We start from the raw sequence: 144179 nt of genomic DNA, 5'->3' as shown, positions 1-144179 counted from the left end.
CAATCTTTCTTTCCTTTTCCCTCCCTCTCATTTCCCACATTCTTTTTGTTCTGAATACTTTGTTTATAGTAACACAGGTAAAGCAATCTTTGAGTCAAGTGCAATATCAAATGAAATTTGTTTGATGGTGTTGCTGCTTTCAAAGAATGTTTGCCAACAGCTATCAAATATAAAAATAGTTAGTGTTACATATAAAAATATCAAATGCTCTAGCTGCAAGCTCTGTATAGGGGAATAACCAGTTTAAAAATGGGAATTAGAACTTTGGCAAACAGATGAATGCAACAACAGTGAGTCTTCCCTCCCCCTTGTTTATGGTATACAATTTTCTCAAATTTCATTGGCAAATGTTTCCCCAGTAACTGTCATGGTAAAAGATTATAATTTTCCTAAGCCTACTCAAATGCTTCGAGCTTTGACTGAGTCTAACACTTTTGGAATGGATTTTCAAGAAAAAATATGTAACTAGTTTCAGAGTTTGCCAATAACAGGAATACACATCAAATAGTGTGTTATCCATAATTATGTTTTAGTTAGTAAGCTATTATATAATTAGCAATTTTTAGATTACTGTAATAATAAAAAATGCATATATTTTGATAATTTACTGATTACATAGCCTACAGAATATTGCAATTCTTAAGATGCTTGCTTTTGAGCATTTTTAGAATTCATACAGTGAAAAGTCAGCTCATCTAGCTTCTCAGCTGCAAACCACTTAACAAATCCAGAGTGAATTTGAAAAATGCCAACTCTGCTATCTGAAGAGCCTGCTATTGTGCCAGATTCTGCTGATGGAAGAATGTTTTCTACAGCTTGAATATCAATTGTAAAAAAATATCCAGCAGAAAGTAGAAATATTAGACAAAAGGGAAGACTTTTAACCTGAGAAAGGATGTACTGTTTTCTTAACAAGAGTGGTCTGGACTAATGATTGTCTGAATTCTGACTTTCCAGATTCCTTCATTTTAAAAGTGTTATTTTGTATTTTTTTTCAAGATTTTTTTTTTTTTTAAGAGTAATCTCTTCACCCAACATGGCTCTATCTCATAAGATCAAGAGCGATCAGGAGTTGCACACTCTACCAACTCAGCCAGCCAGGCATTCCTACCTTTACTATTTTTAACTTTAAAATAGTTTATACCATTTACTGTTATTAATTCACAATTTGATTGAGTGTTGAGGAAAATAAGTATAATGTGTGTATATTTAACCCAAGCTTACAAATCAAGGTAAATAATTGTTCTTTTTCCCTAGAAGATAAAATATTCTGTGCTGTTTTGTTGGGAACTGGAATATATGCATTAGGTATGAGTATATGAAGTCAGGATTTACACTGACACTCAGCCTAGTGGCATTTAGAGACACTAGGGCTATGCTGTCCAAGAGAATATAGCATGAACCACAGATACAGTATCTAATTTCCTAGGAGCCATATAACAAGCAAAAAGAAACAAGTGAGATTAATTTTAACAATATATTTTATTTAGCCCTATATATTTAAAATACATGATTTCAACATATACTTGATACAAAATTATTGATAATATACTTTACCTGTTTTTCATACTATATCTTTAAAATTTAGTGTGTATATGATACGTACTGCACATCTCAGTTTGAACTAGCCACATTTCAAGTGCTCAATGTGGCTAGTGAATACAGAATCCAACAACACAGCTCTAGGTAGATTTGCCATGAATGAGATGTCACTTATCAGGCTTTGCAAGATGAAGTGTTAATGGATTTTTTTTTAAATATGAACTTCTTTTAAAATATAAAAAAATACAGAAAAATACACAGATCATAAGTACATTTGAATGAATTTTCATGAAAAACATAGCTGAGTAACTAGAATCCATGAGATGGAGTATTAACGGAACCACAGAAGTTCCCTCATGATCCCCTTGGATTTTGTTTTAATTTCACAAATATCAAGACCTTGCTCTCCTCCTCTTTCCTTGAAGTGGATCTTCTTATATAACCAAGAAGAAGATATTGTCGATATGTTGAAAACCAATCCTCTGGTGCTCAGTCATAAACCTGGATTATGGACCCTCACAAATATGAAGAAACTCTCGTGGAATCATGCCAAGAAAGGGGGCTTGGAAAAAAAGGACATCCCTACCACTTACAAAACTGTGCATGTCTGTATTTGTCCTGGCTCTCATTTAGTTTCAAATGCAGAGTGATTTAGATTCAAATGGCTTCTTAATCTCCTTTCTTTCCTCACATGGTCATTAAATATAAGAGTAGGGTATGAGAGGGAAAATAATTCTCAGTTATCTCAACTTCTATGAAATGTTATAAAGATGACAAACATTTTTGATCAGGCAAAGTTTTCTCATGGCATAAGAAGAACTGGGCATACAACATATACTCTAGAAATATTTTGCATAACTGGGAGCATGAGAAGCAGAGCAAGCAGCCAAGCCCTTTATGTATTTTTTTATTGAAAAAAATTTTTGAAGGCTTTCTCTGAGGTTTATAGGTGTAAAGTCTTTCTGGAGCGAGGTTGAGGCGGAGAGGTGCACAGAAAAGGTCAGGGTGAGGGTAAGTATGATTGCAAAGAAGCAAACATGGCCAAGCTAGAGAATAAAATCACACATCTTGTCTGCTCCTTTAGGAGCCTATGCCTAGAATGGGAGAGCTGCATGTCTTAAAGGGCATTCCTAAACAGAGAGCAGTCTCATCAATGCAGAAATCAAAATGGCTCTCCCAGGAAATAGGATGTCTAACTCCTGCTGTGAGCTTGATGGCTCTTTCTCTCTCCTTTTCTCTCTTTCTGGCTCATCCTTCCCAGGAGGGTGCCTTTCTTCAGAGGAAAAAGTGTCTGGGTTATTTTCAAGCACCTGACAAATGAAGGTCATAATGAGAACTGGATGGCCACATAGCTATTTAAGTGGTTAAAGACAGAAAATGATATTGGCTAAAACCTGGTCTTTCCATAGCTTAGTGACTATTTTGTCATGCCCTATTCTGAAGAGACTGAAATCATTTTATAATATTGGTTTTGAGGGAATGAGGCTGAGAAATTCATTTTATATCACTTGTTCCATGTCATAGAATATGATTTAACCCTGGTGCATCTGAATGGGATGAAAAGCTGTATCATCATGGAGTCTCAGGGTTGGTAAATGGGCCAGCAACAGTATCTGACCCATGGGCTAAAGCTCTCATTCCCCACGAGATTTCTGATTGAGTGTCTCTGGGAAACTCTTTGAATAATAGCATTAGAACATTCAAGAATAAGGGGTGCCTGGCTGGCTCAGTCAGTGGAGCATGAGACTCTTGATCTTGAGGTTATGAATTCAAGCCTTATGTTGGGTGTGGAGATTACCTAAAAATGAAATCTTAAAAAAAAAAAAAAAAAGAATAAAGTAAGTTAGTATAATCTGAATATTTATATGCAAAATAGATCCTCCTGTCCCCTAAAAAAGAAAACCACAAACAAAAAAATTATCTGAAGGGCAGTGGCTGGGGGGTGGGGTAACTGGGTGATGGACATTAAGGAGGGCACAAGATGTGATGAGCATTGGGCGTTATATGCAAGTGATGAATCACCGACCTCTACCTCTGAAACTAGTGATGTACTATATGGTGGCTAATTGAATTTAAAATTTAAAAAGTTATTTGAAATTATTATTTTTTAAATTTCAGCTTTATTGAGACTTAATATAAAACTGTAGGATATTTAAAGTGTACAACATGATGATTTGATATAGCACAAATTATGAAAGGATTCCCTTCATCTAGTTAATTAACACTTCTATCACCTCACAGAAAAGTCAGTGCTAGCTATGCAGTTACTGCTTGTTTTTTTTTTTTGTTTTTTTTTTTAGCAAAACCAGCAGAGATCTAGCTCTGGGAAGGCAGTTTCTTGTAGCAGAGGGAGTTTGATCTCCAGATAACCCTTAGACAAAGCCTAAAACCTACCCATTTCCAGTACAACCTTCCCCAACTTCCTGCTTAAGGAGGAAGGAAGAAGAGGAAAGAAAGATGGTGACCATATGTATCTACTTTTCTTTTGCTCTTCCCACTATCTTCTGCCCTAACCTGGCCTTTATTCCCTGATAAAAGTCTCAAGGGTTGATGTATTTGAGCAGAGCATATAGCTAAAGTTGTACTAGAGCTTCTCTTTGTTCACATTCTCTTTAGGTAAGATTATCACTCCCATGAATTCAGATACCTTCTATACACCAACAAATTCTAGATCTACATATACAACACAGACCTTTCCTTTGAGCTCCAGATCTACAAATGGAGCTTCATAGTAGACATCTCCAAACACGTGGTATATAGGTACATTAAATTCAGGAAGTTCAACTGAGCTTGGGGTATTTCCCTGACAAACCCATCCTCTTCCAGTGTTCTCTGCCTCAGTGAATTGCACTGCCATGTCCCTGGTTGCCCAAGTCTGACACCTGGGAATCATGACTTCCCACATCAGTATTCTAACTTCCAGTCAATCACCAAATCCTATTGAATCCAGCTCCCACATTATCTTAAATCTATCCACTTATCTCCACCATTCATAACTGCAACATCATCACCTTGAAACAGTTATCTAATACCAGTCATATCCCTGGAATGGACATAGGATCTCTCCATGAACAACAGGTAACTACTAAAAGCACAAATATAATTGCTTAAAATCCTTCAAAGATTTGCTTCCTGCTTCCCTAAGAATAAACTCCAAAATTTTCAATACCATGCACCAGGCTCTGCAGCAGCAGACAACTTTTCCTTCTTCTCATCTCTGCTCACCTTGCTTTCTGCTGCCCAGACATAGTAGCCCTTTCAATTTCTTCCAGTGTGATCTACTTCTTTCTTAGCTTTGCATGTGCTAATGGCTCTTTAGAATGCTCTTCTACTTCTAGGAAGACTTCCCTGACTCCTAAGACTGGATCAGGGCCTACTGTTTTGTGTTCTCACTATTTGCATGGTTAATTATTCTATGTCTCTCTTCTTCACTGGTCTGTGGGGGTCATGAGAACAAGTGTCCAGTGTTAGTACATTGCTGGGTATACAATGGACATCCCATAAATGTTTGTTGAATGAATAAATGAATGAAAAAGTCTCTCATCAGTCCTGCCAGAACTGGAAGGAAATCACTGAACAGAGGCACAAGGGAGATAAAGAACTGGGATATAGGCATCTAATGGGCTCAAGTCATACATGTTAACTTCCCACCTCAGTGCTCCAAATTCCAATCAACCACCAAATCTGCTGCTTGTGTAACTTAAATCTATCTACATCAACTTTGGGTGAAGAGCATACTCCTCCAAACTGCCAAGTCTTCCTAAGACTTTTGATAACTCATAATAAGTTTGAGGGTCTCCAGAGCCACTCTTACATCACACTAACTGGTCACAAATTTGCAGACTCTTTCAGGTTTGATAGTTTGTTAGGATGACTCACAGAACTCAGGGAAGTACTATATGTATGATTACAGCTATATTATAGCAAAAGATATAAATCAGAACCATCCAAACAAAGAGATGCATAGGGTAGAGTCTGGGACTGAGAAGGCTCCAAGCTCGAAGCTTCCATGTCTTCAAAGATGCATTACTTTCCTGGTGTCTGTGTGGCAGTAACTACGTGGAGTGTTGTCAACTAGTTCACCTGAGCTTTGGTGTTTAGAGATTTTACTGAGGCTTCGTTAAGTAAGCACCACCTATAGAGCATGGTCTGCATTATGGTTAAGATCCAATTCCAGCCCTCTCCCTTCCTGGGAGGTAAGATTGGTATATTATGTGGCTCAAAGTCTTTATGCTATGGTCAGTGCTCACTTTAAAACTATTGGTGTAGGCAGGGCCCCTATCCTGAATTATCTCTTTGCAAAACCTGTCAGGTGCCCAATATGAGTCATCTAATTAGCAGAAACTATTAGGTGTGGTCTGTGGCCCACCGTGAGTAATAGCATATTTTTATCAGAATTCTTCTGGAAATTCCAAGGGTACAAAGATTAACTCCCAGGAGCAGGGACAAAGGCCAAACCTCTCTTAGTAAAGTTAATTCATCACTATATACCACCTTGGAACTGGTAGGTTGGTGCTCAGGACAGACAGTCTGTATTCCTACCTAACTTTATGTAAAGCCAAAGACACAGAAGAGCAAATTGGGGCTTAGGGAGGTTTTAGTCCACAAATCCATTGTCACACTTTAATTTGGTCACTTTTGTCTTTGGTTACTTAAACTTCATGGTATAATTTCCTACTAACAAGGTGAAAGGTGTATTGACAGGGAAAAATTAATATTACCGGATGTCCAAGTGAGAGACGACATTTTCAATGACTACTACAGTGAGGAAGGACTTAGTCAAACCAAATGGTACAATATATTACCTTTTCCTGGTGATTTAGAGTTTACAAAATGCTCTCTATATACCTTATCCCTTTGATTGTTAGTCATAGTGTAAAAAGAACATAAATAAATAATTTGAAAATTGTGTGACAACAGAGCAGAAAGATTATTCAACTTAATTTCTTTAAGAATTAAATTGTGCTAGAATTCATTTTTCTATCACCCAGAAGCATCATTTGCATAAGAATTGATATGCTAATTGAAATTCATTTAGGAACTCTGTTATGTGACAATGCTTTGTTAGTGTAGTTAACAATTTATAAATTTGAAAGTTCAAAATTTAATAGACAATAGTTTTTTTGAAAGGTTTTCTTTTTTTTCCTGAAATCAAGCTTATGTTAGTGTGACATGAAAAAAATTAAGGTAAAGTTGATAATTAATTTCCCTCTCAGAAAGAAGCTGTTTGCCTTTTAAGGAGAATATTTTTGTTCCCTTTCCCCCTAAATAGGTAGAAATTCTATCATGTGTCTTTTTGAGAACATATTCTTTAGTTCTAACATTATACCAACCCACCTGTCAGTGATTTTCAGATGTGGAAAGTTATGGCTTAACCCTTTGTTCCTTTAAAATTTCTATATTTTAACCTTTCACAAATTCATACTGTCCAAACTAAGAAGGCTTAGCTATAATGATGACATTTTTCTAAGCCTTTCAGAAAATGGTTCCAGATACTAATTTTAAAAATGACAACTAACTGGGGTGCCTGGCTGGCTCAATCATAGAGCAAGTGACTCTTGATCTTGGGGTCATGAGTCCTAGACCCAAGTTGGATCAAGAGATTACTTAAAAAACAAAACGAAACAAAACAACGCCAACCCACTAAAGGATTCTGGTTCATGATAGCAAATTGGGCTCAGACCAAAGCCTTATTCTATACCTTCCAAACTCTAGAAATAAGAGAAAATAAATAGAATAAGCTGATAAATCCCTAATTCTTTTGGGGGGACAGCTGGAGAACAAAATCTATGAGATGCTTCTAAAATATGGAAAGCACGGGATCCCTGGGTGGTGCAGCGGGTTAGCGCCTGCCTTTGGCCCAGGGCGCGATCCTGGAGACCCGGGATTGAATCCCACATCGGGCTCTCGGTGCATGGAGCCTGCTTCTCCCTCTGCCTGTGTTCTGCCTCTCTCTCTCTCTCTCTCTCTGTGACTATCATAAATAAATAAAAATAAAAAAAATACTCATGTTTCATTAAAAAAAATAAATAAAATAAAATATGGAAAGCAGAGAAATTCAAATTTCAAAAGTCATACCTGGAAATGTAAGAGTAATTGCTATAAAAGAACTTTTATAAATTAATTGATGTATTCCGGTGTATCAGAGAAGTAGAGAAGCAGGATCAGTTAGGGATGATAATATATATAGTATATGTATTTGTTTTGATAAAGAGATTTGTTTGATAAATTAGATTACCCATTTACTATATATATATATGTATATATATTATATACTATACTAGGTAGTAAATATATTAGTATATATATAGTAAATGGGTAATCTAATTTATCAAACAAATCTCTTTGAACATAGGAATATATATATAGAAATGTGTATATAATATAGTGATATTATATATAGGGATTGGTTATAGGGATTATATAGGATATATAGGGATAAATATATAGGGGTATGGTGTATATATATAATTATTATATAAATAATTGTGGGAGCTAAGGATTATATAGGGATATACATATATGTATAATTGTATAGGGATAAAAATGTATTTCCCTATATAATTGTGAGAGCTAGTTAAGCAGTTTCTGTGAAACTATTGTCTCTACATATGATGCTGAAGCTTGAAACCCACAGAGGCAGAAAGATCATGATCAGGATGGAGCCCACAAACACTAACTGGACCCTTTTGAGGAGAGACTGTAACTTATGCCCATTCTCTGACATTGATGACAAAGGTATCCTGCAGAAGCTCCCTGTGTCATGGAGTTAAACATGCAAGCCTGGCTTGGGTGCCAGAGGAGTGGAAGGATGATCCAGAAGAAGGTGAAACTGTTGCCGGCCTAGCTGCAATTGTTTACTGTGTGTGGGATGCATTAGCAGATCAGTAACAACATGTGGGAGCCTCCTAACTAGAAACATACAGAAAGGAATTTTGGGAAATGTAGTTCCCAAAAAGAATTTTGGGAAATGTAGCCAAGTTGGCACATTGCAAAGTCATCATATCCAGAAAGAAGAAAAATATATTCCCAAGGAAGAAGTGGAGCAAAGACATAGAAGGTGGGCAGTTTAAAAAATAAGTCCTGGGGATGTAATGTATGTACAGCATGGTGATTTTAGTTAATAATACTCTATTGTATATTTAAAAGTTGCTAAAAGAGTAGATTTTTTAAAAAATTTTATTTATTTATTCATGAGAGACACAGAGAGAGAGGCAGAGACACGGGCAGAAGGAGAAGCAGACTCCATGCAGGGAGCCCGATGTGGGACTTGATCCCCAATCTCCAGGATCACGCCCTGGGCTGAAGGCAGGCACTAAACCGCTGAGCCACCCAGGCTGCCCTAAAAAAGTAGATCTTAAAAGTTCTTATCACAAGAAAAAATTTGTAACTATATGTGGTGATGGATGTTAATTAGATTTTTTTGTGGTGATTTTTGCAATATACACAAATATCAAATCATTATGTTATACACTTGAAGCTGATATAATGCCAAATGTTAATTATATCTCAATTTTTAGAAAAGAAGCAGGATGTAAGAAGTAAATCAGTGGAATACTAAATTTAAGTAAGTGTTGATTTTTTAAAATTTAAAACTGATTGAAAAATAAGAAAATAATAGTTTAGAAAAATTCAGTATATGAAACAGCAGGAGTAAGGCAGCTAGAAGTAAAGGGAAAGGAAAAACAAAATGCTGCTAATGTTCTGCTATGATTCAGAGAATGATACAGCTATGAATTATTTTCAACCAAAAGAAATCAACTTAAGGATGCATTTGAAAATTATCAAAGCAAGAACAAAACGGTGGAATGAAGACTTTCTCAGACAATCAAAAGCTGAGAAATTTGGTTGCTTACAGAAATGTACTTTAAGAAATGATAAGTCTACTGATGGAAAGTGATTAAATCTGTGCAATTGAATTCAGAGTGCTGGTGAAGGTAAATATATGGGTAAATATAAAATACTTCTCATTTTAAGATATCTTTAAAAGACAATTGGCTGCTTGAGGCAAAAATAGTAACACTGGCTTGTGGAGTCACAAAACCCATAGAAGTAAAATGCATGATAATAGCACAAGGTATGGAGATGGGGAATTAGTTCATACTGTTGTAAGGTTATTAAATTAAAGGTGAAGTGGTCCAATATTATTTGATGGTAAAATATAATAACTTAAAGATGAATATTGTAGACTCTAGAACAATCATCTGATCCCCTCAATAAAAAAAAGTCTGAAGAGATAAAGCTCTAATAAAAAGCAAATAGAGATGATATAGTGGGATACTAAAAAAATACTCAACCCAAAAGAAGTAGGAAAAAGAAAAAAAGAATATTTGGGACAGATAGAAAACAAAAAACAAGGTGGCAGGTTTATATTTATATGTTATATATTATTTTTTATTAATTTAATATTTTATAACTATATTACAGATTTTAGAAATATATTAATATTAATATTTATATTCATTTTAAATATAAATGGGCTAAACACTATAGTAAAAAGAAAGACTTTCAGACAAGCTAAAAGATAAGCCAATTATATGTTTATTTAGAAAGATACATTTTAAATATAAAGATACTGAGATGTTGAATGTTAATGGATACAAAAAGGTAAATGTAAACCATAACAAAAGCAGACTGGCATGGCTATATTGCTTTTGTCTTCTGGCTTGCATAGTTTCAAACAAGAAATCCTGTCTCCTTTCTATATTCATTCTTCTGTATATAAGGTGCCTTTTATTTTCTGACTGCTTTTAAGATTTTTTGTTTGTCATGGGCTTTTGGCAATTTTATTACACTGTGTCTTGGTGTATTTTTCTTTGTGTTAATCCTGATTGGGATTTATTAAGATTCTTGAATCTCTGAATTTATATTTACCATCAAATTTTAAAAATTGTTGCCATTGTTTCTTCAACTATGCTTCTGCTCTCTGTCCTTCTGGGATTCCAATTACACATATGTAATCATAGATAATTAAGAATCTTTCCTTATTTTTTCAGCCTTTTTTTAATCCATGTTTTATTAGAGAGATTCTGTTTTCTCTTTTCAAGTTCACTGACCTTTTCTTCTGCAAAGTCCAACCAGCTGTTAAGTCTATCTAGTAAATTTTCATTTCAGAATTTATATTTTCTAACACTGAAAGTTACTTTTATATAATTCATTTCTCACATTATGTTCATGTATTCCTTTCATTCCTTGGCATATTTTTAATAGTGAGTTCATAGTCCTTTTCTGCTAACTTTATCATCACCATTATTTTGGGTCTATTTTATTTTTTATTTATTTTTTATATTAAGTAGACTCCATGCCCACTGTGGGGCTTGAACTCATGACCCCGAGATCAAGAGTCACATTCTCTACTGATGAACCAGCCAGGCACCCATAGGTCTATTTTTATTAACAGATTTCTTCTCCTGTATATGAGCTACTGTAGTCTGCTTTTTTTTTTTTTTTTTGCATATCTAGTAATTTTTATTGGATGCTGGACATTGTGAATATTATACTGTTGAGTGTCTGGATTTTTATAATAACTTCTTTAATATTTTTAGTTCTAGTGATTTATCTATTTATTTGAGAGAGAGTGCATGGAGTAGGAGGAAGAGCAGAGGGAGACAGAAAGAGAGAGAGAGAGAGAGAGAGAGAGAAGCAGACTCCCATTGAGCACAGACTTGACCCTGAGATCATGACCTTAGCCAAAACAAAGTTGCCAGCTCAATCCACTGGGCCACCCAGGCATTGCTACAAAAACTTCTTTTAAAGAGTGTTGAATTTTGTTATGACAGGAAGGTTTTTGTGGGTCAGTTTGATCCTTTTGGTGCTTCTTTATAAACTTTGTTAAGGTGGGCCTGTAGTAGCCTTAGCTTTAGACAACTTTAGCACTAAGTTGTAATACTTCTGGGTCTCCGCTGAATGCTCCATGTTTTCAATATGATCTCTTTATTCTAGCTAATTAGAAAATCAAACATCTCTCAACCCCATGTGAGCTCTGGGAATTTTTCTGCTTACAGCTCTTTTGTAAGACTTTATGGAGTTCTGCATTGCACTTGTGTAATGTAGTATCCAGCCAAAAACTAAACAGACCCTTGTGTAGATTTCTTAAGCTCCTGCTCCACATAGTTCCCATTTCTCCCAGTATTCTGCTCTGCAAATTCTATTCCTAAACTCTAACCCCAGATTCTTCAGTTCAGGGAGAGCACTGTGGTCTGCCTAGTTCCCCCTTATTATGCCACAGTCTGAAAATGCCTCTAGGTAGAAGCCAATAGTGATCATCAGTTTCACCTTATTTGTTTCATTTCTTTCAAGTATCACAGTCCTGACTGTTTTACAATGTCTAAAAACTGTTGTTTCAGATGTTTTGTTCAATTTTCTAGTTGTTTATGGTGAGTTCGGTACCAGTTATTCTGTCATGGTTGAAGGAAGAAATCTTCTACAATTTTTTCTTGGCTAGTATCATTAAGCCAATGAATCACATGAAAAAAAAAAATCTACCTCTGTACTTTTTAGATGCCTAAGCCAATATGTTTCCATTTTATTTTAAGAAAGTATGAGTTAGATTTTTCTGCTACCTACAAACAAAAGTTATATAGTAAGTTAAACACTATATAAAAACTTGGAGTCACAGTCAAAAGTTAAAATGTATATTTAATATTCTATTATTTCTCTACATTATTTTCCCAAATCAGTTTTTAGCAATGCAAGCATCGTCCTCATTTGGTTAAGTTGCCTTCTCTACATTATTTATGCCTTCTATGCAATAATTTATTGAGGTGCATCTATGTACATTTACCTGAATAAAATTCAGATGCTATGCTTGACACTAAGAGTTTAAAGGTAAAGTTCTTACTCTCAAGAAGCTAACAGTCTACTAAGGGAAATTTACATATAAGCAAATAAAGATAATGCAGTTTGTTGTACATTGAATTATGTCGCCCCAAAAGACATGTAGAAGTCCTAACCTCTGATACTTACAATGTCATTTTATTTGGGAATAGGATCTTTGCAGAGATAGTCAAGTTAAGATAAACTCACACTAGATTAAACTGGTCCCTAATCCAGTGACTAATATCCTAATAAAAAGGAAGAAATGTGGACAGAGCCACACAGAGAGGAGTAGGCCACATGAAGACAGAAGCATAGAAACAAATGAGGGAGAAGTCCACATCAAGATGGGAGGCAGAGATTGGGATGATGCATCTATAAGCCAAGAATGTTAAGGATTACCAGCAACTACCAGAAGCTAGGGAGCCGGAAAAAAAAAAACAAAAAAACAAAAAACGATTGTTCTCTAGAGCCTTCTCAGATAGCATGGCCCTGCCTACAGCTTGATTTTGGACTTCCAGCCTCCAGATCTGTAAAGGAATAAATTTCTGTTTCAAGCTACCTTGTTTGTGATGCTTTGTTACAGTAGTCCTGGGAAATTAATACTCAGTTTTATACATACAACAGTGGAAGTCCATGGCAAAGAAGTAGCACAGTGGAAGGAATGAAGCTTCTCCAGAACTCACACCCACTGTGATGGATTTACTAGCAGTGAATAGGAGGACCTATTCCTAGATACTGATCCAGATACTTTGTATCAGTCAGAAGCAGGACGGGGAAGGAGGAGCAGAAAAATATTTGAAGAAACAACACCCAACAATTTTCCGAAATAGATGAAAACTATGAATCTATATAACCAAGATTCTCACATTTCAGTAGCTGAAAACAACAAAGATTTCTCATGCACATGAAATTCATTGAGGCTCTGCAGCATATTTTTCATCCAGGTGATGACTTAGCAGGCTCTTCCTCAGCTTTGAGCCAACATCACACCATTCTCAGGATGGCTTCTAGTCCGTGATGAGCAAGGCGATGGATCAAAGGCTTAGTCATTTCTGCCCAATGTGGAACTTCTCTGAAGGGCAATCTCTGCTCCACAGTCCTGCCTTTTGGTGGTAGATTGTAACCTGACTGTGCTGTGGTCTCACAGCTTTCCCTACCCAATCCTGCTTCCTCCCCTTTGCCTTTGTAACATGTACTCCACAATTAAATGCTTACGTTCCTAACTCTACCACCACGACTGCTTTCTGGAGAGTCCAATCTGTGACCCTCCCCATCTCCCTCCACTGCCCCCCTCCTGTTCCCTCAACATGGGAGGAATTTGGAAATCAAAACCAAATCTCGCAAATTGAGAAAGGTAACTTTTCTCTGTTTGGCTCACGAAGAGATCTCTCCTATAAAATGGAGAGCACATTTTAATGAAAACAGACCCAGGTAGGAGGCAAAGGTTCTTTTAGCATAGTATGAGGCATTATTTTGTAAGATATATGGCCTCAGTCATAGAACAGGAGGACTAGGCTGTCTGTGGTCTCAGAAGAATACTAATTTCCAGCCGAGTCCGTGGAAGCCAGCTGCAGTCTCTCACTGCAAAGGGAGAGAAGCCAAACCGTCTAGCTCAACACTCAAGGAGCCAGAGCCTCTTTTCCTTCTTTCACAGCCAGGCCACAGCTGGGCAGAGGAAAAGGCATCTACACCCAAGTGACATCTGTATTGCAGATTTTCCAAGCCCAGAAAGAAGCTGGGGATGAGGCTCTTTATCTCGGGGTGGGGGCAGGGGGTCACCAACATTCCCCAAGACTGGTGTTGTAAAGGGGTCTTGGTCAACAAAATCCCAACCGACTGTGTGCTGGTGCTGTGCTGCTTAAGGATGCTTCCTGGAAAACTTGAGTAAATAACCTTTTTATTTCTCATTTTTTGCAAAGGCTGCTTTTACCACCATGCCAGTTCAATGTGATTTAAATCTGGGAAAAGAAGCACAGCAAAATTTAGGAAGGAGGTGTTTTTGATCACTTGGCAGGTGACTCTTGAGTTTTTGTACCATCAGGAAAGACAACTAGCCAGCCTAGATTTCTCTTAATGATCCCTTTGCAAAGAGGGTTGCAAGGGACATCCTATGTGGAATGAGAAAGCGTTCCTGTCATACTGTTGATAAAGACATATATCTGCGTGTAGAATTTCCTCAATGCAAATTGGTCTATTTTAATTTTATGAGCCTAAGTAGTTGGCTTATATTATAAAGTGTTTTTCCAAAGTTTGCAGATAATACCCAAAATGCTTTATATAAATATCTTGGGCATAAGGTCCCTTTCTACCTCCCAGCTTTACTTCCTGTCTTTTCATACAGGCTCTGTGAACTCATGTGGTGGTAACTTTCCTGCATCCTGCAAAATGTATTTTGTTAGTATTATTTCCTCCATCCAAAATGAGATCCATTCATTATCTCTCCAGCTAAAACATAATTATTTCTCGAAATTCAGTTTGTATCACGTACTTTTTGGAGCTGTCCTGTTCTCTTCTTTCTTCTCTCCTGCACTTGATAGTGTCTTCTGTGGCTCTCCTCTGATATTTTTATATCTAATCATGGAGGCCAAGAACTGGGGAGTTACTGTCAGCTTTTATAAAAGACTAAGATTTTGTAGTTACTAACTACCCTTTTTGTAAATATGGTATAGCTATTTTTAACCTGTCCATGCAATTCAGGTGAATCAAAGTAGAAAATACCTGTGAAACAAACACAGTTTTAAATTTTAAAACCTTACTAAAATAAAGCGCTGGTATAAATGCCTAAAGACTATATTCTTTACTATATGTTCCTGAGGAAGAGGGCCTTATATTTAGTTTGTAAATACATGATAGGCCAAATTCTGGATGGAGGAATGAGGTAGAAATGAAATTATTAAATGCAATTTTTCAATGGATTCTTCTTGCTTTGCCACAATTTTGCTTCTGAAACTATTAAGTCTAATTAAGAAGTAGTTTTTTAGTTCCAGAGATGGGAGCATGAGTAAAACTCATTCAGTTCGGCCCCAGATATGACATTTATTTATCACCAGTTTTTGTGTTTTCCAGAGTTTTTTCTCCACAAACACTAGAATACTATTCACAATGATCTGCACCCTACTTATTTGCATAAAGTCTTTTTGAGATTATTCCAAGTCAATGCATATATGACATTCTCTTTTTAAACAACTGCATATTATTTCATTGGTAAATAAACTTTCATTTATTTCATTAGTCCCCCTGCCTTTTAAAAAAAGATTTTATTTATTTGAAAGCATGAGAGAGAGAAAGAGAAAGAGAAAGCACAAGCAGGAGGGAGGGATAGAAGAAGAAGCAGACTCCCCAGGGAGCAGAGAGCCCAATGTGGTACTCGATCCCAGGACCCTGGGATCATCACCTGAGCCAAAGGTAGACACCACTGACTGAGCCACCCAAGCACCCTCATTAGTCCTTTCTTAAGGGACATTTATGTTGATTTCATTAACTTGCAAGTAATTCTAGATGAATTTTTTTCAGCTTTATTGAAGCATAATTGACAAACAAGATTTTTGATATATTAAATGTATACAGTGTGATTATTTGATATTTGTATACAGTGTGAATGGATTCTCACCTAGTTAACATCCGCTACTGCTCATATTTACCTGTCTCTGTGTGTGGACCCTTACGTTCTACTTCCTTAGCAAATTTCAACTCTAAAGTACAGTTGTATCAACTATAGTCACCATGTTGTACATCTTATTGATCTGGAAGTTTGTACACTTTTTTCAGCTTCTTTTCCCTGACTTCTCTTTTTCTCTTCTCTTCTCTTCCCAACTTCTATAACCCCAACATCTAGCCCCTGGCAACCACTTTTCTATTCTTGTAGCTATGAATTTGACTTTTTATTTATTATTTTAATTAATTATTTTTTAATTATTATTTTTTAAATAATCTCTATACCCAAACACCCAATGTGAGGCTTGAATTCATGATCCTTAGATCAAAAGTCGCATGGTCTTCCAACTGAGCCAGCCAGGTGCCCCTATGAATTTTACTTTTTTAAGAAAATTCTACAATACAAATGATACCATGTACTATTTGTCTTTCTCTATGTGGCTTGTTTCACTTAGCATAGTGCCTTCCAGGTTCATTCATGGTGTAGCAAATGGCAGGATTGGTGTGAGTTTTTTTATAAGGCTGAATAAAATTCCACTGTGTATGTGTGTGTATCATATTTTCTTTATCCATTTATCTGTCAGCACTTGGGTTGTTTCCCTATCTTGGCTGTTGTGAATAATACTGTTATGAACATGGAGTACAAATACCTGTTTGAGATATGATTTCATTTCCTGTGGATAAATACCCAGAAGTTGGATTGCTGGGTCATATAGTAGTTACCTTTTTAATCTCTCGATGAACCTCCATACTGTTTCCCATACCAGTTTACATTCCCACCAAGTGTACAAGTGTTTCCGTTTCTCCAAATTGTCTCCAGCATTTGTAATCTCTTGTTTTATTGGTAAATAGACATCTTAACAGGTATGAGGTGATATCTCATTGTGGTTTTGACTTGCAGTTCCCTGATGGTGACATTGAGCACCTTTATGTACCCGTTTGCCATTTGTGTATTTTCTTTGGAAAAAATGTCTATTCAGGTATTTTGCTCATTTTTAAATTGGATTATCTTGATCGACTGATTGATTGTTATTGAGATGTATGAATTCCTTATGTATTTTGAATACTGACCTCTTTTTTTTTTTTTGAAAGATTTTATTTATTTATTCATGATAGACACACACACACACACACAGAGGCAGAGACACAGGCAGAGGGAAAAGCAGGCTCCATGCGGGGAGCCCGACGTGGGACACGATCCCGCGTCTCCAAGATCACGCCCTGGGCCAAAAGCAGGCGCTAAGCCGCTGAGTCACCCAGAGATCCCAGGATATTGACCTCTTAATGGATATTTGATTTGCCAATATTTTCTGCCCTTCTGTAGGTTGCTTTTTCAGTTTCTTGTTTGTTTTTGTTTTTTTTTGTTTTGTTTTGTTTTTTGTTTTTTTGTTTTTTTGTTTTTTTGCTGTGCAGAAGCTTTTTAGTTTGTTGTGGTTTCACTTCTTTATTTTTGCTTTTGTTACATTTGCTTTGGTGTCAAATCCAAAAAAAAATCATTGCCAAGACCAATGTCAAGAAGCTTACTCCCTGTATTTTCTTCTGAGAATTTCAGGTAATACATTCAAGTCTTAATCCATTTTGAGTTGATTTTTTTATATGGGGCATTGTATATGTAGTTTTCCCAACCCCGTTTATTAGAGATTGTCCTTATCCACTGTGTATTCTTGGCACCGTTGTCAAAAATTAATTGACCATACAGGTATGTATGAGTTTATTTCTTGGCTTTCTATTCTGTTCCATTGATCTATTTGTTTTTATGCCAATACCATACCATTTTGATTACTATAACTTTATAATATAGTTTGAAATCAGGAAGTATGATGCCTCCAGCTTTGTTCTTCTTTTTTAAAATTGCTTTGGCTACTGGGATCTTTTGCAGTTCCATAAGAATTTTAGTATTGGTTATTCTATTTATATAAAAAATGTCATTGGAATTTTAATAGGGATTGCATTGAATCTGTGGATTGCTTTGGGTAGAAGGATACTTTAATAATATTAATTTTTCCAATTCATGAATGTAGAAAATCTTTCCATTTATTTGTGTCTTTTTCAATTTCTTTCATCAGTTTTATAGTTTTCAGTGTACAGATTTTTCACTTCATTGGTTAAATTTATTTATAATTATTTTATTCTTTTTGAAACTATTGTAAATGGGATGGTTTTCTTAATTTATCTTCCTGATAGTTCATGGTTAGTGTATAGAAACAATTATTTTCTTGTATATTGATTTTGTACCCTGAAACTTTATTGAATTTGTTTTAGTAGTTCTTAGTGGAGTTTTTAGAGTTTTCTACATATAATGTATCATCTGTGAACAATGACAATTTTACTTCTTCTTTTCTAATTTGTGTGCCCTTTCTTTCTATCTTTGCTAATTGCTCTGTCTAGTATTGCTGGTACTGTATAATAGTGCCCTATAAAGTAGTTTTGGCCCTTAAATAATGTTCTCAATAGTCACAATACTGGCAAATCCACATTCATACTTAAATATGTATCTAAATATTTGAATTAGTTACACATCTCCAAAACACTAGATATTTTACTTGAGTCATAGGGCAGTGTCATGGAAATGGAATCCAGTAGCCTTGCTTTTAAGGCCAAATTAACAAATGACAGCTGATTATTTTAGCAGATATAGATCATTTTCTTGATTTTGGCTTTTAAGATGAGTTTTATCTTCACTGAAGCTACTTGAAGGACAACTTAGAACCTTTGAATCATAAACTGTAGTATTCAGAACTAGTGGATGGTAGAAATTCTGGTATGATCTGCTATTTTTTATTCCAGTGAACCAATTAATTAAAAATTTTATAGTGAGAGAATAGAAATTATAAATATTTCTCATCACAAAAACTGTAATATCCTTTAACAACATTCTTTTGAATAAGTATAAAGCATACTAACTTTCTTTCTTTTATATAAAGATTTATTTATTTATTTGAGAGAGAGAGAGAAAGAGAGCGCACATGGGAGGGGCAGGGGGAAAGGGAGAGAGAGAATCCCAAATTGACTCCCTGCTGAGTGCAGAGTCCAATGCGGGGCTCAATCCCATGACCCTGAGATCATGATCTGAGCCAAAATCAAAAGTTGGATGCTTAACAGATTGAGTCACCCAGGCACCCCAAGCATACCAACTTTCTATTTTAATTAATTAATTTCCAATTAGTAATGCCAAGCTTAGGATGATAGCTTTGGACTTGGCTTATATTTATAAGATGCTGAAATATGTAATGAATATAATCCAAAATTGCAAGATCTACATGAAATATAATGCATGTGGTCAACATTAGTAGATTAAAAGAAAAAAATCACTAGTGTTTAATTCCTGTTATAGTTTGAACTCTAAGAGCAGTAGGGTAATGCTGGTTTATGCATACTTTTTCAAGTATGTTATGACGGCAATGAAAACAAGTTGCATAATAAGTGGATTATATGTAGAACTACATTTTCTTTTCTGCAAGGTAAGAATGTGTTTATAAGGGATAGAGACTAAATTGAAATAAAGAATTTACCCTATTTTAAATGGAAGAAAACGAAGTCTCTTTATTTTGGTATCATTTTCTTTTTGAATTTTTTCCCTTATTTTAATATATATCAGCTTCATGGTGAAAAATTAAATTAGATTAATGTGATAGAGAAACTCACTTGTATTTATGAGTTTGTTTTGTTGCTTAATCTTTTTGTGAGTTTGGTCTCAGTCTTCTATTAAATAAAGATTTCAGACTATTTTATTCCTCTTTAATTTTTTTACAGAAAAGTCATATTTAAAATAAACCCTATACCCTGCAATCAACTGTTCAAAAAATCATTAGTTCCTTCAAGATGCCCTGAAGTTTGAGGTTTATTCAAAATTAAAGATACACTTTAGGTAATGCTGATCTTATGTGAATTACAATTTTCTTAAATTTATAAAATTTAATTTATACTCTCATAGATTATACTCTGTTTGAAACTAAAAATTATTCCTTTAAATATTTAATAATTAAGATATTCACTAGTAGATATATCTATCCATTATAATTTTTAAAAATACAAACTAACAATAGTTTGTTATCTACTTATTTCAAAATATATTATAGGTGGTTATTACCATCTTTTGCTTATTTTTTCTATTGTTCAAGAACTTAGGTCAAATTTTCATTAATTCTAGTATGAATTTTCATTTGTTTTTAAAATGTGTTTTGCTTGGTATTTCTTGAAGTAAGTGATGGAAAATAAAACAACTTGGAAATGAAAGACTGATAATTCTGCTGCAAATTAGACACAGCTCTCCAATAATTTGTAGCAACTAAACTAGCTACTTAAAATGATGCTGCTTTGGAACCAGATCCATGTAGGGTGGCCCAGCCCTTCAAATAAGGAGGGCCCAAAGGATCCTTCATAGTCAGGATGATAGTCATCATCTGTCATTGGAAAGGGTTTGCTCAGACTCTTTTTCTAGCAGTAATCATTTGTCAGTCATGATCCAACCAAAATCTTTGACCCATTTTGGGTAAGAAAGCCAATGTGAGAACTGACTTGGGATCCTGACCTCAATAATACCATGTGCTATTGGATCACTTGGCCACTCACTGTAACAGGCAAAGGGAAGAGCTCAGAGAACCATTCTTTCTACCACCAACACACTGGTTTCCTTAGAGACTTCCATTTTATTCAATAGAATTTATTTTGGTACTTCTGACCTGGGTTGTATTTTTGATCAACCCACTTATTTTCAGTTCAAGGGGTCCTTAAACTTGGATCATTAAATAGGCACAGTTAATAACAACTTCTTCTCCTTCTCCTCCTTCTTCTTCTTCTTCTTCTTCTTCTTCTTCTTCTTCTTCTTCTTCTTTCTTCTTCTTCTTCTTTCTTTCTTCTCCTTCCTTCTTCTTCTTCTTCTTCTTCTTCTTCTTCTTCTTCTTCTCCTTCTCCTTCTCCTCCTCCTCCTCCTCCTCCTCCTTCTTTTTTAAATAAGCTGAATGCCAGAAGCCAAACTAGAGAATCTTCATGTCAAGTGGTTGACTAGACCACAATCTCTACTGTTCATCCACAAGCATAGGTTCCACATGTCATGTAGATAGCTGGCTAGTGGTAGAAGAAGTCATTCTAAGGCATCCTTCCCAGGATGAGATGTCATCTCAAAGGGATATATTGTCTGAAACATCTGTAATCAATCTTTATTTTAAGGTGGGATGCATCCTATTTTCTCTTAAACCCCACAACCTCTAGCAAACAAGCTGATATTTCCATAGTGCAATGACAGAAAGTGAATTCAGAGTCAAAGGAATGTAAAATCAAGACTAAGAGATAGATGATTGCTATTGATGGGCCTTGTCCACTAAGTTAGGCTGACTTTAAAGGCCTGGAGTCAAGTACACAAAATGAGTATTGCTTATTTTGAAACTCGATCTCTCAGGCTTTTAAATGATCTTTTTTATAGTGTGGCTTCTTTTCCTAAGTGGGGATTTCACTTTCACAGTGGGTACTCGGTAATATTACCCTTTTGAATTGCCAACAGGACTCCCCACTGACTCATGACCATTTGCAGAGCAGTGTCAATCTCTGGGGCCCTTAATTTTTTCTCCCCTGGTACAACAAGACAAATGCACTGAAACTGTGCCAAGGTTTTGCTTCAACCATAGCATGAGATAAAGAGGATTTGCAGGCAAAGAACTGTCTTGAACAGCAGCCAAAAAAGCAGATAACTTTTAAATAACACAGTGTGGTAGAAGAAACTGCCTTGTGGCAATCTACTTTTGAGAAAAATAGCAGCTATTTACAGTACATGTTGGCAAACTGTGTACGCTTAGGTTCTAAGAGAGGTGGAAGGTTACCATACTGTTTATGGTTTTCTTACATAGCTAACACTGACTGCATGGAATGTTACATTTTTATTACTTATCTTCAACCAAGTTCAATTGATTTACAACAATTAGCCATATGACTAATTCAATTTGAATGGAAATGAGTTCAAAGAATACATTAAAAGAAACATATGATGATAAATTATCTAAATTATACAAATGTGCCCCCTCACTACAAATTTAGATTTGTAAAGTAGATAAATAATAGATAATTGCTTTCTTTTATTGAAAGGCTCTTTTCTTCTTCAGTATAAGGTGATTCATCTCTAGATTTCTCTGAATAGTGAACTCTCTTAATGTTCTTAAAATATAATTAGATTTCAAAAATCCTTTTAAAAAACATGTTTTGTGGAACATATCTACTGCATCAGATAAAGGTTGTTATGCTAATACTCTCAAGTTGTTAACATGGGAGAGTTCATAGTATCATGTGCTTTGATTAGCATCCACGGTACTTATGTGTAGTGCATGAGGGTGATAATACCTAAAGGCATTGATTTTATTTTTTTTTTGAGAGAGAGAGAAAAAAAGAGAGAAAGAGTGCATACATGTGGGTGCATGACAGAATGGGGAGGGGCAGAGGGAAAGGGAGAGAGAGAATTCAAGCAGGCTCCATGCCCAGCATGTGAGCGCAACCCTAGGCTCAATCCCACAACCCCTACAATCAGGACTAGAGCTGAAATCAAGAGTTGGACGCTCAACTGACTGAGCCACCTGGGCACCCCCTTAAGGACACTGATTTTTAAACATACAAAATATATGAGAGGATAACATGTCTTCTAGCCATGGAAATAACTACATAGACTATAACAGAATCCAGGGAAAAAGATGCTGGGTCTGAGGTGAGTAATAATCCAGATGCAAAAGAAGAGTTGTCTGTGGTAGGAGAGGGAAATCCATTCGATTTCTCATCTTCTCTAACCCTAGTTTACATTCACCCACAATGTTCTTTTTTTTTTTCCTTAAGATTTTATTTATTTATGAGAGAGAGAGAGAGAGGCAGAGACAGGCAGATGGAGAAGCAGGCTCCATGCAGGGAGCCTGAGGTGGGACTCAATCCCGGGTCTCCAGGATCATGCCCCAGGCCAAAAGCAGGCTCTAAACTGCTGAGCCACCCAGGGATCCCCATACCCACAATGTTCTGATAGCTAATTTGTTGCTCAAAGTACCCTGAGACCATGGAAGGAAGAACACTGATTTCGAAGAAATGAGAATAGTTTTCTTTATAATATGTCTAATAGACACATTTGATGATCTCTGCATGTATGGACAATGGCAAACTACTAGACCAGGACTGTTGAAAACAAGTCCTATAGATTCAACCCAGAACTTCTATTGACCAGCAAGACTTTAGATTGATGGTTCTCAAACTTTTCCATATCATAGCACATACAGAAAATGATAATATTTGTAAGCCCTTCAGGTGAACTGGAGAGGACTTAAAGGAGTCAATATGGGCTTCATGAAAAAAATACTGTTTTATGTTACATATTTATGATAAAGTAAAAGTTAGTAGAGATACCTTGAATATTGAGTTTGTAAAAAATTTATAAATAAAATGGACTTACATTTTATTTTATTTTATTGCCTCACATTTTTAAATGAAAAGTTGAATTTGCTTATGTGAATATTTTACACCTGTGCAACACAGACATCCACCTGATTTGCAGCTCAAAATTGCTCCATGTAATTTCTGATCAGAACCTTTCATAGTCTTCATAGTCTCATTGGTCAGAGATTATGTTTACACAAGCAGAGGTGGCAAATAGCAGATTTTCACTTTTTCTTCAATGGATGAAAACTGTTTTCTTGCTCTGTCTCAGATAATTTGATCTTTGATCGTTTGAAATCTTACTTTGCAGACTTATCATTTTTTAAGCATAAAAGCTTCCTTATGTTTGACAAATGCAACATTAAAATGTTTTGTGATAATGGATTTGAGTTGAATCCTTTAAAGTGTTTGCATACTATTTCAAAGTTCTCGTGAAGTTTTTCTTCCAGCATAAAGACATTGCTCTACTGGTGCTCCTAATACCTTAGTGTTCAAATTCTAACAGCTACTACATTAGTAGTGATTTTTTTCTCTGAATCCATTAATACTGACACTGCACATTCATATATTTGATGGGGTCCTCCCAATCTTGGATCAAGTTCTTTAAGATGCTCAAAATATTAGTTAACACATTTTTTTAAAAAAAGATTATTTATCTGGAAGAGAGAGAGAAAGAGAGCGAGCACAAACAAAGGAAGGGGCAGAGAGAGAGCAAACAGACTCGCTGCAGGGTGCTACAGTGGGGCTCAATCCCAAGACCCTGAGATCAGGACCTGAGCTGAAATCAAGTGTGGGCCACTTAATCAACTGACCCACCAGGCACCCCTAGTTAACACATTTTTTAAAAAGCCAATAAACCAACCTTCATATCTACAGAGTAAGGATCATTTTTACGTACACTTAAATTCACAATTTCAATTCCTCTTTTAGCTCAGAAACTCTTGAGAAAATTTTCATTGGTCATCCTCTTTGGTATGAACTGGTAGTATATTTTTCTGAGCTTAATTCTTTGAATAGAGTTCTAAACAAGTGTGACTATAGTGGCTTGGATTCACCATTTTGATAATATAATTTAATATGGAAAACAGGTCCATGGAAAATTGTTATACCAACATATTTTTTTTTAATTTTTATTTATTTACGATAGTCACACAGAGAGAGAGCTAGAGAGAGAGGCAGAGACACAGGCAGAGGGAGAAGCAGGCTCCATGCCCCGGGAGCCGACGTGGGGCTCGATCCCGGGTCTCCTGGATTGCGCCCTGAGCCAAAGGCAGGCGCTAAACCGCTGCGCCACCCAAGGATCCCCCCAACATATTTTTTTAATACCAGCATTTGTCTGTAATTAAAACAGTAATTTCTTTCATTGATGAGGTTTTGGGAACGAACTACTGATGTACGTCCTTTAACTTAGAATTAAAGCACCAATACACACATCTAAGCATTTTACATAATATATGTTTCAACGTATTCATTTAGCACTTTAAATATCTTATCTTAAGAACTTTGTTTTCATACCTCTTTGCAGAACAAATAATGTTTTTCTGAAGCATTTCTCTTTAGGTAGTCTAACTAGATCTTATTAACTGGGTATACTTTGTAAGGCTTGTTGATTGATCAATTATGTTTGATTTCTAGATTGGTGCTATCTCTATGGCGACTCACATGTTAGTAAATACATCTACTTGTGGTACAGCTCAAAAACGACATTTTTCTATGCTCTTATCTTGCTGGTCCCAAACACAGACAATTTTAACATAGGATGTTAAATTGAATGATTCTATAATTACGTATGCAAGCTGGCTTTTGCTATGAAATTGAACTTCATCTCATCAAGGTGTAACTTGATTTTATAAAATATTCTTTCAAAAATTTTAAGTTTGCAGATGCTTCAAGAAGTTAAATCTTTTTCTCTTTTAAGATATAAGTTTTGTGAGGGGAGCTGGCCTGATTTGTTAGGCTCTGTTGCTTTGCTTGGTAACTTTTCTATGACTGAAAAAAGGGCTGAGGATTAAAAGAATTACTAGAGAGCACACATGTGAATTTGATATAATCCTCATTATTCTGAATGATTTATGCTTCATGCTTCCTGATTTCTTGGCTTTCTTGGTAGCCCTTTTTGGCCCCCACATTTATTGAGATATATTTATTACATATAAATATTTAAATATCAATATATTTATTAACATATTAATATATTTATTTTGCTCCCCTATTTATTGAGATATAATTGACGTACAACATTATATACATTTAAGGTGTACAATGTGTTGATTTGATACAGATATTATAAAATGATTACCACAACAAGGTTAGTTAACATACCCTTCACCTCACATAATTACCATTTTATTGTTGTTGCGGTGGTTCTGAGAATATTAAAACTTTACCCTCATAACAACTTTCAGTATACAGTACAGTTATTGTTAACTACAGTCACCATGTTCTATCTTAGATCTCTGGAGCTTATTCATCTTATATAACTGAATGTACCCTTTGACCAACATCTCTCCATTTTTCCCAACCCCTTGACCCCTGGCAACTACCATTCTCTTCTGTTTCTATGAGTTCAATGTTTTTAGATTCCAAATATAAGTGAGATCATACAGTATTTGTCTTTCTCTGACTTATTTCACTTAGCATAATGCCCTCAAGGTCTATTCACGCTGTCACAAATGGTAGGATTTCTTCCTTTTTTTTTCTTTAAAGATTTATTTATTTATTTATTTATTTGAGAGAGGGAGAGAAAGCATGAGCAGGGAGGGGGGAGGGGCAGAGGAAAAAGAAGGCTCTTTGGTGAGCAGGAGCCTGATGCAGGGCTTGAACCTAGGGCCCTAGGATAATAACTGAGTCAAAAGATGCTTAACTAAAAAAAAAAAAAAAGATGCTTAACTGACTGAGCCACTCAGGTGCCCCTCCTTCTTTTGTTATGGCTGAATAGGATTCCATTGCATATAGACAGACATTTTCTTTATCCATTCATCTATCAATGGACATTTAGTTTATTAGTTTATTTCCCTGTCTTGGGTATTGTAAATAATGTTTTGCAGTACTGTTTTGAAAGTCATCTCTGAAAACCTAGCACCTGTTCCTCCAGCCCTTGCAACAATGCTATAAATCTCTAATTCTCAGCCAACTAGAATAGATTTTGTTGTCCACAGAGGAACTTCAAATGATATGATAATTGGTACCAGAAGTGGCTGCTGACCTTAGAAATTCAAAGATGTAAATCTGGAACTGGTTGTTTAACCTGATTAAATTTGAAAACAGTGAAGAGATCTGTTTACTTTGAGAAGATGTCTTGTGGGAGTCATCTGTAGTCTCTTAGAAAAAAGTACCTTTTGGAGATAGTTTTGACAGACCAAGTGGCTACTGCTGTAGCACAGTGTGGTGGACAAAAGCAACAAAGGGATGCAGAATGGGTAAATTACTTCTAATTATATTTAGTAGTTCTGAGACAGAAAATGGAAGGCTTAGAGTTTTAAGTTTAAGCCATGGCTAGAGAACCAGAGAGTTCCAATGGTGGCCACATGATATCTTATCTCTTGTAGCCACGTCTGGATCTGTAGATTTCTGATTTATAATGTGTGCTGAGTTCATAGCTTCACCAGGCTTCAGAAACGACCTAGAAGCAATGGTCAACCCACTAACAATGAGCAACCCAAGTTAAATTATAGTCTCTAAATTTAATTTTCCGCTATGATGAAAATATTTCCAAATTATATATGATAAATGACTTGTATCCAGAATATAGAGAGAACTATTATGAGTCAGTAACAATAAGACAAACAACCCAGTTAAAAGTAGGACAAATATTTGGATAGTTCACAAAAGAAGATATAGAAATGGTTAACAAAAACACAGAATGAGCTCATCATTAGTCATGAAGGAAAACCAAATTAAAACCAGGAGGCACCACTACACACCCAATAGAATGGCTAAAATTTAAAGGCCTGACAATATCAAGTGTTGTAAAGCATAGGAAGCAATCGGATCACTCCCTCATTGGTGATGGTTATGCAAATATAGTATAGATCCTTTGGAAAAACAGTTTGGCAAATTCTCATAACATCAAGCATACACATGGCATAAGACCCAGAAATTCCATTTTGGGTATTTTCCCAAGGAAGAAGAAACATATGTTCACACAAAAACCTGTGTATAAATATTTAGAGCAGATTTATTTATAACAGTCCAAAACTGGAAAGAACCCAAATGTCCATCAACTAGTGATTGGATGTTGTATATCTATGTAGTGTAATACTACTCAGCAACAGAAAGAGACAAGCTACTGATACATGCAAACTATGAACAAATCTCAAAAGCATGATGCTAGATTAAAGAAGCCAGGCACAAGAGGCAGCATATTGCATGGTGCAGTTTATAAGACATTCTAAAAATCCAAAACTATAGGAAGAGAAAACAGATCATTTATTCCTGGAGATGAGGGTTAGAAGGAGAGGTCTGACCTCAAAGGCACATGAAGGAAACGTAGGGTGACGGAAATGCTCTATATCTTCATTGTAAGTGACAGTTACACAACTGTAAACATTTGTCAAAGATCATCCAGCCACATATGTTAAAATAAAAAGGACCCCAAGATATAGACATGCTCAGTACAGACTAAGGTTGTGGGGAAAAAATTAAAACAGTAGCTTTAATTATTTTATGAACACTCTACACTTTGTCATAACAGTGTATTTTCAGAATGTGCTAGAATGATGCATTGGTTCAGAACATGGCTGTAAAAATCAAGCTGACTTTGGTCCAAGTTCTGGTTCTGCCATTTATAAGTAGAGTGATTTTATGCTAACTACTTCATATGGGTTATTTAAGAACATTTAGAAAGAGCCTATGTGGAGAGACACACATATAAACAAATAAATTATATCATGTGAAAATAGCAGAAATAGAGCAAGTGTATGGCACAGTGATGGCAAAAAATGAGAAATATTTCATCATGTTTGGAGAAGCCAATGAAGACTTTCTGGAGGAAATCATGAAGAAATTTTGAAAGAAAAATAGATGATGTTCAGGCTGATTAGGAGAGTGAAGGGCTTAAATGTTATAGTGTACTTGGAGAATTATGAGCAGTTTGCTTGCTCTTTCTTTCTTTCTTTCTTTCTTTTTCCTTCTTTTGTTGAGTGATTAGAGAAGCTATTGCAATAGGGACGAGTCAGCCAGAATAAGCTCTTGAATGCTAATTTAAGAATGTTGTTGCATCTCATCATGCATTTAGTGGAGTGATCGGGAGACAACAAGGAGGGAAACAAATTATAAATATTACTTTGGTCATCTTGGAGAAGGTGGATTGAAGCTAGGATGAAGCTAGAGGGTGATAGACCTGTTAGAAGTTTTGTTAGATGATATCAGGTAAGGGATGGTGACATTTAGTACTTGGACTATAGGAATGGAAAAGTGGGAATAAATTCCAGAGTTTTTGGGGAATCCACATAACTGAATATGAAGGATAATGGTTCTAAAATAACATTCAGAATTCATGCTTGGGTATCTATGTGGGTGGTATTTCCTCTTGATTAATAGAAAAGTATATTCCTAAGGGGAAATGATGAGTTTAGATGGGTAGTATTGATGTTTGAGATGCCTGTGGACGTCAGGTAGAGCTTTCCAGTAAGAGGAAGGATAAGTGAACCTAGAGCTCAGTACTGAAGCTGATGGGGAGCTATATGTATGACAGTTGAAGTCACAAAAATAAAAAAGATTACCCTGGAAAAGCATACAGTATGAAAAGGGAACCAGGGACAGAATCCTGGAAAATATCAACACTTAAGTCTGTATAGAAAATACCTTAAATGGTGGCCATAAAAGTAAGAGGAGGATCAGGGGTACCTGGGTGGCTCAGTGGCAAAGCATCTGCCTTTGGCTCAGGTCATGATCCTGGGGTCCTGGAATCCAGTCCTGCATCAGGCTCCCCAGAGGGAGTCTGCTTCTGTGTCTCTGCTTCTTTCTCTCTCAGTGTCTCTCGTGAATAAATAAATAAAATCTTAAAAAAAAAAAAAAGTAGGAGAAGGATCAGGGGCAAGTAGTATCAAGGGAACCAAGGAAGGTGTTTCAAGAAGGTATCATCAAGAGTATTATTATATGCAGCAGTGCTGTCAAGGAAGATGAAGACAGCCAATGGATTGGAGTAGTTTTAATAGTGGGACCAAACAAGATCACTGTAGTTTGAATGGCGGTTAATGCATGTGGAAATATCAAATGCAGGCTACTCTTTTGGAAACTCATGGTCAAGAAGAGAAAGAGAAAAACGGAATGATAGCTAGAAAGAAATACATGTGGTTGAGAGGAGGTTTTTGTTTGTTTCTGTTTTTTTTTTTTTTTGTATGAGGCAAAGGAGAGGTTTCACAGTATCCTATATTGAAGGGGAAAAGGGTGGAAGAGAGGGAGAAAGAAGCTGAAGATCTAGGACTGCATTATTCAAGGTCCAATCAGGAGACAGAAATCACAAGTTATTTGATAGAAAAGTTAATATAAAGAATTCTTAAATACATAGAAAGCTATTTACCAGGTAATTTAGAGGTGATAAAAGGACATAAAGGTATATGAAAGAAGCAACTACAAGGAACATCTAACACTCTTAGGGCTGGGGGACCAGCAGAGGCAGGTAAGAGATGTGGAGTTTGAAAAGTGTGAAAAGAATTCAGCAGAGGGAGAGATTTTTTTTCTTGCTAAAGTCAATCAAAGAGTATTTTATGAAGATGGCATTTCAGCCGGGCTTAATTAAGTAGAAACGGAATTCCAGGAGTTACACAAGTTGCACATGGCCTGGCAAACAGGAGATGCTTAATAAATATTTGTTGATGAAACGATGAAGGGACAGTGAGCAAAATCCAGAGGAGAAAAGTATGGACAAACTGGAGGAACAGTAAGTTTGACTGGTGCTTGTGTTGTGGGAGAGTGGTGGGCCGCGCAGATAGAACAGGATGGAGCAGACAGTTTTGAATACCAGGCTCATGAGTTCAGGCTTTATTTTAGGAAGCCAACTGAAGTTTGAGTAGGGGAGTGACATGTCTAAAGCAATAATTCTGGGAAGGTTGATGTGTCTCTGGTATGGTGAATGAACAAGAAGGAGAGAGGAACCAAAGTCATCAGAAGCCAAAAAGGAGGACATGCATTGGGTGACAGGATCGAAGAGAGTGAGTGGATTCCAAACAAGATGAGGAGGGCCAGTGGACTTAACTGCTGATTGGAGGGGAAGGTGGAGGACGAAGAAGGGCAATGGAGATGTAGGCCGTAGGGAAGAATGACATAAAGTGGGAAGAAAGGCGGAAGAGGAGATTGTCAAAGGACATGGTACGCTCTGCCCCAGTGCGTCGAGGGTGTCCGTGCGGGCCTGGGGCTTCGTGGCGTCGGGGCAGGAAGTGGCCTTCGGGAGTCCCCTGCAGGTGCTGGCCGAGGCCTGTCTTTGGGAGAGAGCAGCAGCATCTCGCGTGTGAATCCGGAGCCGGTCCTCCGGCTGGAAGTCCTCCGGGCTGCACTGCCTGCTGACGTGGTGTTCACCCGGGCGGGCCTGCGACAGCCAGGAGGGGCAGGCGTCTCACGTCCATCCTGCCTCAAGCCCGGGGCTCCAGGAGCGGAGGGCGCCCGACGCCCGACGCCCGACGCCCTTCCCCACCCGCCCCTTGCCTAAGGCTGGACCGCGAGCGCCTGGGGCTGCGGGCGCGAGCTTCCCCGGCGGCGGCGCGCGCTCCCCTGCGCGCAGGCGCGGCCCGGTCGCCTAGCAACCAAGAACAACGGTGCCTAGGAGGCGGGGGCCGGCGCGGCAGTTGCAGCTCTCCGGGTCGGAGGGGCAGCGGCTGCGAGGGATCTCCTGGCAGGTAAAGGCAGGCGTGCGGCTGCGCAGCCACTCCCGCTGTTTGGAGAGGCCCAGGGCCGAGGCCTCCGCAGGACGTGGGCAAGGAGAAGGTGCCCCGCCGGTGGGGACATCTGGTCCAGCTGAGGGTGCGAACACTTTGGAGGGGTTGTCGGTCCCCGCCCTCTCCCCACAGTATTAGACGGGGGTCGGGGTGGGTTTCAGAAGCATCCTGGCCACCTTCCATTTAACAGGTGATGAAACTGAGGCCCGGAAAGGGGATCAGAGGGTCTAAGATTTCGTTACTTGACTCTCAGCAACTCAAGTTGCAGTCCCCACTTGCTCTAGCCTCTCTCCTCCCCTTCAACTTTTCTCAAAAAAAGGTCTCCCCATTGGAAAACACTTAAGGTCGTGTAGTCTGAAAGCTCACAAAGTAGTACAAATGGTTGATACATTTGTGGGGGGGAAAACGTGGCTCCGCTCTAATAATCGAGAAAATGCGCATTGAAAGCAAATTTGTTTTCATACTCAAGGCCATGAAGTTCATGCCTTTTCATCCAATTATTTGACTTTATCTTAAAGAATCAGTTGCGATGTGGATGAACATTTTACGTGGAAGGATGTTCATTGCAGCCGTATCCATAATCTCAGGAAATTGGAAACAAATGCTCAACAATAGGGGACTGTCTAGATAAACAGTGAATTTTACAATATTATTTCATTTTGTACTTTTTTGTTTTTTTAAAAAAATATTCTATTTAAATTCAATTTACCAACATATAGTGCAATATTATTTTAAATGACATGTTATGCTGATTCATTGGAGATAATTGAAGCGATAAATGGAGATGGAGAGTTCATGAACTTGTCCATTGGTTTAAGAATATATAGGAAAATGGTTCCAGGAAGGGAAGTTGAGAATAGGAGCTAGAAATCCAGATAGGATGGTAAAATCACTATAGAAAACACACAAAAAAAGGAACTGTATTGAAATAGTGACGATCCCCCTTGAGTTTTTTTTTTTCCTGAGTGATTTTTTTTATAATCCCGTGAATCCTTGTTTTCCAAATCTTCTGTAATGAAATGTATTACCTCTATAAGTGGACAGTAGGCACAGAACTATACACTTAAATATGATTAAAATGTTAAATTTTACATTATGTTTATTTCAGCACATTAAAAAACATCAATGGGCAGGTGATAAAATAGTCAAGGAAAGCAGGTTTGCTTCAGACAGTCAAAGGGATTTATTTTCTTAATTTGACATCTCTGAAGGTTTAAAGGAAAACAAATTTTAAAAGAATAAAATAAGGTAATTTGGTTGTATCATGTTGATTTTAAGTGAAATGTTCAATTTACAAAGTTAAAAAAAAACACTTTAGGGTTATTTCTGAGGCTCATTGCCCCTGGTTCTGTGTCAGTTGTATACTTTCTCCCTCATAACTATTATGCTCAGTATGACAATAAAAACACTAAATGCTTCCTACCTCACGTATTCCTAGGATCAGCTCCATTGCTATAATCCTGAGTTAAGGCTCTTCTAACCTCTGTACTCTTGAATATGCAATTATTCAAAGCCACTATCCTGAAATGGGAAAAATAAGTTCCTGAGTGAAAATCAGATGACGTACATAATTTTGTGCAGGTGTAATTCAGGTCCTTCTAAAACATTATTCATAAGCAGTTCTTATGTAAATCAAAGGCTGCTATATCTTGGAATTGGTTGCAAAGAGCTCTGAAATTTCTTTTTCCTAGAGATTAGTCATAGGATAGATTTTCATTTGTCCAGAATAATTTCTTTGCATCTGCCTGGAATATTATAGACACAAAGTCTAAGGTCTTTGTGCTTTTTAAGCATCCATGAAATATGTTTCAGTTTTGAAAAAAATATTGCTTCTAAAATCTGAAAACTGAAAAATTAACATTAAATGTTTTTAATATTAAATTACATTTGAAAACAATTTTCTCATTTTTTCAAGAATTTCCAGGTGTACAAACTGCTTAATAATTTCAAACGCTGAACTTCAAAATTTTTTATGATTAAAATTATATTTAATGGAGAATGTGGGTACATTTTAATGTTTAATATATTGGATATAATATGAGGTAGTGCATAACAGCATAAACTTGCCCAGACCCTCAAAAATCTTGAAATCTGTGACCTGAACTTAGGAACCTGGATATCTTTCAGAAATCCTTAGGAGTTTCTATGAACATGTGACTTTTTAAGGTATGTGATAAATTCTGATCAGTGTTTCTTATGCTAGGAGTTGCATTTGTGCCTTGACAAACAATCTAAACTAACTCTGACATTGTAGATTCTCCCCAAGATTTTCGACTTCCTAGAATTTCTCTAGAAGCTATAGTCATTTCCTTGAGACTAGTTTATACCATCTGAGATTGTGCAAATGCCAAACATAACCCCACAAACTCTCATTGGAGAAAATTCTGAAGATTTCTAGGGTTATTCTAATAGTCACCAACACCTTAGAAAACTCTCTATACCCAGGTGGTTACTCCTCTGTAGTATATCAACTCTGAATACCAATCCTTTGACTTTTTGTCTGTATAGGCATGGACATACAAGGGCAGATGGAAAAAGGTCCTGCAAGCAGTAACCCCAGAATCTCTTCAGACTCTCAATTAAATTTTTTTTGAAAAAAAAAAAAATTTTTTTTTTGAACTATGGATTATATTAGAGAAAACTTCCAGATATCTGGGGAATTGACACAAATGTTAGTTTGGAGTTGGTATGTCTTCGGTATCATTCATACAATCATACTCTCAGGAAAAAACAGTTAATGATTTTTATGAATATTGAATGCCTATTATGTACCGGACACTGTTGGGATAAGATCAGTGCGAGAAAGCAGACAAAACTCCCTTTGTGGCAAAAGATTCTTGCAGATCTCAAAAGTAACTTGGATGTAGTCTCCCAAATTATCCAGAAGTGAGCTGTAAACATGGCAACTGTTTCCTATTTTGTAAGTAAAAGTTATGTCACTAATTTATTCTCTTCCTTACAAACTGGAAGCCAGGACTAGTGTTCAACAATCTTATCAATAGGTTCCTTAAAAGTTGCAGAATTTGAAATAGGAATGTAGGTAACATATTTATACATGTACAATAATGTACATGTATTGTGTATTTTCTTTTTGGGTAAAATTAAATGAGGAAATAAATCTCCTGCTAAGGGCATAGGTGGGGATCCCTGGGTGGCTCAGCAGTTAAGCACCTGCCTTTGGCCCAGGGCGTGATCCTGGAGTCCTGGGATCAAGTCCCACATTGGGCCCCCTGCATGGAGCCTGCTCTCCCTCTGCCCGTGTCTCTGCCTCTCTCTCTCTGTGTGTCTCTTATCAATCAATAAATAAAGTCTTAAAAAAAATAAGGGAATAGGTAATTACAATGTATTGTAATTGTAATTACAATTGTAATCACAATACATTGTAATTGTGTATACAATGTACAAATGACACTTTTTTTTTTTTTAAAGTAGGCTCCACATCCAGCGTGGAGCCCAACATGGGGCCTGAACTCACAACCCTGAGCTCAATACCTGTGCTGAGATCAAGAGTCAGATGCTTAATCAACTGAGCCATCCGGGCTCCCCTACAAATGACATTTTTAACTATTTATTGCATCTTTTTCCAGAATGGGTAAAAAGATAAAGAAGGAAGCAGAACCTCCTCCTAAGGATGTGGTAAGTTTCTGATTTGAATATTATAGCAGCACATTAACAACCAGATTTAAAAATAAATTGTTCAAACAGTTTGGCACATACCAGTATATACATGAGTACACAGTGGCAGAAGTCCAAAGTCTGACTAATGATAAGATTAGAGAAATCTAACATTATATAAACAAACATTTACAATGTTGTCATTACATAATTAGCACAATTAGAGAGTAATTATTAGCTTTTCCAGAATGTGGATGGCATGTTTATAAGCCTAGTTAATGAACAAATAGTTTTGGTTTGTGCTTTTAAATATTTTAAATTTATATTTGCCTGTCTCTCATTAATGTTAATCATCCAAGTGAATTTCCAAAAATACCTAGAGTTTATGCTATAGCTATTAAATGTACATATAAGACTGTCTGAAGATGACCATTTGGACATTAGAAGTCTTGTATTTTCCAGTTCTATGGAGGGAAAACTCTGGGTTCATCCACTTTTTCTATTCCAAATATTTGAGTAATGTATTGCCTGCAACACAAAACCCTGTGTCTCCTAAAAGAATGGTTTTATCTTATTTCTTTAAAGTTTATGAATTACCAAGAGATTGTGTTAAAAATAGAAAATGAACTTGGGCAGTTTTCAATGTAGAAACTTATTTTGAAACAGACATTTGGTGTAATTTTCTTCAAATAAAATGAAAAAAAAAAAAACCGCTTAGAGTTGGTCAGTAGACTCACAGGATTTTATAGTTTGAGAGAAGCTCAGCTTAATGCAGGATCTTCTCAACAGCACTGGAGCTTTGTAGCTACAAATGTCCCAGCTCTGCCTCTCATGAGCTGTGTTATTTGGCACAGTTGCCAAATGTGGCTGAATTATTTCAGTTTTTTACAAAAATTTCTTCAATGTAAATTATAATATCCAATTCATTTTGGTTGTTGTGTGAATTAAGATGAAATAAAACACATCAAGTTTTCAGTACCTTGCACATAGTTAACACTAGTAAATAAAACCTATTATTATGGGACTTCTTTAGACTCTGATACACATGCACATGCATATGCACGCACACACACCCCTATGTAACTTCTTAGGTATGATCCTTCAATGCAGTTGAGAATAAAGACTGCAAAAGCATCTGTCTGCCCAGTTCTAGGAAAGCTTTGCAGAGATAGATGGTCATTGTGGTTAATGATGCATTTTCATCATTCTAGTTGTTCTCCCTTTGGACATACTCCTAAAATATTGCAAATTCTCTCCTTATTTTTTCATTGTAGCCTAAGTTTGCATTACTCCTTTTTACTGCAACATAGCATTATTTTTTCAAGATTTTATTTTATTTTATTAAAGATGGATCCATCTATCTATCTATCTATCTATCTATCTATCTATCTATCTATCTATCATCTATCTATCTATCTCTATCTGATGGAGAGAAAGAGAGAGCATGCGCCCAGGGAAGGGCAGAGGGAAAACTCTCAGGCAGACTCCCTGCAGAATTCAGAGCCTGATGGGAGCTCGATCCCAGGACCCTGAAATCATGACCTGAGCTGAAATCAAGAATTAGACACTTAATGAACTGAGCCACCTAGGTTCCCCAAGATTTTATCTTTTTTAAAAGATTTTACTTATTTATTTATGAGAGACACAGAGATAGAGATAGAGATAGATAGAGATAGAAATAGATGATAGATAGATGATAGATAGATAGATAGATAGATAGATAGATAGATAGGTAGAGAAAGCCAGAGACACAGGCAGAGGGAGAAGCAGGCTCCATGCAGGGAGCCCAATGTGGGACTCGATCCCAGGTCCCCAGGATCAGACCCTGGGCTGAAGGCGGTGCTAAACTGCTGAGCCAGCCGGGCTGCCCTATTGTTGTTATTTTGATAGGGATTAATTACATCAAGTATCCCTCCATAGATGAATAGATAGAGAAGATATGGTATATATATATGTGTGTGTGTGTGTGTGTGTGTGTGTGTGTGTGTGTATAATGGAATATTAGCCATAAAAAGATTGTCACCTTGCTATATAATGCTGACCTGCGCAAGCTGGCTGTCAATATGGTCCCCTTCCCCCGCCTGCACTTCTTCATGCCTGGCTTCGCCCCACTGACCAGCCGAGGTAGCCAGCAGTACCGGGCCCTGATGGTGCCCGAGCTCACCCAGCAGATGTTTGATGCTAAGACCATGATGGCTGCCTGTGACCCCCGCCATGGCCGCTACCTGACTGTGGCCGCAGTATTCTGGGGCCGCATGTCCATGAAGGAGGTGGGCGAGCAGATGCTGAACGTCTAAAACAAGAACAGCAGCTGCTTCGTGGAGTGGATCCCCAACAACGTGGAAACAGCTGTCTGTGACATCCCACCCTGGGGGCTGAAGACGTCCGCCACCTTCATCGGCAACAGCATGGCCATCCAGGAGCTGTTCGAGTGCATCTCAGAGCAGGTCACGGCCATGTTCCGCGCAAGGCCTTCCTACACTGGTACACGGGGGAGGGCATGGACGAGATGGAGTTCACGGAGGCCGAGAGCACCAGGAGTGACCTGGTGTCCCAGTACCAGCAGTACCAGGATGCCACGGCCGAGGAGGAGGCGGAGGAGGAGGTGGCCTCGAGCTGATAGCTGGTAAAGCGCGTGGAAGCCGTGTGAACTCTTTATTCGCTCACAACCTGTTCTCTGACAGCCGTGTCTCTGTGCGCACTCGCTCTTCTTCCTGTCTGGACGTCACATGCTGTACAGACGCCACCATTAAAGCATTTTCACAGTGAAAAAAAAAAAAGTGAAGTAAGTCAGACAAAGAAAGACAAATACCGAATGATTTCAGCCATATGTGGAATTTAAGGAAAAACCAAATGAACAAACAAAACAAGAGACAACAAAGAAACAGACTTTAAATTCAGAGAACAAACTGGTGGTTAACCGCCAGAGGGGAGATAGGTGCTGAATGAGTGAGATAATAAAAGGGATTAAAGAGTACACTTATCTTGATGAGAACTGAGAAATGTGTAGAATTGTTGAATCATTATATTATACATGTGAAATTAATATAACACCCTATGTTAATTATATTTTTTAAAAAAGTAGAGTAAGACCAAAAAAAAAAAAAAAAAAAATGGCCAGGCTGTGTTACAATTGCCAGTGGTCCTTGACTATTGCCTGTCCTCAGGGTCCTTCCATCCTTCTCCTACTCTGACTTTATGTTAATAAAGCTGATAGAGTATCATCGAAGTACGTAACCACTCTCTATCTTGTAAATTCAAATACTTCAAAACAGTATTTAAATTTAAACACAAAAGTTCAGAAAGTTTAAACACAATTTAGGTAGTTTAAATTTTGTTAGATTTCTGGACTCTCTAATTTTTAGTTAAAATTAAACTATCTAAATTGTGTTTAAACTTTCTGAACTTGGAATTTGTTCCAAGGTGTACCTCTTCAAAGTCTACAAATGTTTTCTTGTACAGATTTTAAAGGAAAACCAAACTTAAAAGATAGATATATAACTGCTAAGAATATAAACTTTCCTGTGCCAACTAATAACAACTTCCTTCTTCTAAAGTTCCTGAAAACATTATTTCCAGAGATTTGTATTTTCATTGGTCTTTTTTTTTTTTTTTTTTAAGTCTTTCACCTACTATTTAAAATGGGTCTTGGGGACAGAAAGAAGGATGTTCAGTTATATGGGTAAAACAAAAATTTCCTTTTTTTTTCTTAATTTTCTCATTGTCAAACATATCTTTAATATAGGTATATATGGTTTCTTGACCTCCATTTCTTCTCATGAAAGTGACCACTAGCTTGGATGTGGGGAAGATAGAGCTTGAACTAGCAATGCAACTATACTCTGCCTTCCCATATCATTTCCATGTCTGGCTGAAAGGTTGTTTGTGATGCTTTAACAAAAGGCAAACTTTCCATGGAATGATTGCTTAAGAGAGTTGGTAACAGAAATGACTTTAATAGACAATATTTAACATAAGGCAAGATATTCAGTGACTAAGAACACAGGATCTGGAGTTATACTGCTAGTGACTGAATTCTCACTCCTTCATCTGCCATTTATATCTGGGGCAAAGTTCTCAACTTCTGTATACTCCAGAGAGGATGTCATGATATCCACTTCATATCTACTCACAGCAGCGAGGAAAGGTTAGATAAATATAAGATCCTTAGAACAGTGCTTGGCACTAGATAAGAACTTAGTAAAAGTTGTTATTTTTAATGATGTAGTTGAGTGTGCTCTTCATCATTCTATACAACTTTAGAATTTTTATGAATTGTCAAAGAAGGCAGGGATATCAGCTGTGGTAGACCACCTGGCCACTGAAGTTCATGGTCAAGTCTTCAAGTTTATGAGCATGGAACTTTTATTTTCCTGACATTTCAATGGAAATTGAGTTTCAGTGGATAAACTCACACCACCTAAACTTACAAGGGACTATGCCCTGGTTCTGGAATCTCAATAAGCATCAAGTTAACTGAACATTTTTGTTAATGGGTCAGCAGCTTCTCTTTGTCGTTCGGTGCTTATGGGGGAGTTAAACTCAGTGAATATTGAGTTAGAGCAATAGGCAATAGCAGAACCGGTTTTCTAATCTGGGCAAGCAAACCCAGTTCCTTGTAAGAGTGGGTTATCTCCAGAGACTTGTTTTTCCTGGATGCTTTCATCAACCTCAGAATGTAACCCTTAACCCTCTGTCACCAACTGCCAAAACTGCTTGAACTTATTTCAGAAATGAAGCTTTCTGGGAATTTATTTTCCTGTCTTTCTCCCTCGTCACAGATAAATACAGATAAATGTCATGGTTTAATAAACATTAGTATAAATTGATAAACATATGCAAAACTATATAAATAATTATCAGCTTGCTTACCTGGATCTAAACAATTAATTCAGGTGATAAAGAAAACTAGAAACCATTTTATTTTAAATGTTTTCATTTTAACTTTTACACTTTTTTTAAAAAACAGATTTTAACTGATGTCTAGATGTTCTACTAAATGTTCATACCAGAGCAGTACAATTTGCTCTCTTCTGTTTATCTCTTTTCCTGTGTAATTGGTTCCTTGTGATCTGAGACCACTGATGTAGCAAGCACATTCCAATAGACATCAAAAACGCCTTTTATTTGCCCTTATCGGTACCATAAAAATCACTAAACTGTCATGATTTATGTGTTTTCACTGAGTTCAACTTTATAGTTTTGTATTCTTTTAGACCTGTGCTTAAGCAGTAGTCACTAGTCATGTATGGCCATTTAAATTTAAATTTATAATTAAAGTTAAATTAATTGGTTGGGTTTTTTTCTAATGTGCAAAAAGGGGAATCCAGTGGAAGTTTACAAGTAAGGGATTAGTGACATCTCATTTATATTTAAAACAAAAAGCATAAGATCATTCTAAAATTAACAACAAAAAATTAAGTGAAAAATTCCTCAGTCACATTATACTTCAAGTGCTCAAATGCCTCATGTGGCTTGTGACTGCTGTATTGGACAATGCAGAATCAGAACATTTCCATTGTTGAAGTTCTACTGGGCAGCACTATTCAAGACAATCTTGTTTCCTTCACAGAGATATAAAAATATCTTTGTAAGTCTATGGCTTCTCTAATTGAGCTTAAGATTTAAAATTTAGTCAGAATGCTTCCCCTTTATTTCACTCTTTCTATAAATAACTTTGGTTTATCATTTATTTTGTGTAGAGCGTGAAATTATAATTTCACAACCAGCTTGTTGGTGACTGACTGTGAGTTCCTCACAGGAAAGCAGATGGGATATGTAATTACAACACAGTATTATTTATTTAGTTGTGTGGCATTCTGTTATAGCTATCATTTTATTCTCAGCACCTTTTTTAATAAAAAATTACTATAATGCTGTAGGCTCTGTAGGAGAAACAAATGTCATGCCAAGTTTCTCCACTCTCTGCCAAAAATTGGTATTTCTCCCCTTTTAACAGCTCTTTAGATTGTGACTCTCACAGTTTGAATCTTCCCTTTAAGCTTCTTGTACCCCGTATCACCTTTTTCTTAATGATGACCAGAAGATATGGAAAAATACTGAAATGTTTTCTCAACCATTAAAGAAGGATTAAGGTATTTATGATAGTTTTAGTTTAAATATGTTTTTATGTACTCCTTTGACAATTGTAGTCATTGTGTGGAGATCATGACATATCCTTGTTTTAACATGGCATATTCGGGGACGCCTGGGTGGCTCAGCAGTGGAGTGTCTGCCTTTCATTCAGGGCATGATCCTGGAGTCCTGGGATCAAGTCCCATCGGGCACCCCGTATGGAGCCTACTTTTCCCTTTGTCTGTGTCTCTGCCTCTCTCTACTCTCATGAATAAAAAATTAAAATCTTTTAAAAAATCATGGCATATTCATTCGCAGGCTCCTAAAGGCAGATTTAAAAATATTGAAATACCAGAATAGCAAATGTCCTAGCTGGGGGAAACAGTCACTTAATAAGTAATAGTATAATTCAGATAGTAATAAGATCAATGAGGAAAAATAAAGTAGGATATAAAAGATGGAGAGTGATCAGGCTACTTTAAATAAAATCCATGTCAGGGCAAGCTTTCCCAGTGGGGTCACATTTAAGAAAGACAAATGGAATGAGGAAGTACACTCTGCAAATATCCGGAGAGAATACCCCAGTTAGTATGAGTGAGAAATGCCAAGAAAGTTTGTATGACTAGAAATTAGACAGCAGGGAGTAGGAGGTAGGTACCAAAGGTGGTGGGACAGTGATGATCATGTAGGGCCCTCTTGGCTATATTAAGGAGATTGGATATTTTTTGGAATGTGCAAAGAAAGGGAATCTAGTGGACGGCTACAAGTAGAAGATTAGCGACATGTCTATTTAAAATAAAAAGCATAAGATCATTCTAGCTACAATGTGAAAGAACAGTGATACCTGGAAGACCAGTTTGGAGGCTGTTACAGAGGAGCCATAAACTATGCAGCTAGGCCCAGGTGGTAACTATGGAGAAGGCAAGAAGTGGCCATAGTGGGGATCCATGTTGAGGGTAGAGTTGACAGGATGCTGATGGACTGCATGTGGGGTGTAAGGAGAAGAGGAGTGGGGAGATGTTTCAACATTCTTGGCTTGAGCAACTGAGTAAATGATGGTAAACATAAGACACATACACTAAAGAGATGATGCAATGTATTAAGTGCTGCCATAGGGAAGTTCAGAGGAATATAGCTGTGAAAAAACAAAACAAAACAACCCCCCCAAACAACAACAACAACCACCACCACCCCACCACCACCCCACCACCATCACCACCACCACCACCAAGGATTTTCAACACTGAAACTACCATGGAATAAAAAGCAATAAGAAATTTATCCAGAAGGATGGAGGCCTGATAATTAAAGCAAGCCTTAAGCTTCTACAGTTTCAAGTTCTGTTTATCATTTTAATTCTCTAGAAATGAGATAAAAATGTCAAAAATGATAAGTGACGTGGTGATCACTGATGATGATCTTAGAACTACTTTGGTGAACCTATGAGGATGAAAGTCAGTTTGGCAATGTGAGAGGGAGAAAATAGAGAAAAATCAATAGTTCTTAGGAGTTTTGACTGTGAAAGGGAAGGCAAGATAGGATAGCATCTGGAAGGTGATTAATATCTAGGGAAAGATTATTTTTGTTTTAAAATAAGAGACTTTTGAGAAGTCAGAGTTTAGAGAGGTGAAGGTGGCTGGCATGTGCATGGCAGAGTGCCAGAGAGGAGGGAAATACATAGAAAAATAGCACCAGAAATTTGGGTAATGGTCCCCTTGATTCCTTGAAGTCTAAGCCGCACAGGGTGAAACTCATGCTCATGACAAAGAACAGGCATGAACAACTATCAGGGAGCTGTAAGCTGAATAATTTTTAGACCCATACAGATCTGAAATACATTCTAATTTTGATCCAAAAGATTGGAGAGATCTTACTGAACATCTGGGGTATTAAATAGAGCCCCTGCAAGGTCATGCCTTAGTAGTAGTATGGCTAACCCAGCCCTAGAGCAAAGACTTCCCCAAACCTGCTATAATAATGCTTTAAAACAGGCCTTAAATAGATCAAACTGAACCATAAATAAAACTGTCTAGTAGAACAAAATTCGACATCCTTTAAGAGAAACTCGCCCTGCCCAAAGAGTCTGGACACTCAGCAACATAATTTTCACATGTTCAGTAGCCAATAAAAATAATTATTATATGCAAAGAAAAATGTGACCCATAATCAGAAGAAAACTCAGTTGATAAGCCAATAGAGGAGATAAATTGGATACTAAAAAAAAAAAAAAAAAATTTCAATTTTCCAAAAGAAGACAGGAAAAAGGAAACCAGGGACCAAATCAGAAAAAGAGAAAACAACTAACAGGATGGTCTACTAAAACCCAATCATAGGGATGCCTGGGTGGCTCAATGGTTGAGCATCTGCCTTTGGCTCAGGGCATGATCCCAGAGCGCTGGAATCAAGTCCTACATATCAGGCTCCCTCTTCCTCTGCCTATGTCTCTGCCTCTCTGTGTCTCTCATAAATAAATTTAAAAAGGGATGCCTGGGTGGCTCAGTGGTTGAGTGTCTGCCTTTGGTTTAAGGCATGATCCCAGATTCCTGGGATAGAGTCCCACCTCAGACTCCTTGCATGGAGCCTGCTTCTCCTCCCTCTGCCTGTGTGTCTCTGCCTCTCTTCCTGTTTCTCTAATGAATAAATAAAATATTTTTTAAAAAATTAATTTAAAAAATCTTTAAAAAAACAAACCCAGGCAGCCAGGGTGGCTCAATGGTTTAGCGCCACCTTCAGCCCTGGGTGTGATCCTGGAGACCCAGGATCAGGTCCCACTTCTAGCTCCCTGCATGGAGCCTGCTTCTCCCTCTGCCTGTGTCTCTGCCTCTCTCTCTCTTTCTCTCTCTCTCTCTCTCTCTCTGTGTCTCTCATGAATAAATAAAATCTTTTAAAAAACCCCAATCAGTAACTATATTAAATGTAAATGATTAAATATTCTAATTAAAAGCAAGAGATTGTCAAACTGAATAAAAAAACAAGACCCAAACTATAAGCTGTCTACAAGAAATCTACTATATTTTTAAAATATTTCATTTATTGATTGATGAGAGACACAAAGAAAGAGGCAGAAACATAGGCAGAGGGAGAAGCAGGCTCCATGCAGGGATACTGATATGGGACTCGATCCCAGGACTCTGGAATCATACCCTGAGCTGAAGACAGATGCTCAACCACTGAGCCACCCAGGCATCCCCAAGAAATCTACTTTAAATATAAAGATATGGATAGGCTAAAAGTAAAAATATGGAAAAAGAGATACAGAAATAATCATAAGAAAGATAGAGTGCCTATATTAATACTAGATGAATTATATAACAGGGCAAATAATATTACCAGAGAAAAAGAGATACATATCATCATAATAAAAAAGTTATTTGTAAGAGAAATAATGATCCTAAATGTTGTTCACCTAGTAACACTTGTCTAAAATACATGAAGGAAAAAGATATTAGTTGCCATAGCATCAGAAACAATGAAATATTTAGAAATAAGTTCAACAAAATAAATGCAATGCTTATATGCTGAAAACTATAAAACATTGCTAAGATAAATTAAGAAAGACAAATAAGTGAAGAGATATACTATGCTGGATACAGATACATTGCTGGTGGGAACACAAGATAGTAACACTACTTTGGAAAAAAAAAATTAAGGGCACCTGGGTGGCTGAATGGTTAAGCATCTGCCTTCAGCTCAGGTTGTGATCCTAGGGTCCTGGGACAGAGTCCTGCATCGGGCTCCCCACAGGGAGCCTGCTTCTCTCCTCTGCCTCTCTGTGTGTCTCTGTGAGTCTCTCATGAATAAATAAATAAAATCTTTTTAAAATTATTTTTTTGGTAAAGTTAAACATGCACTACCAGACAAGCCAGAAATTCTACCCCTAGGTATTTACTCAAGAGAAATGAAAACATATATCTACAAGAAGACTTATATGAAAATTCCCATTGCAGCTTTATTCATAATGGTCCCAAATGGAAACAACCCATAGGTCCATCAATTAATTGAATGGATAAACAAATTGTGTTGTATTCATACAATGAGATACTACTCCTCAGTAAAAAGGAATGAATCACCGATACATGGAACAATCTGGATGAATTTCATAAGCATTCTGCCAAATGAAAGGAGCCATACATAAAGGGTACCTATGTGATAATTTCATATTAAATAGTTGGAGTTAATCTATAGTGAAAGGATGCAGATCTGGTTGCCTAAAGTGGATATGGGAAAGAGAATCAACTGCAGAGAGATGGGAATGAATATTTTGCGGGTAGTGGAAAGTTCCACGTATCATTTGGAGTGGCTGGTTATGTGTACATATACATTTATTAAAACTCATCATATTTACACTTAGCTGCATTTTATTAAATCTAACTTGGCCCTCTGTAAAGTGGACTCAAAAGAGGTAATGAGAATAATTCAATTGTTAGAAGGAAGTTGACAACTCAAAAGAAAAAAGGGATGATTAATGGTATGACATAACTGGGAATGTGTTCTATGAAAATAGGGGTCTTGAATATCTTATTTAATGTGCTGTTCTTGGTGTAATACACTTATCCGGGGTTGAATGGGTGTTTATTGAATGAATGAGTGAGTTAAAAGTAAATGGGGGGTGCCTGGGTGGCTCAGAGAGTTGGGTGTCTGCCTTCAGCTTGGGTCATGATCCTGGGGTCCTGGGATGGAGTCCCACATGGGGCTCCCTGCTCAGCGAGAAGCCTGCTTCCCCCTCTCCCCCTGCCTTTCCTCCTGCTTGTGCTTGAGTTCAATCTTTCTCTCTCTCTCTCTCAAATAAATAAATAAAATCTTTTTTTAAAAATAAAGGTGGACAGGTTAAAAATCCAAAGCACACATTAGATATTAGGCTTAGTAGGAGATACATTTTCTTTAATGTTTCTTTAACAATTCTTTAATGTTCAATTCTTTAACAGAAGAATATGTGCAGAGACTCTTGTAAATATGTGAAGCTCTTGTGAACTTGTTGATCACGAATGTATAGTAATACTAATTTTCCAGTAGCTTAATATTCTCAGTAAGAATGTTTGGATGCTTGAGCACAAATGCAAAGAAAGAAAATTCTAGTGTTTGCTCATGGTTTGAGTATTCTCAAATTGATTTGATGAGAAGACAAAAAAGTTTATTTAGGGTTTGGCAGGAGTATTATTAAAATAATAGATCATTAAATTGAAGCAAGTTAAGAAGTGAAGAAACCAAAAAGCTTAAGTGGAAGTAGAGAGAGTGAATGGAGTGGGGACCACAGTGAGGATGAGGAATAGCTGTAGTGGGAGTAGCTGTAGTGGGAGTAGTTGAACCAGTGAAGCTTTATCTTTCACTATTTGCTTATTAGCTACCAAGAAATCTTCAAAGACTGAACACTATGGGTGCTGCAGGAAACCTATATGTGAGTAAGCAAAGAAAAAATGGTAGAGTATCAAAGATAATGACAGAAGACAAAGCTGAGAGATAGATGGATGTGTTGAGTCAGAGTCAGTAGAAGGGACATAGGACAATTTTAAAAAGTAAAGAGAATGCTTCTGCTTCTGACCAGGATGCAGTTGTAGTAGAGAGCAGTAGATCATTTCTCTCACTGTTACAACCATGAAAAGCAGATTGCTTTTAAAATATAATCTAAGAGCTATGGAAAGACAAATTTAAAAGACTGAAAATATCAAGGATTGGTAACGATGTAGAACAACTGGAATTCTTAAATTGTAAATTTAATGTAATTTGTATGTAATGTAAATTGATAAAACCACTTTAGAGAACTGTTCAACAGTATCTATGAAATGTAAACATGTACCTAGACTATGGCTCATCAAATCCATGCCTAGGTATATGACCAAGGGAAATGAAGGCATATATCCACAAAAAGACATGTAAGAATAGTCATTGCAGCTTTGTTCATGATAGCCTCCAGCTGAAAGAAAAGAACCCAAACTGGTATATGCATACAATGAAATAATATATAGCTATAGAAAGTATGACTTAGTGTGCAAAAATGTAAATGAAAAAAATGTGAATGAATCTCAGAGACATTGTGCTGTGCTAAACAAGGCAGATATGAAAGAAGTCATGTTCTGATTATGATTCTCTTTATAAAACGTTCAAGAATAGGAAAAACTGATGATTTTAAAAGTCAAGGATTATCTTTCTGGGGTTTTTCTTTTTGGAGGAGGGAGAAGCATGAGAGATATTCAGAGCCAATAGAAATATTCTATATCTTAGATAGATATGAATTTGTATTCTGTAAGGTCAAGTGGAAGAAGTATACATCAATATACAAAAAAGAGTAGATTTTGCTTTATAACCCAATCTGACAATCTTACTTAATGAGATCTCTTTGTCCTATTGATGTTTATTTTGATCATTGATATATTTGAATTTATTCCTACCATTTTAAGTTTAAGGTTTATTTTAAGATGTTTCTTTGCTATATTTTTATGTTGTACCTTTTTTATAAATATAAAAATTATAATATAATAATATAATAACATAATATTTAATATAATATAATTATATTATAATTATATATTATAATATATTATATATTATAATATAATTAATATTTATTATATATTATATAATATATAATTAATATATAATTAATTATAATTATAATCTTAAAATTATAAATATAAAATTATTCCCTTTTTCTGAATTGAGCAACTTTCATTTGTTACCCTTTCCTTTTGCTAATCTGGAACTTCTACTAATCTGTAGCCTATTAAACACATATTTAAACCTGCTTTTTATATCAATGTAAAAAATAAATTATAACTAGGCAATAATCTCATTCTGTTTACCTTTATGTGATCTTTGTTGAAAAAAATCAATAAAGAATTTTAATTCTAAGACATTATTTTTTCTCATAATGTGTCATCATTACTTCAGAAACACTTAAGAATTACATTATGATTCACAACATCAGTATCATTCAGCTTAACTATGTATTTTATTGTATTTATTCATCTACTAGTATCTTTTTATGTTTTATCTTCCTCAGTTTGGGCTGGAGCATTTGTCAATTAATTTGTTTATATAGTTAATATATCTGTTGAATTTATGAGTGCCTGATGGTTTTCAAGCCTCAGTCCCCAAATAGTTTCAGAAGGCCTCCCTTAAAATTTCTGTGGATTTCCAGGTCATGTGCTCTTCTGGTCAGTGTTGAAGCTAATGTCTTTGCCATTGCTTGGGCTCTGCTAGAGGCCATCTTTTCTCACAGGTTCATGTCACTGGAAACCCACAAGTATCACAGGCTTGGTGCATATGTCATACTTTTAATGAAGATTTATCTCCCCAGAAAGAGTCTAAAAGGCTTGAGAACAAATACCATGACTTTTGTAATTCTTAGGGTTTCTAGTATAGAGTTAGACATATGCAAACAGCAGCTTTAATGTGGATGTTAGATAATACTGTCCTAAAATCCAATAGCCATTTCCCGGCAAAGGGGAATTTTACCCTAGCTGTGCTCTTTTAGGTCATTGCTACTGCTATCTTCTCTGTCTTCTTCACTCTTCCAACCTCACACAATTGTGCTTCCTTACTCAGAGTAATCTGTCCCTCCATCTCAGCCTGAAACTGAAAACTAATTTTCATTATATTCCCAGACACAATAAGATGTCCATTTAGGAAGGGCCAACACAAAGAGCCAGCTAAAGCTTTGAAATTTGTTTTTCCCCTTTACCTCTTTAACATAAGGAGAGCACCTTCCTTCACCAGTCTCTGGAACTGGAAGAAAAATAGTGTAATAATTTGTTTTCTCTTTGACCAAAGAAAACCATGGATTTGTTATTGTGCATTTTGGCTACCCATGAATTCCCGAAGATCTCTTAACAAGATGGAGTCTTCCTAGAGCTCTATACTTTTTCTTTATACTGTATTACCATTTGTCCTCTTTCAGATTTTATCCATTTTACATTTTGTTATATGCGGTTTTTTGTTGCTTTTTAGTTATTTAACATTATATAATGTTTGCTTTCTCAGAAAGAATAGTGGTTAGAAGCAGGTACTGATTGTTAAGACTGCCAGAGCATCTAATATATACAGGTACTCAAGGATTCTTACATATCAACTAAGAATTATGCTAGTATCTGTTATTTAATAGTCATCTGACAATGTGCTAAGTGCTTTAAATATATGATCTCTAATCCTTTCCTTGATCCTTTGAGGGGAATAAGTATCATTATACCTAGTATACAGAAAAGGAAACTGAAATTCTATCTGCTTAATTAACTTGTTTGATTCCACATAGCTAAGTTGAGAGACTAGATCTGTCAGGATTCCAAAATGCTTTGCTCTTCCTGCCATTACCCCAGGAATTCCAAAGCCACTAGTTTTGGCAACTATATATCAGTAATGTTTTTTAAATAAAAACTTTACAATGCACTTAGTGGGCAGTGACCACATCCTTTTTGTATGGTTATGCTCTCTTCAAGTTTCTAGACACCCTTCATTTTTTATGTGATTTTTAAAGCCTATATGTGAACCTAACATTTTTCTCTCTACATTTCAGTTTGATCCATTAACGATTGAAAGTAAAAAAGTAGCAACTGTGGTGTTAATGCTTAATTCCCCAGAAGAAGAAATTTTGGCTAAAGCATGTGAAGCCATTTATAGATTTGCCTTAAAAGGTTTGTTTTTTTCAGTTTATTTTTCTATTTCATTAGTTTCTTAAAATATTTACTACATAAAAAAAATATTTACTACATAATGGGCACTTTCTCCTTAGTTTTTAATTCACTTCTTGTCAGATAAATTCTTTCAGACAACCAGAATATCATTTAATGCATTACCTGAAAGTAATATATCTCCCTAAGTGACTATCTTAATCTTAAGGAGTAATTTAGTCACTGCATAGAATAGTCATGTTGAAGGTTTTATTGTAGTTTAAAAAATTGTAAGTCACAGGAGCTGAAAGAGCTCCCAGTGGTTAAAGCTGGAACAATTTGAGCAACAAAATAAAGTAGCATTGGATTATGACCCAAAATATAAATATTTATGAGCCTATGCTGATATAAATAAATAATTGAATAAGTAAATAAATGTGGGAGAAAATACAAATCTCCTGTGCAGAAGAATTCCAATAATTTATGTGCTCTGCCCTCAAGGAAGCAAAATATAACTTTTCACTCTTTAGATATTGACTTTGCATAGTGACTTCTTTTCAAAGATTATAATATGGAAATGGGGGGGCAGTTAGTTTTATGGTAGAGGAACCTGACAAACACTACCTCAGTCAAGTGATCAAAATCAGCATTAAAGTGATAGGTCATGTTGGTAATATGTCAACTTGACATGATATAATGAAAATGGAACTTCTGTTATTTTTCCCCAAAACTTATAACCCTGGAATCAGACAAGTTCCAAGTCAGGGAGAGTCTACAAATACCTAATCAGTACTCCTCAAAACTCCTTGCAGCAATCAAACACAAGAGAAGTCTGAGAAACTCTCGTAAGAAAGAGGAACTGAGGATATATGGTGACTAAATATCATAGGGAACCCTGCATAGGATCCTGGAACAGAGAAGGAACATTAGGCTAAAAGCAAGGAACTCTGAATAAACATGGACTTTAATTAACAATAACATATCAGTATTGGTTTATTAATTATAACACATATACCTACTAATGTTAAATGTTAATAAAGGGAAAATGGGTATGGGATATGTGGTAACTGTACTATCCTTGCAATTTTTCTGTAAAACTAAAACTGTTGTAAAAAATAAAGTTTATTAAACACTGTACATGTTACAGGTTAGATTCTATTGCAAGGTTTATTCACAGAGGATTTATAAACATAAATGACAACTTTAGGTCATTCAAGTGGTGATGAAATTAGACTTTTATTATACTGTGTAACATTTTAATTGAGAATACTTGAAGAGTTTAGTGTAATTGGGTATTAGCAAAACCTTTAAACTAAGAAGGAAGCAATTTGATTTTTAAAGAAATGATACTTTAAACATTGTTTTGGTATTTGTATGAGAGAACAACAAATCATTTAAGTAGCAAATGGTGGAATACTCACCTTGCTATGTCACTGTAGTCATCATTCGGAATCCAGATAAAAACCAGAACCATTGCTTCTGGCAGGTATGGTTCATGAGTAATTGTGTAGAATTCTGGGCCCAAGTTCAGGAAGACATTGGATCATGCAGTTATGGCAACATGAGTCTCACTCAACCATACAGAGTCATCAAATGCTGACCCCTTTTATATGACAGGAGGTAAAGAAATAGCAAGGCATGTATTTTATGTTAAATCAATACAGAAATTATTGTAAATCTGTTGTTTTATACTAACAATATTTTCTGACTATTTTTTAAAAGGTAAACGATGGGACATTATCTTTTGGCCATAATGGAGTGAGGGGTCAAGTTTACCTTCTTGATTGAAACAACAAAGAAAACCAAAATATATGAAATAACAGTTGGCAAAACACCAAATGTTAGGCAATGAAGGACAATGACCATTGAGAGATAGAAAACGAAGGAAATAAACTCTATGATTACCCCAGCTTATTGATTTCAGAGAATTTCCAGGCCACATCACAGGAAGGGGTAACCTATACAGAACCTGGTAAACTCTGAGAGACAAAGCCAGCAAGAGTTTTCAGGACAGTAATAGGGAGGAAAGAGTTGCACAGAAAGAAAACTCAGGAGATTGATAAATGGTTTGACTCAGGTGTTCAGCTGAGTACTGATCAGGATGGACATCTATGGGAACTACTTGAAGTTAGACAAAGCACCTAAGAGGATCAGAGTTAACAGTGCCTGTTAACAGAGGCACAAGTAGTGCCTGTTTCCATCAGCCCAACTGAATCTTCAGGAAACCCTCAAGATTCATGGAGAATTGTATAGAATACACAGAAAAGTCTTGCTCCAATAGTTAGAAAGAATTAGCGCTAGATCAACCTCTGCTCTAGTACTACCTAATAAATATTTAAAAAGCAAGACCTAACGTAAACAAATTGTTTCCAGATATTTGTGTCCCAAAACAAATTTGAAGAATGCAAAAATACCCATTTACCAACTAGGTAAAATTCACAATGTCTGGCATCCAATAAAAATTATCAGACATAAAAAGAAGCAGGAAGATACAACCCATAATGAGGATATAAATCATCAGTAAATAGAAACTACACAATGTATGTATAGTGGAGTCTTTGAAAAAGAAGAGAGAGGGACAGAAAAAGTATTAGAAGAAATAATGGTTCTGAATTCCCCCAATTTGATGAAAACTCTAAGCTTCCAGATCCAGAAGCTCATAAAAACCCAAGCACAATGAATATGAAGACAATTACACCAAGGTACAACAAAATCAAATTGCTTAAAAAGAGTGATAAAGACAAAATATTAAAAGCAGCTAGAGAAAAAGCACATTACATTCAGAGGAACAAAAATAAGGATGACAATAGATTTACCATCACAAATGATGCAAGCAAGAAGTCAGTGGAGTAACAGGTTTAAAGTACTGAAAAAAACAGAACAAAACTTTAAACCTAGAATTTTATTCCCAGCAAAAATATCTTTCAAAAAATGTAAATGAAATAATGTCTCTTTCAGACACTCAAAAGCTGAAGTAGTTTCTTGCAAGCAGACCCACGCTACTAATTATACTAAAGTAGGTCCTTCAGGAAGAAGGAAAATGACACCAGATGGAAATGTGGATCTACACAAAATAATAAAGATAGAACACTAGAAATGGTAACACATAAAGATTTTTCTCATCATTTAAATCACTTAAAAATCAAGCTGGTTATTTTAAACAAAAATAATCATATACTGTAAAGAAACACTTGTAAAAGTAGGATATATGACAACAATAAAATGAAGGTAGAAAGGGGAAAAATGAAAGTATACTATTTTAAGGTTCTTGCACTATATGAGAAGTAGTATATCACCACTTGAAAGTAGACTATGATAGGGATGTATGCTACAGACTCTAATACAACCACTAAAATAACAGGGTAGTGTCAAATAAGTAAAAAAAAAAGGAAATGAAATTATAAAAATAATATTCAATTCATACAAAGAAGAGATGAAGAAAAAGAAAACAAATAATGAGACACACAAAAAACAAATAACAAGATGGTAGATTTAAACCTAATGATATCAATAATCAAACTAAATGTAAGTGGTCTGAGTACTTCAATTAACAGGGAGATGGTGTTATATTCATTAAAATGCAAGACCAAACTACATACTGCCTCCAAGAAATGCACTTAGAATATAATGATGCAAATAACTTGAAAGTAAAAGGATAAAAAATGATATCCTATATTAGCACTAATCAAAAGAAAACTGAAGTGCCTCTATTAATATCAGAAGAATAAAAGAGCAGTATCAGATAAAAAAAACCCCTCATTTTATAATAATAAAAGAGTCAATTAAGAAGCTATGAAAAATAAAAGATGAAAAGAGAGAGGGAGGCAAACCATAAGAGACTCTTAACTATAGGGAACAAACAGGGTTGCTGCAGGGGATGTGTGTGGGGGGATGCGGTAATTGAGTGATGGGCATTAAGGAGGGCACTTGATGTAGTGAGTACTGGGTGTTGTATGCAACTGATTAATCACTAAATTCTACCCCTGAAAAAAAAAAATAAGTTCTACCCCTGAAACTAATATTACAGTATGTAACTAAATTGAATTTAAATAAAAGAAAAAAAGAAGCTATGAAAAAACAGTCATGTAGTTAATGTCAAGACTTCAAAGAACATAAAATTAAAAATATAGGGAGAAATAAACATCCACAAATATAGCTGAGGATTTTTATAACCTTCTATTAATAAATGAAAGAACAAATGGATGGCAAATCTATAAGGATATAAAATATTTGAATAGCAGTATAAATGAATTTAACCTAATTAATATTTATAGAACACTCTAAGCAGAGTAACATTCTTTTCAAATACCCACACAGGATATTTATCAAAATAGGTGATATTCTGAGCCATACACAAACCTTAATAAATTTAAAAGAATTCCAATCATATAAAATATACGTCATACCACAATAGAATCATAAGTTAAAAATCAACACAAAAGACTTTGGACAATCATTAGGAAGTAAACTACACACTTTTAAATCATCTGTCAGTGAAAGAATTCAAAAGGAAAATGCAAATTGAAAATGAAAACATAGCATATAAAATTTGTGGGATGCTACTAAAAAAGTATTTGGGTTAGCCGAAAGATTTTTAGATATGACACTAACACATAATCCGCAAGAGGACAATTGATTGGATTTTATCAAATTTATCCTAAACACACACCTCACCAAAAAAGATACAGAGATGGCAAATAAGTTATGCGAAAAGAATGTTATCAGGAAATTGCAAATTAAAGCAATAATGAAATACCCCTACACACCTATTAGAACTGCGAAATTTCTAAATAGTGACAACATAAAATGCTGTGAAAGATGTGGAGCAACAGGAACTCTCATTCATTGCTAGTGGGGATCCAAAACAGTACAAGTACTTTAGAAGATGATTTGGTAGTCTCTTAGAAAGCTAAACGTAATCTTATGCATTTCTCAGAACCCATAGAATTGTATAACATGTATAGTGAACCGAATGTAGATTATCAACTCTAGTTAATAGTAGTGTATCATTATTGGTTCATCAATTGTAACAAATGTACTACACTAATGCATGATATTGATAGTAAGAGAAATGGGGGGGGGAGGGAGACAGAGTATATGAGAACTCTGTATTTTTTGCTCCTTTAAAAAATTTTTTTGAAGATTTTATTTGTTTATTTAACAGAGAGAGCACAAGTAGGGGAAATGGCAGAGGGAGAGGGAGAGGGAGAAGCAGACTTCCTGCTGAGCAGGGAGCCTAATGCAGGACTCTGTTCTAGAACCCCAAGATCATGACCAAAGGCAGATGCTTAACCAACTGAGCCATCCAGATGTCCATTTTGTTCATTTTTTTTTAAAAAATGTATTCATTTAAGAGAGAGCAAGCATGAGCAGAGGCAGGGAGAAGGGCAGAGGGAGAGGAAAAGAGAGTGTTCTCAAGCAGACACCCATTGAGCTGGTAGCCCAACACAGAGCTCAATGCTAGCACCCTGAGATCATGACATGAGATGAAATCCAGAGTTAGCTGCTTAACCAAATGAGCTACCCAGACACCCTTGTTCATTTTTTTAATAAACCTAAAACTACTAAAAAAAAAAAGTCTACTAACTTTTTTAAAAGGTATGCTATATAGACCACAAGAAAATTTTGTAAATCATATATCTGATAAAGGATTTGGGTCCAAAATATATAAAGAACTCTCAAAACTCAATAATAAACTAAATTTAAAAATACATATGAACAAGAGATTTGAATAGACACTTCACCATAGAAATAAATGAATGGCAAAAAGGTACCTTTTGCTCAGCATCATTAGTTGTGAGGGAAATGCAAATTAAAACCATGATGAGATACCCTCCAGGATTACTATCATCAGAAAGATGGACAGAAGTGTTGGCTAGGATGAGGAGAAATTAGAACCCTCATACATTGCTGATGAGGATGTAAAATGGTGCATTCACTTGAACAGTTTGGCAGTTTCTTGAAGTCAAATGTGCACCACCCATAGATCCAGCCAAATTGTGGTATATCCGTATAATGTAATAGTATGTAACAATAAATAGGATGAACTATGATATATGCTACAACATGAATTAATCTCAAAATAATTAGAGTGAGAAAAACCAGGCAATAACGAATTCATACTGCATGATTATATAAAGTTCTGGGACATATGCAAAATAATGTGTACTAACAGGAGGAAGAGATCACAAAGTGTCAAGAGGGCACTTTTGGGAGTATTAGATATATTCTTCATCTTAATGGTGGGGTTTGATTTCACAGGTTAAAACTTACCAAATGGGGGATCCCTGGGTTGCGCAGCGGTTTGGCGCCTGCCTTTGGCCCAGGGTGCGATCCCGGAGACCCGGGATCGAATCCCACATCGGGCTCCCGGTGCATGGAGCCTGCTTCTCCCTCTGCCTGTGTCTCTGCCTCTCTCTCTCTCTGTAACTATCATAAATAAATGAAAATTTAAAAAAATATTGAAAAAATAATAATAAAACTTACCAAATGGAAAAAAAAACCTTACCAAATGGTTCTCTTTAAATATATACAGTATTGTATGTCAATGATCTCATTAAAGCTGTTATAGAATAAAAATAGATGTTAAAGATGACACATGTTGTTAATTTTGCAAGTACTCTTCTTCTGGTCATAAAATTATATATAGCATATTTAAAAACAGTAAGAAGCAATATGTTTTAATGAAGAAATAATTCAAGTTCTGTAAGACTCAGAAAGAAAATTTAAAGACAAACTTAATTTTTATAACAATCTGATATATAAAATATTTTTATTTAAGCATAAGTATCTTAAAATTTATCTTAAATTAAGATGCATTTGACAAAATATTTTCATCTAAGAAATTAAGCTTTAAATTTCCATAAAATGCAAATATTGGAAGATTTGAAAAGAAGTGTCCAAGAGTCAACAATGCATATTTCAACATGTTTTTATCAGGCGACAAATTTAACCTATTTAAATATAGGGCAATTCCATGGGCTGTAGGAAGTATCATCTGTGTCTTATCAGAATATGGACCTATAACTTAAAATATAAAATACTGTAATTTTATGAGAAAACTTAGGCAAGGAAAATTAAAATAACTTTATTATATTCTCAAATTAATCTTGAAAGCAAAATCTGTATTTTTGTAGACTTCCTATGAAATTAAAAAGCTGAAATTAATCAGGACCTAAACATTGTTCCTGACTTTGTAGAATGATATCCCACTTATCAAGGTAATGGATAAACTGCTTCTGCAGCTAAGCCAGACTCTGGTTCCGGGGCTTCTTGCCACAGCTAAGGAGTTCCCAGTGACCCTGGCGGCTCCCTTCTGTGTGTGCATCCCCATGACAGCTGCAGGCACATCTTGCAGGACAAAATAGAAGCTGTGACACCGTTGTGTGAAAAATGAGCACCCTGAACTCACTCCCCCATCCCACTTTAACTCAAAATGGGACTGTGTATGTTAATTAAGTCTTATGATTAATTATGCCAATACATGACTGACACTATGCTAGGCACTGAGGATATGAGAGAATAGAACAAAAAGGTGTCCATTCTCAGGGAAAATTAAGTTAGAATGGAACAGGCAAACCAAGCAAGGAGATGGCTAAGTGGTATGAGGAGTAGACTACAGAAAGATAAGAAAGGCCCGGATGTAGTGACGACATTAGATAAGGTGGTCAGGGGAGACCCCTCTGAGAGGTGCAGTACTGCATGAGCTAAGAACAATGACAAGAGGAAGCCAGCTTTGCCAGTATCAGGAGACAGAGAACAGCAAATGTTCAGGCTACCTGTGCTCTAAAGTTCATTCCGACAGAAATATACATGGAAGCAAAGAGAATGTGAAAGGCAAATGGTGAATAAGAAATTAAAATGACACAAGGAAGAGTTTTGATGAGATTGATGATATCCATGCCTGATTTTATTTTACCTATGATATCAGGTGAAGAAAATAAAGCTACCCTCCTTGAACTTGGAGCTGTGGAACCCTTAACTAAACTGCTCACCCATGAAGATAAAATTGTAAGAAGAAATGCTACTATGATACTTGGAATCCTAGCTTCTAATAGTAGGTTAACAAATTTTTAAAATAATCTAATTCATGTCATACGTTATCTTTTTTAAAAAATTTAATGGATTTGTTTGAATTTTATTTGAACTGACTTGAATGGTAACAAAAAGTCAAATATGCATGATACAACAGATGAATGATTTCATATTTTAAGAGTTTTTTTTAAAAAAGATTTATTCATTTATTTTAGAGAGAGAGCACAAGTGGGGGAGCGGGGAGGGGTAGAAGGAGACTGAGAGAGAGAGACAGAGAGAGAGAGAGAGAGAGAGAGGAGAGAGAGGCAAAGAAGCAGACTACCTCCTGAGTGCAGAGTCAGATGTGGGACTTGATCCCAAGATCCTGAAATCATGACCTGAGCCAAAACCAAGAGCCAGAATTATTTAACCAACTGAGCCACCCAGGCGCCCCGAGAGATATTTTTAAAATATAAAAACATGTGCAAATATACCTGTGCAAAAACTATCAAAATTGGTGATGTAGTATGTTCCAGTCTAACAAGTTGTCTTTTAAAATTAAAATTGTTTTTTTTTCCTTGAGTTAGTATAATGTAATTTGTCTGTCTATATGTAAGTTACCCTTCATATGTATGACATAGTGAAAGGAGCCCAGTGTAAAGAATCTTGATACATTTGTTTTTTTTTTGAAACTGTAAAATATATTTTGCCAAAAATAATTTTAGACATGTATTTCTTTTTTAAATCAGACGCATTACTTGGTTGAATATTTTCATATATTTAATATGGTGGAATAATAGTATAAGTTAAAACATGCTATTATGTCTGTTAGAATATCAGTTTGACCAAAACCATGCCAGAAAAGGCAATCCCTGATGAATGAACGGGATGTATTTTCCATTTGAAAGTCATTTTCATATTATAATGGTAGGTTTTGGAGTCAGCCAACAAAAGCCTTCTAATTTTATAATAAAAAATGACATCCTTGGTAGAGACTGGATTCTAACATGAAACTCAGGCAGCTAGGAATAAACGTGTCTCTTTCATGGCATGTGGCTAAAATGATCATATTTCTCTCCCTCTCACCAGTCTCAGAAAAAAAAAAAAAAAAAAAAGCAAAAAGCACAGTTTCCTCCCTCTTCTTCCTGCTCCTCCTACCTCACTTTCCTAAAAAATGTGTGAGACAGGACTGGGGTGGGGATGGGCTCCTTATTCTGTGGTGTCCAGCGGGGACTGTGACATTAGTCAGAGACAGGAAGATGGGAAGGGGAAGGAGAGTTTTCCCTGGCATCTGTGTCATTTCAACCTCAGCTGCAGAGTCTGCACGGGCGGCACCTGCCATGTTGGGGGGCAGATGGGGCTCCATCCGGGCTGTAGTGGAAGAGGTTCCAGAAGCAACTGCACGAGCTCTAATGGTGGCTGTTGAGTAAGGCGAGGGCTCTAGGAGTATTTCTGGGGATGGCTGCAGGAGGAGGACAGTTAATAGGGAGAGGATGTTGCACCAACCCAGATTAGGAAAACACCTACACAGCATTTGCAGTGTGCCAGGCACTGTTCTATATGCTATTTGTCTATTCAGTCATTTAATGAGGTGGGTGCTATTATCGTTCCTTTTACATACAAGACAACTGAGATACAGAGCAGCTAAATTAGGAAGTCATCATCTGTACTGTGGAATCTTCATAAATTTATCTCAGGGGCTACCTGTGTACTAATTCTGCCATAATGAATGAGCCATGTGAATATATTTATAACCTAAAAAGGGAAAATTAAAAATTTTCTTATGTTATATTCTGTTTACACACCACAGAATTTGAGAACCAGTGGTACTTTGTGACATGTCTTGTGCAATTCCTCGTTTTAAAAATAGGAATGAGCTCTGAAGGGATTAGGTTCCTGGCGCAATCATGCAGGTGGTTAATAGAAGAGATGAGATCAGAGCTAGAATTAGAACTGTACTCTCTGGCTCATAGTGTAGTAGTAGGCTTTCTATCCATCTGATCTTCTCCAATCCTTGACATTAGTGCCCACGCTAAGTCAGGTTCTCCTTCTAAATGGTTCTGAGGGACGAATGCAGCTCACTTGGAAAGGAGAGTTATAATTGTCTGTTTATACTTAGATCTTAGATCTTCTAATGTCTAGATTTCTACTTTTTTCCTGTTTATTTCTGTTCTTAATTTCTATTACTCACTTTATTTAGTATTTCCATCTTCCAATATGTGAGGAGTTTATAACCTATGAAGCCCTCCAAATTATTTACAAGATTTTCTGGAGCAGGGTTTATATATTGCATTTCATGAGTTTCCAAAGGAGTCTGTGATCCCAAAATATTGAGAATTAACTAATGTTTGACTGTTAAACGTGGTGGCTTTCAGACCTGTCGAGCCACACTCTGCTGCAGGCTGGGTGGCCGGGCTGCGACCAGTGCTCGACCAGTGCAGTCTGCAGTCACGAAGCATAGCATTGGAAAGAGTTTTGCTGAATAGCAGTTTCCAGTGAGTGGCTGGGTCTTACATATGATCAATGAACCTTCAAGAGCTTTCTTTTGGTTCCATGAATTGGGTAGAAAAAGTCAAACCATTATTGGAATGAACTCATTTTCTATTTGAACTATCTGATGACCTGCACGAACACATGACGTCCTCAATAGCTTTTGGAGTTCCTTTTCTGTCAATACAGCCAATACATTAATAGCTATTGCTTCACTTTGCGTACATGACATGGAATAAAATATGAGCAACTAGTCATTTGCTCTAAATCACAAAGCATGTTTCCAGACAAATATATAAGTAAATGCACCTCTGCTGCTGCATGGTTAAATCATCTTTGAGCTGTCTTAAAATAACTGATTTTTTTTAGAAATTTGTGTTGTCACATGGCTTTCATGTCTTCAGTGATATCACTATGTTCCTAGTGAATGAACCAATAGAATGTTCCAACAGAATGCCAGGTGCTAAAAGGATTGCTATGAGATGAAAAAAATCTTACTTTTTCTTCCTTTTCTTTTTTTCTAAAGTGATTGAGTTATGTACCTATGCCAAGCCTGGGTCATTCAAGACCGGCATTTAAATTGCTTTGTTAAGCTTTCTTATCAAAATGGAGCTACTTTCTCCTTTTACCTGCCAGTTTGTATTTAGTTTGATGAGGTCATATAACAGAGACTCACTTAATGAAGTCAGCTAAAGAGAGAATTCATTGTGATCTTAAAGCTCAGACTTTACATTACTTACAGCAGTCTGAAGAGCTTGCCATCTTAAGAAAAGATTGATGTAAAAGAGTGTACAAAGTCAAAAATAAATTAGATGGTCAATATTATGCAACTGAAAATTGTACATTTTTAGCTAGAACACGTTTATGTGGATCAATCACGAGTCAGAGTTTCTATTCAGCCACCATACATGAGAGGGTTCTCTGTTGAGAGAGAAGGGGACAGAGAGCAATATTGTTTTTTAAAGTGATGAAAATTGCAGCTTATCCATTATTTTTGCTGATTCACCCTCAAGAAAAGAAAGATGGGGGGGAGCAATTTGGTGTCAAAGAGCAGAATAACAAATTGATCAGCTCTGCTGCTGATTCATAAGAGCTGTCAGTGAATCTGAACCGTCCACCGAGCCAAGAGAAAATGGTATAGTGGAGAGATCTACTAGGTTTGTTATTGAACAGATTTGGCTGAATTCATAGGGAGAAGGAAATTCCGTGGCACAGGGAATCCTCTAACAAGAACATTTGACTTGCTAGGACAGACCAAGAGGTGGTGTTACATACAGATGCCACACCAGTGTGGCATCTGTATGTAACAGGAGGCTGGACTCCTCAGAATAAGAAGAGAATAGAGGCACGCTCTTCAAGAGGGTGCACGTCTGTGTAGTTCACCAGGACACCTAGAAGGCTCTGAGTATTATGCCTTAACTTGGTTAATTCCCTGTCAAGGTAATAATTTTTTTTTTTTGAATGAGTGTTGACTAGAAAGTAACGTCCTCCATTTTGGGACACCACACTTTCCAGAAGCTCTACTGTTCTTTTGTATTTCAAGCTTATTCACATACATATAGCTAGCTGTGAATCTGCGGGCCCTCTTTTTTAGCCATTTTGAACAGAAACAGATTGCAGAAGTTTTGATGGGTTGAAGAACATCTACAGCCCTGAATCCCACAGGAGAAGGTGTCCAATAAAAGTCAAGTATGCCCAGTGGTTAGTGAGAAAATATTCATTCAGAGACCATCTGCCTTAGCTGCTGCAGAGTGAAATTTTCCAAAATCCTGGTAATGCTAATTTTGGCCTCCAGACAAAGATAACTGCCCAAGAGGAGAAACTACAAAAACCAAATTAGTACCTATGCCTTATTTCTCAGAAAACAGGGGCTATGGTTGGCAGGAGAAGTAGGGGCCTACCTGCCTAGCCTTAATTAGGCTCACATAAATAATACAAAAGTGAATTTTTAAAAAATCTGTATACTAAAAAAAAAAAAATCTGTATACTTACCTTTAATCATTTTGAGCATCTCTGATAAGAAAATGGAATGTAAACAAGGTATATTAATCAAAAAGGCTGAGGATAATTCTCATGTACATTCTGTACAAGTTTTATTAAAATCAAAATTTAAAAATACCCTTCCCAACAAAACAGCACAACAGAGAATTTTTCTACCATGTAGTAAACAAATGTAGGGCACAGTAACTCAAATTTGCTGATTATGTTTTAGGTGCATTTTGTATTTTTCAGTGTTTTTGGAAGGTAGTATACCTCAGTGATCAAGGAGCAGAAGCCAGAATCTGTCTAGGGTCAGACAGACCTGGCCATACCACCTGGTCCCACCACTCACTTGCTGTGTGATTTTGAGCCTCCATTTCTTTATCTGTAAAATTAGGTAATAATAAAGCCTATCTCATAGGGGACTATTTAAACAATACCGCCATTATTATTATTATTATTAATAAACATTAATAATCTGTTTCTCTTTTTGTAGATGACGTTAAAAAATTGTTGAGGGAATTAGATGTCATGAGCTCTGTCATTGCTCAGCTTGCTCCAGAAGGTAACTTTCCATTTTACATTGGTTCAAAAGAGGGCCTGGTTTATTTTTCACATTGGATTAAACTACTCATCAAAAATAGTTTGTGTCATATCAATTATGAATTATCTTTAAAATCTCTCAAACCAAGGTGGGCTCCAACCAAGTAAGATCTGTGAAGCTTTGGTTTTCAAAACATGTTTTAAAGTAATGGTTGAGTAGGCCTTTTGCATACTTGTGTTGTTTATCTTTGATGCACAGAAGAAGTGCTTATCCACGAGTTTGCCACTCTTTGCCTGGCGAACATGTCTGCAGAGTATACGAGCAAAGTGCAAATATATGAGCATGGTGGGTTAGAGCCACTCATCAGACTGCTGGCCAGCCCAGACCCTGATGTGAAGAAGAACTCTATTGAGTGCATTTACAACTTGGCCCAGGTGAGGGTAATTTCTAAAAGTGTGTTTTGACCAAAGCTATATATAGAATTTATTTGCCCATTAGTAAAGGGGGAAATGTTTTAAAAACTCATCAGTTCTGACTAACCAGTTTTTTTTGGGGGGGGGAGAGGGTACTAATTTAGTAATTATCATTTAGAGAAAAAAAGAAAGGATGTTGAATATGGACACCTTTCAATTTTCACATTTTACAAGTATTTTTTAATTTTTTAATTTTAATTCCAGTACAGTTAACATACAGTGTTACATTAGTTTCAGGTACACAACAAAGTGATTGAACAAAGTCATACATTACTCAGTGTTCATCATGAAAAGTACAGTCTTCATCCCCATAACCTATTTCACCCATCTCCAAACCCCTCCCTTCTGGTAACCATCAGGTTGTTCTCTATAGTAAAGAATCTGTTTCTTGGTTTGTCTCTCTCTTTTTTCTCCTTTGTTCATTTATTTTTTTTCTACATATGAAGGAAATCATGTGGACTTTATCTTAGTCTGGCTGACTTATAATTAGCATAATACTCTCTAATTCCATCTATGTTGTTGCAAATGGCAAGATCTCATTCTTTTTTATGACTGAATATTCCATTGTGTATGTATGTGCGTGCGTGCGTGTATGTGTGTGTGAATCTCTATCTATCTATCTATCTATCTATCTATCTATCTATCATCTCACATCTTTATCCATCCATCTGTTGAGGGTCTTTTGTAATTCCATACAAATTTTATGATTATTTGTTCTAGTTCTGTGAAAAATGCTGTTGGTATTTTGATAGGGACTGCATTAAATGCGTGGATTGCTTTGGGTAGTATAGACATTAAACAATATTTAACATTTTAACAATATTTCTTTCAATCCATGAGCATGGAATGTTTTTCCATTTCTTTGTATCCTCTTCAATTTCTTTCATCAATGTTTTATAGTTTTCAAAGTACAGGTCTATGAAAGGGCATTTTAGAAGTGTATTTAAATTTTGAAAGAATAGAGTAGTTTGCAAATTAAGGCAGGATTATACTAGATAAAAGTATTTTTTCTGAAACAGGATATCTAATACATTGAACTAGTTGGACCCAGGCAGTTATCTATTAACCTAACCTTGGTGATCTAAGCACATTGGATGCAATATATGCCTTATTTAGAGTACCAGGATTTTGGATTAGACTAGTTATTGGTGAAGACCCAGTGAGTTGAGATGCTGAATAAAATCCATTGTTCACAATTGCAAGATGCTATGTCACTGACCTGTTTTCCTTGGTTATGGAAAGAAACAGTCTCCCTTGGCCTTTCCACCTGTGCTGTTCTGTGACCCTGTCCCCACTGGAGCCCCAAAAGGCACACAGATTCTCATACCTACAGCAGGTCAGCTTCCTGACACTTTGGACAGCCTTCTCTGCTTCTTTTCTGGCTCAGGTTCCTGAACAATTCTCACACACATTTGGTAAGCTTAAGATCAACTGAAAATACAAAAATGCTGTTTTAAATAGCCAGCAGTGGAGTATAAAAGGAAGAGATAGCGAAGTGAAGGTGAGGCCTCCCTTTCATTGGGAGGCCGATTATCTAGGCAAATTATATAGAAAAACAGAGAGAAATGGGCCCATGCCCAAAGGCAGCAAAAGTATACCTACATTTGTGGCCTTAAAAGTCATTGCCACGTGGCTGGGCACTCACTGGCCTCTATTCCGTTCTTCCCTGAGGGAGATGTTCTGCAGGAAGCTCAGCTGTTTACCTTCTCTCATCACATAGACCTAAGTAAATTTGTCAATGTGTTAGAATCTTTCATCCCAAGACTCCTCATAGCTTTTATTTCTCTGGTTTTTTTGGTTTTGGGTTTTTTTTGTCAAACAGAAATGAAAAGCTTGCCTTTGCTATTTTTCACAATGAAACTACTAGTTAATAGTAGTGTATTAATTTCCTACAACTGATATAACAAAAAATTGAGTGCCTCTAAACAACAGAAATTTCTCACAGTGCTAGAGGTGGAAAATATGAGATCCACGTGTCAGCAAGGCCATGTTCTCATGGCCACTCTGGGTAGCATCTTCCCTTGCCTCTTCCTGGCTGCTTTTGGTGGCCATTGGTCCCTGGAGGTCCTTGGTTTGCAACTGCATCATTGCAATCTCTCCCTTCTGTTGTGTCTCCTCTTCTTTTAAAGACACCAATCTTAGGAAGATGCTATTAAGTACTTGCCCTACTCCACTATGACATTATCTTAACTAATGACAACTGCAATGACCTTGTTTCCAAATAAGATTACGTTTTGAGATACTGAGGGTTAGGACTTCAACATATATTTTGGGAGGGACACAATTCAACCTATGACAAAGAGCAACCCATAATTTTTATGTCTGTAGGAAGCATCCATTGAAGAAATAGAGATAGAGAAAAGCTAAGGTGTTAGTAGGGTTTTTCCACCTTTAATACTATTTTACATTTATGATGTTTTGATTTTAAGTGTCATGATTCAGCAGTCAGAGTTTTGGGGCTTTTCATGACTTTTTGCTTTGTTTTCTCCATTGTTCATAGAGACAACTAGTCCTCTCCCACCACTCACACACACACAATTATAGACACACAATGTAGTGCAACTCATCTAGACTCTAATGACCGTTGATATTGTAAATGTCTTAAATAAAGGTCATGTTGTGTCTGAACTAAACCTGATATAAATTTGTGTGTACAGGGCCTGCCAACAGCACTGTGTGCATGTAAGCATTTCATAAGCATTCCATTTGAATGAAGATAATAAGGAATTGATGCCATCATTTCATTTTATCAAATACTATTTGAAACAGGGTACAGAGTGTGAAAAGAATTTGATTATGCACAGATTTATTGTAATGCTATTTGTAATAAAAGGAATTTGCTGGGTAATAAAGAAATAATAGATATTGCAAAAGTCGTAGATCATGTTTATTTCCTGTTATTGACAATGTTTGCATAGCTAACATGAATATTTAGGTGTTGTCATTTGAGGGTTTGCTTATTTTTTGTGTGAGTTATTTTGGAAGGGAATCTGGAATAAAAGATTTGAAATTTATAACTCATAATGTCCTTTGTTAGAAAATAGAGTTTCCTCATTCTTGAGACTGACTGTATTTTGCTTTAAAAGTTACTTATTTGATTATTTGTATCTCATGGCAGGATTTTCAGTGTCGAGCTATGCTTCAAGAACTAAATGCAATCCCCTCAATACTAGATCTCTTGAAGTCAGAATATCCAATTATCCAGTTGTTGGCTCTCAAAACCTTAGGTGTTATTACTAATGATAAGGAGGCACGAGCAATGCTAAGAGACAATCAAGGAGTGGACCACCTTATTAAAGTCCTAGAAACTAAGGTATCTAACTTTTGTTTGACTCTCTACAAGGAAACGTATCTCTTCTAAATGTTGTTATAAAATATGAATTGTAGAACAATTTTAAAAATGAAATTTAATATATTTAAGTCTAGTACTAAGTATAATGGACTAATTTGCTTATTGCTACATTGTTTATCAGCATGATTAAATCAGATTAATGATAAAAGTCCATTATAAAATTCTTTTTTAATCTGGTTTAGAAATGTAAGATTTTTAGATTCTTGTTTAGGATCTTCTTCATGATTTCCTGAAATACCTAGAATTAGTCTTTTAAGCTTTATGGCCATAATTTTCTCTAGGTAAAATTAAGAAGAGTTATTTACTCCCCATTGTGGAGAGTAATCTGCTGTACCTGGTCTACTGATTTAAATATTATTTTCATCTAAAGAAATACTTTCACAGAAACATCTAGAATAATGTTTGACCAAATATCTGGATACCATGGCCTAGCCAAGTTAAAACATGAAAATTAGTCATCACAAGTCCATCCCTTATAAATTTGACACCCATACACATCTCCTTAAATCATACTTAATCTCCAAATAAGAGCAATAACCAGGTCTTACTTCTGTCTGGCATGATATAGCTATCCTGTGTACAACCAAAACAACCCTTTCTCCAGAAGAGGATGCAATGTCCTTGCATGATGTTTACTCTTCTCCTTGATATCCTATAACTTAAATACTATGATGTAAAATTAATAATAAATACTAATTTTTAAAGTCTATACATCTTATGTTACCTAACAGGATAAGAGGGGAAAAAACAAAGATATTTCATACATACACACATAAACACTTCTTTATAACAAAATAAGGAAGAAATACTCATGGCAGTTACAACCCTCTTGTCTGTAAGTGCCATGTGGTGGTGGTTGGTACTTATAACTACTTTCCTTCAATACCCATTCCATATTCCCTTTGCCCTCAGCAAGCACTTTAGCTGGTAGGGTGATCCATATCTTCATTCCTGAGGGTCTGGGCGGGCCATCAGTAGTCCTGCCTGGAATGGGTAATTGTAGTTTTCCATCGACCTTAACCATAGGGCTTGATAATATTAGGAGACACCCTAAGAACATCCTGTATTCCAAATATAATCTTCTTTACCTCTACTATGGAGCAGCAGTCCAATTTCCCCTTGGTGACTGGGATCAGTCACCCCAGCAGCACTCTAACTCTCTTTTTTGCCTGCTTTAGAGGCATGAGGAGGCCAGAATGACTGGGTGGAAGTTTTAACTTCCAGTTCAGTGGAATTATTGTTGTGTCTCTTGGTGGAAGCAGTCTTCCCTTTGGAACTAAGACCTCTAGGCCAGCAGAGTATAAGGTCTGGGAAACAGGAAGCAAAAATGTTGCTAGTGAGTCTCTAGGGATAATCATGACTGGTGCCACACCCATTTCCACCCCTTGATTCCCGGACCCACCATGACTGGCTATGGGAGAAACCTCTTCAGAAGGCCATTCTATCAAGCCAGCTGCTTCAGGATGGTGGGGAACACAGTAAAATGGTGAATTCCACGAGCATAGGCTCATTGCCATCCTTTGTTTGCTGTGAAGTGAGCTCCTTGATCAGAAGCATTGCTATGTGGGATCACATGATGGTGGAGCATCCTTTCTATGTTCCTCTCACTTTAAGGATTCCCACTTTAATCATCTAGCTGTTCAGATAAGGCCACAGTTTTCCAAAGCATTGGGGATTCAGGAGATTCCCTGGGCAAGAGGGCCACAAACAGAATACTTCCCTCTACCCCTAGGAGACTTTAAGAAATATACTTCCTTTCAGTTTCTGTCTGCTTTTTCAAAGAATATTTTCTTCGGATTTTAAAACTGTTGTCGGTAGGGGGTTATATGAGCAACTTCACTTGGATATCATGACTGGAAATGTCCAGTAATTATCTTTTATCTGTGAAACATTTTGGAGCAGGGGAAACAAGAGAAGATGGGGCAAATTGTGAGGGAGAGTGGATGTTCTCATCATAAACGAAACTGTTTCCTCAGGCATCTGTCACAACAAAGTAACAGCATTATGTTCTGACCGACTTTTGTCTTACAGTAAAATTTGGGAAGTACCAATCTCTTTTAGTACAATTTTCTAAGGTAGTGTTTGCTTTTATTATTAGGAATTGAATGACCTTCATACAGAAGCACTTTCTGTGATGGCAAATTGCCTTGAAGATATGGATACTCTGGTGCTGATTCAGCAGACAGGGATTCTTAAGAAGCTCCTATCATTTGCAGAAAACTCTACAATTCCTGATATTCAGAAGAATGCAGCAAAAGCAATCACTAAAGCAGCTTATGATCGTATGTCTGATTTTATATAAACTAAGCACACATACTTCCTCTTTTATTCTTGATTTTGATTAGTACTAACAAACATTAGAGTATTTGTCTGCTTTTAACTGGTCATCTGAGAATAGTGCCGTATTTACTATTTAGGGCCAAAATTTATCCCAATGCCAATGAGTAAAAGTAGAGATTACTTTGTCAGGGATTTAATAAACTCAGTATGATTTAAACATGAATTTTTTTTAAAAAAAGCTATCTCATTCCTAAATTAAGTTTTTCAAGCCTTTATTTCTCTTGATTTTGAAATTTTACAGAATCCATCCATTGTTTGTGATCCTGAAAACATTGTTTCAATATATCCACATTTGGCATGATATCTACACAGTAATCTCAACTTCAGCTGGAGACTAGCAGTGCCATGTGATATAGCTGTGAAAAATAATATGCTCATACTATATACATAATACAATTTTCATTTCAGTGGCAAGCTATGTTGGCATAAATCTGTAAAATATGAGAGATTAATTACATCAAAAGCACTGAAGATGAAATTATAGTTTTAATTTATGTATATTTGGAGTATTTTATTTAATAAAAGAAGTGATTTTATTTTCCCCCTTCCACATCACTCCTCTTATAAACAGTGACAGTTTTGACTTGTTTAAGTGATTTGTATTCTAAACATAATACTCACATCTGTATATATGTCTATGTGTATATTATGGGAAACATTTCCTTCTAATTCCACACTGATTTCTTCAAGGCAGAATTTTATTGCGATAAGCTGAGTTTCATCATCCAGCACATAGTTAACATAGAGGGGACTTGTGAGTTACACTATAAATGCCAAATCTAACCAGGCTGTAAAATTAAGGTTTTCGGTATTGGCAAAAGTTGCTTGATTCAACATTTTGTCAAATGGAATTTAGATCTCATCAAACCTGGTCAGTTCTGTTTTCCAACTATCCCAGGACTTATTAGTTGTTTGGGACCAAAAGAAAGGGCAATAGCAAGACATGGACAATACGAAGCCTAAAATTTTTGCAATTTCTCTATTGCCTAGTGTGGTTGGACCATTTCAAGATGGTCACAGCCCCTGTTGGGATAGGGCTTTTTTATTTATTTATTTATTTATTTATTTATTTATTTATTTATTTATTTATTTATTTTATTACTCATCATGTGACGTAGCAAGGGGAAGAGCACTGGGTAGAGAGTCCTCACTACTGGAACTGAAATGACCTAGATTGTGACTATGAGTGAACCATAGCCTCTCTGGACCTATTAATGATTTAGTGAGCCTCCACCTTGTGTCAATAAACCCAGAACAGGCAAGGAAATAAGTGATCACACTGTAGTGTTAAATGTGCTTGATAATAGAAGAACAGAATCACCTTGGGGCAGGGCACCTAATGTCAAATTGGATCAGATAGGTTTCCCTGACATAGGTGATTTACAAGCTAGGATCTAAAATGAATAATAGAAATTGGGTGGGCAAAGAAGGTCCTGGTGGGATGGAGAAGGATCACCAGTGCTCCAAGGAGAAGGAACAGTGTATAAAAGCCAGAGGAGGAACAGAGCATGGTAAATTCCAGAACTGAAAGTTTCCAGAATGGCTAGTTGAATAGAATGCAGCAGAAAACTGACAGTGAAGGCTGTAGAAGTAATAAGGAGCTAGATGCTAATGGGTGATAGAAGCCAAGTAAGGACTTTGGAGCTTATTTTGATGACAACTGAAGTTACCACTGAAGTAGCTTAGAGAGGTGAGGGACCATTACAGATACTCACTTTTAAAGAACGAGCACTCTTGCTGCAAAATGGAGGAGAGACTAGAAGTGTGCTGAACCAGATCCAGAATGACCAGGAAGGGGATTGCTGTGGTAATCTAGAGGGAGGGTGAAAGCATCCTGAAACAGACATTTGCAAGGAGAACCACCAGCACAGTGTTTGGCACATTGGGAGCGCCCATAAGTGTTTGTTAAATGACTACATGGGTTTGAAGAGGAAGAAGATGATGTTAAGGATAAGATCAGGTTTCTGGCTGGGACAGCTGGGAGTAGAATGGTGCCATTCACAGAAGTGGGGAACTCAAGAAGAGGAGCTGGTTTTGATTAAAAGAAAGGAAATAAATTCTATTCTTCTTTTTAAAATTGTGGTAAAAGGGGTACCAGGCTGGCTCAGTTGGTAGAGTATTGTGACTCTTGATCTCATGAATTCCAGCCTCATGTTGAGTATAGAAATTATAAATAAATAGGCTTTAAAGTAAATAAATAAATAAAAATTGTGGTAAAATACACATAATATTAAGTTTACCATCTTAACCATTTTTAACCTCAGTGGTATGAAGTATATTTACATTTTTGTGCTACCATAGCCACCATCCATCTCCAGAACTCTTCATCTTGCAAAACAGACACCCTATACCTATGAAACAATTAACTCCTCACTTCATCTTGCAGTCCCTGACATACACTATCCTTTCTGTCTCTTTGATTTTGACTATTTTAAATACTTGTATAAGTGGAACCATACAATGTATTTGTGACTGGCTTATTTCGTTTTGCATGACTTATCCTCAGGTGCATCCATATTCTAGCATACATCAGAATTTCCTTCCTTTATAAGGCTGAATAGTGTTCCATTGTATGTATATAGCCTATTTTGCTGATTTGTTCATCTATTAATGGACACTTGGGTTACTTCTACTTTTTGGCTACTATGAATAATATGAACATGCATACACAAATAGCTTTTCAAGTCCCTGCTTTCAGTTCTTTGGGGTATACACTCATGACTGGAATTGCTGGATTATATGATTAATCTTGTGTTAAATATGTTGAGGATATGATATATTGTTTTCCATAGCAACTGCACCATTTTACATTCCCATCAACAGGACACAAGGGTTCCAATTTCTTTACCTTCTCACCAATATTTGCTGTTTTATTTATTTAGTTAGTAGCTACACTAATGGGTATGAGGTATGAGGTGGCATCTTATTGTGTTTTGGTTTGTATTTCTCTAATGATTAGTGATGTTGATCTATATTTCCATGTGTTTATTGGCCATTTGTTTATCTTCTTTGGAAAAGTGTCTATTTAAATCCTTTGCCCATTTTTCAATCAGGTTGTTTATTTTTTTTTCTTACTAAGCTATAAGAGTTCTTAATATATTCTGGATATTAATTCTTCATCAGATGTATGATTTGCAAATATTTTCTCCCATTCTCTGGGTTGCCTTTTCACTCTATTGACTGGGTCCTTTTTTTTTTTTTTAAGATTTTATTTATTTATTCATGAGAGAGAGAGAGAGAGAGAGAGAGGCAGAGACACAGGCAGAGGGAGAAGCAGGCTCCATGCAGGAAGCCCGATGTGGGACTCTATCCTGGATCTCCAGGATCACGCCCTGGACTGAAGGTGTTGCTAAACCACTAAGCCACCAGGGCTGCCCTGACTGGGTCCTTTGATGCACAATTTTTAATTCAGATGTTGTCCAACTTATTTTTTTTTGTTTGTTTGTTTCCTATGCTTTTGGTGTTATATCCAAAAAATCATTAACAAATCTGATGTCATGAAAATTTTCCCCTATGTTTTCTTCTAAGAATTTTATAGTTTTGGGGCACCTGGGTGGCTCAGTCAGTGAAGTGTCTGCCTTGGGCTCAGGTCACAATTCTACATTCTGAGGATCAAGCCCTGAGTCAGGTTTCCTGCTCAGCAGGGAATCTGCTCTCCCTCTTCCTTTGTCCCTTCCTCCCCTGCTCATTCTCTCTCCTTCCTCTCAAATAAGTGAATAAAATCTTTTAAAAAATCTTTAAAAAGAGAATTTTATAGTTTTATCTCTTACGTTTAGGTCTTTGATGCATTTTGAGTTGCTTTTGTATATGGTGTAAGGTAAGGATCCAACTTCATTCTTTTGCATGTAGAAATCTGGTTTTCCTATCACCATTTGTTGAAATCCATTCTTTATTTGTAATACAAAGAAACTCAACCAGATAGACTTTAAAGCCCATCTGGCACTTAATGCTTTATGAATCTACTTCCTTATGTTAGCTCTAAAATGACTACATTCCAGTTCCAAACTGTGTCTCCTCACTCTTTATTTTAGAATCAAATGACTAAATCTGTATTTATTTCGTCTATGCCATTTGTGATTTTTTTCATGTTCCCTCTAACCACCATTTTTCCAGACTGAAGAATCTATATTTACTTCATTTTTCACCATACATCACGTCTGTAGGCTATCCTGTAATCATCCTCTTACTTTCTCTGCATGTTCTCTTGTTTATGATTCACTCTTTGAAGTGGAGTGATATGTATCATGAACAGCATTTGAAAAACATGCACTATCATTTTATGTAATATAAAGATTTGGTTATATCTTATGATTATTTTCAATTTCAGTTTTATGAAACAAGTATTATAATCAGCCTCTTGCACCACATCAGCAAAGTGGGCCAATACTTTGAGGGAAAGACTTACAGTGAACCCCAGATCCCATTTCTCCATCAGGACCCAGAGCTCAAAGTCTTCCATTTTAAATTCTAACATTTTGGGACACCTGGGTGGCTCAGTGGTTGAGCATCTGCCTTCAGCTCAATGTGTGATCCTGGAGTCTCAGGATTGAGTCCCACATTGGGCTTCCTACATGGAGCCTGCTTCTCTCTCTGCCTGTGTCTCTGCCTCTTTCTCTCTGTGCCTCTCATAAATAAATAAATAAAATATTTAAAAAAAATAAATTCTAACATTTTCATTTGATTTGTAGTTTAAAAAATATAAATTTTGCTTTGAAAATAATATTGCATTTTCATTGAGGCCTAGTATATAATCGATGTATACAAGCCTTTTATGAAATCTTGAAAAGATATGCTCTTTGCTTACTACTTAATAAATATTTATTCTATGCATGCTATATGCAAGGCACTATTGTAGAAGATAAAGGTAAACAATGACTAAAATAAGTGAATAAATATTTGTTGAATAGAAAAAAGATGTATTTCCAGTGGAATGTAGAGTTTGATATTTACTTTTAGTTTAACTGTGTAAATTACATTGTACTGTTTTTGTCATATTTATTTTGTATCTGATCTATCACAAAAGAGTAGTGTGTTAGAAGTTTCTCACTATGTTATTTCTGTTGATGTTTCTCTTGTAATTTTATTTTAACTAACTTTGCTTTATTTAATATTATTGTATATCCACTATTGATTTTTTTTAAAAACTCACTTAACTGATTTTTAGCCTTAAATTCTAATTTGGTATTAAGATTGCAGTTTATCATCAAATATGGTCTTGGCAAAAACCAGCTCTGTAAACTCCAGATGGTTTAAATAAAGAGACAAATGAAGGGACTATTGTCAGAAGTATAATTAGGGCTAAGGGAACAAACAAAGTTGGTGAGGTCTCCACAGATTAGCAACATTGTGAAACCATCACTACTGCTAGATCCAAAGACAAGATGATGAACCATTGTTAGATTTATTTTTACAATGATTATATTTGTTTGACCTTCTTCCTGACACCATGTTTTATGTTTTATTTTTCTATGTTGTCTTCTTTGTCTTCTTTCTTTCTTTTTTGTTATATAGATTAAAAGAAATTTTAAATGACTATTTTGAAGATAGAGTTACTATAGTTATTTAAGATAGCTAGCATTTTTGCTTCCATAACTCTTTGCTTTCCTGATGTTTGTAAATTTCATAGGGCATTATAGATTCTCCTCTCTAAAATCTACAGAGTTCTCTTTTTAATGAGTCACTTTGCCATTATGCTCAATTTTATCCATATTTACCATTGTTTACATATTGAATCCACTTCAATGTACATTGTAAATTTCTCATCATAAAACATACCCATTCCTAAGGTTTTTATTTTGGGTTCATTTCTCAATTGGAGTATTTTTTTCAGTTAAAAAAGATGTATTCAGGAATAGTCAAGAGTGGTATTTTTTGAGACCTTCACTGTGCATGTTTGTTGCCTTCAAACACATATGGCAGTTTAGCTGAGTTTGGAATCCTTGCACCATAGCATTTTCTTAAATTTCTACAAACCTTGTTTTTGTAGTGTCTGAGTCTAATGACAGTCTGATTTCCATTCTTTTGTATATAATCTATGTTCTTTTTGTATTTGTGTAGAGTTCTTTATCCTAGAAGTTAAAAAAAACTTTGTCAAAATGTGTCTGACACACACACACTTCCCACTCCCTGCCTACAACATAGAAAAGCCTTGTGGTCTACCAAATCATGTTTTGGATTTGTTATTGGTGGGTTTTTTTTTTTTCCCCTAACTTTGGAAACTTTTTTTTCCTATTATACTTTTGGTTATTGCTTTAGTTTTAATATTTCCCCCAAGAATATTTATTATTTTAACATGTCTCTGTCTCATTATTCTATACTTATTATACACTCATAATTTTCTTTTTTAATGTTTTAGTCACCGTAGAATGAGCAGTGGTCTGCCTAGGCCTCATTGTAATGAACAGAAAAGACATACAGGATGCCGTTTGCCTATTTACTCCCTCAACTGATGTGGCACTAGAATCCGTCACCCCAGTTTTGGGTGATGAAGGGGTTTTCCTCTTAGGTGACATCACAACACTAATGTGCTGTTTTCTCCTGGTCCCACTGGTTATGTTGGAGGAAGCTGATACAAGTTTGGAACATTCTGAGGAGACCATAATTGTTCATTGACCAGTAGTTTGTGAATATTTCTTTCTTCCTGACTTGTTCCTGCCCCAGGGCTTTTCCCCCCTTTTCTTCTCAATCAACTTCTTTGAAAGACTAGTCAATTTTAAATAGCTCTACCTCTTCATTTTATCTCCATCCCTTAACCTTAAGCATGTGACTTCTGCTTCTACTGTTGTGCCAAAACAGTCCTTATAGAATTTGACATTGACTTTTCAACTCCTACATCCTACAGACAAACATTTACCTGATTATGCTCATTTATTTATTTATGTATGTATGCATGTAGGTATGTATGTCCTTATGCTAGTTATATGGCCAGATTGACAATAACCATCTTCATTCTATACTGTTCTTTCTTTGCAAACCCTACCTATGTTTCTCGTCTACCCCTTTTTATATCAACTCTAGCCTGCCTTGACTTCTCTCTGCCAGACCCAGCCAGCTATAGCATGCTTTATTTTAGAGTAATTAGTAACAATGATTAAAAACTCTAAAAACTTAATAAGGATTAACAAAGTGATATCCTAATATTTCTGTATTTAAAATAAATAGTCATTAAGTTTCAAAATAATTTTCCACAGTTAGAAAATTCTGGAAGAGAGCACAGGCAGTAATTTCTCTGACATCCGCTGTAGCAACATTTTTCTAGATATGTCTCCTGAGGCAAGGGAAACAAAAGCAAAAATAAACTATTGGGACTACATCAAAATAAAAAGCTTCTGTACAGGAAAGGAAATACTCAGCAAGACTAAAAGACTACCTACTGAATGGGAGAAGATATTTGCAGTTAGAAAACTTCATTCATAAGCAAATTTTAACAAATAACATCAGTATTCATCTATAATTTTTTTTTTTTTTTACTTTCCATCATCATCGAACATTCTTTTGTAGGTTAGGCAAGGCATTGTCATTGCATGTCGAAAACACAGTTGAAACACACCAACCCTTAATAATATACAGTCTTTAAGTTTTGTTTGTTGAGTACTTGTAGCATGTGTCCCCACAGTGGAAAGCCCAGATCAGTCTGCCTTTGACCTGGCACCAGGAGGAGGAAGGTGTTAATTACCACAGTGCCATGAGGTTTATGAACTGGCATTAACATCCCAGCAGGAGCAAAGGTGGCACAATAGCAACTTCCAAGAGTGGGTGAAGAAAAGCATTATTACGTGCAGATTTATTTCCAGTTACAAAACCTCCTGCTTTTATTTTAGTGATACTGTGCAAATGTTATTTTTAAAAGACATTACTCTATTAGTCGCATAATTACCTTGCCATCTTTATTATTTGTGTAATTAAAACGTGAATACTTTACTTCTTGGTGTAGCAATTCAATGAAGGAACTTGGTTAATATGTTAATTCATCTTTTAAATCTATTATAGCCACACTGCAGTCAGCACTTTTGAGGTTTGGTGAACACAGCTGGATTTTGAGAACACTCCCAGCAGGGTTGAGAAACTAATTGCCCACGGTATTTAGATTATTTTGAAAAAAAAATCTTTCCAATAATTGCATATATACCGTTTTCTGAATGCAACACTACATACTTCAAAGTTAGTCTTTACAAATTAATTTTTTTTTTGGCTGATTTTCCTGGTAGAATTTACGTTGAGAGTGTTCTGTTTAGTAAAGTTGATTTAGAGCTTTAGATTCAGGGAAGTCTTAATTATAAATCTAAACATTTTAGGTCAGAGACTAGAAAACTCTCAGATCTTGTTTCTTCAGGGAATACTAATCAGGACCACATATATTTTAAAACATTTCAGAAGCCACCTACTTGAGATTTAACTATTAATCACAACATTTTTATAAAACAGATTTGACCTGACTGAAAATGAATTTTAAATGAAAGGAGCAAGGGATTAAAATGATGGGATTACAGGACATGGTTCATAATTGGTTTAAGACAAATGAACAGAAGTGTTAGTAATTTAGCTAGTGCCAGTTATGACCAGATTGCTGTGTATCAGATGAACAAAGGCCAGAAGTGTTTGCAAAGATGATGGTTCTGCTTCTGTGAAGAGGGCAATTCTAAAAACTCATTGTTGGAAGAACACAGAAATCATATGTTAACTTTAAAGTGGAAAACCAGTTTCAATAACTTCTGAGAATATTCCTGGAAAAACAAGTTAATTACAGTGTATATAAGTAATGAATTACTTCCACATACAATTATGTATGATGTAAATTAGTATCAGCAGTTTTTGCAGAAATTTTTATTCTAACAGAACAGTCTTCTCTTATGTATATCAACATCTTAAGAGCATATATCTCACATTCTTCTGCTTTAAGCATATAAATTGAGTTTATGAAGGTCAATTAACGGAGAATCAAACTTATGACGTTTTTTTGAAGGAACTGTATATAAATTAGCAAAGAATTACTTGTAAGCTGTTGCTTTTCAAACTATTCTCTTTTACCTCTTATTGCATTAAAACTGAGTTTGGTTTAATACATTTTTTCTAGTATATGTCTTTAATAAATGTAACTTATTTAGAATTAACTATAGAACACAAAACAAAAAATTAAGTTTTAATGTTCTAATTTAGTTTAATGCATTGTTTGCTTAGTATAGTAATGAGGCTGTCATTTATTAAGAAAATGAAACAAAATCAAGAGAAAAACATTAGGGAACAAAAAGAAGATTAAAAATACTTTGTTTTTTCATTTAGAGTTCTAAAATGGGATGAATATCATGGTATGTACTTAGAGTCATCATTTTATTTGTTTTCACATAAAGAAAACTATGCTAATGTATGTTTAGATTATACTGATGGTAATTTAGTAATTAAATATTTATTTTAATTTTTGCTACAATAGCATGTAAACAAGAGAAGAAATGATTATGATTTTTTGATAGAAGATTATAAATCCTTAAGACTTAGGATTATACTTTATTACTCATTTTTACTTTCTCCTCTTCTCTCAAGCATCTAGCACACCGGTTTATATACCTTAAGCATTCTTCAGACATTGAGTTGTGTATTTAAAATAAATATCAAATAAATGCAGTTTTGTCCTTGGTGTGAAGACAGCATGTGTAAGCACATCACCATGCCAGACACCATGTTTGGCATTAAATAAATTCTCTCTAAAGTTGAACCTTGCCCTTTTTCTTATTATAGAATGTTCTTTTTTTCTTTTTTTAAGATTTGCTTATTTTAGAAAGACAGAGAGCACCAGCAGGAGAGGCAGAGGGGGAGAGAGAATCTCAAGCAAACTTCATGCTGAGCACAGACCCCATGTGGGGCTCAATCTCACCACTCTGAGATCACGACCTGAGCTGATACCAAGAATCGGAGGTTTGGGGATCCCTGGGTGGCTCAACGGTTTGGCACCTGCCTTTGGCCCAGAGAGTGATCCTGGAGTTCCGGGATTGAGTCCCACATCAGGCTCCCTGCATGGAGCCTGCTTCTCCCTCTGCCTGTTTCTGCCCCCTCCCTCCTCTCTCTCTCTGTGTCTCTCATGAATAAATGAATAAAATCTTAAGGAAAAAAGAATCGGAGGCTTAACCAACTGTGCTACCAAAGCACCCCTAGAATTTTCTTTGCTGTATTATTAATATAATATTAGGGAACAGAAAAAAATTCCAATATCCATAAGTCATTTTGCATAATCACTGTGTTCTAAAGGTTAAACAGGTGTTTATTTTGTTTAGTTTAGAGTCTTTGTTCCTGAAGCTAAGAAATAGTTTGAAATCCTGTCATATTTTAGATGATTAAGTAGCTACCCTTATACAATTTTTGCTGCAGAATTCTGATTTTTTTTCTTTTGGTTTATACAAGCTGAAATTAGAAAACTTTTTCATGAACAAGAGGTCGAAAAATGCCTTGTAGCCCTTTTGGGTTCTGAAAACGATGGAACGAAAATTGCTGCTTGCCAAGCCATTTCGGTGATGTGTGAGAATTCGGGCAGCAAAGAATTTTTCAATAATCAGGGTAAGCAAAGTGGACAAACACATTTTGAACATTTTTAGGCCACGAAGCTGTCGCTTACCTGGATGTTTACAGAACCACATCTTCCCTTTCTGTTTCTACAGGGATTCCACAGTTAATTCAGTTGCTCAAGAGTGACAGTGAAGAAGTCAGGGAAGCTGCGGCCCTTGCCCTGGCTAATCTGACCACATGCAACACCGCCAATGTAATGTGAGTACCAAACAACTCAACACTGTCTCATTGGGGGACGTCTCACAGTCCAGCATGTTCTAATTGTAGTATTTTGGCTTTCGAGGCAGTCTACATATTCTGTCAGATGTTCTATCTTGGATTGTTCCTTAAGAACCCACTCTTGTGGAAGATTCCAGAACAAACAGAACTGGATAGTGCTGAAAATATTAAAGACAACTTTATATAAACCTTTGATAAATCCAGAAAAAAATTTAAAGGTTCATTTTAACTTTAAGACTTTAAGACTTAAAGTTTAAGACTTAAACTTTAAGTAATCTAGAAACATTTTAGAAAGTCAATCTGAAACAACATATTATGAGTAAATACTATGAGGAAAGATGAAAAGATGCCCTGGGCATTCCAAGGACTTTGGTACGTGATCTATATTCATTACAAATTTTAATTACCAAGATAATCTGTCAACAAATGAGAAAACTGATGTTCTGCAATTTACCTTGTTTTCCTGGGTATACAAATTTATTAAAATAGCTGAGCTGGAGACTAAACCCGGGTCTGCTGGCTTCCAGAATTTGTATGTTCTTTTCTCTATAGAAGATCACCTTATAAAAGAGTGAGAATTTCTTGAAGGCAATTTTCATAAATAAAATATTTTCCCTCCCTATTTAGTATGTTTATTAGTCAGGATTCTCTAGGAAACCAGAACCAAAGGACATAATATACATCGAGGAGGAGTTTTTGTTTTTTGTTTTTTGTTTTTAAGATTTTATTTATTTATTCATGACAGACAGAGAGAGAGAGGCAGAGACACAGGCAGAAGGAGAAGCAGGCTTCCTGTGGGGAGCCCGATGTGGGACTCGATTCCAGGACTCTGGGATCATGCGCTGAGGCAAAGGCAGACACTCAACCGCTGAGACACCCAGGTGCCCCAGGGAGGGGGAGTTTTATGATAGGACTTGGCTTATGTGATTATGAAGGCCAAGAAGTTTCATGATCTGCCATCTCTAAACTGGGGAACCAAGAAGGATGGTGGTATAATTTAGTCTGAATCTGAATTGCTGAGAGCCAAGGGAGCCCATGTGCCAGGGCAGGAGAAGATGAATGTCTCAGCTTAGGCAGAGCAAGTTCACCTTTCCACCTTTTTTGTTCTATTTGGACCCTCATCGGATTAGATGATGCCCACCCACTTTGGTGATTGCAACCTTTACTCGGTCTACTGATTCAAATGCTAACCTCTTCCAGAAACACCTTCACAGACACACCCAAAAATAATGGTTTACTAGCTATCTGGATATTGTTTAGCTCAGTCACATTGACACAAGACACACCCAAAAATAATGGTTTACTAGCTATCTGGATATTGTTTAGCTCAGTCACATTGACACATAAAATCCACCATCATAATACGTAAGTTATTAACTTCTGTGTATGTTATTGTTTTGTGACATTGTGGCTAAAATTACTCTTTCCTAACTTGAAATAAATCTTCCACCTCCTCATATACTTAATCTTTTTCTTACCCTTTCTTTCCCTTTTTCTACTCCCACACATTTTATAAAGACCTTAACGCAATGAGTAAAAATCTAACAATGCCCGATTAAAATACAGCCAAAATGTAGAAACATCAGAACAAAATTGTGTTCCTTTAATAGCTACCGTCTTTGACATGGTAATTTCTGAAATTCAAGGTCATCATCATCTATATGAAAGCGCACAAACTTCTAGAATATTGAGTCATACATAGTAAGTAGCAGTTTGAAAATAGCATATTCAGTGACTGTTCCAGAATAGTCACGCTGGTGCAAAAATCTTATCAGTGACACTAAAACACTTTTATCTCGGGTGCATTTAGATTTATATATTACCTAAAATACTTTAAATAGGCCTCCAGAGTGTATAGATGTCTTAATTTGATGTAGGTTTGCCTAAGTTTTATCATCTCACAGTTTTATATAAAATCGTAGAAAATTAGGATGTTAAGTAGCTTCTAAAAGAGGCTGCCTCCAGATTCTCTCTTGCAATTTAATCATCTATTTCACAGTTTTGTCATCTAAGTCTATAGTTCCATTTTGTCAACATAGAAAGGTCAATTAAGACTAAATGATGATGCATATATCTTTATTTTTGTAATTTGTTTTAATTTTTTATAAATTTTAAATTGCAGTTATTTCTTTAACCTATTGTATATTGTCCACTATGATTTTTTTTTTCAATTTGTGTTTGTTATGGGAAATGGGACGTGAATAAAAGTGGTTTTATGGATGTCTTTTGAGGCCTATAGAGTTTTTACTTTGGACTCTTTGAGCTAAAAAATATTGAAAGTAAATGTTTCTGATGAGGAAGTGGAGTCAGATTTGACATGTTTGTGCCAATGCTGAAGACTAGAGTTGACAAAGATTTTATAGTCAATCAAAAGGAATGAAAACAAATAAGCCACATTGTCTATCCTTGTAGCAAGCCTCTTAGAGTATTAATTAGAACCACAACAGAAGAGACAGCAACCATGATTGATTATTTTTAATAAGAAATGTTTTCTACTCAGATCATCTTTAAAGACGTATAAAAAAAAAAAAAGACGTATTAGCTTAAACTCAGCAATGGTGAGTATTTCTAGCATCACCTTTTAGAAGCAGGGCCTTAGATTACCTTTCCTAGCTATGCGGTAGGGGATGGGGGGCTGAGTCATGGCTCTGCTGCTGGGGTGGTGGGACTGGGGGATGGAAAGAATGTTCCTTTCCTGCCACACCTAAGTGGTAAGAGAAGGCAAAAAACCAGAGCTAATGTCTTCCAGGTGCACTGGGTAACTGTTTAGATACCTGATAATTGCTAGCCTAATTAAAAAAAAAAATTACAGTTAGGCATTGTGAATACTAATTTGTTCGTTAAAAGGCAGCTCCTTCTCCGACATTCATGTCCCTATGTGCCCAAAATGGTTTTCTATTGCTTAAAGTCAGGGCACCTTCTGGAGTTGAAAGACCATTTCATGAATTGAGTAATCTCTGATGTGTTATGATTACATGCTGATATAATTTCCTTTATGTAACAATGGGTTTTTGCCTGGAAAGTTGTGGGTAAATCAAAATTTTCTAAATTAAAGGAAAAAAATCAAGGAAGGAGAAATATACTTTGTGGTGACCCTTTTTGTAAAACTGGCAAATGCTTTTTTTTTTTTTTTTTTTTGCAAATGCTTTTAAAAAATAAAATATCTTACAGCCTGAAAATAGAATTTTATATATATTTATAATCTAAAATAACTAAATTCAGATTTTCACACATCTTGTTTTCTTAAGAAGGAAAATACACTCATATGTAATAGAATGGTAAGATGATGAGCAATTTTGGTAGCAATGATAAATAACCAGACTATAACCATAACCCTTTCAACTTTAATTATAAATGTCACCTTAATTGATGCCAAACGATCTTGCCTAATGGGTATTCTCTGTGAATGAGGCTTCCTAGATGTACAAGTTTTTAGTATATTTGAAAATTCTTTATAATCCACAAATCTTTAAAAAATTTTAATGCATTTGAATTAAAACCTTCTAAAATGCTTTCCTCCCAACCTTTGAAACTGATCATACTGTTATTAGACTTTTGGGGGAGGGTTATGGTTGCCATTTTGAGTTGATGCCCATCATGTGCTGTAAGGTGGAGGTGTCAGGGCCCCATAGGGAAGGTGGATGCTTGCGCTGCTCTGAGTGTGGCCCGCTGGGGGCAGGGCCTTTTGGGTATTGATGCATTTTGTCGACTCTTCTACTGGCAGGCTGTCAGTATCTATTTTCACTGCTGTCTGTAGATCTGATTGGCAGAACTGATCCTGCCAAAATTCTCTTCAAATCCCTTCCTTTCAGTTACTTAAAAGTTTGGGTATCAGGTAACCAAGCTTTATCAAATTGTATATAAAAGCTGTAAGGGCTGAGACCTCTTCTCTAAGTGATAATTTAGTCTTCAGTGGCCATTTCTTCTTTCCTTTCTCTCTTCCCTTCTTTCTCTCTTCCTTTCTGGTAGTTCTCATGTATATTCTGGATATATGAAGTGTTCAAGTATTTGAGTTATAGAAAACTGAGACTGTACTCAAAAAACAATAATAATCTAACAGATGCAAATCCCTTTTCATACGAATAAGCCAGCATTGGGGAATGAAATGATGAAAAGTAAAGTATTCTGGAAATACATAAAACTTCCAGTAGTATTTTGCGTCAAGCCTTGTGGATGGACTGTTCTCTCTGCATGGAATGTTCTTCCAATACCAGAATGCCTGTGGCTCACTCCCCCACATCCTTCAAGTCTGTTCAAATGCCACCCTCTTAAAGAGACCCACTGTGACGACATTGTTTACAGTTGCACCCACACACACTTTTTCTCAAACCTCCTTCCTTGCTGCCCTTTCTCCAGAGCACTTACGATTTTCTGACATACTATGTAACTTACTCATTGTTTGTTATTGATTTTCTATCCCTCACCCTCCTCTGACAAGCCCTCATGAAGGAGGTACCTTTGGCTAGTTAATTCACTGATAACCTACCAGACATCTAGAATAGTGCCCATTGTAGAGTAGGTATGTGGGGGCAAATGGACTTACCAAAAATAGGATGGAAAACAATAGGATAGTGAAAAAAACAGGTCTATCTGACATCAACTGATGCCCGGAACCTAAAACAGAAAGTGATCATCTATGTTGTTTCGTGTGTTCATTTTTACATAATTTGGATCACAGAAGCAACAGTGGAAACGCAACCTCTAAGAGTTTTCTACTCATACCTTACATTTTTTATTATCTGCAATGTAAAGATCACTTAAAGTGGATAAAAACATGGAAAGGCCACGAACACAAATAAAAGTAACAGCCTGAAGGCATAGGAAAAAAGGACAAGAACAGCCAGATTCACTTATCTAAAGTGATAGAGGAAAAAGAAGAGTAAAATTATTTTTTAAGTGAATAAATTAAGAGACAACCTCCTTTAGGAAGAAATAGGTGGAAATAGAAACGAAAGAGCAATAATGACTTTTTATAGAAAAATGTAACCCACTGGGACACCTTGGTGGCTCCATCAGGTAAGCTTCTGACTCTTGCTTTAGGCTCAGGTCATGATCTTAGGGTCATGGAATCAAGCCCTGTGTCAGTCTCCATTCTCAGCAGGGAGCCTACTCCAAGATTCTCCTCCTCTCCCTCTGCCCCTACCCTGCCCCCTCGTGTGCCAGCATGTTCTTTCTCTGTCTCTAAAAATAGGGGAATAAATCTTTTAAAAAATAGAGTTCATTTAGTTGCTCTGGACACTGTTATCCTTTCTTGGTTCACTGCTAATCCTTCTGAAAATTCTCAATTTATAATACTTTTTGAAAAAAGAAAGTTGTTGATTTTTGATCTAGGAAATACCATTCCAATGAAAATTCATATGATATTTACCTCGTACTCTTCTATCCAATTATTCATATCAAAGCTGTACATTATTTATGCAAATACCAAGAGAATTATTCCTGGTTGACATTCTTCTGAGGGGTAGATTCTACATATTAACAAGAATATTTTAAACTGTTAATTTATAACATCACTGCCATCTGTTGGATCTGATCAGAATTAGAGTTTTTGAGTTGTCCTAAGAATAAAAAGAGTTCGATGTTTTTCATTTTCCTTGCCAACAATGAGTAACTTCTGGCTATTAGTAAACTATGAAAAGATTAGAAAATAGTATGGTTGGTTACTAGATAGCTCTTAAAAGATAGTTATTTTAGGAAATAAGAATAAAATAAAAACATAAAAAGTAATAATATAATTAATGCCCATAGATAAGTAAGTACAAACTGTGGTTTTGCTGTAGAAAATACATAATCAAGTCTCTGTTGTTTATACATATATCATACTAACACCTGATTCTTCATACTTATGTTCTCTCCATGAAGAACTGGGTGATTTCCCTAAAGCTTAGAGACCTTGTCTCCATTTCTTTCTTTTTTTTTTTTTTTTATACCACTTCTTGGCTTTCCACAACAGCAGTGCCTTAAGTAAGTTCTAAATGACAACACCATATAGTGGTTACTTAAACAAACAAAAATTGATTGATTGCTGGGCCACCCCAGGCCTCCACAACACAAGAGACAATGTTCTTCTGTAGGGACCATTTTGCTATTGTGTGATCTACAGTCAACCACAGCAAAGGAAGTCAGGAATCCCAAAGGGATTCCAGAAAGAGACACAATGCCCCCAATTTATATGGATGTCTGAGTACTTTGGGAACTTCTCAATGTTCTTTATTATCTATGGATAACCTGTCATTTTGTATTATCAGTATTAAAATTTCTATTCACTAACATAGAAATAAAGCATGGACCAAATAGTGGAATTATTCACGGAGTACTGTGCCTGAGAAAGCCACGTAATGTGTAGAAAAACCACTTCAAAGGTGTGCCATGGGGGCACCTGGGTGGCGCAGCTGGTTCAGCCACGGCCTGCAGCTCAGGTCACAATCCCAAGGTCCAAGGATCAAATCCTGCATTGGGCTCCCAGCTCAATAGAGAGTCTGCTTCACCCTCTGCCCCTCCCCTTGCTTGTCTTTTCTCATACTCTCTTTCAAATGAATGAAATCATTAATGAAAAAAAAAAAAAAAAGGTGTGCCACCTATGAAACTTTATATAGCACTTCAAGGCAGGGCTTCATCTATTCACAGTGACCCAATTCCCTATCAATCACTTGGCACTATCAGGGGAGAGCCTGACCCAGAGCCATTTGTTGGAATGTTAAATCTCTGTAGCATGTATAGAAAACACTTTTTAGAGCTTTTTTTTTTTTTTTTTTTATTCTTACCTCATTAAGTAGAGTTGGGGGAAGGTGATATATTTGTATATTTATTTTTACACTTGTACCCTTAAGTATATAGACAAATGCTATTTCTCAGAATTGGCTAGGGTGCACTGAACCGTCACAGTCATTTTGAAGGAGAAAAAAAAAAGGTCTCCCCTAAAGTTGGCAAAACACCACCAGCTTCACTTCCATCTCCGTTCCTCTACAGGAAGAGATGGGATTATGGCTTTGAGGTGGCTCGACTCGTGCAACCTCACCCTCTGAAAAGAAATTTTACCCTCTATTCTAGAACCTAATCCTTCTTGGCCAATACACGCAGATTCACTTAGAGTAAGTAATCTCGTCCCTTTGAATACTTTGCCATTAACGAAACATGGACTGTAGAACGAATCCACTGTGATTTACAAAATAAACGTAGGCTCATGAAAAATGCAAACTCATGGTACAGACTTCAGAATGCTGAAGCCGTGCAGTTATTGTCTTTGTTGCATCAGGGTTTTTCCCTGGGAAAATGTTTCCAGAGCTTGGTGGTGGGTTTTTTTTTCCCCACCTCTGCGAGCAGTGGAGGGAACTGTGTCTTCATACTGACCCCTAGTGGTCGTTCAGGAGCGAGTTGGGGGAGGGGCAAAAAGGCCCTGGAAAGCTCGCTCCCTATTTCAATGAAAGGCACACTAATTTAATTTGAAACCCTCTCTGGCGCGTCTAAAATAATATTTTTTAAACATTATTAAAATATTGTCATCTCGTAAGCATTTCATTGTGTTTTTGAAGAGAGAATATTCTCCTGCTCCATGTGTGTTAATAGATGCTTGCGTTTGTCTCTGGTCCCTTTTAAGATGCAGTCGCTTTAAAATGTTTTGACAGATTCATTGTTCTGGTGACTGAATATGGGCTGCGCTACATAACCATATAGGATTAATAGCATATGCTTGGATGGCATCAATTAATCTCATTGTTATTGTAGTCACTCTGGAGTTGATTTTTTGCTCTTGACTCCACGTAATAGAAAAGATTATTTTGTTTTAAAATTCTTATTAGCATCACTTCGTTGTAAGATGCTACCTCCTTTTAATTAGACCACTCACAATAGGAGCATCCTACAAGATAATTGAGTTCGTTTCATGACCTTTTTAGGAAATTCAGTTTTGTAGAAGGATGTTTCAAACTTTTGTATTGAGGACGATACCTCAAAGAACTTATGGTGTTTATTGACTATTTTAAAAGGCTTCTGAAGTTAATAGATCAAATAAATGGGAAGACTCTTTGTGGTAAATCTAAAATTGATTCTTGTATTATTACCATCCAACTTTACTGAGTGGGTCCTTTTCATTTCTACCTGTTAGCACCTGGAATCCTTCTCTGCCTGATAGAATGTTGTTCTGACACAGGCTATGATAGGTTGGAAAAATCATACTGGATTTGAAGAAAGATATAGAATGAAAAGCTGGATTTTACAATAAAACAGATTGATTCCATATCTCCATTTTGTGTTAGCTGTTGCCTAGTCAGTCTTCACAGTTTAAATTTTATTGGCTATTAGTTTTGTGAGGCTTTGTGAATCCCATGAAATGTTCATTTAGAAAATTGTCTATGCTGCTTTTATTACCCAGAGAGGAGAGACTGACATTTGCATAACCTTTTTAAAAAGTTGTTGGCACCTCTTTCAGGTTTAATTTCCAATATTACTGATTTTCACAGAGAATTATCAAATTATTGTGTGATTTTTTTTTCCTCTCACACTCTCACTTTGAAGCAGTACTTAAAGCCTACATAAATTCCATTTTTACCCATTCTTGACTTTTTATATTAATCATTTTCTGCGACTTTTTATTCCCCCTCTCTGGAAATGGCCTTTATTGCTTATTGGCTGCACCTAAATGGGAGAGACCTTGGTGAGATTCCTGAGGAAACTGTCCTAGCTCTACCCCTGCAGGTGTAGGAGATTTGACCACTTAGCTGAAAAAGTCTGAAAATTTCATATGCACATGTAAATTTGGAAATATGATATTTTTCCATGGTACAAGAAATCAAGTGAGATAGGATATAGGAAAGTCTCTGCCTTGTGGTTCACTGAATGTCAGCAGACAGTGGTGATGATGATAGCTGGCATGTGTGAGCCAGGCCTTGAGCTAGTACTTGATATGGAATATATTATTAAATCCCCAGAGTGAGGATGCCTGGGTGGCGGGTAGCTCAGTAGTTGAGTGTCTGCTTTTGGCTCAGGGTGTGATCCCGAGGTCCTGGGATAGAGTCCCACATCGGGCTCCCCACTGGGAACCTGCTTCTGCCTCTGCCTATATCTCTGCCTCTCTCTGTGTATCTCTCATGAATAAATAAATAAAATCTTTAAAAAATAATTGTCAATTGATGATTGTAAAAAAGTTTACAGACTAAAAGACCACTGGACTTTTAATCCTGTGTTGGTTGTTGACTTGCCTCACAAGCAAGTCTTAATCTCTCTAAATGTTATCTTTCTTCACTATAAAAGAAAGAAAAGCGAGCCTAGGTTATCTATTATATTTTGTGCATCTGACTACGCTCTATCCAGTATCATAGGGAGTCTTGAGCACAACTTCCACTAGGAACTAGCTGGGACCACTCTTTACCACTTTCATCATTTTGTCTCAAAGGTGAAGGAAGTTATGTTTTTAGGTTTCTTTTGTAATTCTCTCACCATTACTTGGGGATTCTTTACATCTAGGCCTTATTGTAGGCTGCAGGGATATCCTAGGGAACACAACGAAGGTTCCATCAGACTGCTGTCATGAAACCTACATTTCGCACAGGGAGGCAGACCATAGGGAGTAACTTTAAGAAGGTAATTTCAGAAGTGATAACAGTATCAATTAAATAAAGTAGCACAACGTCCTAGAGAGGAGCCTGCGTGACACTGGGGTTGTGAGAGGGGTCGGGGGGGATGACACAAAGCTTGTCAAACGGCCTCTCTGAAGAAATGACATTAGAGCTGATGAGAATAAGAAGCCCTGGCAGGGCCAGGGGTTTTCATGTGCCGTCACACGAAAGCATGCAGCATCCTTATTATTTAGTTAAGGAAATCAACATGGTACCTCTAATTACTTTGGGATTGCGTCACTTGTCACATACAGATACGTAAATAGACTGATTTCCCAGTGAAACAGAAACATTTGGTAACTGCAAAAGCCATTTATTATGAGTATTCCAACACCTTGACCATTATTAGTACTTTATCAGGAGACAAGTCAGCCATGTATAATGAAGACGGTTGTTCTTTCCTGATGGCAGCTAGTTAATTCTGGGCAGGCAGTCCAGCTTTTGAAACAGACGGTGGCATGTATGGAAGTGAAGTATTGCAATTGAACAGATAGGTCAATAAGGATTCCATGTCACTTGTAAGAAAATTACATTTGATTTCCCTAGACTTTGATTGACTGCCTCATAATTGGTAACAAAAACCTGCATGCTGTTGGAGAAGGTGCTGGGTTAGCATGTACTAGTCTCTTTGCAATTGGCCCCTTTCTCTGTAGAAACCATGATGTCATAGCAACCGTAGCAGAAAAGCACACCCTGGAAGCCTCAAAATTATGCCACTGAGATACATCAGTACGAGAGAAGCAATTCGATTTTACCTACTTAAAAAAATTATTTTTCACCTTTTTCCTATTTTGCTATAGGATGTAAAACTGCGTGCGTTTGTTTTTGTGGCTGGGTTTTGCTTTCATAAATACAGACTATTTAAAAAAAACTTTCAAAAATTGTTTAAAAATAAATTTAAAAACCTTTCATTTTAAGCATTTGCCCACAATGAATTGTGCTTCTCTCCCTTACTACTACTAAGTTTCTTTAAACACTATTTCTTTAAAAGGAGAAAATTCTCTGGACTACTTTTGTGAGCCCTGGAATTCAGCCCGAGTTGGAGGGCAAACATCCCCCTTCTTCTGCGACTGTGGGGCTGCGGCTGGGTCATAGCTGTTTGGGATGTACTCAGAAATTGATCGATTTAACGAACACACTCGACTTCTTGGATCATTACTTTTGTTGAAAAATTGGTTGGAATGAGAGTCAGGAATCCTGTTCACAGCATTCCAAATCTGGCTGCGATAACCAGGAGACCTGTTTATCACACCGGCCAGGGTCCCCTCCCCATGCGCCTGTGTAGACTCGCTGGGAGCTGGGGAGGCTCAAACACACCACCCCTGAGCCTGTGCAGGAGCACCTCTCCTGACCCCTTGCAGCGCGTCTGCCACCGGTATGTCTTCCTTGGTGTGACAAACCTTGCAGAGACATATGAAAAGTCATGCTGGTGGGAATGGTTGTAATCACTGTTAACAAACAAGGTTCTGATTGCCAATATTACCATCTGTTCCATCGGGTTCCACATATTACCCTGTATGTGGGCTCTGTTAAACAGATTTCTCTACTGCCCAAGGTCACCCTTGATTCATGTAACCAGCCTCTGCAGATGGGTTACACGTGAACCTCCAAACTGCAGCAAGGATTTTCTGAGAAGTACCAAATGGTGTCATCTGATGACACGACCCAAATAAACAGAGTCAACGATGTCTGCAAAGACAAAATATGGACAGCCTTTGATATATAAAGAGATCAATCCCTAAGACGTCTGAAGTGCAAGATATGATTCGCCAAACTCCATATCAAAATTATTTCACTAAATAATTAGGGAAGCATTGGGGATGGGGAGAGCAGCTCTAAGCGATACAAGCAGAGATCTCGGTTGTGTTGGGTCCTATGCCTTCTTGCAAACTTAACGCTGATTTTTCTCTCATCCTCTCTTGACTCCTACTGAACTTTTCTTCAGCACTCCCCTTGAGTTGAGTCAAGTCCATTTAAATATATTGATCTTCTCAGCACTGGGCATAGAAATAAGAGTCAAGTACTGCCTCTAAGAAGTGGGGACCAGTGTAGACATAGCGAGAGGGGGAGTGAATACCAAGGAGAGGCACTGATGGACCAGAATGACCCTGAACAGGAAAGGACAGCTGAGGAGGTTTGGAAGGGTGAGCTCCAGTTCCCCAGGCAGAGGTGTGGATGGGTAGCGACAGGCCTTTTGGCAGAGAAAACCTGAGTGCAAAGACACACAGACATGAGATAGCAGAGTATTCTCTCAGTGATCGTATTTTTCCTTAAACCATGTTCTTAGTATCCATGCTATTAAGTGTTTTTTCATTGTGGGCTCCAGGATTTAAATGAAAAGCTTTGTGGTAAACTCCTTTCCACAACAAGCTTCTGTAAAATAGTATCTTAAGATTGTTGCAGGGATCCCTGGGTGGCGCAGCAGTTTAGCGCCTGCCTTTGGCCCAGAGCACGATCCTGGAGACCTGGGATCGAATCCCACGTCGGGCTCCCGGTGCATGGAGCCTGCTTCTCCCTCTGCCTGTGTCTCTGCCTCTGCCTCTCTCTCTCTCTCTCTCTCTCTGTGACTATCATAAATAAAAAAAAAGAAAAAAAAAAGATCGTTGCATTCTATGCGACCATTTGAGCCAAAACATCATTTTTAAAAAATGTATACATGTTTAGCAAACAAATGATTTTGAGCTCATGTGGAAAAGAGACACATGATATGTAGTTTGGGGGGTCAAGGTATGCTTCCTTGAGGAAGAGGTGTTTGTGTTGAGCTTGGCAAGGTGAATGGGAATTATCTGGGGGGAAGAGTCATCAGGAAGTGAGAAGGATGGGCATATGGGAACACCCCGAGGTAAGATGGAGCCCTGGCATGTTGCAGGTCGCCAGAGAGGCCCAGAGCACAGAGCCACAGGTAAAGATGAGAGAGGGTGGGCGTGGGGGTGCAGGTGGACTCAGGCAGGGCTTTGGGGGCCATGTGAGAAATTTGGGGCTTCATCCTGAGCAATGTGAAACCAGAAACATTTTAAATAGGGGAGAAATCTGATTATGTGCATGATATATATAACTATAATAATCTGATTATTATTTCAAAAGAAAACTTTAGCTCTAAGTTGGAGAAAGGATTGGAGGGGGAGAGGAGAGACCTGTTAGAAGGGAATATAATTCACAAGAGAGGATGTGGACGAGATTGGATCAGAGAAATGGAGCTGGAAAGGGGAGAGATTCAAGAAATAGGGAGAATGGGGTGCCTGGGTGGCTCCGTGGTTGAGCGTCTGCCTTCAGCTCAGGTCATGATCCTGAGGGTCTGGGATCGAGTCCCACATCGGGCCCCCTTCAAGGAGCCTGCTTCTCCCTCTGCCTGTGTCTCTGCCTTTCTCTCTGTGTCTCTTGTGAATAAATAAACAGGATCTTTAAAAAAAAAAATAGGGAGGAGGAAAATAGTCAGGACTTGGTAATAAATTGGATACACATGACACATCGAACTTCACTTCTGTTTATGTGTATCAAATTATATAAACAGATGTTTTTATATTTTCCCATATTTGGGTTTTAGTTAGTTTTTCTGAATGTACGTTTTAAACTCTTACTTGATTAAACTTCAACTGATGGAGGTTAATGATAGTAAAAATCAAAATATTTTCTGATTATCACGATGACATATGGCCCTATAATTCTGGATTTTGTAACAAAGCAGTTTGACTTCTGTCCCGTTCATTTGGATAATGCCATACTATCTAGGAAACGGAAATGTGTTTTTAAAATATGACAGACTTCAGCTTGTGTACATAGTAGACACAGAGAAAAATAAAACAGAATGTCTTCGGTTTGAAACATGAAATTAATGGGATTCTGTTTTAAAAAAATATAAAGTCTGTGCTCTATTTCTATAATGAAATTAGTTTTTTTAGGTAAGAATAATAGCTTGGTTTTTTTCCACCATAATAACTTAATCTCAGTTATGCTTTTTACACTTAAACAGACCGCACAGAGCATATTATGGGCAGGTATGTACGTACAATGCAAATTGTTCTCCCAGCTGCACACGAATGATTTGTCTTTGGTGCTGGCAGTTATGTTCAATTTAGTAAAAGCTATGTTCCGCTGTGTACTAGAATCTTTGATTTCTTAAACAGCTAGGATTTTATGTACTTCTCTTTACTGGCTCATAAAGAGCACAGAAAAGAGCAGAAGGTAGGGATATAAATGAGCCAAGGCAAAATATGCCTTTGTCCATGAGAGAGGAGGAAGCGAAACCCAAGCACAAAGGCTGTGAGCAGAGGCACATCTGATGAAAATTCCTCTATCTCGCAGCCCGTTTTTTTGTGTGTGTGTGTTGTTGTTTTGTGTTCTGTTTTGTTTTGAATAAATAAGAGAAACTGAAACAACAGAGTGTGATCCTATGTATGCACTTGAATTTTCCAGAAAACCCCTGATGCATACAAAAGACAAACCCCTGGAGAATTTCCTGGTATGCATTTACCTATAATACTTGTAGCTTCTATCAGGGTTGCAATGAAATAACTCCACAGTGTGCTCCTCCTTGATTCTCCAGGATGTTTTGAAAGGTGAACCTTCTGAAAGGAAAAAAATCACTAAGTGACAAAGGAATTGTGCTTTCCAACTGAGGCATGTTCACAATGATTAAAAACTGCAAAGTATTTTGGCTGAAGGGACTGATTGCATTCAGCGCGTGAAAAATAAGTCAAAGGAATAAAACGATTTTTGAGCAGGTTTGCGTCTATATTAATTAGAAAATATGCATAATTTAACATTCTTGCTGGCAGCTTTAAAAAATTCAGTATTTCAGCTATAAATAAAAACATGAGACATTGCTGAGAAACTAATATACAAGTGACCACTGATTAATAGGAGAGAGAATTGTGATCCTGGGGTCCTGGGATTGAGCCCTGAATCGGGCTCCCTGCAGGGAGCCTGCTTCTCCCTCTGCTTATGTCTCTGCGTCTCTCTGTGTATCTCTCATGAATAAATAAATAAAATCTTTAAAAAGAAAAGAAAACTTATCTTAAGAGTGTTTATTTTGTTCCCTAGAAAGGAGAGTAAATGATGGCCCTCAGGCTATCATAGGGAGCTGCAGGCCCTCTCTACCAATATTTTTATATAAACAAATTCTGGTCTGTGTCATCTAACCAGATGTTAAAGGGATGCCTTCCCAGGAAAAGAATGGGAGACACCAAAAGAAGGATTAAATATATACCAAGGACTAGGGTATGGGTAGAAATGGAACCAAACTCTGATTCTGCCTTCATTTCAATATGGTGTTTTCTGGACGGATTTATTCAAACTAGGTGGAAGGTGCCTTCAGGGTTAACACCGAGGGAGCCCTGTGTTCCCTGGAGCACCTGCCTTCCTTATTTCATTCTGGTCCAGTTGCTGCCATTAGGTCCACTTCAGAACTGGTCTGTGTGACAGGCATAGCTTCCTTTCTCCTCGGCGACACTTCACTTACATTGTGCCCTCTCTTGGACAGTTGTGATAACTTCTATTCTTGAGATTGTCACTTCTCCTTCACAATCAGCAAATCTAAGTGGCTACCTAAGTAAATTTAATGATCGGAATATTCATCGGAATACAGGGTGATTCAGGCTGAATCATGCAGCCTCACCTGTTGTTTTTAGTTTTGGTTCTTAATATGATCCTAAGTGGAAAAAAATATGTGTCAGCTGTAAACCTTAAAGGGATGTTCATATTATTGGAGTCTCAGATATGTTTTTATTGTCTTGATTACCTCTAGTCCTTTGATGATATAAATGGGTTTTTAACACAGAATTTGGGGTCTTCCTTTGAAACTAGGTTGCTCTGTGTACCTTATGGCTTGGAACATCTCTTATTTGAAGCAATTCCAAATGTTAAAGAACATAATTAAATCATCTTCCGCTTGTTAAAATGATCCCCTTTTCTATTTTCACTACTTTATGAGCTTTTTAAGTGATTAGAAAGCAAGGACTATATAGAAAGTATGGCGTTCGTTAAAAAGAGGTTTAGCCTTTATCACTTGTGAGACTATTAATATATTTTATGGATAATTGTGGTCTTTTTATAGCAGAAGTAGGAAATTTAGCAACTGAATATGCCTACATTACTAAAATTAGTTACTATGTCAATATTATGACTTTGATCTTTGATGTTTAATTTGTAACAGCAGCATACACCTCCAAAACGTTTTGCTGGTTTCAAATGCATTAACCTCTGCCTACAATTAACAACCTTATTTAAAAAGGGGGAGGATGAGCTAAAGAGTTTTAACTTAAACCAAGAGCATCTCCCACTCACTTATTCCTCCTATTTAAAGTGTTGTTTTCCGGGGCACCTGGGTGGGTCAATGGTTGAGCATCTGCCTTCAACTCAGGGGCATGATCCTGGGGTCCTGGGATTGAGTCCCACATTGGGCTCCCCAGAGGGAGCCTGCTTCCCTCTCTGCCTATGTCTCTGCCTCCTTCTCTGTGTCTCTCATGAATAAGTAAATAAACTCTTAAAAAAATAAAAAACAAAGTGTTGTTTTCCTAGGGGCACCTGGGTAGCTAAGCTGGTTAAATGTCTGACTTTTAATTTTGGCTCAGGTCCTGAGGTTGTGAGATCCAGCCCTAGTCAGGCTCCATGCCCAGATTAAGATTCGATTTCTCCCCTTCTCTAATAAACAAATAAAAATAAAAATAATATAAAGCTTTGCTTTCCCACTAGTTGAGAATACCTTAATCGATTTTCTTTGAGTAGAATTTCCTGGTCTTGTAAGTATCACTGAGTTAAAAACTGAATGGCTGTAGGAGGGTTTCTAAGAAGTAGTTGTGCAGTTTTCTATAACTACAAGCTGTAAAAGTAGGAAAAGGGTTATTTAAATTCATTCTTAACTGACATCTTCCCAGACTCCATCTAAATCACTAGCACCTCAAGTCTGGGTTCATTGCATTGTAAATTAATTTCTTTCCCAAACTGTACTTATGTGCTCGTTTGTTTAATAAGCTCCGTGGTACACCCCGAAGACCATTTCTTGAACTCAGTTGAATGACATTCATTTCTCCTCCATTTACCCAGTGCTGCTGCTGAAGCTGATGGAATCGATCCATTAATAAACATCCTGTCTAGTAACCGGGACGGAGCCATTGCCAATGCAGCTACGGTACTAGCGAACATGGCAATGCAGGAGCCCCTGCGTGTGAAAATGCAGAACCACGACGTCATGCACGCCCTCCTCGGCCCGCTGTGCTCTGCTAACACGGTTGTGCAGAGCAAAGCTGCTCTCATGGTTGCTACAACTGCCTGCGACGTAGAGGCCCGGACAGAGGTGAGAGCTTTAATAACATTTGTTCTCTCAGTGTTTCTGGTCCCTATCTCTGAGTGGATTAATTCAAAACATTTTCAAGTGTTTGAACCGACCCATCATTTAGATCCTTCAAAACTGGGACCACACTTCAACCACGGACTCTGGGTGATAATAATGTGTCAGCGTATGTTCATCAGTTGCAACAAATGTACCAGTCCGGTGGGGGATGTTGATAATGGGAGAGCTGCTCCTGTGTGGGGGCTGGGAGTAGGGGCTGGAAACCTAAAACCACTCTAAAACAAATACAATTTAAAAAATTAAAAAATGAAATCTACTAAGTTGGTGCAACACTTTGGAAAACAGATTGGCATTATCTAGCAAAGAAGAGCATATCCTATAATCTGGCAGCTCTGTTTCTAAATTATACCAAAAATGTTCTCCTGCCTCTTGTGCACCAGGAGGCATTGTTTATATCTAAACGACTGGCAACACACCAATTGTCTAGTTCTCTTTTAAGAGAATGGGTATAAATTGTGGCACACTCATAAAGGGGAATTTCACATCAGTTAAAACGAATGAGCTATAGATCCAGATACCGACAGAGATGAATCTCGAGCATAAAGCAAAATCAAGTTGCAAAAGGATACATACTTATGATTCTGTTTATGTAGCATTTGGAAATATACAAATCTAAGCAATACATTTCTTAGGTAAACATACATGTAAGTTGAAACTATAAAGACAAAGGTAGAGAATGATTAACTCCAAATTCAAGAAATCCTCTTGGGGGAATCAAGGGAGTGGATGTAATTGAGAGGAGCAAACAGGGGTTCAAGGTCATTTAAATGTCTTAAACTGAGCAGTAGACAAACAGGTGTGTCCTTACTACAATGCTTTACATTATACACATGGGTTCCGCATACTCTTGTGTTTCTTGTATATTTCAAAGTTTTAAAGCATAAAATTACATTTTTTTTTACAAGTGTGTCATGTAAAAGTATGTTTGGTTCTGTTCATAAAGATAACATAAACCTACAAACATCCTTTTTTCTCTTGCCTTTCTCATATTTACCAGTCGCAGGGCACTCATTCAAACAGCCTAGGACTTTGCTCCCCTGCGGCCAATATAAATAGCAATAGCTGACACTCACTGAGCACTTACTATGCAGTGGGCACTGTGCTAAGCACTCTACAAGCATTTAAGCCTCACTTGTGATGGGCCGTGTTTGTAATTCCCATTTTACAGAGGACGAAATTCAGGCTTAAAGACAAAATGTGCTCCAAGCAGAGTTGGTAAATTGGAGGATGAAGAATGCCATCCAGAGCCCAAGCTCTTGCACTCTGCTGTCCACTCAGATGACTAACAAATCTTGTCTCTTCTGTCCCATAGGTATCTATTCTATCCCCACCGTTCTTCCCATTGGTTCAGTTCACTTGCATTCATCCATTAAGGCACTAAGACTACCAAATATTATTTTTAAATATTTATTTATTTATTTATTTATTTATTTATTTATTTATTTAGGAGCCTACATGTGCAAGAGTCGGGGGAGGGGCAGAGGGAGAGAGTCCCCATGCAGACTCCCCTGCTGAGCACAGAGCCCAACACCTGGCTCTGTCCCCCACGACCTGAGTTGTCTAACCAAGAGTCGGACACCCAACCTGCTGAACTGCCCAGGCGGCTCAAGACTGCCCCATATTTATTTACCATCTACTCCGTGCCAGGCACTATGCTAGGCTTCCAAGCGTTTTGGTCCTACCTCTGTGCAGTCTGCAGAATAGTCCATCTCTTTCCTGGAATAGTGCAGCTGAGTCTCCGGCTCTCCCTACCCCACCACCTCCTGCTTCCCACACTGCCTCCAGACTAATCTTTCAAATATATGACCCTCATCACATCATTGTAAGTCCCCAGTGGCATGCCACTGCCCCAGAAGAAAAATTCTGAGCTGCTTAGCGTGATGAGCAAGGGCTCCCAATGACCCACACCTATCCACCTGTGCCTGAAGCCTCTTCTCAGGCATAACTCTATGCTCCAGAAATACCATACTATTTGTAATTCTGTCCATATGCTCTGTTCTCTTGTTTATATGTCTTTGATTTCACCCCTTGGAAACTATTCGCACTTTCATCCACCTGATAAAATCTCACTTCACCTTCCAAACCCATGTCAGCCATCCTGTCTTCCACGAGGCCTTTCTTCAACCCTCAAGCTGGGAGCACCATCCTCTATGCTTCCATTACACCCTAGACATGCTTCCTTAGTCCTCTGATTTGCATATATGGTTCTTTTATGAAAGGCTATAAGCTCCTTAAGGCTTTAGGGAAAGGATTTGAGAGTTTTTCTTACCTGTGTTCATGCCATTAATATATATGTGCCACAGAGTGCTTGCTTAATAAATGATTGTTAAAAGAATGAGTAAATGAGTGAAGGAATTATTTTTTACTTTTTTATGATTTTATTTATTCATTCATGAGAGACAGAGAGGCAGAGACATAGGCAGAGGGAGAAGCAGGCTCCCTGTAGGACTTGATGCCAGGACGCCGGGATCATGACCTGAGCCAAAGGCAGACCCTCAACCGCCGAGCCACCCATGTGCCCTCATGTGAAGTAATTAATAAATTAGTTAGATCTTTGCCAAAAGAACACATGGAGTTAGACTATCCTGTATTATACTCAAAAATAACAATGTTCAGAAATTTGACTTGCTAAGCCTAAGATGATTCAAAGTAAACTTTTTAAAGCTGTAATGTTACATATATTAAAGTGTGATCCCTGAGAAGGAAATGTCACTGGACACTGGCAGAAAATGACTGAATCAAGTGAGTCATACCCCATAAGGGCTCTTGTCTTCAGATACTACACATAGAAACTGATAAAATATTCTTTTTTGTCCTCTAGGCTTGGATGATAGAGTATTGCATTTCAGACAGTGAGATAAGAGCTCTGTCGATTTTTTTCCAATTGGAATAATTTTATCCATGAGTAATTAATCCACCTTTATTAACTGCATTTCCTTTAATAGTGCAATTAATGTAGTTCTGTCCAATTCTCTTCTTATTTTTTTTATCTCTTTTCTCACTCCTCCCTTGGAGAAATGAAGAGAAGACACTATCAAAAAAATTTTGATAACAAAAATTGGTCTTTTTCTAGGGCATTGCTACACTACGCTTTGGCCACACTGACAATTTGGTGGCAGTGTCCAGTGTCATGGGTAGCATGTTACTGTATCAGTTCCTCCTGCCCAGCCTTGGGGACTATATTAGTTTCCTATTCCTGTGGTAACAAATTCCCACAACATGGCTTAAAGTAGTAGAAATCTATTATCTTATAGTTTAGGAGGTCAGAAGTCTGAAAACAGGCCTTATGGGTTAAAGTCAAGGTGTTGTCAGAGCTATGTTCCTCTGGGAGACTTGGAGGAAAAATCGGTTTCCTGGCCCTTTCTAGCTTTTACCATCCATCTCCATCCCTTGGTTCTGGCCCATTTCTCCATCTTCAAAGGATAGTACTTTAACCTCTGTTTCTACGCATCTCCTTTCTCCACTCCAGGAACCCTTATTCCATCTTATAAGGACCGTAATGATTAGATAGATTGGGCCCACCTGATTATCCCGGACACTCTCACCATCTCAAAACTGGCAACTTAGCACATTGGCAAAAATCCTTTCCAGGGAAAAGGACACCCATCATTCTGTCTACCACAGGGCCAAGTGAACAGCCATGTTGATGAGCAGAATGAAGGAACATAGGGGAGCGAGAGGACAGGCTCTCCACCCAGTCTCCCTTCCGTGTAAAATCACAATGACCTCCCTCAATTATTTGACTGTAGCCCCCTCTTGACCTTGAACAGAAACCTGGGCTCCTGTCTATAAGGTTTTGCAATAGATTGTTTTCCCCTGGATGTAATAAAATCTAAATATCCTAAAATGTTCTCACATAGTTAAACTCTTCTAACAATCAAATGAGATTTTTTAAAAAATGAGTGTTTATGTTCTGTACTCCCAAAGCATAGACTTCTGGTTTCCACTTTTAGTTAAGAAATTCAGGTGGACTGGAGCCTCTGGTGGAGCTCCTGTGCTCCAAGAATGATGAAGTGAGAAGGCACGCCAGCTGGGCTGTGATGGTCTGCGCCAATGATGAGCTGATGGCTGTTGAATTATTCAGGCTTGGGTGAGTGGAGCTGCCAGGAGTTTCTGGGTAAGAGGAAGAGCAGAAGATGAAGAGGTACACTCTTCTGCACCCAAGGAAAGTCAGAGTTCACAGTCCCACTCGCAGGGTGCTGAGCCCTCAGGAGCTGTGACTGTCCCAGCAGATAGGAGGGGGGCCCTTCTTCATTCCTCCCACCTGGTGATCTCCACCAGCACCTGACAAAAGCATCTTCTCTGCTGCCCCCTCACCACCTCCACGTTTTCACCCCCATCAATGCCTCTTTTTCCCTTCCCTCTGCCATTGCTCACGAGTGATTGTCTCACTACTTTTGAAGCTCAAATAAAATGGGTGAGCCCTGACTGCATATCCTCTTTCTCCCTCCTTCACACAAAGCTTTCCATCAGAATCAGGCATTTAACCAACCCCACGAAAGCAGTTCCTCCATTAGTAGCAGATGCGTGAGTTGCCTGAACACACTGGCAAATAGGGTTCTCGGTTTCCAATGACAGGCTTACACTATTTCTAGGCATCTTTATGTTTGTGTGTATTGCCCGGTTAGCTGAAAAAGTTGGGGCTCAATATTAATTTTGCCTTATTTTTTTAAGATTTTTTTTATTTATTCATGAAAGACACAGAGAGAGAGGCAGAGACTAGGCAGAGGGAGAAGCAGGCTCCACGCTGGGAGCCTGATGTGGGACTTGATCCCAGACCCCAGGGTCACACCCTGAGCTGAAGACAGAAGCTCAACCACTGAGCTACCCAGGTGCCCCTAATTTTGCTTTAAATGAAGGACTTTCAGCTCCTCACCCAGTGTCCTTTCCAGCTGTTTGAATATGAAACCCTACATGGCATATATACTCTCTAAAAGGACTGATCCATCTTCATAATTCTGTCTGTATTACTTTATCTAAAAGCGTGAGGTGTCTTTAACCTTCTCATCTCAATTCTTCATTCTGGGTCTTGGCCGGATATATAAATGAGAACTTAATGTTGGATTGCTTGTATAAAGCAAATAATGCTTTTTTTTGTCTTATTGACAGGGCTCTAGATATCCTTGAAGAAATTAATCTATCAGTAAGTCGAAAAAATAAATTCAGTGAGGCAGCTTATAACAAATTGCTCAACAACTACCTGTCTCTGAAATATAGCCTGACTGGCTATTTGTCATCAAGTAACATAATTAATGATGGATTCTATGATTATGGTCGGGTAAGTCGGGTCGGGTAATTTGTATTTTAGTATGTGCGATCATTTCTTCTTCAGTCATGATGCCATTACATGGCAATTTTATAACTACCTAACAGAATATATAGTCTTATAGACAGAAATTTGGGAATCGGAGCTTTATTCGTGACTTTATCTGGCTATAAGATTTTGCATTTCTGTACAGTTTTAACTAGAATCTGATTACTTGGAGTAGAATCGGCTTGCTAAGGCTACTCTCAAGTTTCAGAGAAGATATAAAAGAAGGAGCATTTTCTGTTTGGGGGTTCTATTATTTCTAGGGCTCAGTGTTAGTGATAAGGACAGAAGTATAAATGTTTCATTTTATTAATTATAATCTAATTGAAACTAATCAAATTGCAATGCCAGATTTTAAAAATGTAATATAGAAGAACATTATTTAAGCTGCATTTCTGATTACGATTTTAAAAACATTATATAGTATAATTCAAGGTTATGTCAAGAGAAATGAGAAGCTAAAAAGTAGCATTCTGAGGACTTTTTGGCATTGTTGCTAAAGCCAGCATTTTCCTTTCGTCTGGAAACCAAAAGCAGGAAGGAGACCAGGGAAAATTTTTTAAATCTACAAATGCCATTTTAGGCAAAACTAGGAACCAGATATGACCCAGACTTCATTTAAAAATGTAGAAGTTACTAAGATTCCTTGAGATCAGGGAGAAAGGGTACAGGAGGAGGAATGAAAAGGGAGAAAACATAGGCCCAGAGAGGGACAAGGCAGCTAGTGGTGGCAGGTTTCAGAAAGCACCATCGTTGCCTCAGGTGAGAGGAGAGCTCAGAAGTGCAAAAGCCAAATTCTCTGCCAGGCAGGTACAGGACCCAAGGACCTGGGACGAGCAAGGCTGGCAGCAGGAGCCCTCCTGGACCAGCTTGGTTCAAACAGGCAGAGGAAACAGGGCCATGAAAGAATCACATAGCTGAACCATATTTGCAGGAAACACTCTATCATGGCAACAGAATTAGAGACAATTTTTTAAATTTTTATTTTATTTTTAAAGTAATCTCTACTGTGTGGGACTCAAACTCATCACCTTGAGATCAAGAGTCCCAGCCAGCCAGGTGCCCCTAGAGACATTCTAAATAATGAAAAATGGCTAGCCTAAATCTTGACTCTTGCTCTTCTTCTTTCTGCTTTCCCCAGCTGCCACCACTGCCATACCTGTCATAACACACACACACACACACACACACACACCACTGAGAAATCACTGCTCTGACAAAGCCCATCTCACTCAGTGATGCATATTTCAAAAGGAACTGGCACAACATTATTAGTACAAAGATGCCAGAGAGAAATGAGGAAATGAGCAGAAAAACCAGCAGAGAACACTTATCGGAACAGTGTTGCCATGGATCAGACAAAGCTGTGACAAAATGTATTTGTTCATACAGTTTTTTAAAAATTTAATGAAACCATATTCTTTGTAAAGGAGAATTCTCTGATTCATTCGTTCAGTAGTTATGAAGTTTCTAATACCGTGGGTTTGAAAATGTCAGTGAATTAAAGAGATCTCTACTTTCGTGACACCAGTGAGAAGAGACAAACAATAAACAGTAAACATGACAAATAGGTAAATAATTTATCTCACGTGATCAAAATGATCAGAGTTTTAGGGGGAAGAGTAGAGCAGAGGCAGGATAAGAGGGCTCTATTGTGCTGAGTGGGTACTGGGGTCAATGTTCATTTTAGAAACTGGTCAGGTAGGTCTCAACGGAGAGGGGAATACCTGAGCAAAAATGAGAAAGTGAGGGACTTAGCCGTGAGGACGGCTGGGGGAAGAGCTTTCCAGGCAGGGAATATGCCTGGCATATTCTTAAGAAACAGCGAGGTGAGCATAGCTACAGCTGAGTGAACCTAGGGCCCTTCTCATAAAGACCAAATCAGGGAGGTAAAGAGAGACCAGATCGTGTAAAATCTGTGGACTATCAGAAGGATTTTTGGCCTTTACTCTGAATGAAGTAGGAAAACTTCCTACTTCAGAAAAATGACCTGATCTATCTGATTTTTAAAGGATCCTGAAATGTATCTTGGACGAGAGAGGGATCTGATGATAATACGATTGGGAGAAGACCCCAGAAGGTGTGTGGCCTAACCCACCTCAGCAGGCTGGTAAAATTGCCAATTGCCCAGCCTGTTTTTAGACAGCCTCACAGCATTTTTAGTCATCTGTTTGGTAATTAGTTACTCTTACAGACAACCCATTCTCCCTTACGTTTACAGAGGGATTTGCAAACTCAACTACTTTCAGCTCCACTACGGATCACTGTGGTGTGAAACAGCTGAGAGTATAAGGCAATACAGATTGTGGGGAGCTGGAGGCAAGATGCCCAAAAGTTCACGGTCCTATTTCTAACTGCATATGTGTGTGTGACATTACTTCAAACAGTCGAGAACATCAGTCTTCATTTAAAACCATATAACACATGCAGATATTACTTTTTAGTTCTTAAATTATCTACAGATAAATCCCGGCACCAAACTCTTGCCTTTGAAGGATCTCTGCTTACAAGAACCAAGTGACCTACGTGCTGTACTCTTAGTGAACAGTAAATCATCTGATGTGTGAGTCTCTTGGGGGAGGGGAGGAGCGATGTGGGGAGGCACACAGTGTTTTTTGTTTGTCCGTCATCGTTGTGTAAATATTTAAGATTCCCAGGATGGCATCTTTTTTGCCCGGTGTATTTAGCATCACCCTGAAAATGAACACCGGTCCGTAAACTCATAGCCCGACATCGTAAAGACCGTGAAATCACCACCAACATGGTTTTTCCTCTGACTCCCTTTACCACTTAGTTCCAGATGTATTTCTGTAGTCACTGCTTCTTACCCTTCTGGTAACATGAAGTAATTGAAGAAAGTGTAAGTAGATTTAGAAGCAAACCAAAACGAATTATGTTTACAGGGCTCCGCAACCGCATGCTGGACTCCCACCATTGCCCAAAGGTTTTTTTTTAATATAAAATAAGAAGTAAATAGTAAAGCTAAAAATTAAAGCTTCAAAAGTCTTCTTTAAAATAGTCATGTGTATTTTATGTGACACATTTTATAAAAATATTTCCTGTTCCAGTTCACGAAAAACTTTACAATATTCTCTTCATCTTACCTTAACCTCTCCTTTACGTGTTCATTTTGTCACTCCATAGATGACATTATGTCAGCTCCAAATATGATTTTCCAGGGGGGGAAAAGGACGTGTTTTGTAGGACAAATCCCATAGTGACAGATGAAGTATTTTAATTTGTGTCTAATTTCAAATGTGTAAAATTTTTAGTTCTCCACCTGCATCTATGGAAGACAAATCATCAGATATTGGTTATGGACGGAGTATTTCTTCCTCATCTTCCTTAAGAAGAGTAAGCAAAGAAAAGACAAAGTAAGAGAATGATATTTTGCCTAGACTCAAATAATTCTGCCCTCAAGGTGGGAGGAAGAACAAATGCAGAGTCTAGATTTGGGCAACTTAATTCTTTTCATTCGTATAGTACTGTAATTTCACAATTGCTTTTTTAAATCACTGTGGAAATGATCACTGGAAAAAAAGCAGGCTTTACCTTCTGTGTGCCGTGAACCTACAGTGAGCCCTCGAGCTGTGAGCCGGCTCGGTTTTATTATCTGTAGATGGAGTGATGCCTGGTGCCCCCGTTCACAACAGGGAAGGGAGCCAAGGCATCAAATGGCAAAGCAACGTGCCTTCGAAATTACGAAATGCCTTGCAAATGTAATGTTTTGTTATTTTTCATGTGACTGAAATCGATGATGAGTTTTTCCTTGTCATGAGAGCAAATAGTTATCCTTTTAGTACCAGATCTGGATCTCCCACAGAAGATAAACTGGAACCTACTTCTGGACGAAATACTGCTGTTAGCAAAAGCACCACGAAGGAAAAAGGATCGAGGTAGGACATGTGTTATTGTATGTGTTGATTTTCCTAAATAGGAGGTTTTGATCCCCCCACCGATGCTGGTGACCGGAACGGGTGGCTTTCTGAATCAGTATGTTGCACAGGGCAAGACGCATGAAATGTAATTAAAGAGTAACTTCATTTTTGTCCCTTGCAGTCTCTTAAAACTTCACCGGAGGAAATTTCTCCTCCCGCCTCTGGGTGAGAACTCAGGTCACTTTGATCAACCGTACAGTCCTCCAGACGCTTTAATTCTAAACCAGAAACAGCAGCCTCCAGCTGGTCATTTGAAAGTCCACCCCTGCGCCGTGGTCATCGTGGAGTGACCCCTCTGCCCTCTCCCGGCGGCTGCCTCTGCCACGCACCCTGGAGTGTGGGCCCCCCCCCCTTGTGCTACCATGGCCCCTGCCCGTCCTGCTCCCCCAGAGGAACCTCGGACCCTTTAGGAGGCAGCCAGAGGGAGGAAAGGGAAATAGGACCCCTTTCTTACTTGATGGAACAATTATAATGTGGTTTCATGCCTTTTAGGCCTGGCATGTTTTAAACATGCTTTCTGTAAGTTTACGTATTTTTAAACCTATTATTTCTCTAATGAGCACTTTCCTGGATTCCTCAAAAACCCACTTGGACCTCTTGCCACACTCCATGACCCTTTAATTATTGTTGACTTAAGCCCTTCAGAACCACTGTGGTATCGGAGGCTGCTTGGCACGCATTCCCAGCATCCGCTTTCTAAACTGAGACTGCTCCCGGCGGCCTCCCGAGGTCCAGGCAGCGGTTTGTGCTCCTCCTCAGACCTCAGAGCTGGGTTTGGTTTTTTTTTTTTGTTTTTTTTTTTTTCTATTTTTGATTTCATTTTCTATTGCCTGCCTCCTTTGCTCGTTATTCTCATCTCTGCTTCTTATCTGCTCCTATTGTTCCAGGACTGATACTTTTTGTCTGTCCCTCTCCTGCCTTCCACTCCCCTTCCCTCCCTAGTCTGTCCCCCCCACCCCATCCACTTCTTCTCCTGTCTTTCCTCCTTTGGCTTCTCTGTGCTTCACCTCTACTGCATGGAGAGCTCCCTGAGGAGGACAACAACCTGTTCTGACTTGAGTAATTTCTCTTTCCACCTCCCTTGTGTTTAGCGCAGTGCTGGGCTAGCCTACATAGGCATTTGTGTGTGTTCAAGAGAATAGAAATCTGAACATTTGCAGGAAAAGGTCATTTTTGACAAGGTCCACCCTTATACGCTGTGTATCTTGAGCAAGTTGGTTACCTTCTCTTTGCCTGAATCTCCTCTTCAGTAAAATGGACATAACATAGGGTAATGTGAGGTTTCATCAATTAGCGCATGGAAAGCACAGAGAGCAGTGCCTCGCACAAAGTAGACGCTCAACAAATGTTAGTACTGTTGAACAAAACAGTTGCAAAAGGCCCAAATCCACTCAACCCATGCAGGGATATAGAAGAGTCTCCAGAGTCCAACCCGGGAAATGCAGGACAGAAGCTGGGGTTAAGTAGATAATTGTAGGGTCTCTGTCTCTTTCCCTCTCGTTTTCTCTTTCCACATGCGTGGTATCTTATTTACGGATGCTTTGTTTTCCCCCTTGACTTTCTTTTGGTTACTGCCTCACCCATAATTGTAGCTTATATGTGACTTTGGTTTGCCATGGGACAGATCTGCTCCAATTCCAAGCAAACTTTCAGTTCTAAAGCCCAGCAGCTATCAAGCGCTTATTTGTCAGAGACCATCTTATCTTCATAGGCCAGACAAAGCACTGGCTGGCTTTGAAGCAGGTGTCTCCCTTTGGTCTACCCAGCCGTGGCCTTGGGAAGAATTGGCCTTCCTCCCCCTTAAGGGGAGAATAGGCCACTTGTCTGCTGGGTAACCATTACATACCTATTGTACTTAACATCAATCAAAGTGCACTATTCCTTCTGGTACCTCTGACATCACATCAGCTTTAATCTTTGGTGATTTTGCTATTCTTGGCAGAGTATCATCTTATTTTTCTTACAACTTAGTCTGGTTCTTAATCCTAAATCTTTTGGGAGAGAATGGGCAGCCCTACTGGGTTGAAAGTTATTTTGTATATCAACATGCTGATCTTTGAGGAGGGGGATAAAAGAAAGGGGGGGAACAAATCAGGAGAGAATCTTAACTATAGAGAACAGAGTTGGTGGAGGGATGTGGGTGGCTGATGAGCTAGATGGGGGATGGGAATTAAGGAGAGACTTGCTATGATGACCACTGGCTGTTGTATGTAAGTGATGAACCACTGAACTCCATTCCTTAAATCAATATTGAGCTGTATGTCCACTAACGGGAATTTCAATAAATTTAAAAAGTGATGATCTTCAGATAGCCATGGGTTTTTAATTATAATATCTGATAGTAAGACTTTTCTGTACTACTTGGAAGTACTCACATCTTTATCTCATTTGATCCATGTCTTCTTGCTCTATGGATAAGTTCCCTCTTTTCTGGTCCTTTTTGCTATATCCTCATCTACTTATCACAAGTACCTTACACATTGACATGCTCCAGGATTCTTCATTTACTCCCTTTCTCACTCTCCATAGTTTTAGCTACTGCTGACATTTATATACCCCTCCCCTGAGTCCAGCCTTTTCTCTCCTGCTCTGTAAACAGAATGTTCCAAATGAACTGTTCCCCCAACTCCCAAAACCTCCTCTCTTCCCTAGGTTGATGAATATTAGCATCTTCCCATGAGATTGCTCAAGCCTAGGGATCGTCTTAAAGTCCTTCTTCTCCTTACTGCCTACACTGAATGAATATGTATTCAATGTCATCCATGTCTCTTAAGTCATGGTTTCTCTTCATTTTCACCTTTACCTCCCTGGTTCAGGCCTTTGTATTGTATCTCAACACACTAACCTCCTCATTGTAAGAGTCTTCTGCCTTTTGAAGAGCCCTCCATAAGCCCATCCTCCATACTACCCCCTGAGTCACCTTCCCCAAATGAAAGGCTGATGAAATTATTCTGCCTAAACCAATGATGCCCTATCATCCTCCAAATGAAGTCCAAACAGCAACCACGGCATCTCCTGTAAGAGTCTTACATGTTTTGTATGCATGGAAAATTCCTATTCTTTCTTCATTCTGTTCATATATTTTGTTTTTGCGAGGCCTTCTCTGGTCACCCTAGGTTAGGTATTCTCTTTGTGTCCATTCCTTTGTGAATTCAAATAATCTGATATGTAACCTGAACTGATTCATGTTGACTTATTTGTCTTTTTTACTAAGCAATGGACTACTTGAGACCTGGGACCAGGCCTTTTTCATTTTTATTGCCATAGAGCCTAGAATAATATCAGGAACATGAGGGACAGTAAAGAAACATTTATAGATCATATATTCATAAATTATTTCAAAGATTGAATGCTGGTTGTTGAAAGGAATAGAGGTTTGACTCCCTCCCAATATGCCCCTGGAGAATAAATATAAACAAACGAAGATGATTATTTCTTCTCACATCATTTCTGGTATCTTCCTTGTACCTGCGTAATCTCCCCACTTGAAGACAAACCCTGATGTATTCCCGACATTCAAACAGATTGTTAGCATGAAGGAAAGCATACATTTTGGATTCAGACAAAACCGGTCCTTGGTTTCCTTATCTCTAAAATGGATTTGATGATTTCCTGCCTTGTAGAGGTGCTGTAAGAGTAAATGAAACAATGTTTGTCCAGAGCCTAAGCCCTGCATACTAAAGTGATCAATGCACGTCCACCCAGTTCTTTCCCCTTTCTTATTCCTGGACCCACTGGGGGGATAGATTGGTCATAATCTTTTTGCCCTGTTGGCTGTCTTTTGGTAAATCCTTCTTGTCTTGTAACTATAAGTCCTTTGGGTCCCTGGAGATAGAATAAAACATTTTAACTCTATTCATCTGATAAAGTCATAGAGAATGTTTAATGTTTAAAAAAAGTTACTGAGGGGATCCCTGGGTGGCGCAGCGGTTTAGCGCCTGCCTTTGGCCCAGGGCGCGATCCTGGAGACCCGGGATCGGATCCCACGTCAGGCTCCCGGTGCATGGAGCCTGCTTGTCCCTCTGCCTGTGTCTCTGCCTCTGCCTCTCTCTCTCTCTCTCTCTCTCTCTCTGTGACTATCATAAATAAAAAAAAAAGAAAAAAAAAGTTACTGAGAGATACTGACAAAGGATGATGAACCATCTAGGACCACAAAGTAGCTAAATATTTGAAAGGAAGAAGAGAGAAGGGATGGGAAATAAGCAAATCAATTATGTGCATGAAGTGGCCTAATATGGACAAGGTAAGAATAATTTCTCTCTTTCTCCTCAAGAATATCATCACCAGGGATCCCTGGGTGGCGCAGCGGTTTGGCGCCTGCCTTTGGCCCAGGGCGCGATCCTGGAGACCCAGGATCGAATCCCACATCGGGCTTCCGGTGCATGGAGCCTGCTTCTCCCTCTGCCTGTGTCTCTGCCTCTCTCTTTCTCTCTCTGTGACTATCATAAATAAATAAACATTTAAAAAAAATTAAAAAAAAAAGAATATCATCACCATATACTACATAAATTAAAATCCTGAAGCATCAGGCTCACACTGGGTCATCAGCAATCAGATTATTTTTGTGTGTGAAGGTTTCAGTTGTGCTCTCCTTCGTGGGGAAAAAAATAACATAAGAGAGGCTAGTAGTTTCCCCTTTACCCAGCCACCATCTTGATTTTTTCCTAGATTACACCAAAGTCAACAAATCTAATATGCCCTCTGAAGCTTTTCTTTATAAAGATCATTCCCCTTACAATAAACATTTATGATTTGTAAATGTATTGTAGGCTCTAGCTGTACTGTATTTTTGTATTCAGACCAGTCTTCATAAATATTTAAGTTGATTGTGTGAGTTTATTATACACACTTAAAAGTTTATTGCTTTCCTGTCTCTATTTTGTTTCCTTCCAGTCTGTTCATCTCTGGAGTCTTTTAGAAATTTACAGCATATACTTCAACATTTCTGCTGCTCAATCTTGATCTTCATCATAATGACTTCTTAAAACATTTTCATTTTTACTTTTTTTTAAGATTTTATTTTTATTTATTCATGAGAGACACAGAGAGAGAGAGGCAGAGACATAGGTAGAGGGAGAAGAAGGCTCCCTATAGGGAGCCTGATGTGGGACTCAATCCCAGGACCCCAGGATCATGACCTGAGCCAAAGGCAGATGCTCAACCACTGAGCTACCCAGGTGCCCCAACATTTTCAGTTTTAAAATATTTCCCTAAAACTCTCTTTTTAAACCTTAGCTTAGCCTTTTTCTCCCTTCCTCCCAAATCTTGACTAACTGCAAAAGTCTTTCAGAAATAGATATTGTCTCTTAATCACACTTAACATCTTAATCACATTTAAATACCTTCTCACCTTTTTTTTTCTTGAAATTATTCATCCCCTCAGCAAATGCTTCTCACCTTTTTTTCTTGAAATTATTCATCCACTCAGCAAATGCTGATTGTGCTAGGTGCCAGGAGTTGTTCCAGTGTTACAAATATAGCCGTGAACAAAAACCTCTGTTTTCAAAGAGCTTCCATCCTACTGGGGACATTGACAAATAACAAAATAAACTACCACATGTGTGCACACGCACATACAAGTATGCACACATGCATCCTTCTAAGCCTAAAATACATTGTGCGTCTCCTTTGATGCTCTCTTATTCTTTTGCAACAGAATAGATGGAACAGGACATCTAATTGGGATAGATTTTTGGAACATCTTGAGTTTCTCATTTTTATCACACATGTGGAATTTATTGAATGCTACCTAGCATTGTGATTATTTTTCATACACCAAAATCTTCCCACCTAAATTGAAACCCTATGTGGGCCAGATTCATGACTTATATTTCTCCCAGTAGCCTTGACTTCTAATTTATTTGTTCAAATAGTTGATGGTGTCAGAAAGGATCAAGTGATTAAATTTTGAAAATGTCAATACACAGTTTGAAGGCAGATAAATATCTCTCTCTACTTGGCTCCCTACCTTCTCGTCCACCAATGAACATAGAAAATATTCTTATTGTTTTGGATTTCCATAGTAAATCTCTGTTTTCTGAGGTAGTTTTGTTCAAGCCTCTGTAAGAAGGTTGAAAGTTCTGCTATCTTTAATCACAAATCGATGTCCTTTCTGAGAATTTTACGAGAGTAAATTTTGTAATTTCTGAGCACTTGTTTCCATATTTAGTTAGAAGTGAAATTCGTTTAAGTATTAAAGCCCTTATTAATACAACTGGGCAGACTTCATGGGAAAGGAATCCAAATGAAATACTTCTATATACAGCAGTGGGAAACTACAGTTCAGGAGCTCTAGTAAATTATCCCTTTTTAATCACTCAGTAAGATTGCCCTCCATGATGCGCTTAGCCCTGTATGCTGGCTATCATCTTCTATATGCCAAATGATTCCTTTTTCTCCCAGCAGCACACTCAGTGAGAAATACACATGCTTTGTTTTATACGTGGCTCTGAGTCAAACTGTCCAATATTATAAAGCTACCCCGTAACTTTAGGAATAGATAAACCTACATATGCTTTCTGCCATTCTTATTGACATTTCCAGTGGTAGTTCCCAACTTATTAAAATTTTACTATGTTTGTAAAGATGTTCTATTTGTTTGTCTTACAAAAAAAGAAAGGTATTTAGATGATAGAACTGGGAAATGTGAATTTTTGCTTAGAGATTTTACCATAATATATGGTGAGTACATTTAACGCATGACTCTCTACTTAGCTGCAGTAAATAGAATGTTGAATTAGAAAATATAAAAACTTTTTTAAAAAGATTTTGTTTACTTGAGAGAGAGAGAGAGAGAGCATGAGCATAAGTGGGCAGAGAGATAGAGGAAGAAGGAGAAGTAGATGCCCCAGTGAGCAGGGAGCCTGACATGGGGCTCAATCCCAGGACCCTGAGATCATGACCTGAGCTGAAGGCAGATGCTTAACAGACCAAGCCACCCAGGCACCCGAGAATTATAAAATCTTAGTATTTGTTATGATTACAGAGTTTTGTGTAATACTCCAAAAGCATTTAATAAGATTACTTTTGTATTTTTTTCCTCAAAATAAAGAGAAAACTCACATGGCATTTAGCTGATCCCCCTCTTTTACCCTTTACTTCAAGAAATATTTAATCCCTGCCCCTAATTTACAGCTCGTGGAACAGAATGATCAAGAGTTACAAAGACATAATTTAGGAAATTCACCTGAACTAGCCTCATTTTCATGGCCTGTGCAGGGGGATATATCCCCATGGCTGAGATTTACTATAGCAAAAGATATAATGCAGGAGCAGTGGGGAAAAGATACACTTAAGCAAATGCTATAGAAGTCACACAAAGGTTTCCTTGTCCTCCCTCTCTTTCGCCTAGCATAGCATAGGGTACAATTTTCTTGTGTGAGGTAGCTCCACCCAAGGAAGCCCACCTGAGTCATGGGATCCAAAATTTGTAAAGGTGCAAGTTCCAGTTTCCTATAGGGAAACTTCAATTTAAATGACAGTACATTTCTCTCAGGCTAGAGGAAAGTGGCACAACATTTCTCAACTGCTAGAGGAATCAACCACGTGTTCTCTCTCTGGGGAAACTTTAGTAATGAAGAAGGAGAAGTAAAGACATTCCCAAGTGAAGGAAAACAAAGAATTTATTGCCAGCAGTAAAGAATTTATTGCCAGCAGTTCTATTCTTACATATTGGCTAGTTAACAGAAGTTCTTCAAACGACAAGAAAATGATGAAAGAATCTGGAAGCCTAAAGGAAGGAAGAAAGAAGAATTGAAATATGGGTGCATACAATAGGCTGTTTCCTCATGAGTTTTACAATTCATATTTGTGGATTGAAACAAAAATGAGGAAAGATAAAAAGCACTCATTTGTTGGATGTGAGGTTTTCTTACTGCCCTCAAAGTAGTAAAATGTGGATACCAGCAGACTGTGATGAACCATGTATGTGTATTATAATCCTATAGTAACCACTTCAAACCAATACAAAGAGTTACACTCAAAAAATGGTATAAATAAATCAAGGTGGAAAACTAAAAATGGTTCAAGTACCAAACCACAAAGTCAAGAAAGGAAAAAACAGGAATAAGAACCAATTGAAAGGCAGAGATTGGCAAAGTGGATTAAAAAGTTATGATGAAGGGGCATCTGGCTGGCTCAGTTGGTAGAACATGCAACTCTTGATCTCAGGGTTGTAAGTTCTATCCCCATTTGCATGTAGAGATTACTTAAAAATCTTAAAAACAATTATATGAGCTATTTGCCATTTAAAGAAATGCACTTAATTCATTGATATAGGTAGGTTGAAAGTGAAAGATGGATAAAGATACCATGTAAACATTAATTTCCTAAAATGTACGAGTGACTTTTTAATATGTAATAAAGTAGAAGTATACTTCAGAGCAAAGAAAACTTCTAGAGACAAAGAGAAACATTATATATGACAAAATGGATTATGTCTTCTGTGAGGAAGACATAATGATCTAATGTGATCACTATATGAGCACCAAACAACAGAGCCTCAAACACATGAAGCAACAACTGATAGAGCAGAAAGTAGAAATAGACAAATCCCAAACTATGGTTGAGGACTTCAGCACTCCCCTCTGAGGAATTGATAGAATTACTTGACCTGAAATCAGTAAGGATGCAAAATGTTTGAACAAAACCAGCAATAAATAGGATCTAGTCAATATATTATAGAACATTCTACCACCAACAACAGAAAACACATTTTTTCAACTTCATGTGGAACATTTGCAAATACCAGGGTCATAAAACAAAGCTCATCAAATTTAAAATAATTGAAATCATATAGAATATGATCCATGGCCATTATGGATCAACAAACTAGAAATTAACAACAGAAAGACAACAAGAAAATCTCTAGATATATAGAAATTGAATGACATACTTCTAAATAACCTATGGGTCAAAATCTCAAAGGAAATTTAAAAATACAAAAAACCTGAAGGAAAGTGAAGATATAACATATCAAAATCTGTGAGATCCAAGCAAAGCAGTATTTCACTAACCAGCATTATCCTAGTCCCAATATCATACAAGGTTGTTATATGAAAAGAAAATTACAGCTCAGTATCCATCATAAATACAGATGAAAAGTCCTCTCTGAAATATTGCAAATCAAATCTAGCAAGACAATAAGAGAATAATTCATCTAAGAGGAGTTTATCCCAGGAATGCAAGGCTGGTTCAATATTTAAAAATCTATCAATGCAATCCACCATATTGACAGTATAAGGAAGAAAACCCACACAATTATATTAATTGATACTGGAAAATTATTTGACAAAATTCAACATTAGTTATGATAAAAATACAACTGTCAGCAAAATAGGAATATAAGCGAACTTTCTCAACCTGATAAAGGGCATCCATGAAAAAACCCTTCTATTATATCATACTTAATGGTGAAAGACGAGATGCCTTTCTGAAAAGATCATGAACAAAATAAGCAACCTATTCTTTAAAAAAAAGATTTATTTTATTTATTTATTTACTTATTTATTTGAGAGAGAGCAAGCATGTGTATATGCACAAACATGCATACAGAGTGGGGGGAGGGGGAGAGAAGGAAGGAGAGGGACAAACAGACTCTGCACTGCTCATGGAGCCCACCAAGGGGCTCAATCCCATGAACGTGAGATCATGACCTTAGCAGAAGTCAAGAGTCAGCTGCTTAACCTACTGAGCCACTGAGGGACCCCAAAGATAACTATTCTTATCACTCCTATTCAACATTGTATTAGAAGGCCTACACATTGCAATAAGGACATTTTTAAAGTATAAAGATTGGAAAGTGAAGGGGAAAAAACAGTTCCTATTTGCAGACTATCTATTTGCAACAAGATAGTCTTAAGTAGAAAATCCTTAAGGAATCTACTTTAAAAATAAACCTCATAGAATTAATGGGTGAGTTCAGCAATCATCAGGATTTCAGATCAACATACAAAAATCAATCATGTTCCTATGTACTGGCAATAAAAAATTGAAAACCAAAAATTTTTTGAACACCATTTTAATAGCTCTAAAAATGAAATATGAAATAAAAATGGAAGTCAAACAAAACATATATAGTTCTCAATATATGAGAACTATCAAACACAAAGAAAATCAAAGAATCACTAAATAAGTGAAGAGACATACCATGTTCATGTATTAGAAAATTCAACATAGTAAAAATGTCAGTTTTCTCCCAAACTGATCTATAGACTAGATACAATTCTATCAAAAGTCCAGCAAGATTTTTTGTAAATATAGGCATGCTAATTCTAAGACCCTTATGGAAGGGTATATAAAATAATTTTGAAAAAGAAGAATAAAGTTGAAAGCATCTCTCTGATTTAATGATTTATGATAAAGCTATAGTAATCAAGATATTGGTGAATGCGTCTTATATGCATTCTAGGAAGAATGTTCCTTTTTGTGTCTGTTTTAGCCAGCAGTTGACCCAGTTGATTTCTTCTTTTTTTTAAAGTTGTATTTATTTAAGTAATCTCTACACCTAATGTGGGGCTAAAACTCATGACCCCAAGATCAAGAGTCACACACTCTTCCAACTGAGACAGTCAGTTGGCCAGACAGGTGCCCAGACCCAGCTGCTTTCAAAACTCAAGTTTCAACCAATGTTCTATGTGTTGTCATCCCACTGTCAGTTCAGTTTCCAAAGGCTTTGCAGTACTATTTGGAGCAGTCCTGACTGTGTGCCAGCTAGTGTGTCTGGTTTAGCATTTGGGCAGTGGTCAGTTCCATAGTTCCATCCTCAAAATCTGTGATGTACTGTCAGAAAACTCTATATACCCTGCCCTGCTATATACTCTTGCCATGACTGCTCTTGTATCTTCAGGCAAACAACCTGAGGACTGAGTGAGTATAAAGGTATTTTAGGTTCTTATGAGATGCTGATGTCACCATTGTTACCACTATCAGAGGATTCCTTAGGGGCTGCAAAGAAGAAAACAAAACAGGGCTTTCTTCCACTCTGTATCATTCCTGTTTCTCAAAAGGTCTTCTCCTTTATCTCTCTCTGTGCTGATGCCCACTTCCAAAAGTTTGAGCTGTGTCTAGTCTGGCTTGGAGAATACCAGAGAAAAATAAAAATAAACTTACCATCTGTTCAGTAATAATTCAAAAGACCTTCTCTGATCTTTCTGCTACCATTTGCTTTAACAGAGTCTTCAATTAGCTGTTGAATCCTGTCCAGGATTGATGACTGTATTGAGTAGAAAAAGCAGGGTTAAATGTGCCTTCTCCACGTTATCTGGAATGAGAACACATATCATTGTTTTTATTCAACTCATAAATTAGAGACAGAATCAGTAAGGTGTTAATATTGGTTCAGAGGACATTTGAGGAGCTAGGTATTTATATTTAGTTTAATTAAGGAATGTTAGAAAAAGATCACTGAGTTACATAAAAAACTGGTTAACATCCTAAATGACAATAAACTGTAACCTCTGGCAATATCTTCTCCATTGACAGAAATAATTTGCACCTCTATGAAGCAAAAGCTTGCATGTTAACTAGCAAATTCTCTAAGTTTGAAAAGATTAATTGTATATTTTTTCTTTTTTTGAAGATTTTATTTATTCATGAGAGACACAGAGAAAGGCAGAGACGTAGACAGAGGGCTCCCTCCCTCACAGGGAGCCTGATGTGGGACTCAATCCCAGGACCCCGACATCACCACCTGAGCCAAAGGCAGATGCTCAACCACTGAGCCATCCAGGCATCCCAATTAATAGTATATTTTAATTACACAGTATCTTTACAGTTTACTAAGTACATTCCAGCTTTCCTAAGTACAGAATTAAGTACATTTCCCTAGATAAACTTTAGGTAAATCTTCACCCCTGCATGACATGGAGATTCCACACTATCCTTATTTTGTGTTGCTTTTTTCCCACATTTTGGGTAATTTTTCTTAAAATGAGTGATCCAAACTCTTTTTGCAGAAGCCCTCAACCAAAGCAAGAGATGATGTAAGACTGGCTTAGACTTCCTGAGGAGGCAACCTATTTTTTCCCTAATTCAATAAATGTTTATGACATACCTACTATGCACCAGACATCTGGCAAGGCAATTGTACTCAAGACCAGTGTATGATTTTCATAATATGTATCAATCATGTAGTGTTATCTTGAAAGTTAATCTCTCTTAGCATAATATAGAGACTATAAAACTCTAGCGTTGTCATCAAAAAGTTGAGAACAGCATATGATATGGTCGTTAAAGTATAAAATACTCTATTTCTGCAGTGCTCTTCAGATGAACTCAGAGCACAGTTAGTGCTTATTCATTTTGTGACTTTGATGGCTGCTGTTTGCTCTCAAAGGAAAGGCCGAGGGAAAAAAGAAGAGGAAAAAGTGAAGGAGGAAGAAGAAGTGGCAGCAGCACCAAAATTGACCGGAGAAGGGAGCCCTGATAAAGAATGGTACCCTCCCTCTGACCTTGACTTCTGTGTGTATGTGGATGAAGTGACCAAATCGATATTTCCCATAACCAATATTGAGGAACAGATTGAGGCTCTAGCAAAGTAAGTTGTTTGTATATACATGTGCATTTTCAGTTTCTGAAAAAAAGTGTTTGATGTTAGTGGTTTGCATTTTTTAGCCAATTTTCAGCTAACTACACCAAAATTACTGCCCCCCCACCTCTGACTCTGCAGCAGAAACACAATAAATTGAAAAAAATGCCCAATTTCTATTTTAGGTCCTATTTCCACCAAGAATTGGAGCTAGGAGCTGGAAATTGCTTAAAGAAAAATGCTTTTGTCATTTTCTCCAGCTAAACCATTAGAGGCGTCTTTCAATGTGATCTTGAAGAAGTTAGCAATGAATCAAAAGTTTGAAAATTAAATTACTCCAAAAACAACAAAAGAAAGAAGGAAAATTCAGTTACTCCTTAGGTGCATGGGGTGCTTACGATTTAAAGGAATCGTATTGTGAATTATTTATAAACTCACGTATTATTTTCTTTTTATCATTTTTTATTTAAATTGTTAATTAACATGTAGCTTATTATTAGTTTCAGATGTAGAGTTCAGTAATTTATCAGTCTTATATAACAACCAGTGCTCATCATATCATGTGCCCTTCTTAATGCCCATCACCCAGGTATCCCATCCCCACAAATCATATAATTCTATTACATACCTAATACATCATAAATCATGTCATTCTAATACAAATAACCATCACTGATTTGTAGGTCAGATGTCCAATATTTTGCGTTTTGCGTTGCTCTCAAGTGTGAGTGTTCTAAAGGCATGGTTGTTCGGACAGACTCGAAACTCTGTGTATCCCAGTGACTTTGCCTCCCTAATCAGAGCATTTCATATGAGTCCACTCATATGAACATATGAACAGTCCATATGAGAACTTGACTTGGTAGCTGTAAGGGATTACAAATCACAGGAAGTGGAGGATAGCCTCCGTAACTGGCAACGACATCCAGTAGGTGAGCTACTGGATCCTGCAACAGCTGTAGTCTCCACGGGAGCTTGTATCTACTCCAAGTAGAAGTGCATTGCACTCATCAAACCTGGATGTGACAACTGCAAGAAACACAGCCGCCAGATCATTGACTCCTTGTCAGCCAGAGCTCTCTGGAAGAGAATGTTTTTGGCAACTGAAGTTCTCCTAATGTCCTTGAGAAGTGATGACTCGGGCAGAAATCTGATTTAGCTCACTTCAGCATTTGTCAAATGTCCTCATGCTTTGCTATTATCAAAAATTCTTTCCATCATTCCCAAATAATTGTTTTTTTTTTTTAACCTAGCCCTTTTCAAGATTTCAAGATGCAGAGATGCAGAGATTTGTCCCAGTGCCTTTGGTTCCCAACACTCATTACAGGATGCCTGGCTGGGGCAGGGTGACAGCTTTCTCCCCGACCCTTCTCTTGTTTTTCGCCATTGTTCTTCTTTGCATAGAGCAAGAGGAAATTCTTTCTTAAAATTCGCAATTCTTTCCTTTCTTTCTTTTTCTTTCTCTTTTTCTTCTCTTTTTTTTTTCTTTTTTTCTTCCTTTTTTCTTTTTCTCTTTTCTCTCCTTCTTTCTCTCCTCTCTTTTTCTCCTTTTCCCAATACAACTTGTTTTTGGCCACTCTGCACTGAACAAAATGACTAGAAGAAAAACCTCACCTCAAAAGAAAGAATCAGAAACAGTCCTCTCTCCCACAGAGCTACAAAATCTGGATTACAATTCAATGTCAGAAAGCCAATTCAGAAGCACTATTATAAAGCTACTGGTGGCTCTAGAAAAAAGCAAAAAGGACTCAAGAGACTTCATGACTGCAGAATTTAGATCTAATCAGGCAGAAATTAAAAATCAATTAAATGAGATGCAATCCAAACTAGAAGTCCTAACGACGAGGGTTAATGAAGTGGAAGAACGAGTGAGTGACATAGAAGACAAGTTGATGGCAAAGAGGGAAACTGAGGAAAAAAGAGACAATTAAAAGACCATGAAGATAGATTAAGGGAAATAAACGACAGCATGAGGAAGAAAAACCTACATTTAATTGGGGTTCCCGAGGACGCCGAAAGGGACAGAATATGTATTTGAACAAATCATACCTGAAAACTTTCCTAATTTGGGAAGGGAAACAGGCATTCAGATCCAGGAAATAGAGAGATCCTCCCCTAAAATCAATAAAAACCATTCAACACCTCGACATTTAATAGTGAAGCTTGCAAATTCCAAAGATAAAGAGAAGATCCTTAAAGCAGCAAGAGACAAGAAATCCCTGACTTTTATGAGGAGGAGCATTAGGGTAACAGCAGACCTCTCCACAGAGACCTGGCAGGCCAGAAAGGGCTGGCAGGATATATTCAGGGTCCTAAATGAGAAGAACATGCAACCAAGAATACTTTATCCAGCAAGGCTCTCATTCAAAATGGAAGGAGAGATAAAGAGCTTCCAAGACAGGCAGGAACTGAAAGAATATGTGACCTCCAAACCAGCTCTGCAAGAAATTTTAAGGGGAACTCTTAAAATTCCCCTTTAAGAAGAAGTCCAGTGGAACAATCCACAAAAACAAGGACTGAATAGATATCATGATGACACTAAACTCATATCTTTCAATAGTAACTCTGAACGTGAACGGGCTTAATGACCCCATCAAAAGGCGCAGGGTTTCGGACTGGATAAAAAAGCAGGACCCATCTATTTGCTGTCTACAAGAGACTCATTTTAGACATAAGGACACCTACAGCCTGAAAATAAAAGGTTGGAGAATCATTTACCATTCAAATGGTCCTCAAAAGAAAGCAGGGGTAGCCATCCTTATATCAGATAAACTAAAATTTACCCCAAAGACTATAGTGAGAGATGAAGAGGGACACTATATCATACTTAAAGGATCTATCCAATAAGAGGACTTAACAATCCTCAATATATATGCCCCGAATGTGGGAGCTGCCAAATATATCAATCAATTAATAGCCAAAGTGAAGAAATACTTAGATAATAATACACTTATACTTGGTGACTTCAATCTAGCGCTTTCTATACTCGATAGGTCTTCTAAACACAACATCTCCAAAGAAACGAGAGCTTTAAATGATACACTGGACCAGATGGATTTCACAGATATCTACAGAACTTTACATCCAAACTCAACTGAATACACATTCTTCTCAAGTGTACATGGAACTTTCTCCAGAATAGACCACATACTGGGTCACAAATCGGGTCTGAACTGATACCAAAAGATTGGGATCGTCCCCTGCATATACTCAGACCATAATGCCTTGAAATTAGAACTAAATCACAACAAGAAGTTTGGAAGGACCTCAAACACGTGGAGGTTAAGGACCATCCTGCTAAAAGATGAAAGGGTGAACCAGGAAATTAGGAAGAATTAAAAAGATTCATGGAAACTAATGAGAATGAAGATACAACTGTTCAAAATCTTTGGGATGCAGCAAAAGCAGTCCTAAGGGGGAAATACATCGCAATACAAGCATCCATTCAAAAACTGGAAAGAACTCAAATACAAAAGCTAACCTTACACATAAAGGAGCTAGAGAAAAAACAGCAAATAGATCCTACACCCAACAGAAGAAGAGAGTTAATAAAGATTCGAGCAGAACTCAATGAAATCGAGACCAGAAGAACTGTGGAACAGATCAACAAAACCAGGAGTTGGTTCTTTGAAAGAATTAATAAGATAGATAAACCATTAGCCAGCCTTATGCAAAAGAAGAGAGAGAAATCATGAATGAGAAAGGAGAGATCACTACCAACACCAAGGAACTACAAACGATTTTAAAAACAAATTATGAACAGCTATACGCCAATACATTAGGCAATCTAGAAGAAATGGACGCATTCCTGGAAAGCCACAAACTACCAAAACTGGAACTGGAAGAAATAGAAAACCTGAACAGGCCAACAACCAGGGAGGAGATTGAAGCAGTCATCAAAAACCTCCCAAGACACAAAAGTCCAGGGCCAGATGGCTTCCCAGGGGAATTCTATCAAACGTTTAAAGAAGAAACCATACCTATTCTACTAAAGCTGTTTGGAAAGATAGAGATGGAGTACTTCCAAATTCGTTCTATGAGGCCAACCTCACCTTAAGTCCAAAACCAGACAAAGACCCCACCAAAAAGGAGAATTACAGACCAATATCCCTGATGAACATGGATACAAAAATTCTCAACAAGATACTAGCCAATAGGATCCAACAGTACATTAAGAAAATTATTCACCATGACCAAGTAGGATTTATCCCCGGGACACAAGGCTGGTTCAACACTCGTAAAACAATCAGTGTGACTCATCATATCAGCAAGAGGAAAACCAAGAACCATATGATCCTCTCATTAGATGCAGAGAAAGCATTTGACAAAATACAGCATCCATTCCTGATCAAAACTCTTCAGAGTGTAGGGATAGAGGGAACATTCCTCAACATCTTAAAAGCCATCTACGAAAAGCCCACAGCAAATATCATTCTCAATGGGGAAGCACTGGGAGCCTTTCCCCTAAGATCAGGAACAAGACAGGGATGTCCACTCTCACCACTGCTATTCAACATAGTACGGGAAGTCCTAGCCTCAGCAATCAGACAACAAAAGGACATTAAAGGCATTCAAATTGCCAAAGAAGAAGTCAAACTCTCCCTCTTCGCCAATGACATGATACTCTACATAGAAAACCCAAAAGCCTCCACCCCAAGATTGCTAGAACTCATACAGCAATTTGGCAGTGTGGCAGGATACAAAATCAATGCCCAGAAATCAGTGGCATTTCTATACACTAACAATGAGACTGAAGAAAGAGAAATTAAGGAGTCAATCCCATTTACAATTGCACCCAAAAGCATAAGATACCTAGGAATAAACCTAACCAAAGAGGTAAAGGATCTATACCCTAAAAACTATAGAACACTTCTGAAAGAAATTGAGGAAGACACAAAGAGATGGAAAAATATTCCATGCTCATGGATTGGCAGAATTAATACTGTGAAAATGTCAATGTTACCCAGGGCAATTTACACGTTTAATGCAATCCCTATCAAAATACCATGGACTTTTTCAGAGAGTTAGAACAAATTATTTTAAGATTTGTGTGGAATCAGAAAAGACCCCGAATAGCCAGGGGAATTTTACAAAAGAAAACCATAGCTGGGGGCATCACAATGCCAGATTTCAGGTTGCACTACAAAGCTGTGGTCATCAAGACAGTGTGGTACTGGCACAAAAACAGACACATAGATCAATGGAACAGAACAGAGAACCCAGAAGTGGACCCTCAACTTTATGGTCAACTAATATTCGATAAAGGAGGAAAGACTATCCATTGGAAGAAAGACAGTCTCTTCAATAAATGGTGCTGGGAAAATTGGACATCCACATGCAGAAGAATGAAACTAGACCACTCTCTTTCACCATACACAAAGATAAACTCAAAATGGATGAAAGATCTAAATGTGAGACAAGATTCCATCAAAATCCTAGAGAAGAACACAGGCAACACCCTTTTTGAACTCGGCCATAGTAACTTCTTGCAAGATACATCCACGAAGGCAAAAGAAACAAAAGCAAAAATGAATTATTGGGACTTCATCAAGATAAGAAGCTTTTGCACAGCAAAAGAAACCGTCAACAAAACTAAAAGACAACCTACAGAATGGGAGAAGATATTGGCAAATGACCTATCAGATAAAGGGCTAGTTTCTAAGATCTGTTAAGAACTTATTAAACTCAACAGCAAAGAAACAAACAATCCAATCATGAAATGGGCAAAAGACATGAAGAGAAATCTCACAGAGGAAGACGTAGACATGGCCAACACGCACATGAGAAAATGCTCTGCATCACTTGCCATCAGGGAAATACAAATCAAAACCACAATGAGATACCACCTCACACCAGTGAGAATGGGGAAAATTAACAAGGCAGGAAACCACAAAGGTTCGAGAGGATGCGGAGAAAAGGGAACCCTCTTGCACTGTTGGTGGGAATGTGAACTGGTGCAGCCACTCTGGAAAACTGTGTGGAGGTTCCTCAAAGAGTTAAAAATAGACCTGCCCTACGACCCAGCAATTGCACTGCTGGGGATTTACCCCAAAGATGCAGATGCAGTGAAACGCCGGGACACCTGCACCCCGATGTTTCTAGCAGCAATGTCCACAATAGCCAAACTGTGGAAGGAGCCTCGGTGTCCATCGAAAGATGAATGGATAAAGAAGATGTGGTTTATGTATACAATGGAATATTACTCAGCCATTAGAAATGACAAATACCCACCATTTGCTTCAACGTGGATGGAACTGGAGGGTATTATGCTGAGTGAAGTAAGTCAATCGGAGGACAAACATTGTATGTTCTCATTCATTTGGGGAATATAAATAATAGTGAAATGGAATATAAGGGAAGGGAGAAGAAATGTGTGGGAAATATCAGAAAGGGAGATGGAACATAAAGACTCCTAACTCTGGGAAACGAACTAGGGGTGGTGGAAGGGGAGGAGGGCAAGGGGTGGGGGTGAATGGGTGACGGGCACTGAGGAGGGCACTTGACGGGATGAGCACTGGGTGTTATTCTGTATGTTGACAAATTGAACACCAATAAAAAATAAATTTATTATAAAAAAAAATTGCAATTCTGCCCTTACTCTAAAATGTAGTAGCCTTCCTCGACAAAGGATTTTTGCAGGTGTGTTTACTGACTTCAGCAAAAGCCTCAAATGAGAAGAAACCCCCAGGCAAAGTATGCCACCCAACTTAGTTTTCCTTCTGCCCTCCTCCTCGTTCCTGTCACTCCAATGTTAGTTAACTGCCACATCTTTCTCTAAATCAAAAAAAGTAAGACAATTTAAAAGGAAAACACTTAACTTGAAAACACTTAGGAATCCGATGGGAAAATTTCCCATGCGTTTGTATTATCTCTGAGTTCAAATTCCTTAAAAGAAGGACCATAGGTTAGTACAATGCCTTGGAGCTCAGATCGAAACTTTGGAAAACATTTTTCAAGAGCAATATAGAACTTTAAAACTGCATTGCTACAAATTTAGGGTGATATTAATTTATATCTTGTTATAAATATTGGGAAAATTAGCATTCATTGTGTGTTGAATGAAATTGTTAGAATTTCAGCTTATACACAATAGTTTGAAGAAAGTAAGCATAATGTTAACCCTTCTGTACCATAGAAGAAAAGCAAATAATAAAAGCCTGAGAAAATCCAGTTTTTAGATGTAAAATTATACACACAATTACACGCAAAGCATCCAAAATGAGGTATTAAACTTGATTGATTTGATCTCATGTAATTGACACAGGTATGTGGCAGAAAAAATGGGTGGTAAAGTTTCAAAAGAGAAGCTACATGATTTTGGCTGGGAACTTCATATAAGTGAACTAAAATTTCAACTTAAATCCAATGTTGTACCAATTGGACAGATCAAAAAAGGAATCTTCTACCATCGAGCTTTGCTTTTCAAGGTACTGAAGATGTTTTGCCTCATTTGCCATTAGGTAAAAATGTTTGTCGTTATCATAATAGTGGGCGCCATTGGCTAACATTTAACTGGCTAATGCTAATCTTCTCATTTAGAGTTACTTCTATTTGAGATATATATGTATGTGTATATACATACACACGTATACTTGCCAGACTCTCGGAAGCATATCCATTCAACATTTATCATACATCTACCATAGGCAAGAGCTCTTCTAAGGTCTGAGAATACAGAGATACTAAGGTGGCAGCCCCTGCAGACACAAGGTACCCAAGGCAGACTTGTGGGTTCTAAGATGAGATCAGGGCAAGTTTTGGGGGAGGAAATGATTTGCAGCCTCAGTATTAGAGGCTATACAGGATTTCAGCAGGTAAAGAAGGAAGACGAGTATTCTAAACAAGGATTTTATACAGAATAACAGGAATGAGAGCCCCTGGCCCCTTTGAAGAGTATAGAGTAAGTGTGTCTGGATGAAGGAAGGAGGAGGAGTTGGATGAGGCTAACAGACCAGCTCATAAAGCACCACATGAGTGTGCAATTGACCCTAAAATCTGTGAGTAGTGACTGAAAAAAAATTTTTAAGATTTTATTTTTATTTATTCATGACAGACACAGAGAGAGAGAGGCAGAGACACTGGCAGAGGGAGAAGCAGGCTCCCTGTGGGGGGATCCCCCAGGACCCTGGGGATCACAACCTGAGCCAAAGGCAGAAGCTCAACCACTGAGTCACCCAGGTACCCCAGCTACTGAAAATTGTTAAGGGGACAAACAGCAGTGACATGATTTTGAAAGACCATTCGGGCAACAGAATGGGGAATAAATTAGAGCAGGAGTAGGACTGCAGACAGGAAGACCAGTTGGAGGGTTGGTGGAACAGGAACTAAGGGGTTTGCTAAGAGGATGTGAATCTAGGGACACCTGCATGGCTCAGTGATTGAACATCTGTTTTCAGCTCAAGTCCTGATCCCGGGGTCTGGGATCGAGTCCAACATCGGGCTCCCTGCGAGGAGCCCACTTCTCCCTCCGCCTATGTCTCTGTGTCTCTCATGAATAAATGGATGAAATCTTAAAAAAAAAAAAAAGATGTGAATCTACAGGGAGATTTAAGAGATACAACTGAAAACAGTTGGTGTCTGCCTCAGGTGGTATGAGGAATTGCATGAGAAGAACAAAGTGATTTTCAGGTCTGGGCAGGGCAGCTGGTAGTGATGGCATGATTCACTGAGCGGGGGTGCAGATTCAAAAAAGAGGGGGTGATTTTTTTTCTCCATTGTTATCAAGTGTCTGGAATATAATAGGGGCTGCAAAAATGGGTTCTGAACTCTAGACTGCATGTCTAGATTCCTATCCACTTCCAAAACACCTACAAACCTCTTTACATTCATGTGTATCTTGCTTCCAGTTCTAAGCTAACTCTCTATAATCCAAATGCCAATCTTCCTTGTTTTCTTGCTTTATCAAATTTTCTCCTATATTAAGTCTCTTTCTCTCTATGAGCTGTTTCTCCTTTAGAATCTAAATTTAAGTCTATACTATTTAAAGTGGAAAGAGGAATCTTTTCTCATAATAGCTATGACTACCCCTGTAGCTCCTATTACCATGACCACCATCATTTTAAGCTACATGCCAGGCACTTGATAAATGCAATTGTGAAGGTCTCAAAAATGCCAAAGGTTGAAATGACTACCCTTGTTTGAAAGACAAGACAACTGAACTCAAGAGGGAATTTACCCAGGGTCAACCAGGGGCCTGGCTCGAGTCTGAGCCCATGCCTACCTGAACCAAACCCACCATACTGCTTCTATCTGTAGGTAATTCTTATTCGGGTCAAAATTCAGAGTCCTGTCAGCACCTCATCCCTCCTTGGCGCACCTCATTTTTCTCTCAGTCCCTGCAGCTGGCCTTGGCTCCCTCTCAGGAATCTTTTTTTTTTTTTTAAAGATTTTATTTCTTCATGAGAGACACAGAGAGAGAGGCAGAGACACAGGCAGAGGGAGAGGCGGGCTCCCCTTGGGACTTGATGCCAGGACCCTGGGATCACTACCTGAACTGAAGGCAGATGCTCAACCACTGAGCCATCCAGGGGCCCTGGACCCCAGGAATCTATTGTCTGTCTTAACTTGATATGTAGAAGAATTTGTCACTGATCCTTCTCGTTCCCCAAAACCATCCACCTTAGTAACTTTTGTCCTCTCTTTCCACCTCATCTCAGTCGCCATGGTGACCTCTTTCCTCTACCTCTCTTCAACGTTGGGGTCCCTCAAGGTTCCAACCCAGGCTCTTTTCTTTTCTCATTTTATGTACTTCCTATGGTGGGGTCATCTGGTCACATGGCCCTAAATACTAACTGCCTAAGGCACCCAGATTCTTTCCTTTGCCCCATGAACCTCTCTTGATTCCTGATCAGTGTGTCTGTTTACACTCCAGTTGGTGCACCTGAGTGTCTCCTAGGCACTGAATTAGTGTGCTTGTGCTGCCCTAATGAAACACCAGACATTGGGGACTTAAACAATAAACATGTATTTCTCACAATTGTGGAGGCTGGGAAGTGTAAGATTGAGGTGCCAGCAGAGTTAGCAACTGGTGAGGACCCTCTTCCTAACTTGCAGTGGCCACTGTGTGCCTGCATCCTCACATGCTGGACAGTCAGGAGGCTCTGGTCTCTTCCTCCTCTTATAAGGTCATTATCCTGCAGTGGGGGCTCCATTTCCATGACCTCTTCTAAACCAAATTACCTAAAGAACCCATCTCCCCAGTACCATCCTACTGATGGTCAAGGTTTCAGCATATGATTCGGGGGGTGGGACACATTCAGTCCACAGCATTATGCTAAACGGAATCCAGTACCCTCATACCTCTGCGGAGTCATGCAATTCATTAGCCAAGTTTTGCCCACCCCTGACATCCTGACCACCAATACCCACTGATAATATCCTTCCACTTTCCTAAATCATTCACTCCCACGAATGCCCTTTATCCTCCCTATTTTCTTCCAGTTTGTTGCTTCCTTTTTGGCTTTACTTTTCCCCCTTGGCAGCCTAGAAACATCATCCACAGACTGTATGATTTACTGGCGAACTTCCCTGACTTTCTTGATGTCATCCTTCTTCCCCAGTGCCTTGCCTGTCCACCCGGTGCAGTCTGACTGCTTGCCCTCTCCCCTAGGACACTCAGGCTGCAGAACTTGACAGCGGCAAGCACCCCAGCCAATTCAGGGTGCCCAGCTCAGGTGGACATTCATGTGGCCTGGCCCCTCTATTCCAGCTCCTGACCATAGGCTTTGCCCTTCTTCCTCAGTAGCCATGCCTTACATCTGCCCTTCCTTCTACTAACACTTTCATCTCCACCTCTTCCTCTAAGCAGACAATCTTGTCTCCCACTTCACAAAGAAGATGGGGACTTTCAAATAGGACCTCATTCAACTCAGTGGGAGGCGGTATCTCCCTGAGGTTGGGAATTCACGCTCTGGTAACACATACCCAGCTTCCATATTAGGTCACCCTTATTGTGACCTTCCTTGGGAAATTTATCTGACCTCAGTTTTACTCTCCATAAAATGGGAAATGCAATCATTACCTATTTCACAAGATTATTTTGATGATATAAAGTGCCTTGACATGGAGTTAAGAGAGCAATAAATATAATTTCTGAAAACATGTTTATTTTTGACTCCCTACCACCCTCTAGACAATGAGTGTAAGATGATTCTGTACCAATTCCAATGGAGGGAGGGGTGGCAGGCCTTAGGGGGGCAGTTTTTATACATCTAAGTAATCCTCAGACATCAGCTAGGTCAATTCAATTCAATTCTGACACAACCTACCTGGAGATAGTGTCAGATCCCACAGGTTATGGGCTTAGCCCTATAAGACTACCCCCGTGCCCCTCCCCCCCACCATGCCACACACACTTCAGCCAACCAGTCACAAGCGCCAGTTGTCATCTATGCTTCTGACCAGCTGACTATAGATTAGAGGTTCCCAAGAACTCAGCCCCCTCAGGGTTGATTAATTTGCTAGAGCAGCTCACAGAACTCAGAAACATTTTACTTACTAGATCGCCAGTTTATTATAAAAAGGCTATTACTCAGTAACAGCCAGATGGAAAAGATGCCAGAGAGAAAGTTTTGGGGGATGGGCACGGAGCCTCTATGCCCATCTCCTCGTGCAACACTCTTCCTGAGTCTTCATGTGTTCACCAACCCAGAAGCTCTCTGAACCCTCTCCTTTTTGGTTTTCATTACAGCATCATTACATAATCATGATTGATGAAATCATTGCCATAAGTAGTTAATTCAACCTACCCTCTCCCCAGAGGTCTGATGGGAGACATTGTAACTCTCCAGTCACAAGATTGGTTCCCCTACCAAACAGCCCCCATCCTTAAGTGTGGTCCAAAAGTCACCTCATTAACATAAGGAAAGATACTTTTATGGTTCTCATCACTTAGGAAATTCCAAGGGTTTAGGAATTCTGTGCCAGAAATGGCACAAAGATCCAACGTGTATTTCTTTTTATAAATGACAATACCACTGAGTGCCATCCATTTGGATACTGTTGTATTACAGTTGACTGTTTACCAGGCAGGCTCAAACTAGATAGGATGTAAGGCCCTAAAAATGACAACCATATCCTAATCTCAGTCCACGTATGACTACCTGGTGCAGTCATTACATATTAAGTAATTGATAAATCATATTAATATATAATGGATTATTAAAACAACACAATTCTTGCCTTCTAGTACTAGAAACACTTGTTGAATACCCATTCTGTGCAGCATTCATAGCTCTAAGCATGCGGCCCATATTAATTCACTTCATTTTTATAACCACCCCCTAGGAAGGAGGTGCTAGTGATGTTATCCTCATTTCTCAGATGAAGACATGGAAGCACAGAGAGCCTGAGTCATTCGCCTGAGGTGACAACCACTAGTAGGTGGCTGAGCCAAAATTCAAATCCAGGCGGTCTGAGCCAGCTCCCTTAATCCATTATGATGCGGCTAAGAAGTTTCCAGACTATTGTAAAGGCACTTTTTAAATAATCTCAAAATCAGGACAAATTGAAGAGAATAAGGAACATAAGCCACTCGGGAGGAAGTGACAGCAGGTAGCCCCAGAAGGACGACCCCTCGCAATCCTGCTCCTCCTGCTTCACGGAGCACCATCCCCATCACACAGCATAAATCGGCACGAAATAGGTCCCCACCAGTTTGATCCCTCCGTTCAATCCCACTGCATGTCATGCCCACAGAGCAGCCTAGAAGCATGGAAAGATTGATAGATGTGGTAGTGCTGAAAGCCCGCGGAATGGCTTTTCTCCAATGACGTTATCAATCTTGTGCTGATACAATACAGTGTAACTGCCTGAAAAATGTCACTTCCCAGCAGGACCTACACAGAGATTTTGAGTCTACAGGATCTTGAGGAACAGGGGAACTTATCACATTTTATTGGCTCCCATCACAATATTCCACAATTTTTCAGCCTCCTTTCTAAGCACTTCTTTGCAAGAGTTGTATATTTCACCTTCAACAAGGTGTGTCTTCCAGCTAAGGATTTTCTTCAGCCCCTCTCCCTCCTCACTTTTGGTTGATCTTGTGTTTTCTCCCACAGGCTCTGGCTGATAAAATTGGCATCGGCTGCTCCCTGGTTCGTGGGGAGTATGGCAGAGCTTGGAATGAAGTTAAGTTGATGAATGAATCTCGTAAGGGACTGATTGGGGCTCTTCCTCCTCTTGAGGTGTATGTAGTTGACCTCATGTTCCATCCAGGCAGGTTGATGAAGTTAAGAAGCAAAGAGGCAGACCTTTACAGATATCTCTAAGCTATCAAATGAACAAAAAGAGGCTCACACAAAAAAAGGCATTACATACACTTTCTATGGCGTTCACCAATTGATTTTATTTCTTTAAATAAAAGTATTAGACATTTCTAATTTCTAATTAATTTCTAATTTCACATTTTCTCTGTGTAGAAATGAGGACACTTGGGTTGAACTTGGCTGTGTTTCTGATTTCGGGCTCTTGGCAAAAATTCAGTCTGATTAGATCATATTATGCTCACTGTCCCTCATGTAAAGTTCATTATTGTCAAAATTAATCCACCCTTACTGTTTCATAAGGAGGCTCTCTGCCTTTTGGGAATCACGTGTAAAAGCACCCAGCTGCTGTGCCCAGGACAATACCGTGGCCTCACGACTGTCATTCTTCACACCCAGAATGCTTCAGGAACACTTGGTTATTGAATTTATTTAAATTCAATAGTATTTTATGTCTTCAGTCACCTTGTCTCACTCTCATTTTTGTAAAGTAAGATTATTGTTGATAGTTTGAATATTTATAGATAGATTTTTAGTATTACAAATTCCTTTCTAAAAAATTTGGGTTCATATTTTAAAAACATATTAAGAACACTGTCTAATAAACTTCACTGAACTAATACTCTTTCCATGAACTCTTCCCATAAACTGTGTTTGTCTTTTGTCCTGTGTTTGTCTACTTGGAAATATACCTCCAATTAAAAACAATTCTGATTTGCTTTTGCACATTTTACTGCTGGGTCACAAAAACAGTATTTTGGATTTATATAGCCTAAAAACTCTTTTTTGGAAAAATTTAAATATAGAAATAGAGTAAATCTTTGTGAGAAATTGTGTCTTCAGCATTGAGAACAAAACAGGGAGCAAACACACATTTTAAAAGATAAGCAAAAACTAGTAATATGGTGACTCTCATAAAGTATACATATATCCTAGCCTGACTTTAAGTCTAGTTTACTGTAATCATATTACTAGCAGGTTTTTAAAAGCCAGCTTGAGTTTAGAAAATAAGGCTGAGATTATTCTGTACGAACCAATGTGTAGCTTCAAAGAATTTGTATTTCCTTATTTCAAAATAAAGTTCTTTATATCAAACGGTGTGGTAATTATATTTATCATGCAATTTCATGAACTGGGGCATGGATTATAGGATGCAAACCCGTCTAAGCATTTTCAAGTCTGTTTTGATCCAGAACACATTTAAAGTGGATTACAAAGATATGTAAGATGTAACAAGATAAAAATAAATGAAAAACAGGCGTAAGTGTTGGAAAGAAAGTTCAACAAGGCCAAGAATAAGCTTAGAATTCAAATGCATCCATGAAAATCCCATGCATTTGTTAGCAGTGGGTGAAAATTTGACGCTAAGCTCTCTAGCAGACAATGCAGTGGGAAATGCTATCAGTTACATGATTTATAATAGGGTCCGCCAGCTAAAAGCACAAAGCAGTTTCTCAGGAGGAACAAAGACCAGGGGAATTCCTCTTTGGGAGCTTCATACAGATGACAAATGTAATATAGAAAATAACACCATTGAAAAACAACCTCCTAGTAAGTTCTGAAAAGGGTTTTTGTAGGCAATGGCCTAACAGCAAAATGGAATGAAGCAAAAGTTCATTCACAGCCACTGTGCTGGGGTCCAGGTAGACATTACATTTTTCTGTATGGTACAGGCCTTGGCCACCCCCTCCCCTTCTCTCATCTTAGAGACATTTGTGTGTAACGTCTCTCTCTACTGGCTCCTAGGTAATTATTGCACAGGAATAAGTTTAAATTCTATTTTCAGACAGTTCTTTGAAGTTCATCTATTTTGTGTTATCAAAAGACAACACACTCACAATAGTAACACAAATTATAAGATACCTAGAAATAGATTTAATAAGAAATACGCAAGAAAAACTATAAAATTTTAATGAGATCTGAATAAGTGAAGACCCACATCATTTTCCTTGATGGAAACTCAGCAATATAAAAATTTCAGTGCCCCCTATATTAATATATACAGTTAGTATCTCATTTAGAATACCAACACATTTTCTTTTCTGAAATCTGACAAATAGTAAACTTTATCTGGAAGATGAATGCATGTGTAGGCCAATAATATATGAAATTAAAAAATGAAGAATTGGGTCCATCATATATCAGAACACATTAAAAAGCAGTAATAAATTAGTATGAAATGGGCCCAAATATTGGGCCCATTTTATATATCTATAAAAATAGAACAATATTAAGAGTACAGACATAGATACATATATTTTATACATATAGGGATTAGTATTGATAAAAAAAAAATATAGCTTTTCTGCCAGAAGCAGGGCACAATGATCACCTATTCAGTAAATGACTATGGGAAAATTATGATCTTGGCAAAGCAAGATCCTATTTCTTTTTTTTTTTTTAAGATTTTATTTATTTATTCATGAGAGACAGAGAGGGAGAGGCAGAGGAAGAAGCAGGCTCCACGCAGGAAGCCCAATGTGGGACTCGATCCCGGGTCTTCAGGATCAGGCCCTGGGCTGAAGGCAGAGCTAAACTGCTGAGCCACCTGGGCTGCCCGATTCTATTTCTGACGGATAAACCAGAAGCCGTAGGAGAAAATATCTGACAAGTTTGGTTCTGTGAAACTTTAAATTCCTGTTGAGAAAAATACAGCATAAACAAAAATACTTCTGTTCAACAAAAAATAAAGTGTAACCAAAAGTGTAACCAAAATCATAGGGAGGAAAACATTTGCAGCATATGTAACACACATGTCAATATCCTTAACAAACAAAGAGTTTCTATAAACCAATGAGAAAAAGATAATACACTTGGAGAATAGTCAAAGACAACAGTATATAAATAAGACATCTATACAGTGGCCATAAACAATCCCCAGATCTCAGTACTTGTTTGTATTTTTTATCACATTACATGTCAAACACAGGTCGGTAGAGGGGACTCTGCTTCACACAGTCACTCAAGGACCTAGGCCAACAGCAGTCCTGCTGTTTAGTAGCAGCACTGTCTGGAATATCCTTCAGGAATTATGCACTTTGGGCTGACATAGCATGCTATTTGGTCAGAACTAGACCCAGGAAATATGGGGTAATATCTGGAACCAAGGAGATCTGAGAATCCTACTCTGTCACCTAAGAAGTGTACAAACTGGCAGCTGTTGTGGTTGTGAGGTTTCAAAACAATTTATGTAAAGTAGCTTGTGTTGATTCTGTCAGAATCAAAGGCCACAGTTTATCTTATGGAGATCAAACCATTTCGTTAAAACTAATATCTGACTTTATTTTTTAGAAGTGGGGGGAAGGGCAGAAGGAGAGAATCCCAAGCAGACTCTATGCCCAGCACAGAGTCCAAAGTGGGGCTCAATTCCACCACCCTGAGATCATGACCTGAGCCGAAATCAAGAGTTGGAAGCTTAACCAACTGAGCCACCCAGGCACCCCTAAAAGTAATATCTAACTTTTTAAAGCAGCTGTAAGTGGAGAAATGGACAGGTAAGTAGAATCCTTTCCCCAGGCTTCCAGCTCTGGAGCAGGTGCCATAAATGAGGATTCAAGTCTACACTGCACTTTAAGCACACATCCGATTGCAATGTATTATTTCCTTGTCAAAGAAGCAGCATTGTCATCCATGAAAAACACATTTCTAGATGCTCAAAATAATCTGTAGAATTGAATGGGTACTGGCCTTATTACTGACACAGAATTCTTTAAATATAGTAACTTGCTTCTCAGAAAAATATTACCATGGTATTCCCCTGCCAAAGGAGTAATCTGGAGATATGATGGAGGGGGTTTCATTAGATGGTGCATTTTCCTTTAGAACTCTTCACAAAAAGGCTGTAATACACATACTGGTGGTGATAGTTGCTTTTTTCCCCCTCTAACTCAGCACTACTCAGAGTAGGATCAACTGGCTCTCTGAAAATTATATGGAAAATATCACTGTCTTGGAGTATACTCTTAAAGCAATACAATAATAACAAATAACTTATCTTCAGTTTAGTATTTAAAAGTACTATTCCTTAATTAAAATTACCTGAATATTGTTATATAGATAACTGGCAAAAAGCTTTGCTTAGGCTTATGCTCTTAAAACCATGAATATAATTATTTTAATAATAAAAGTGGACTTGACTTCAAAGGATAGCCATCAAAGCATCAGGTGGGAATATATTAATATAATGAATTCAAACAAGGCTCTTGCAGAACTCAGGAGAAGAGACCTGGAGGATCTGCCAATAAACACCCCACAGATCACAATTTTTAAAATATTAAGTATTGTTGTAAAGGGTAAATTCTATTATGATTGTATGTACAAATTCAATAGGTCTTTAATCTTCAGGGGCAATATAATAGCACTGGTAAAAGCCCAGATTTTAGAGTCAGAGCTGAAATTAAGTTGTGCATCTACCTTTTTCTATCTGTGTGACCTTAACAAAATTACTTAACCTCTCTGTTTACTCTTTGGGAAAATGGAGACACACAATAACAAATATTTGCATGTTGTTTATTATGCGTCAGAGGCTATTTTATGCCTTTGTGTAATCCTTTGATGGACCCTCTGATAGATAGCAGTATTACTCATGTCTCGCAAGTAACAAAACCGAGGCGCAGAGAAATTAAGTGACTTATCCAAAAATCACTCAGCTAGTAAGTAGCAAGCCTTAAATGTGAACTGAATTTGTCTCTAGAGGCTATGATCCCAAATATATATGCCTAATAACCCTGCTGTGAGGATGATACAAGACCATCATGCAAATGACAGACGAGTGTGTGATTAGGGGCAGGAAGGGGTGTGTACATATGTGAGTACATGCATGTGTGTGTGTACAGGTGTGTATGTGCATGTGTTTATAGCTCTCTTTTCTATGCTCACAAAGTGTTCTGTTCATGGGGGAATTCTTTATTCTACATGAATGTGTCTATTTCTTTAGATCAGAGGTCATCAAGTATTTTCTGTAAAGAACTAGATAGTGGACAGCCCTGGTGGCGCAGTGTTTTAGCGCCGCCTGCAGCCAGGGGTGTGATCCTGGAGACCCGGGATCAAGGCCCATGTCGGGCTCTCTGCATGGAGCCTGCTTCTCCCTCTGCCTGTGTTTCTGCCCCTCTCTCTGTGTGTCTCAATAAATAAATAAAATCCTCAAAAAAAAAAAAGGACTAGATAGTAAATATTTTAGGCTTTACAGGCTGTGGAGTCTCTGTTGCAACCACTCAGTTCTGCTATTGTTGCATAAAAACAGCCACTGATAATACCTAGACAAGAAAAATTTACTTACTAAAAAAGGTGTGGGCCCAATTTGGTTCATGGGCCAGTTTGTCAACACTTGCTTTCAGTGATGAGGGTTTGGACATGGAAATGGTTGTACTCTACTTAGCTTGGCCTCTGAGCACCTGGCAAAAACATTCAGAGGAGACTCTCACACTGCCATTTTGTCTTCATTTCTTCAGACTCTAATATGGACCCACTTGAAATTAATCCAATGGATGCCAAAGCAGATGCCTTATTTTTCTATAAAGATGAGAACAAATTTGACCTGTCTAGAAAAGAAAATTTCCTGACTTCTTAAATGGGAAGGGTCTAAGGTTCATTATTGCTGGCATAAGACATGAGACTCCCGGGTGAGAGACAAAGGACTTTGTTACTCATAGCACAGCAAGCAGCATGAGCAAGTGCAGTGTGTTAATTCTCCTTGCTCCCAGGTGTCATGGGGACCACCTGGATAGACCCAGATGGGTACCTACAAGGGCAGTGGATTGCATTTCAGGAGAGGAACTCTGGACTTAGGGAACCCAATCTTTTATAGTGGGCAGTAAGCATATCTGCCCTTTCACCAGAGGGAGACACTAGATCTTCTTAGGCTGTGTGCCAACATCCTTGGAAAGCTAGTCTGGAACAAAGGACAGTTAGGGAGCCTCTGTTTGTAAGATGTGCAAAAACAAAGGAAACTCAAGGAGAATTGTCTCCAAGGAGCCTGATCAATTCATACAGTATAAAATACTTTATGGAATTTCTCATCTATAAAATAGAGATAATTGGGGCATCTGGGTGGCTCAGTTGGTTAAGTGTCTGCCTTCAGCTTGGGTCATGCTCTCCAGATCCTGGGATTGAGCCCTACATTGGGCTCCCTGCTCAGCGAAGAGTCTGTTTCTCCCTCTCCTTTTGCCCCTCTCCCCCTGCTCATGTTCTCTCTCTCTCTCTCTCTCTCTGTCTCCCTCTCTCTTTCAAATAAATAAAATAAAATAAAATAAAAACAAATAAAATCTTTTTTAAAAATAGAGATAAATGACACATGGTTATGGAAACCTACTCTAGCCATTATATCTATAATTATATATATACAATTTCATAAAATTGTATATAAATACATAAAAGTGTAATATATATACATGTATTATGTGTGTGTGTGTGTGTATATATATCACTTCAGTGACATATATAAGCTCAATAACTTATGAGTCCGGTTTCCTTTCTTGGCAAAGGAGCGTTGGTAAGAAAGTATGGTAGTTATTCTCCATATCATCCCACTAATCTTTTGTTTACAAGTTCAAAACCAAATTCAGATAAGCCTCACTCTCTCCTCGAAGCTTTTCCAGATGCCTTTTGTTCTTCTGATGACCTGTACAACCCTATCTTTGGTACTCATTTTGACTTTTCCCCATATGTTTACTGCCTAGCGCTGCTATTTTCCTAATGCACGTAAATACTCAGGTACTAGTTAAGAGCACACATGGTTCTTGGCGTTAGAGAAACTTGGGTTTGAGTCCTCCGGCTATCATTCTTAACTGAGGGATGTTGAGCAAATGTTTTGATTTTCTTATCTTTAAAATGAGGATGTAGGGCAGCCCTGGTGGCCCAGCGGTTTAGCGCTACCTTCTCTCTCTCTCTCTCTCTTTCTCTCTGTGTGTGTGTGTGTGTGTCTCATGAATAAATAAGTAGAATCTTTAAAAAATAAATAAATAAAATGAGGATGTAGGGACGCCTGGGTGGCTCAGCAGTTGGGCATCTGCATTCCGCTCAGGGCGTGATCCCGGCGTCCCAGGATCGAGTTCCACATTGGGCTGCATGGAGCCTGCTTCTGTCTCTGCCTGTCTCTGCCTCTGTGTGTGTGTGTATGTGTGTGTGTGTGTGTGTGTGTCATGAATAAACAAATAAAATCTTTAAAAAAATAAAATAAAATGAGGATGTAATAATAGTAGTGACCTCATAAAGTTGCTCTGAGGAATAAATAAGATAGTGCATGTCAGGTGCTGAGTACAGTGCTAAACATAGTAAACAGCTGACAACTGTTAGCTATTATTCTTTGATCTCCTCCAAGGAGAGGGAAAGCTATTTTGGGTCTGGCAAACACCTTACTGGCAGAGTTACCAGCGTAAGGATAGCCTGAGTGATATTTGTTGACTATCTTGATGCCTTAAACGAACTGACTTTAAAGACTAAAATGCGATTTTCATTACTTTTCGTTTCTTTTTAGATAGTTTTGAAAAGTAGCCATGTGGTCAAGAAGAGCACTGTCATCTCTGATTAAGTACTGGTTTCCTTTCACTTTTCAGGGTAGAGGAGAGGATGGCTGCACAGCTGCTTTTGAATTTGTGCAACGGGAAGTGAAAATTCAGAAATGTTCGCTGTCTGTGGCGCTTATATCTGAAATCATCCTCATTATGCATGTGTGCATTCCCACGTAACCAGCACCGTGCCTACCCACAGGAGGTAACCTGTCGTGGTTGCTTCAATTAAGAAAGAGCAAAGCATTGCTTCCTAGGTTTAATGATTTTGTATTGCTGCTTGGCCCCACTTGCCTGTGATTTTGAATGACTCATCTTGCGTATTTACCTTTTAAGGTACTATCTGTGCAGTGGAGACGTCTCAGGTCCTTCTTAACTTGCTAACAGCACATAAAGCTCCATATTGCTAAGATCTTTCCATCATCCAAAATCTGCAAAGGAGCAGACCCTTGTTCTTACAAGTTCCCAGTAATCAGCATCTGCTTTGGGTATATTTCAGTCACAAGCGTCTGGGTCTGACCTCAGGATGATGAGCTGAGAGCCATCAATTTCCTTTTCCAGCTCATAGGTATCAGCCCCCAAATCCTGCAGACAGTCCGACTCTGATTATCTTGAGAAAGTCCCAGTTTGTTTTACACAAGAACAGCTGGCATACAAATGGAATCAAGCACTTTTAAGTAGTCATTAATCATACTGATGAGAACAGCTGAAACAAACAGTGTTCTCTCTAAGTACTTACATATCTGACATACAAATCAAGTGATAGTCCAATTAGTTATTTATAGGTTCTTTTCTTTGAAAAATCTTAGTGCCTATCTTTCCTTTTTGATTCCATAGTCTCTACTTTCAAAAAAAAACTTTGAAAACCCCAGATGAATGCATTTATATTTATATTATCAAGTCATTTATCTGCTAAATCACTGGAAGTCAATCCTGCATACACAATTTTCTAGCTGTGTGATTTTGTTTATTTGCTTTCCAGAAAAAATGTATGATCTCTTTTAACTTTATTAATACATATAAGAGAAATGCAGAAGGAGAGATCAATAGGATAGACGCTTACACAATAGAAAGCGTGGCTTGTATGCAATTATTTATTCATTTAAGGATTAGGATGAGAGAGGAAACTCAACTGTTCAATGAGATGAGATTTTCCTTATGCAGTCATTTTCTCTAGCCAAACAAGACAATAATAAAATACAAAATAAAAAGGGAGCTAGGAGTTGCCAGAGATGGACCTCAACTGTTCCACTCAGAAGTTAATAATATAGAACCCACCTGAGCCGGCTATATGGATTAGCACAAAATTTAGCAACAGGAAAGCCCTCTCCACGCCCGGGGGTCAGGATTACTAGCTACACAGACATTATTGGTGAGTTAAAAACATTTATGGTATAATTCAAATGCTCCCTTCCCGATCATGCTCTTTACTAAATGAGTGCCCTAGGGACTCAGGATTGCCACGTGCCACTGCTACACCATCACACTCAGAGAATATGCCCACATATATGAAATCCCTTAGAAAGCAAATGAAGAAATAAGGAAGGCTCTGGTATATCTCTTAAATACTGACCATCTGATTCCTTTTAGGCTTAGTTTTAGGTTCACCATTACATTATTGACATAGTCCTGAAGGCCTGGGCTAGATTGGGAATGATGTCTGGCTGAGAATCTAGTCCAGAGCCATAAAATAAATCACTCCAGGAAAGAAACTAAGTCTTGCCTTTGGCCTGTAGCTGGCCCAGCTCAGAGCCTAGGAGAGGATGTTCAGAGAGAAGCTTCCCACCAGAACATGTTCTATTATAATTTTTCACGTATGGTTGGCATCTCTGTCAAAGACACCATGTAAAAAGGACACAAAACCCCCAACAGAGGTCAGCTATAAACTAGAAGTTTCCACAGAGAAGGTCAGAGTAGATCTTTAGCAAGTGTTCCAGAGTGTTCTTTCAGCTCAGGTTTCAATGTCAAAGGTTAAGTGTGAATATAAAGACATTAATCCAGGGATCCCTGGGTGGCGCAGCGGTTTGGCGCCTGCCTTTGGCCCAGGGCGTGATCCTGGAGACCCAGGATCGAATCCCACGTCAGGCTCCCGGTGCACAGAGCCTGCTTCTCCCTCTGCCTATGTCTCTGCCTCTCTCTCTCTCTCCCTGTGTGACTATCATAAATAAATAAAAGTTTAAAAAAAAAATTAAAAAAAAAAAAAAAGACATTAATCCAAGCAGAGATTTGCACATAACTGTTCTTCAAAGTTTTTTTTTTTTTAAATAGAACCAAACTTTTTTTTTTTTTAAAGTAGGCTGTATGACTAACGTGGGGCTTGAGCTCACAACCCCAAGATCATGAGTTGCATGCTCTGCCAACTGAGCTAGCCAAGTGCCCCCAAACTTTTTTTAATGAGTGTTTTCATTTCTATAAAAAGGCATTTTAAAAATATATGAAAAGAAACTTGATACCCATGTTGCACTGAATGCCTTGGTTGTAAGATGCCATTGGCTTTAAATTTTTGTTATTTCAGTTTTGTTGTTGCCTGTTGTAGGTTCACACACTACTCCAAAATATGGCCTTGGCATTGGAACATTTTTGGCTGAAGGTGCTAAATTGAGAAATGCCAGGTGCAAGAAGATCTCCCTGACTTCCCCTGTATCCCCCCAAACGGGTCATGAGATCCTCATGTGAGAGGTACTCTCTCTAAACCTAGAGAAAAGGAGTATCCTTGGCTCTGAAGACTGAAGGGCCCTGAGAGGAATTTGAACCAAGAGGCTTTGCTAAGTTTCCTCCAATGTTACTGCAATTAGCTCATATACTTTGTCCTATTCTGTTTTCCATGACTTTCCATTCTTCATCAAACCTAGGATACAAACATGTAGGGGGGGAAGGAGGGTCTTCATTTTCTTATGAAGGTTCCTTTGTCATGTAAAACATATATTAAATAAATTTGTATGCTTTTCTCTTGTTAATGAGAATTTTGTCATTCCAATCAACAAAGCTCCAGCCATAGAATCTAGGAGGGTATGTGGAAAAAGACTTCCCCTGTACTGAAGTGGGGCAGGTTTGAGTTGGTTGACCCATTTCCTCGTATTTTAGATTCATGCCATTGAGATACTTAATCACTAAAATCCTTGGGCCTTGAGATTATTTTTAAAAACATTTTATTTATTTATTTGACAGAGAGAGAGTGAGAGAGAGAGCACAAGGGGGAATGGCAGGCAGAGGGAGAGGGAGAAGCAGGCTCAGCAGGGAGCCCCATACAGGACACCATTTCAGAACCCTGGGATCATGACTTGAGCTGAAGGCAGTTGCTTAACCTACTGAGCCACCCAGGCGCCCCGCCCTGAGAATATTTAGATGGTGGGCTCCCATTGGGCGCCAGTACCCCTTGGTATGCTATTTTTATTCTTGGAACTTGGATGTGGTTTCCACAGGAAGTAATATTTGTACTCTCCCTTTTCAAGGAACAGAATCACTCACTCCCTGGTCTCCTAATTATAGATGTAAATTGTGAGCACATTGTAATTAGCATATTATCTAGAAAGGTATCTCTTTATAATTTTTAAAACTTTTATACACAGCTGAAAGCAAAATTTGAAATGACCATCGGTGACCACACACCATGGCGGGAGACGTGTGTTGTGGTTGTTGGGTGAAGGCCAGTTTATAGCCTACCTAGCTATGCTACTCACTGAACGAGTGGTGTTGGGTGAGTGACTCTGGCTCTCAATTTTATTTATTTATTTATTTATTTATTTATTTATTTATTTATTTAGCCCAGAAAATGGCAATGGCAATACTACCTTCTCATCAGGTTGTTGTGAGAATTAAATAGATGAATAAACACAAAGCTGTTAAAAATGGTGCCTGGTACAGGTAATGAATCCAGTGAATATTAGCACTCCTTAGCCCATTCACATCATGCCCTGGGACCCAGATTTTCAGACATAATCCATATACAGGAGAATCTGCAGATTGAAACAATCCACAGCCTCTTTCCATTCGATGAGGGCTGCGCTGGATGTAAGGAGATCCGTGGAGCAAACCACCTCCCTGACCAAACCGGAAATCCTCTCTCTCCTCCCTGCGGTTTATAAGGGTGAGATAGGGTGAGGACAGCTACGGCCTCCCACTTTCGCATCTGAAAAAACAAGACTTAGGAAAATCTACCGGAATGGTTTCTGACAGCCCTAGGAGTATGATAAAAGGCTTCTTTTTTCTTAAAAGAAAAATCACATTTAATCACTCAGTGTCAGGAGCCAGGACTTTCTGTTGTGCAACAACCAGAGCTCCAGCTTCCTTTGCTCCCCCTGCAGAGCCAGGCAGGAGAAGGCAAGGGCATCCGGACAGAGCCCTTGAAAGTCAAGGTCAAGGGAGGGCCTGGAAAGTCCAGTGTTTCCTGATCTCCAGGGCTCCAGACAACAGCTGGGCTTTCCAGGAATTCAGTGCTGCAAAGCAGGAGGCTCCTCATGTCTGTGCTTGAGAGTCCCAGCATGCCGGGTCACCAGGTGCACCCCGGGCAAACCCTGTGGTGGGCAAAGCTGGTTTCCCAGCCCATTTTCTGCCCACTTTTCCCAGCATGCCAACCCACACCCGCAGCCCCCACACACCCTCAGACTCATGAGAGCCGGCTCTCTGGAGGCCCATCCATCCCAAAGCCTTCTTTCTAAAATGATGAACTCTTCAGCATCTGCATTTTAAAGATATAAGAAACCGGAGGCCGAATGAATGACTCCTTAATGGTGGCATTTCAAGTTATCAGTGAACACGCACACATGCATTATTTTGTTTTTAAGAAACACATCCTCCTTATGGACGATACAAAAAAAATCTAGCAAAGAAGTTTTCTATCAACCACAGAGTATTTGTATTTTGATGGATTTCTTTCCAGCCTGTTCATATGTACTTTTTAAAAAATCTAATGACCTGCTGAATATGCAGATTTTGTTCTTATGCAACACAGATCACATTTATTTAGAAAGGATGTGGGGGGAGAAGAGTTGGAACAAGAGGGGATCCTCCTGGCGTCCAGAAGTCGTGCTGCAGTCAGCAGCTCTGTGTCCTCGACAGATGCCACTATCCCTCCCCTTGTTCAAGGGAAAGCCCAGCAATAAGCAAAGTGGGGAGAAAAAGAACTTGGCCATGG

General features: G+C 37.8%; 1 protein-coding gene and 1 long non-coding RNA gene across 21 annotated transcripts; one reads left to right on the top strand and one right to left on the bottom strand.

The window, feature by feature from the left end:
• Positions 1–31097: 31097 nt before the first annotated feature.
• On the top strand, positions 31098–131657 carry ARMC3 (armadillo repeat containing 3). 20 transcript variants are annotated; one of them, XM_038529803.1, is made up of 20 exons: positions 31098–31247; positions 34874–34922; positions 46318–46371; positions 49483–49600; positions 57507–57632; positions 62556–62624; positions 62862–63037; positions 66195–66389; positions 68527–68710; positions 79161–79313; positions 79415–79520; positions 96197–96446; positions 100457–100593; positions 101613–101781; positions 104277–104377; positions 105087–105188; positions 105603–105710; positions 118087–118287; positions 125543–125705; positions 131337–131657. In XM_038529803.1, the coding sequence occupies exons 2-20, from the start codon at positions 34875–34877 to the stop codon at positions 131544–131546; spliced, it is 2670 nt and encodes an 889-aa protein (XP_038385731.1). In that variant the 5' UTR covers positions 31098–31247; position 34874; the 3' UTR covers positions 131547–131657. The 20 variants fall into 20 exon arrangements, with proteins under 20 accessions (XP_038385731.1, XP_038385733.1, XP_038385740.1 ...); XM_038529805.1 differs by having other exon boundaries at positions 105615–105710; positions 131337–131546; XM_038529812.1 differs by having other exon boundaries at positions 125543–125738; positions 131337–131458.
• On the bottom strand, positions 68705–79798 carry LOC111091318. The gene is made up of 3 exons (XR_005355177.1): positions 79372–79798; positions 74742–74836; positions 68705–69199 (listed from the first exon to the last, which is right to left on the bottom strand). It is a non-coding gene; the product is annotated as an uncharacterized LOC111091318 (long non-coding RNA).
• Positions 131658–144179: the final 12522 nt, after the last annotated feature.

This window comes from Canis lupus, chromosome 2 (genome assembly GCF_011100685.1).
Source record: "Canis lupus familiaris isolate Mischka breed German Shepherd chromosome 2, alternate assembly UU_Cfam_GSD_1.0, whole genome shotgun sequence".
NCBI classification, from domain to species: Eukaryota; Metazoa; Chordata; class Mammalia; order Carnivora; family Canidae; genus Canis; species Canis lupus.
The sequence above is the reverse complement of the archived record's forward strand: the minus strand, read 5'-3'. Positions and strand labels throughout refer to the sequence as shown.

Bases quoted from the DNA above. Each gene is read 5' to 3' on its own strand.
- ARMC3 (XM_038529803.1), top strand. From the start codon at position 34,875: ATGGGTAAAAAGATAAAGAAGGAAGCAGAACCTCCTCCTAAGGATGTG. The intron at 66,390-68,526 runs GTATCTAACTTT...TTTTATTATTAG, and splicing joins TTAAAGTCCTAGAAACTAAG to GAATTGAATGACCTTCATAC. The intron at 79,314-79,414 runs GTAAGCAAAGTG...CTGTTTCTACAG, and splicing joins AGAATTTTTCAATAATCAGG to GGATTCCACAGTTAATTCAG.